The sequence below is a fragment of the Xenopus laevis genome, chromosome 5L (assembly GCF_017654675.1).
Source record: "Xenopus laevis strain J_2021 chromosome 5L, Xenopus_laevis_v10.1, whole genome shotgun sequence".
Lineage (NCBI taxonomy): Eukaryota > Metazoa > Chordata > Amphibia > Anura > Pipidae > Xenopus > Xenopus laevis.
Window position 1 is genome coordinate 12413180 of NC_054379.1, and position 144179 is coordinate 12557358.

General features: G+C 39.6%; 1 protein-coding gene across 5 annotated transcripts; it reads left to right on the forward strand.

Moving 5' to 3' along the window:
* The first annotated feature begins 62219 nt into the window (after nucleotides 1-62219).
* Nucleotides 62220-117038, forward strand: prox1.L (prospero homeobox 1 L homeolog). Of its 5 annotated transcripts, none has more exons than XM_041562127.1 (6): nucleotides 62220-62564; nucleotides 70316-72110; nucleotides 82571-82684; nucleotides 87793-87897; nucleotides 97379-97573; nucleotides 116494-117038. In XM_041562127.1, the coding sequence occupies exons 2-6, from the start codon at nucleotides 70383-70385 to the stop codon at nucleotides 116677-116679; spliced, it is 2328 nt and encodes a 775-aa protein (XP_041418061.1). In that variant the 5' UTR covers nucleotides 62220-62564; nucleotides 70316-70382; the 3' UTR covers nucleotides 116680-117038.
* Nucleotides 117039-144179: the final 27141 nt, after the last annotated feature.

Consider the following 144179-nt stretch of genomic DNA (forward strand, 5'->3'; position numbering starts at 1 on the left):
CCCTCCTCCATTACATTATGTAGAACAATGTGGAAAAGGGCAAAGAGAATGAAAGGGCAGAGTTCCAAGTGCAAAATATTGTGCACATACAAACCAAAAACTTAAAAAAGACACATTACCATACAGTTACCATGGACGCATCTTGCTGGAGTTGATCTGAGATGGACACTGACTGACAATGCAATGGTGGGGAAACATAGAGAATAAAGTACTGGGCTGCTGTATAAGTACAATGCTATTTTCAATTCTGTTCCCTGGATGAAGCACTGCTGAACTGAAAATATTTTGGGGCCATGGCTAGTGATGGGCGAATAAATTTGGCTGGCGAGTTTCCATGTTTCGGCGCCGGCAAATGAATTAGTGAAAATTCAAAAAATGTTTCGCCATTTTGTGAATCACTGGAAATTCGCAAATTTTCTGGCGAATCGAAACGGGAGAAATTCGCCCATCACTAGCCATGGCAGTGGAATAGTGATATGCATTTTTTAGCATATTTTTCGGGTAAAAAAAAAATTACAATAAAGTGATAGTGTGGCCAACTATCCTGTATCACTGGAACGGCACCAACAATGATGGTTTGTTGCCTTGAAAGTACTTTCTCCTGTGCAATAGCAGAGCAACAGAGTAGAAATGTCATACGTTGGTTGCTTTAATGGTTTACTCAATGATGGGATGAACAGGTCCAGAAAGAGGCTTGGGAAGCATCCAAGCACACAAGTCTCTTTCTGGACTTGTTCATCTCACTAAGGACTGGTGGTCATATGCCTTTGCAAGTTCTCTTTACGGCTAATAGTGCATATTTGGTTGTATCTGACACTTCACCATATTGGTTGTAGAGTAGGCACTCAAAGAGCAATTCCCCAGGCAGTTGGAGTAAAAACTGGTTTTTATTGAAGTACAAGTGTGGCCAACAGCTTTACGCATTTAGTTTTCTCACAACACTTAATCATAGGCTCACACTTGTACTTGAATAAAGACCAGTTTTTACTACAACTGCCTGAAGGATTGCTCTTTGAGTGCCTACCCTACAAACAATAAGGTGATGTCCGCTCCCTTATGCTGAAGGCTTGGGGCAGAGCACCCCATTCACATGGTGAGTTTCTCCAAAAAAATTTTTTGATGAAGATATTATGAGGCCCATTTACTTAGCTCGAGTGAAGGAATAGAGGAAAAAAAACTTTGAATTTCGAATGGTTTTTTTGGCTACTTCGACCATTGAATAGGCTACTACGACCATCGACTTCAACTTCGATTCAAGCGATTCGAACTAAAAAACGTTCGACTATTCGACCATTCGATAGTCGAAGTACTGTCTCTTTAAAAAAAAACTTCATCCCCCTAGTTCGCCACCTAAAACCTACCGAAGTCAATGTTAGCCTATGGGGAAGGTCCCCATAGGCTTTTTTGGGCGAAGAAAAATTGTTTGATCGATGGATTAAAATCCTTTGAATCGAACGATTTGAAGGATCTAATCGTTTCATCGAACGATTTTTAGTTTGATCGTTCGATCGAATGAATTGCGGTAAATACTTTGACTTCGATATTCGAAGTCGAATGATTTCAATTCGGCAGTTGAATATCGATATTCCACCTTAAGTAAATTTGCCCCTATGTATCGATACCTATGACATTGCTCTACTAGCCAAAAGCTGAGGTAAAAGAAGAGATTTCGTCCTACCCCATAAGCAAGCTCTTAAATCTGACAGCAAAATATTATTTCTAGTTTTTATTTGTAATGTGATCTCTCTCTTGACATCTGATACTGGCATAAATTCCCGACATTCTACCAACTCTTGGAATTCTGAGGACTGCACTTACTAAACCGTACAAAAACGTTGTCTTTGGTTGTTTTGACCAGTATATACAATTCCTCTCATTATTTCCCTCTCATGTTGTAGTTATAATCAAGAGAATATATATTCACTTATACATATTTATGATCTGGGGTACTGTCTAGCAACAAGGCGATTAAAGGAAACTTCAATGCGCACAAGGTTGATTACATTGTGCGGAAAACATCATTTGCCAGTTATTTTTCAATTAAACAGTTCATGCTATAAAATTCATGGAAGCTTCTGATTAGGCAAGAGTTCATTAGGGCTCCTTGTTTCACCATAAAGAAGGAGGAAGATCTCATATTTTGCCCATTTTTGGTGTAGAGAGACAACGGGCTGGTCTTTCTCAACATTTTTGGTGTTATACCAAAAAAGCAAATCCGGGCAGTTTATAAACACACAAAAAAATTGGTCTGCTTTATAAAAGATTATCCTTTTGTAAACATGCTACAGAATACATAAAAAGCAAACAGAGAAGAGCACATAGAACAGGAAAGAGGTTGTTAGCTGGGAGATTAATACTGAATGGCCTGCAATGAATGGCGCTTACCAAAACGAGGTCCAGATACTTTGGCTGCAGTGAAACATAAATAATGGGCACGACACATTGTTTATTCAGGATAAAATAGGACAAGAGATTAAAGATTAAATATCCATCTACTGATGAATTATCCGTAGCAAACTTTAACCTGTTCCTTCCAAATGCAATTGTTTCTTTTTTGGGGAGTTTTAACCAGATGAATTTAAAAACTTCATTTGGAAACTGCAAATTTCCTCTTTTTTGTTCCTGAAATAAACCATTTGCCCAACATCCAAATTACAATTGCTACGATTTTTTTTTAAATGTGGTTTTGGGCTCTACGTGGTTTGCTAATTTATTTCAATTCAAATTACAAACAGAATTTAAAAACACAGAAAAAATACATATTTTTGTAATTTTTTTTAAATGGCTGATTTTGGATTCTACATGGTTAGCGAATGCATATTTAATTATTATAATTACAAAGAATTTTTTTAAACTAGCAAACTTTGCATTGTTCTGTCTTTTTTTGATGCTTGAGTTGGGTTCTATATGGTTAGCCAATGCACTTTTAATTATTAAAATTCCAAATTATAGCTAAAAGTTCATATATTTCTGCTTATTTGGTTTTTTTTTATGGTTAACTAATCTATTTTTAATTATGAAAATTACAAACAAGATGTAAATTAAATCTGTATTCTTTAATTTCTTTCAATTACATTTCTTTCAATCAAAATTCTTTAATTTGGATAATTTCGGGTTCTGAGCAAATTTATTCACCAGCCATGGATTCGAGGCAAAATTCCACATTTAATCATGTGCAAATTTGTCTGTGAAACTGCAAAAAAAATTTGCAGTGGAAAAATTTGCAGTGAAAAAACGAATTAGAATAAATGTTGACTTTAATGCATTTGGATCAAAAAAAGTCACCAGAAGAAAAAACGCCCATTGACTTTAATGCATTAGGAGAAAAAAGTCGCTAGAAGAAAAAACGTCAATTGACTTTAATGCATTAGGAGAAAAAAGTCGCCAGAATAAAAAACGGGCATTGACTTAAATGCATTAGGACAAAAAAGTCGCCAGAATAAAAAACGGGCATTGACTGGAATGCATTTAGGGCGAGAATTGTTGCACGTAAAAACGCCCATTGACTTCAGTGCGTTTCGCAAATTTTTCTATTCGCTTATCACTGTTCTACATGTTTAGTTAATATATTTTTCATTATTAAAATTACTAGTGGATTTTTTTAAAATATACATTTTTGTCATTTTTTATAATTGGCTGATTTTGGATTCTATGTGGTCAGGTAATGTATTTTTTAATTACCTTTAAAAAAAAACTAAAAAGATTGCATGAGTATTTTGCTCAGTTAAAGTATAGCACAGTGTATAATTAATAATGAGAAGCAGCATAAAAATTATGAGCATAATAATAATAGTTTTCACATGCAAGAAACGGCGTTGTATATATATATAGATGGTTGTTACTTTCCTAGTCTCTCTGCCGCAATAAAAAAAAAGGGGCTACAAAAATGATTTCATGGCTCTTATAAAACTGGTTGACAAGATAGTTCAATAGCTACACAGGGACTAATTAAACTGTAAAATTGGCAACCAAAAGCTGATGGCTAAATTGTAACTTTTCTATAGAGAATTAACATCACGGGTTCACAATAAATTGGTTGAAATTTGAATTACTTGAATCAAAACACCATTCAGCCCCGTTATTATGGCAGATCATTTTGCAAATTACATGCATATTTTGAATTAAAAAAAATGAAGGCATCGATCGTTCACAAAAACTATAATAAATGGTGTGATTTTTATTTCATAGCTGCAGAAGGCTAAACAATTGGAGCTTTTCGGTGAGATGCTGCTAACTATATTCAATATGAAGGTCTTCTTCAAATACATAATGTACATACATAATATATTCTTGCTCCTGTATAAACTAATGGAGAGGCTGAAACTCAAAATATTTTAGGAACCGTTGAAAAATGCTTTTTAAAAGAGAGTTTTAAGATCACTTGCCAAGATATCAATCAGGTGTCACTTTTAAATACTTTTAGTTGGAAATAAAAATTATAAAATCTCTAAATTAAACTTACTATGGTAACCTACAGGCAAAGTAGGACAACTAGATCTAGTAGGATATGTAGTTGATCTAGGATAGGCCTCAGCCTTGACATATGGTCACTTAATTACTTTCGTTTTAAAAAAAAGATGACATCTCTAAGTTAAACTTCCATTGTACCTTTTACTTCTATGACATACAAGCCAAGTTTTCCAACGAGATCTAGAAAGGCCGACTTGATCTAGTAGGATATGCAGTTGATCTAGGCCTCCATTGGCCAACGATTGGCCAAATATACATCAAGCAGTTTAGATATTACCATTGGGACAAGGACCGCAATAAAGGGGCACATTTATCAAGGGTTGAATATCGAGGGTTAATAAACCCTCAAATTTGACCCTTGAATTTAAATCCTTCAAACGGTAGGTTTAAACTGCCGAAGTATGTAGTCGAAGTATTTTTTAAAGAGACAGTACGTCAACTATCAAATGGTCGAATAGTCGAACGATTTTTAGTTCGAATCGTTCGAATCAAAGTCGAAGGTCGTAGTAGCCTGTTCGATGGTCGAAGTACCCAAAAAAATACTTTGAAATTCGAAGTTTTTTTCATTCGAATCCTTTACTCGAGCTTAGTAAATGTGCCCCAAAGTGTTGATGTGGTTTTATCTCCAATGACCTCCATTGGCAGCAATTGACTTGTCTCCTCTCACCACCTTGCCCTGACTTAGGCTTCAATGCAACATAAGGTTCTTGACTTGTCTCCACCGTCTTCCTTTAATGGGATGCCAGAGTCTGACTTTAGCTCCACCTCAGCCATTTTTGCTTTAGAAAAAATCGTCTGATTCTCTCTGAATTAGAATATACATCAGCCCCATATCATATCAGTTTTTTTCATTCGAATCCTTTACTCGAGCTTAGTAAATGTGCCCCAAAGTGTTGATGTGGTTTTATCTCCAATGACCTCCATTGGCAGCAATTGACTTGTCTCCTCTCACCACCTTGCCCTGACTTAGGCTTCAATGCAACATAAGGTTCTTGACTTGTCTCCACCGTCTTCCTTTAATGGGATGCCAGAGTCTGACTTTAGCTCCACCTCAGCCATTTTTGCTTTAGAAAAAATCGTCTGATTCTCTCTGAATTAGAATATACATCAGCCCCATATCTCTTACTGTTTTTGTCCATATTACTGATGGTGGCATCAGTAATGATGGAGAGCCATACTATACTGAGTTATCAGGGTTCTCCCCCATAAGGCTAAATGTATTAGCCCATTGGTCACTTGGGGCCCCTGCCAGAAAATAGAATGGAATAAACAGCCAAGGGCATACATGGCCACACTCCTGAACCCCCTGATGTTGCCTCTGTCCCAGATAAACACCCTCCTCCCATATACTTGCACTTGCATTATATTGTACAAAATAATATTTTAACATGTATTTCAGCTATAGTGTTTTATTGCATGCTGCAGCCAATAGCATCCAATGGGAAATTCTAAATTGATTATTGATAACATTTCCTATTTAAAGGCCTACCACAGCCATAATTTCATGAAAACAGTCACAGAGCCTCAGGAAAATGAGCTTCCCTGTAAAACTGCAAGCAAAGGTAAAAAAAAAAAAAAAGATGCCATGGAAATCAAGATATTGTATCTGAATTGAGGCATAAATGACATTACACACAGGATTCCTAATACGGCGTGTGTGTGGTTTGCCTGAAACTTGGAAAAGAACAGCTGTGCAGATTTATTCATCCAATCTGCAGAAAGATGTATTATCCCCATGATGGAACAAGGAGAATACACTTGAATGGCAAATTACATTATGATGCCTGAGAGAGTATCCCAGTAGGCAAAGCATTTGTCTTTGAGGTGAGAGATTCCCAGTGGGGATTCCCTTCTGAATCACATTCATCTTGAGATGCAATATTAAAACACAGAAAAACAAGGGAGGTTTACAATACTCAAATAAAGAGACAGAACTTTGTTAAAGGAAATGGCTCGCACTTGTTTTAGCCCCTAAGGCGATAAAAACATAATATAGGTATAAGATCTGTTATCCAGATTTTTTTTTTAATTATTTCCTTTTTCTCTGTAATAATAAAACAGTACCTTGTACTTGAGGCAAAATAATCCTCTTGGGTTTAATAACTGTTTTAATGATTATTTAGTAGACTTAGAGGCCAATTTATTGGCCCCTAAGTGACTTTTTCGGGTCAGGCTTTTTGATGCCAAAAATTGCCCCAGCTAAAACCTGTCCAAATCATGTAGAAGTCAATGGTCGATGTCCCTTTTACAACTGGAAGATCTTTCGCGATTCATGATTAATTTGTGGTTTTAGATGTTTTTCAGGTGTTTTATGGAAATATTCCTTATCCAGAAAATACGATCCCCAGCATTCTGAGTGTCATACCTTTACATTGAACAGCTTATTGCTTAAGCATAAAATCTCTACCGGTTAGAAGATCAGTAAATGGTACCTGCTAACTGGTTGCTATGAGTTAGTAGAACAGGAACAATCTTTGCCCCTGATATTATCTTATATTAACCTTTTGGATCAGGGCCTCTGGGCCAGTTGTGTGGCATTGGGTTCCCAGACAGATAACAGGGTTATGAGGAAGTATGGAGTAGGTAGGTTGCCTTAAGTAAGGCAGGAATGGTCTACAGTCAACAGGAACTGACTCTTGGAGGGATGGTGATTGGTAGGTACTCTAACTTTGTTGACTATGGATATTTATGGACAATTGTACCACTAAGTTACAGTATTGTGTATCCTTTAAATATGATAACAAAATGTGTTGGATGTAATAATCAGTACATGTCAATCATTGTTATGATGTCATCACTTTAATCACTAGGGGTGTGGTAACTTGTTCACCTCCCCTTTAAGAATCTTCTTGTACACACTTTGTAAGTATCACTTGATGAAGGGGCTGGGCCCTGAAACGTTTGCTGGGATCTCACCGTAATAAAAGAAAATATGGAGTGTGCCTTTGTTTCTATTTTGTTTCTATAATATGAAGATGTATATTTGTAGCAGAGCCAACACTGTGCACCTCCCATCAAAAAAAATAATACCTGTAAAGGAAGAAAGAAGCTACAGTTGTGACTCTAACTTTGTATCAGTTGGAGGTGGAATGCTTGCTGCTTGGGGTACTTATATTGAATAAGGTTATTATGACTAAGTAGCCAACTGGTCTTAAGATTGGCTCAAAGCTGGGGTGGGTGAAAATTGGTGACCTTAATCTTTGGTGGGGATGGGTGACTGGCATGTCAAGAAGCCTGGCAATCTGAGTTACGGTGGCCATAGACAATATGATTCATTTTTTGGCAAGGTCACCAAGGTTTCCCTGATATGCTCAACAAAGGCTGGCAATATTAGCCTAATCCAATTGCCTGGCTCTAGGGACAGATTACAAAGATATTGGTTAGGAAGGGCTGTCGGAAGGCTCCCATACACGGGCAGATAAGACCAATTTGGGTGAGCCCGCACATCATTAATGCCCACCTTGGGCCCAACGATAAGATCACAACTCTGAGAATGAAGGCAGCCTGGCAAGGACGGCATCACCCAACCGATGTGGTTCTTGATCCAACTGGATTTTAAACCCTGCCAAACTGACATATAGTTGATTTTCAGCTTGATATCTGTCAGGAAAGCCCATTAGAGGGGCCCATACACTGGCCAATAAGCTGCTGACTTGGTCTGTCTGCAGCTTTTATTCACCCATATATGGCCACCTTTAGGTGCTGTGGAATATGTTAACACTATAGAAAGAAAGGAGAACAATAATAAAAATCTAGTTTTAAATGGATTTTTTGTCTTTACTTCCAATACAGAAAGAGACAATAATTTATTAATAAGCTCACTCATGGGCCGGTCTTTATACGTTATAATGGACAACATATTAGACAAGCAGTTGGCATCACACCCAAGCACAAGTGCAGGGCCGTAGCTCCATTACACGTCCCAATAGCTGCCGAGGCTGCTCTAGACTCTGTTGAAAGGCTGATTAAATCGTAATTATAGCAGATGAAAGTTTGTGTTTTTTCTCGTGTACATGTATTATTCTGAGTTTTGACAGATACCGTGGGTTTTGCCATATAACAGATGACACATTTTGTTCACCCTCTTGAAGTGTGTGTGTGTGGAACAGACACAAGCCTTCCTTATTAATCACAGTAGGCATACAATGTAAGTTCTGTTACAATCTGGCACTGTGATTATTGAAGAAAATACGCCGTTTTGTTTCTTGTTTGAATCCCATGTGGCTCTCTTCTCCAGTGCCAATAAATGAATGGCCAGATAGAGAACTGGGTCCCGGATTCCAACAGAAGGCTGTTAGGAACTAAACATTTACAATATTTTCCTCTATAGTAAAGCATTTTGTTTAAAAAGAGCTTAATGCAGTTGAGTATTAGAAATAAATGCTTGTGAATTTGATTAACTGGGAGGTTTGGTAGAGCAATGGAAATACATGAATGGGATCTATTATCCATTACTCTATATTAATAATAAAACAGTGATTTGTACTTGATCCCAACGAAGATATAATTAATCCTTATTGGAAGCAAAACCAGCTTTTTGGTTTATTTAATTTTTAAATGTAGACTTTTGGTATGGAGGAGATCCAAATAATGGAAAGAACCAGATGCTGAGCATTCTGGATAACGTCTTCACAATACATCTTATTAGTGAAGGGCGAAGTTATTCGCCAGGCGCGAATTTGTGGCGAATTCTCGCGATTCGCCGACGGGGGAATAAATTCGTGAAACCGACGGCATTTCGCTAATTTTTCGCAATTCGCAAATTTTTCGGCGAAACGCCCCAAAATCGCCCATCAACACATCTTTTGTTTATTAAAACTGTACACTATTGCAAGAGAAATGTATTGAATTTTCTCCTGGCATAAAAATCCCCTGTGAAAATCCCCGGCGTATTTTCCCCTTACAAATGTTCATCCTCTAGAAATGAGGAATATTAGAGTGTAGGAGGTAACATAGATAATGAGATTCATAAGTGCCTGCTCTGTCTTTATAATGGCAATTCACCAGCCTGAACCTGGAGAAATTTCTGTAGGAAAAATATTAATTCTTGCACGCTAAGTAAATTGGAGAATATTCAGTAGGGAAATTGGACCTGGAGATGAGATGTGGATTTCTGCCAATCTGAAAAGAATTTTCACCAGTGTGAAATTAATTCTCCAAAACTTGTTGTATTCTCCTTTTGGTATACAGGTATGGGGATCCAGATCATCCAAATAATCCAAATTTTTAAAAATGATTTCCTTTTCCTCTGTAATAATAAAACAGCAGCTTGTACTTGATCCCAACTAAGATATAATTAATCCTTATTGGAGGCAAACAATCATATTGGGTTTATTTAATGTTTACATGATTTTCTAGTAGACTTAAGGTACAGAAAGATCCATTATCTGGAAAACCCATTCTGGATAACAGGTCCAATACTTGCTTTGACAATGTTGTGGGGAATTTCCATTTTTGTGAAAATACTGCAAATGTTCACTTTCCCTTTAATAAATATGCTCTCCTATATCTATTGGGAAAATTATAGCTTGCCAATGCTTCCATCCAGCCTCTTTTGATGATGCTACCGTCACCCTGAATCTGTATGTAGCTCAAGGGTTCCTATAGCAGGTCGCACTAATAGGCCCACCAGACTAGTGCGCAAAAAAACTGGATGCAACTTGCACCCGTTTTGACAGATGGGGTGCAATTTATTTGGATGCAACTCTGAGTATGATTGTAATTGTGCAGAAAGGAAGAGAACGTTGCATTACGGATAAAAAACAACCTTTGCACATTGCACTTGTGTTTGTAAATGACCCCATGTAACCTATGAGTAATCATCAGAACAGTTAATATACAGTCCTTTGCCCTCACTCTCATTTTTTCTCTGTGTTTGAACCTATTCTTTAGCGCATGTTGACCCAGGCTGTGTCTTCCCCTTTAAATCACTACTTTAGCAAAGCATAGATAGGTAGCACAAAGGAAAAAGAATCATTTGTTTTGCACTATAGCAGAAGCATGGATTGTGGACTCGAAAGGAAAAAGGGCAAAGATGAAATAGGGCATTTGACATGGGACGATGAGCAGAGAAGTGAGGAAACAGGGAAAGGGAGGAAGGGAAGAAAACAGGAATTTAAGGGGAATAAGAGGAAGCCTGTGTAATTGTGAGATCATAAAGGATAGTAAATAAAGGTGATCATAAAGTGCATGATGTGTGGTTGCTGCTGCCTGAGAACCAATGTGTGAGTCACTGGCAAATTTTAAACAAAAGGCAAAAGAAATGGCTTGTATTTCCCCTTGTGACACTAACACTGGCGTTAATGTAGAGGAAGCAAACCCACGGAGGTTCCACAAATGCAGGGTGCGCTTCCTTTATAATTGTCTAGAATTCTGCCCTTCCCAGCCACTTTCCTATCTACAAATAGGGAGCTGGGGACGCGGATGAATGGGGGATGCAGGTTGGGAGAGTGGAAAGGCCCAGGGGCAGCATGGAATTGCTGTGCACCAGGACCCTCCAAAAAATCTTTGTGGATGGAAGCCCAGCGCCGACTAGTTACACCACTGGACACTAGCCACAATTATTTGCCATAATGAGAAACAAATTTTATCTATTGGTGAAGACAGAAGGCCCACTGTGACTGGCTTCTTTTATGTTCCACCAAGAGCAGCCAATCATATGTATTCTCTTTAACCTGAATAGTCCATGAACCAGACTGAAGTGGCTGTTCCTAAGGTGTAAATGATCATATATTGGTTTATTTTTCCTTTGGTAATGAAGCCCAACATGTAGCGCACACGGCTACTATTTCATTGAGGGAAATTCTGAGGCCATAAATGAAAAACAGTTGGATGAGGCAGGTTTTACACCTCTAAAAGCTATTGCTTGGGCTCCCAAGTACAGAAGCCGTATACTGTACAACAAGGGCTGAACTTCCCCTACTGTCAGTCTCCTTTGCCAATGTTTTGCCAATATCTATGGTCAACTACCAGACACGGACTGGCAATTAATTCTCAATTAATTATTCATTTTAATAATGTCACAGGCATGACACAGCTGAACAACTTCAGCCATAGTTACTTTCCATATCTTAAGAGGTTTATTTACTGGGTGCCAAGGGGTTCTAACTGCACCAAGATCTGCTCCAATGCCCCCCTCCCTCGCTTGCACTGCACTACCGTGGGAAGGAGGACGAGGGAGGGGTGTAATAGGTTGTGCAAAATTTTGCACCAGGACCTGTAAATCTCTAATAGGGTTATGTAATAAAAAGCACTAAGTATGCCCAGGAGCAGTTACCCATAGCAGCCAATCACCATGAAGCATTTAGTTATTATTATTAACAAGATAGAAGAAAAGGAACATTATTTCCTATGTTATTTGCGGTTGGCTGATCTATGTCCCGCTGAGCACTGATATAAAATATTAGTGTCCTCCTCTTAACCGGGGGTCCCCAACCTTTTTTACCCGTGAGCAAAATTCAGATGTAAAAAGAGTTGGGGAGCAACACAGGCATGAAAAAAAATCCTGGGGGATACCAAATAAGTGCTGTGATTGGCCATTTGGTAGTCCCGCTATGTGGACTAGTCTTCATGAGACTCTGTTTGGCAGTACATCTGGTTTTTATACAACCAAAATTTACCTCCAAGCCTGGAATTAATTAGCACCTGCTTTGAGGCCACTGGGAGCAACATCCAAGGGGTTGGTGACAAAATGTTACTCATGAGTCACTGCTCTTACCCTACAGTCATCACCTTGCCCTACTGTCTCTTCCCCAACAATATCTCCTACTTCATTCTCTTCTTACCTTGTTGCTCCTCTTTGGAACCCCTATAGACAATTCCCTCTGTATCTCTTAAAATAAATTAAATTAGCATTAAAACAATGGAGCCCCATAGTACCACTATGCCCAGAGCTTAATTTTATCTTAATAAGCTGTTGTATGGAATGTATTTAAAAAAAAACCTCTGTTCTGCATGCCTATAATATGAATAATATTCTTTGATGTCTTAAAAAAAAAATCAATGACCAGCACTTTGATTTGACTCTAATGAATATGTGACCCTGGTCAAAACAATCCTTTAGTGTTTCACCTGTGATGTTAGTGCAAACGCCTGGAAAATAATTCCCATTTCAGAACTTTTCCACATTACCGAGTTGCATGAGTAGATGGGGCTTTTGTGATTTTCATTGACTTCCTTCAGCTCTGAGAATTCATGCAGAACAGGATGTTTTGATTTATTTCATGCCGACATGAGCCGAAATACAAAGTAAAGCTTGCCCTTATGTAGAGTGCTTCATAATATATTACCGTGAGCACATAATTCCTCCTTGGGGACCTTCTAATTGGCAGTTCCCTCTGGAAATAATTTGGATCTTTATACCAAGCAGTTGCTGCGCTCAGTGGAACTATGTCTACAAGTAAACGGCTGCAAGATCCAATTAATCATTCTAATTTATGGGATTCCACAAATTATTCCAGCACCCAAAAACAGCAGTAGTTTGTAACTAGATTTGCATGCTTATTGCCATTGTAAATAATAATAATAGTGGTGGCACAGCTGTTTAGCGGCTATTGCCTTGCGGTGCCAGGGTCCTGAGTTTAATTCCTACTCAGGCAACGAGTTTGTATGTTTTGCCTATTTGTGGAAGTTTCATTTTGGTAATATTCTCTCACACTCCAAGCAGATTAATAAGAGACTCATACTCTGTGTGTGAATGTGATAGGGACCTTGGACTGTAAGCTCCATTGGGGCAGGGACTGATGTTAAGGATGAACACTTGATGTTATGAATATAAATAAGATAATAGTTGATTATATTATTTTCACTTATACTTTCAATGCTGCCCAAAACCAGGTGGAGCCCAGGTCTAAAGAGCCCTGTTGCCCCTTCTTGACCTCTTGCTTTGGACACAGGGTTGGACAAGGGTGGCAGGACACCAGAAAAAAACCCAGTGGGCCCCGGCCGTCATGAACCCTACCAACCTAGACCTGTTGCATGTGTCACTGTGGACGTACCCTGCCCCCCTCCTCCAATCGCAAGATAATGGAGGAGATAATGGAGTTTTCAGGGTGGCGGCAGCGATGAACAAACTGGGGGTTATGTCTGGAGCGGGGTTTTTTTTCAGGAGGGGGTTCCTTTATGTTGCAAGGGAGGATCCCATTCCAATGCTCTTTGGACCTGGGAGAGAAAAGATGGAAATCATTAGTGTAGAGGTCTTTACAACTAGAAAGAGCCCAACTTATAAATTCCTATCTATAAAGTTGCAGAACAAAGAATTAAATGATTAAAAAACATATAGGGCTCCAGAGCAGTTTGGATAGCAGTTGAGATATCCCTTATATACTTGGAGTGCCCGATGGGGCTCCTCTCCTCTTTGGAGCTGCAGGGATGATGGTGGCGCCCATGGTTCACATGCAGTGTAGTGACGTCATTGCGCTGTGGATTTTCACCAAATTCAAAATAAAAGGAACCCAAAGACCTGGTTTCAATGTCTGAATATCAATCTTACTTCAGCGAGTCCCTGGTGCGCTACAGTTCTTATACTGATCCTTGGTTCCTGACCAAAATTAAGAGAAAAAAGACACATGTCCATCAAGTTCAACCTTTTCAGTCTGTATATAACCTGCCTAACTGCTAGTTGATCCAGAGGAAGGCAAAACCCTTTTGAAGCCTCTCTAATTTGCATCAGAGGGGGAGTTATACTCCCACCAATATCTGGTTTTAGCCCTGGGTGGAGGCACTAAACTTATCCAAACCCCGGAAATCTCCCACTTAGCTGAGGCATGGCATCTATACTGTTAGCGCCACAGTGTGGCCCAGGATATTCATGCCAAGAAAGGGTTACATAAAGCATATAAAGAGAGATTAGTAAATGATCCCCTTATATATTTATACCTAGTTATCATATCTCCCCTTAAGCACCTCTTCTCCAGCGTGAACAACCCCAACTTGGCCAGTCTTTCCTCATAGCTAAGATTTTCCCTTTACCAGCTTAGTTGCCCTTCTCTGTACCCTCTCTAATACAATAATGTCCTGTTTGAGCACTGGAGACCAAAACTGTTCAACATATTCTAGTTGGGGCCTTACCAGCACTATGTAGAGTGGAATAATAACCCCCAAATCATCTGATGGAAGAGTAGAGAGAAAAGAATATACCCTAATAATGAATTCTTAGTAATGCCATCTGTGTCATGTGATTCTATTAATAACATTAAGGCCCTTGTCCTGCAGCCTTTAGTCTTTATATAGTCATAGAACCCCATAGTGACTTCTAATTACCTTATACATTACAATAGCTGTATATTATTCTAGGGATGCACCAAATCCACTATTTTGAATTGTGAAATATCTGTCCAAATACAGAACTGAATCTGAACCCTAATTTGCATATGTAAATCAGTAGGGGGCACACACAGCTAAATAAATGTACTTCCTTGTTTTGTGACAGAAAGTCACATAATTCTAAGGAATCAGATTCGGTTTGGCCAGGCACAAGGATTCGGCTGAATCCTACTGAAAAGGTCTGAATCCTGGCCGAATATCGAACCGAATCCTGGTATAGCGTTTGATTTGTTAATCACCCAATGATTTAATAAAATGAGTCAAATCAAAAGGAAATAAATTATATTAAGAAAAGACAAATTTACACTGAATTAGTAATGCCTATGAATAATACGTTCATCTATTTGCCACTAGTAAGGAAGGATGGGAAGGGGGGGTCACAGTTTGCAGTGTTGGAATTGAGGCGGTTTACAAGCATAAAAACAAACAAGCCTTATTAGTTTGAAACTGTGGGTTTCTATAACCAGAAGCAAACCCAAACAGCACTCTATCATGATTGTCCAACTTCAGAACTGGCCCAGAATTTCATGCTTACGCCATGGCTGGGAGGTTTTATCTTGAAGGCTTCTTCTAAATGGTGTCTAATTTTTATCTTCAGCCCAGATCTGTCCTTCAGAAGCCTTCTTGTCAAAGATGCTCAGTGAAATATCATGTACATGGCTCGCCCTGTGGAAATCAATGTTCACTTTTAATTCTTATCATGGCCAAAATGCCCCTTGGTGACTTGGCAAACTTATATCTAAAGGCATTCCTGCACCTGTGAACCAGCCATAGACAGTAGTCATTTATCCCATGTACAGATGGAATGTCTAGCATTGTTTGTAAAAAGAACTATAATTCAAGTCAATTTGTTTTATAAAGTCCTCATTCTTATTTGTCATTTTAGGTTAGCATAGTGTTATATGGATGCTATCATCCCATAATTTTCTTTACATGCTTATTCTTTATGGACAGGTTTTGGTTGTGAAGCCTTTAGCCCTGTCTTAACCAGGTGTTCTGAAATCAGAGAGGATCACAGCAAGTCCTAGCAACGATAAGCTACACAAGTAGCTCTAGATCCACAGAACTTCTCCCTGCAGACTCTCCAACTTTATATTCCTTTATACTGTACATTCCCCTAAAGATCTATAAAACAGCAGTGATCCAATAAACTGTATGTGAAAGGATCATGGATGAATGGGTCCGTGTAGTCATTAAGAAGGAAAGAAATAAAGCTTAATTAGATCATATCAACCAGTTTCAAGATCTAATATATACATATATATTTTAATGTTTTCAGGCATGATTCACTGTGCTTAAAAATGCCCATATATGTGATACAGAAAGAGGTTTTCAGATATTGTATGTTTAAGTCTTTTCTGATCCAGCATTTAGCAGTAGTAGTCCAGTAGTTATTCTGCTATGATTCTAAGAATAAACCTCACCCTAAATCTCATTCTCATTGTTTTTCAGATGGCTTCTCATCTTAGAGTTTGGCCACCCCCAAGCCATAATTTAAACTGTTTAAAAAATACCTGTTTTCTGACCAGTATTTGGTCAGGTGTACCCATAGTTATTCTACTTTGATTTTAAGAATATAACTCAGATTAAATCTTATGGCTCACCCTAAATGTAAGGCTCTGCTAGGTCTCACACCCAGGACCTCCTGGTTGTTGGCTGCTCTCCTTAACCACTGGATGTGTTGTATCACCCCAGCAGCCTTATTGGTTGGATGGGCTCAGCCAATCAGGACTGACTCTGCCTTATAAAAGCCCAGCCCTCCTTACAGTTGGAGCCTGAGCATTGACCTTCTTTCCTGAGCACTGTGGCTTGTCCCTAGCATTTCTGCTCCTTGCTTTCGCTCTTGTTCTCATGCATTAGTCTTGTTCTGTTCCCTGCACCTCGTTCTCTTCTTAGTCCTGCTCCAATTCTTTCTCCAACCTAGTCCTGTTGAAGTCCTGTTCCAGCCCTGTTCTAGATTCTGTCTCTTCGCCCTCACTATCCTTTACTGTCAAGCCTATTTCTGATTATTTTCCACTCCATCCTGCTCCATTCAGTCACAGTTTAGTCAGTTATCCACCTGCTCTGTTTCAGTCATGCTCTTTTCACCCTATCCTGCCTGATCTTGATTCTTCACCCAAGTCACCCTGTTCTTGATCCTGTTCCTTCATAACCCCATTTTGTCTTGTGCAAGCACAATCAGCCCTTGCCTGAAGGACCATCATAAAATCCCTTATATCTAATCCAAGTTGTCTTTCAGATTTGGCTCCAAGGCTTTGGCCACCTCCCTAGGGACGGAATGCCCATCTTTTGGGAGCTTGTGAATTAGTGTGATAAATTGTACAAGCTACAGAGAGATTTGCTTTTTCAGTCAATGAATTAGCTGGCTGACTAGTGGTTAACTCACTTTAAAGAGAAATAAAATAATTGGATTGACTAGCAATAATGATCCGTGACATTGTTTTATCCGCGTATAACTGCATCTCAGAAACGTGCTTCATGTCGAGCAGTTCTGATGTTCAAAGTTAGAGGCTTAATAGGATCAAATTTTATGTAGCCATTATGTATGCATAAAGGAAACAATCTTAGAGTTTTAACTGGATAGCAATTACCAGAAATTAAATGCTGAGAATTCCAAATCTTTTTTTAATCTATGATATGTCTGGATGACTTTTGTTTTTTCTATAATTACACACATGTTTTACATGGTACTTAGGACTCAATTATATTGCAATTAATGTAATTAATGTCGGTTATCCATTAGAAGTCAGTAGGAGGTCTATTCTTGTTAGAAAAGGAGATGGCTTTAGATGACGAAGGTGTTATTAACCTACGTGGAATTTCACAAGACATTCTCTTTTCTTGAAACGGATAGCTGTTAGGCACAGTGTCATTATAATTCAGCCAGAACAATGGTCCATCAGTTTCCTTTATTTGCGATTCTTATTCAGGTCTTTACTCTCCAAGTAAAAAGAAAGCCAATTTTCATACAGAATATTATGATGACTCTACTAATAATAATGGTTCAGAGCTCGAGTACTAGAAAATTAACATAACACTCTCGAAAGAGATGTTTCCTTTGCAAGCTACAATTTTAATTTCAGAACATTGGTTCCCATAGTATGGAGCAGGAACCCCTAGGTGGGCTTAGAGCTTTGGTTATGTGGGTCCAATCTGAAAGCCAGTTAATTACATATTTAGGAAAAATACCTATTTATTGTAAATACTTCTGAAAGAACAGCTTTAAGGTCAATTAAAGCAACATTTGGGTGGACTATATGTATATGTATATATATATATATATATATATATATATATATATAAAATGATGGCTGTATGGTCGACTCTGGAAATAGATACACTTTTAATTATATAACATTGGTTTCCAATTATGGAGCTGGCCTCCCTAGGGGTGCTTAGAGATGTAATGATGGGTGGATGGCTTATATAAAAAATCATGGAACAATTTCTCTTCTTCTTTTTGTGCATCACTTGTAGTGACCCTGCTGGCACTTTGGTGGTGACCTTCTCAAGGCTAGTCCTCCTGCCAAGCCTCTGTCTTTTGAAAGTGTCTCCAAGTACAACTGTGACCACAAAATCTATTGGCTTGTATCAGAGAGGAGTAACAGTTTTAGGATGATAATGTGATGTAGCTTTGTGTGATTTAAGCATGAACTAGATGCACAGCTGGAGTGTACGGGGGGGGGAGAATAATATATATAATAAGCTACTGCAGTAGGATGGCTTCCCCAATGTTGTGACTTGGATTTAAGGTAATTTGTATGTGAAATGCTAAAACAATCATATCTACTTTACTAAAACTTCTCACTCCCCCAAACATTTTTAGGTCCAGAGCTGCCCAGCCCTCCCCTGTCCCATCACCAACTGATGTATATGCAGAATGGTTGGCACATGCCGATTAGAGAGAGAAGGGAACCTCCCCTCCTTCTCATCTCCCCTGCCAGATTTGGTCAAAATTGTTGGCAGTGGTCTGAGCGTTTTCTTTTTTAATTTTTGGAAAACATTTTTTTGTTTTGCCACCCTAAAGTTTCCACCCTAGGCTTGGTCCCTTGGGTACCACAATTGTGCTTGAATTTGGATGCAAATCAGATGCAATTTGTATCTATCTTCTTTATAGTAGGGGTTTGCATCACTTCTGGAGCCCATGTTTGAAATGGCATTGGCATTGAATTTACTGGGCTCAAGCCTGATATGCCTACTGACCTGCTGGAGGAACCCTTGAGCTACTGCCAGATTCAGGGTGGCAGCAGCTCCAGGTTTCCCTGGCATCAGTAAACATAATTATGCACCATTCATCAGAAGAAACAAGATGAACGCATTGGTAACCATGTGGAATTACAGGAACCCAAATAACTATAAGAATATCCATTCTCCATTGCATTTTAAATCATCCACACTTCTCTGTGCATTCATAAATGACCCCTCTTTTGCCCCATTGAAATAAATGGTGGTATGTTGTCCATATATAAACTAGAACATTAATTGAAAGTTAACAGTTACAGGAAATTTATCTGAAGCATCGTGTACAGTAACACTGATTTAAAGATCTTCTTTATCATGGATTTAACTTACTGCGGCATCAATCCATGGGCTCATTTCTAAAGGACCGTTCTGGTCTTAAGAGATTTACAGATTGGAGCTTGTGTTGTGACAAGGAACAGATGTACTTTCTGATGGTGCAGATGACTCTAATCAAGAAAATGAAAAGAATTAGAGCTTAGAAAGGGAATGCTTCCTACCCAAGGAAAATGAGCCATATTCTTTAACAATCCGTGGATTCTGTATCATGTAGGACTATGTTAAAGATTCTCTCATTCTAAGGTAACAGAAATACAGAAAGGATGAATCAAGTCTTATCATTATGAACTACTAATTCAGAAACATAAACAACAGCAAGAAGGACCAAGCCGAGGGTCGTATAAATAAATGTATGTATCAAGGATAATCTTTGTTTTTTGATACACAGTATAACAACATTTATCTGAGCTAATAGAAATATGTTATCTCAATCACTTATAGGACACTACCCTGTTTCAGTGCTGGTCTATGCACACACATAAGCAAGGGAAACAAGGTAACAGTAATGGGGCAAACAAATAAAAGCTTTAGGATCATAAGGGCTTTCTTATCTAAAACTCTATAGAAAATAGCAACTTTAAAGGGATTGTAGCAGTCATCTCAGATCATTTTGCCTGGTCATGTGCTTTCAGAAAGAGCCAGCACTTCACAATGGAACTGCGTTCAGATAAGCTATTGTTTCTCTTACTCAGTGTAAATGGAGAGGTTGCAGTGGGACTTGGATTTTTACTGTTGAGTGCTGTTATCATATCTACCACTAGGTAGTGAGTGGGAGCGTTTTTAGCAATGCAGGTGTCAGGGAGCTGTTATCTGGCTACCTTCCCATTGTTCTGCTGATGGAATTCTGGGGGGGGGGTGATATCACTACAACTTGCAGGCTGATTGATGTCAGCAGCAGAGTGAGTTAATTCAGTCATGAGGTTGAGGAAGCACACTAATAGACCATTAATCTCAACAAAACTCAAGAAGATGCCTCTTAACCTTTCCTGGCTAGTAGTTCACAATATTTTTTCTTTCCATCATCCTTGACTGTCTTTTGGGTGAGTTTGATCCCAATTCGGACACCTTATAATTATAAGATATTGATGGAGATTTAAGGAGTACAGTCAACAACCGTGGTTTTATTAATGATGCAGCATTGGGTAACAGAACAACAAGATATTATAGGGGTTTATTTAGTAAAAGTAGGTGCAGTATTGAACCCATTATGGCACCACACACTAATGCTCATTCGGCAAAGCCAAAAAACAGGGTACAAAGTGTTGTCCAAAGAAAATGACCCCTTGTGTGTAAAAACATTGAGATTTGCCCTTTGCACTGTGAGTCCATCTGATAAATGAGCCCTGATGTCTTACTCCTTTAAAATGTTGTATAAAAGGCCACAGAGATGGGGGCCTGTGTGATTTTTACACCTTCAAAAGGACCGGTGGCATTGAGGCTTATCGGCAGAAAATCATTTGCTTACGGATTTGTCAGTTAACATTATTTCTGATTTAGCAGCAAGAAAACTCAAGGTTATGTTTGAGCGTGTGACAGAGAACCCAATGCTGTCACACAGTCTCACAAGAGATCAGTTATTTTACGCTGCAATCACAAACGGCATTCCAAAAGCTTAGGCTGAAACAACACTGACTTCCAGGATGGGAAAGTCTCTCCCTCTCCAGTCTTGAGTCTCACCAGTCCACTAGCAAGCGCCATATTGATTCTGTTTCTTTTAGCTCCCAGCTGAGAAAACCAATAAATGTCTCCAACACAGCTAGAACATTGCAACACTCATCCATTTTAAAATGGAGACATTTTATTGGATAACATAAAACTGCTTTCAACTGGCAGAATATTTATTTATTATTATTTATTATTATTATTTTATTTATCATTTATTTATTAGATTTAGGCTTTTTCCCCTAAATGATCAGAGGAAAACATTAGACTCTCCTACCCAATTCCAAGCATACCTGTACAAACGCAAAACAGACATATACATACGCTAGTGAGCAAGAGAGAACACAAGATGATAGATGATGGATAGACAGATAGATAGATGATAGAGAGAGAGAGAGAGAGAGAGAGAGAGAGAGAGATGATATATGATAGATAGATAGATAGATAGAAGAGAGAGAGAGAGAGATGATAGATAGATAGATGATAGATAGATAGATAGATGATAGATAGATAGATAGATAGATAGATAGATAGATAGATAGATAGATAGATAATAGAGAGAGAGAGAGAGAGAGAGAGAGAGAGAGAGAGAGAGATGATAGATAGATAGATAGATAGATAGATAGATAGATAGATAATAGATAGATAGATAGATAGATAGATAGATTTACATTGCCTAGCATTATGTAAAACCCAACTGGGTGAATTTAAGGGTCAAGGCCATTGCGCTTTGAAAAGCAATGGGGAGACCCATTTATTAAACGTCAAATATTAGTGGTATTAGAGCTCTATTTCTTTAAAATCACAAATGCCGTGAAAGTTGTTCATAAAAGTTATTAAAAGAATTTACAAAAGTAGGAATGTATGAATGTAAACCCTGAATTTTTATGAACAAATGAAAAATTAGTTATAGTTAGTGATAGTTTTAATCTCCAAAAACCTCTATAACCACAGATGAAAGCCTGATCTTTGGAAGAAAAGAGAGGAAACTTCCATTGACTTCTACATGACCTTGACAACGTTTGCTTGCTGTACATTTTTATTCATTGATTTTATGGTTTTTGCCGATTAACTATCCAAAAAATGTGTTTGTTTGAACTAAAAAGTATGATTCGGAGAAACGAACGAAACTTCGCGAACTTTCACTTTCACCCTTTAATGTTGATAAATGCAACTCTTTACACTAGTGTAGACACCGCACTGTAGTCGATGATTGATATTTTAATTCAGAAGTAGGTGTCTTTTAAGGTTTTCCCTCATCCAAGTCAAGATGTACCATAATAGTACAATCGTCGTGATAAGTATTTAGCTTTAGACACCACTACTAGATACTGGCCTATAAATGTGTTCCTCGGCCTTACATTTTCTTCCTATTGCAAACAACCCAACCACACTGAAGAATCACAATTGCAATGACTCCAGGCACAAGTACTAGAGCACTAAGGGGCTCAAATTGCACCCTGTAGTGCCCATTTAAAGGGATACTGTCATGGGAAATATAACATTTTTTCAAAATGAATCAGTTAATAGTGCTGCTCCAGCAGAATTCTGCACTGAAATCCATTTCTCAAAAGAGCAAACAGATTTTTTTATATTCAATTTTGAAATGTGACATGGGGCTAGACATATTGTCAATTTCCCAGCTGCCCCAAGTCATGTGACTTGTGCTCTGATAAACTTCAATCACTCTTTACTGCTGTACTGCAAGTTGGAGTGATATCACCCCCATTCCTTTCCCCCCCAGCAGCCAAACAAAAGAACAATGGGAAGGTAACCAGCTCCCTAACACAAGATAACAGCTGCCTGGTAGATCTAAGAACAACACTCAATAGTAAAAACCCATGTCCCACTGAGACACATTCAGTTACATTGAGAAGGAAAAATAGCAGCCTGCCAGAAAGCATTTCTTTCCTAAAGTGCAGGCACAAGTCACATGACTGGGAAATTGACAAAATGTCTAGCCCCATGTCAGATTTCAAAATTGTATATAAAAAAATCTGTTTGCTCTTTTGAGAAATGGATTTCAGTGCAGAATTCTGCTGGAGCAGCACTATTAACTGATGACAGGATCCCTTTAAGAAGGATTTGCTCTTCATCTCACGCTCTGCACCTTGAACCAGATAAAAAATCTTGCTCAATGTGCAGAGCGCGGCACCAAAAGGTGCAACACTGCCCTTCCCACTTGCCATTGGGCAGGTCTATGTGCCTCAGCTATACAGGGCTAATTGCCAACTAAATCTGGAATCAGCCAATTACTGTTAGTGACTCCCGGCACGAGTGTGTTGGTTGCACCAGGGAAAAAATGATAGGCAGAAGAAATGTTTCAAAAAAGCTTTTTGTGAAATAAATGTATTAAAGATCATCTTCAGTTTATGCATTTATTTACTAACAATTGTTTCCTTTTAGGAAGGCTGAAATTGTGAGCATTTATGGGCAGAAAAGGGTCTCATCCCTGAGCTTCCCAGCATTTCCCACTTACAGTAAGTGTATGGGAACCACGAGAGATGATGATGGACTGGGCTGAAAAGTCCCCTTTATAAATTTCTTTTAGCAGGCAGGTTGGTGACACAGTATGCATTAGGCAGTAAACATCAAACACTTATTTTTAATGTCACATAAAATTAGCATGTTATTTTGGCATTAGAGAGACCGGAGACATTGAATTGCTATATAATCTTTTCTATCCATATTCAGATGCAAATGTTTGTTCAAGAAACCTATTATTTTCATGGAAAATTCTGATGCTCTTATCTGCGGCCGGGTACCTATGCGCTGAGATAGACAACCCTCTCTATCAGGGGATCAGGGAAGCCAAACAGCTAAATATAGAGATGTTTTATGGTGGGCGGTTTCTGAAAACAAAGAAGCTTGGAGCCGAGCTCCTACTGCTCTTACGTCATGTAAGTGCTCCGTTATGTGATTAATGCTGCCCGCTCCGGTTATGGAACAGGTATGGTAATTATTATGGGACCATCATCAATAGCCTCAATGTAAAGATTTGTGTCTGTGAGATCATCCTGTTTCTAAATTACTACTGTATATGCTTCTTGTTACTAGATGCTTAACTTGACCTTTTTTTTCTATGTATATTTAATGTTCTCCTTATTGGAACATCTAGAGATGGAAGCCACCAAAGAGCTCCATGGCCATATAAAGACACTAGGCCACATATCAATTAATTATTGTGGTTATATAACAGGTAGAAGGGGGGGCAAATAAAACCCCTTCTGCGCTATGTTTGCTGACCTGTAGTAGAGGATTGTTAAATTTTGACTCACTTTCTCAGCCCTTGAGCAATATCACGTGCATATTCTAAGCTCCTATAGAGGGGAAATTATAGGTACAGGGCAAAACTATTGTTGGGGACCCAACGGTTTAACTTTGCTTTCTGCTCAGGAAGTCCATGTCCTTTAACTTATGTCCTGTAGGAGGGAGTTGTCCAGGTCCAGGGATTAAGTGACATACTCCTCTCCATAGGTTAAAGAATTGGATGGAGCAAGGGGCTCTTCCTCTTTGGTCTTCACCTAATACCAGGGGCAATCCTGGGGCTGCTGTCCAATGCCACCCCCTATGAATGCAAGGTTCCCACCAAGGTTCTGCCTTGTACCAAGGGTGAATGTGCCAGGAGCATGGAACATAAGACCCCAGTATTAAGCTTGGAACTCAAAGGAGATCAGCATCTTAAATAAGTCAGGGAGCAGGGACCCTGTGAACAAGGTAAAGGCAGTAGCTCAGAGAAAGAATAGTAGTGGGCTTCACCAAGGAGTAGAAGTGTGGAGTTATTTCTCCAAGGTGATACCTACATTAGTCTAGCGACCACAGACTAGACAAGGACTTGGTGTTGCGAGTTCCTCTTCCTAAAACCCTTTCTCCACTACGATGTGAGGGCCCAGTGGAGAAAGAGGGTCACAACGTGACATTGTCCTACTGGTTAGCAGTTGAAGTTTTGAGAGAAGTTCAGTTGAGGCTCCTTTCTACCCATTACACTAATTTGCTACAGATGGAGCTGGGAGCACTGCAGATATTCACATGCTGCTAGATATAATCTCAAACATTGAAAACGGTGAACAGATATATTCTACATGAGAATCAGGCCTGAGGCAATGCCAGAACCCCCCCCCCCCACACACACACACACGTTCAGTTTTGACTGAAAAGAATAACATTTTATTTGTAAGATATTTTGCTTTTTTTATTTTTCAGGATGGGAAGGAGTTAAAAGAGGTATAATAAAGTCTTGCTATTCCCCCGCCCTCCCTTCCAATAAATATCATTTTCCACGCAAAGCCTTTCCAAGCCAAACCATTTTTTTGTCATTGAATGCAGAGAATAGTTTGCTCTGTGATAAGCAGAAAGAGCAGGCAAATTTAGACAGATCGTCCAAAACACAAAATGGCATCTGCCATCTGGTGCCGCATATAAAAACAATGGGTAGTCCAACTCCATTCAGGACTTTGGCAACTAAAATGAACTTTTTTTAATAGCATCTTAAAAGAAACCTGCCATCGCCGTGCCTTAGGCAACGTTTAATGGCTTTACCCAACAAAACAAGGTGCTTATATGAGATGTACTGTACAGTGCCCGGCTGGAATCCTTCCTCTCCTCTTCTTCGCCCATTGCCTGAGAGTCGACCCTTCTCTCCCGAAAGAATTAGAATGTTGGCAAAGGCAGGAAGACATGTGCGACTTACTTGCATCTGTGTCTGATTACAAAGCCGCTCCTCGTTTAATTGCAAGATTTTCAGTTGTAATTAAAAACTTTGTTTAATAATTATCATTAACCATGTAATTAACTCTGATTACCATTACAATGGCGTTTTACCCATAAACAAAATAAACATTTTTTTTGCCGTTTTTGTATTCTTCTATATTAAATGCGGCACATGGAAAATATACAGATATGGGATCCATTGTCCAGGAAATCCTTTATACAGAAAGGCTGTCTCCCATAGACTCCATTTTATCCAAATAATGCAAATTCTCTGTAATAAAACAGTGCCTTGTACTTGATCCCAACTAAGATATAATTAAAGGGATGTTTCACATTGCCTTTTATTCCATTTCCCTATTACAGATGACACACTAAGCCAAACAAACCCATATGTCATAAACTTAAATACACACAAAGCGAAACTGAGAATTTAATTTATATGAAATACATTTGATTAGATGTAAACATTAGTAACAGCAGATCTGCTTTAATTGCAGAGAATTTCATTTCATATATATATGAGCCTGCAAACACCCGCAATGGAATGCAAGAATGGCTTGGGCTGACATAAGGCTTTCCTGAGGATTAAATACTGTAAGTCTGAGCTTCATAAGTAGATATGAGAATGGGCAAGCTAGATGGGTCAATTGGTTCTTATGTGCCATCAAAATCTATTTTTTAATTTATATGCTTTGATATTAGAAAACCCATGCAGTATTCTGAGAGCCGTAGTACAGGAGACCCATAACGACTTATATTAAGGACAGATTTTCTTCTTGATGGATAACAGATGTGGAGTAAAATGATACTCTTAAAAACTGAGACTGTGGTATCTGTAATTCATTATCGGCCAATATATGTGACCACTGGACAACTCAATGAGGTCTCATGCCAATGCCATTTTACGTACCGATCAATAAGCCCAATCAGTTTTAAAACATCCAGTGCAACATCAAGCCACCAGCTCCGGACCGAACCTTTCTCTTCGTTGTTCATCAACTGTTTAGTAACCCCTTAAATAAACACTCTGGGGTAAATTTGTCAAAAAGTGACGTGAGAGGTCACCAGAGCGAAACTCGCCATTTATTTCTATGGGATTTTAAAAGAGTATTTATCAATGGGTTAAAGTTCATCCTTTGATAAAAACACCTTTCAAAATGAGAAATTAAATGAATGGAGAGGGGCTGAATTTCATTCTAGAGGACTGTGATGATCTCTAACTTCACTTTTTGATAAATATACCCCATTAGCTTTTTTTTGGTTGGATGGAAAGGCCACAACTTTATTGCAAAACTGAGTAAGTATTAACACAAAACAACCATTTATAGACAAATATAACTTTACATCTTAAATTCAAAACATCCAGGAATGTTTGCAACCCTAACGCACCTGAAGTGCCAACCACCATAAGATGGAACCCTAATTCCACCCAACTCCAAGGCTCCATTCCTGAAGAGTTCCAATAAAACAATCACCAGCTGACCACCAGGCACTCCTTTATAAGCATTTCTCCTCCAAAACCTGCTCCTCCTAGACTCATAAGCAGGACTGGCTCAAACAACCCCCCCACCAACAACTCGGCTGAGGCCAATTTCATCTTTGCCTGAATGCTGCTGGTCGCAGTTCCTGCTAGGAAGAGGCAGAAGCCCCACCATGATGTCAATTCTGGTGGTCCTGATCTGCCAAGGTTCCCCCACCTCCTCCTCACAAACTATGAACATGAAGTTTCTGAGGTGGTCAGACTGCCAGTGAACCAGTCTGAAGCAATTGTGGGTGATGCATCAAAAGAGACACAGTTGTGCTTGCACTTCTACATAAATCAGACACAATTGTGCTGAAAATGTTCTGCAGTCCACTCTTAATCATGAGACCGATGTGTACGGTCAATTTGTTTACCTCAAATGTGCTACGGCGATTGACAAAGACCGCTGTGGGAATCCTGGAACTATCACCTGGTTTGGAGGTGGCAGTAGCTCCAGGGTTCCCACAGTGGCCTGCACTAGTGGGCGCAACTGTACTTAATATGCAAACAAAAGGCAGGAAGAAGGCAGGGGCTCCAAGTGTAACTATACAAAAATCTCAATCCAAAAAAACACCATCTCAAACCTGTCAAGGTCATGTAGAAGTCCATGGTAGATGTCCCTTGACATTATGATCTGCACTGGATAATCTGGGTTTTCATTTGATAATCCAAAAAAGTTGAGTTTTCACAGCTAAATTCGAGTTTTTGGAGCATCGATCGGACAATACGAATCAACACTCTGTTTTGTTGCGAAGTTTTAATGCTATGATTTTTTTAAGCAAAATTATTGATAAATGAGTTCAATACATGGAAGGGAGTTTGGTTGAATTTCTTTTGATAAAAAAATTAAATGAATTCAAGTTTTAGTAAATCAGTCTCTAAATCACTGATCCAGCACCCGTTGTTATAGAGAAGTTAATGGTAACACCACTGATATATTTATATAATATGTAAATAGATATATATTTAAAATTGTCCCCTTCTAAAAATCTTACCCAAAACGACCATTTCCCTGAACAAAAGGAAATTGAGTTTTCTATGCAACGTTCCCAATATTATTTCCTGAAGCCCTTTCAACTGATCTCTGCAACAAAACTACAATTTATAATGTTCTTACATGATCTTACCCAGAAGAATATTTCACTAAAAAAAACCCACAATAATTAGCATTAATATAACATGACTAACTATTCGACATTTAATATGTACAATGAAATGCTACGGCGAGCATTATTTAAAACACAATTTGCAAGGCTGCTTGGACTAAGGCTGCAGTAATTACAGAAGTGCTTTATCATAAATATAGAAAGTTCTAAAGAATAATAAAGGACTGGGATGTTTTTGTTGTACTCTGGGAAAGCTTTGAGTGCATATATTAATTGCCGGAACTAAACTAACAGAAATTATTTTTAATTTCAAAGTTGTCGGAGATATGTTTTTATGCTCCCAGATTAAACATTTTCAATATATTTTGTTGCAAGTATTACTATACATGATTATATACACTATCGGCTTTTGTCAATTTTACTTTGGAAAGTCCTCTTAAACGTTGATCCAGCCAGTGTCGGACTGGCCCACCAGGATACCAGGAAAAATTCTGGTGGGCCAAAGGTGTCAGTGGATCCTCCTGCTTCTGCACATCTGGCCTATTTCATGGTCATTCCCTATTACTGTATGGGAATAAACGGGCTAAATAGATGGAATAATAGGTTATAAGAAGTGAGGAGATTAATAAAAATTGGTGGGCCTATGGACCAAGGTTTTCTGTAGGGCCCCTGGCATCCCAGTCCGACACTGAATCAAGCACTGGGTTGGGCCTGTTCAGGGAGTTGTCTCTTTTTCCAGGTTAAAGAGTTCCATGGTAGTTTTTTATTGGTTAGCTGTGCCAGATTTCCCTAATATTTAAAAGGGCAAAGACCATGTGGTTCAAGCTTTTTAACCCCCACTTGCTGTAGGGTGTGGATGGTGTAAGAGGCCTCAGTAGGAAAAAAAATAAGAGGATAGAGTCAGTGCTAGAGAACTTGAGGTAAAAGGCCTCAGTAGGAATAAAAGGTATGAGGATAGAATCAGTGCTAGAGAACTTGAGGTAAAGAGACCTTAGTAGAAATAAAAAGTGTGAGGATAGAATAAGTGCTAGAGAACTTGAGGTAAGAGATCTCAGTAGGAATAAAAAGTGTGAGGATATAATCAGTGATAGAGAACTTGAGGTAAGAAGGCCTCAGTAGGAATAAAAAGTGTGAGTATAGAGTCAGTGCTAGAGAACTTGAGGTAAAGAGGCCTCGGTAGGAATAAAAAGTGTGAGGATAGAATCAGTGTTAGAGAACTTGAGGTTAGGAGGCCTCGGTAGGAATAAAAAGTGTGAGAATAAAATAAGTGTTAGAGAACTTGAGGTTAGGAGGCCTTAGTAGGAATAAAAAGTGTGAGGATGGAATCAGTGCTAGAGAACTTGAGGTAAGGAGGCCTTCGTAGGAATAAAAAGTGTGAGGATAGAATCAGTGCTAGAGAACTTGAGGTAAGGAGGCCTCAGTAGGAATAAAAAGTGGGAGGATAGAATCTGTGCTAGAGAGCTTGAGGTAAGGAGGCCTCAGTAGGAATAAAAAGTGTGGGGATAGAATCTGTAATAGATAAATCTAGAAATGAGAGTCAGACTGAGGGCAGTTAGCAAAGCAACAAGAGGCTCCAACAAGGAGAGTAGAAAGGGTTGGTCCCTGAGTGTCACCCACCAGTGTAGGGACGGATAGGCTGAGAGATAGAGAGATTGCAAGAGGAGAACCATTCTGAGGGTCTTGTACTCTGTCCACTTGCTGAATGCTATGAATGTCTTGCCTGTGCCTAATACCATCAAGTGAAGTATCCATTGAAATAATGTAATGTTTTTTTTTTACCATCTTGAAGTAATATCTGAGAATCTATTGTAAGGTCCAGTGAATTCACAGTTGAATTAAAGAACCATGGACTTCCAAGGTATTGAAAATCTGTGCATGTGAATTCAGTGGGGGAAACCCTTCCGATAAAAATAAAGATTTTGAAATCTAAACAACAAAGTATTCAGAAGACCACTTGGGACATAAAAAATCGATTTGTGAGAAGGTTAACAACCTATTTAAAGATCACTGTGTCACATGTCACAAAAGAAGATGTTATGAAGTGCAATTCTTGTTGATCTCCAAGGTAACATACGGAATTCCTTTTCTGTACAAAAGCAAATACTACATTCATATAAAATACTGTAGAGGGCTCTTATGAAACTACACTGAAATATCTCTTCACTCCAGCACTTGTCAGTATATCCATGTGTCTCCATCAAGGTTCAGTGGATGAAACCAATGAAACACTCTAGAGAACTGATGAGAATGATGGAGTTTATCACCTGTAGACAAATACAAGAGTCCTCTGCACTCAACCCATTATCAATATATTTAAGACAGAGACATTTTGTGCATACTGCTACTGAAAAATGCCTTACCCTTTAAACAACACAGGGATTGTTTGTCCATATATTGCAATATATTTAAGCTGGCCAACTACGTCAAAGTCATCCCATATCTGGCCAGTCCTACGCTTAATTTTCATCTGATTCATCAAGAATTCAATTGCTTAATTATACATTTTACAAAGGGACTAAGTTTTACCTGCAACTTACTTGCTGCTTTCAAAGTAAAACTCCCAAACTTGGCTGCCCTTTTATTAGACACCAGTGGGATCACCTGACTATAGCTGGGAAGGGTGGGAGCTACAACATGGGGCTGGTCACTGCTCCTGTATAAACTATAACAAACAAGGGAAAGTTGTGCTCATCACTCATTTTTAAAACCATTAGGCAAGTAAAATATGAAAGATAAGCACTTCAGGGAGTTGGGAGTTGGTTGTGTACCAAAATGAAAACATCCCTGGTTTTATAAGAGATTGTCCCCAAGCGTTGAGTTGACCATCATCTGGTACCTGAATTAACAGGTAAAAGAATGGAAAGGTAAGCATGGGAGGGGTCTTTAATGTAAACCTATTCAGTACTTGTTTATTATAAGTCTATGGTGAGGATGAATTGTCTGTTTCTGATTAAGTAATCGCACCAGAGGCAGACATTATACTAGCCTGGCCAATGATGATGCTTGACACCACAAAGATAGGAAGCCCAGTAAAAAAGTTGCAACCCTTATCTTGTAAAGAAAGTCAAGGTTCTTACTGAAGATGTGTTTGCTCAGTGTCTCCAATCAAGAAGGACAATTCTAGAATTAAGACGTTGGTAGCTAGTGATTTTCAAGGTAAAATCATTTTTCAACAGCAACTGTGCTTATTTCAGAATTGATCACAACTACCCAGTGACCAACCTTGTTTATAAAAACCTCCCGTCCTATCTTTGCTAATCTTTGTTCCTTAAATTTGGCCAACACTTAAAAGGGCCTCATCATCAATGAAACCTGTGGTAGGGCTAATGATCTTTGGTGCTGTGAGCTCCCTGGTCTTTATAGATGGCCCCCATTGACAGCATTCCCCACATACAGCACTTTCTTGACTTGACATTGTTTTGGTGCATCTAACACCCGAGCTATGGTGCAGTTGTCCTGGAGTAGGAATGGTATCCTTCTACTTCTTCTGCCCCAACACATCTCTTTGTTCTACATGGTTTGGGTTCCCTGTCAAGCAATCAAGTTCCTTTTTTCCAAATCATCCCATTTACATTATTTTTCATATCCTTTCTCTTCCTTACACTCCTGCTTTCAAACTGTCAACTCTTGGAGCCCATAACTCATTTACAAAATTAGCCAGTCAATGAAGAACAGCGATGTCATTGTGCTTAAATAAAAGCTCATAAAACTTCTTCACAAGTCTTCACAAGTGACCACTTTAATAAATTCATCATTACAATAAAACATTAATGACACTAAAAAGATTAAAAACTCCTAACTGCCTTTACAACAGCTACATTGAACACGCACAATAATAATGGGGGAAAAAACACTTTATACTAAGAAACAAAGGCAAAACAGCTCTGACTTTCTGCCTAAGTGCTACATTTAGTTTGCAGCAAGGTCTTTGTGCATTTCCCCAGTACTTTATGAGCTCAGGCAGTGCGAAAGGACAATTTAAGATTGCTCGTCAGATATCAAGCACCAAATTAAAATGACATTGCGAGACTTTAGGGTCTGGGTGGCTGTTGCTCTTACAGAAGTTGCTATAGGCCAATCCTTGGAGTGTCACTTACATTAGCTCTGAGGTAATCTGCTTCCCACACATTGAGCAATGGATGAGAAGCCATGATCAGTTAATCAAAAATGACAGGAGAGGAGGCCTTAACCTGATGTTTTGGAGGGAAGTTCAAGATTATAATGCCTTTATTCTTCCCTTTAAACGCCAGATTTCATGCGTGCTGAAAGCATTGTGCCCATCAAAAATTAATGTTGTTTAACCCCATCCCGTGCTTGAGGAGGTTCCATAGAATCAACTGAAGGTCCTTTCAGCCCTAAAGTGATTAAAGACATTTCCATTATTATGTTATTCTAGTGGAAACACCAAAATGACAGCATCATTGTATATAGACAGCGATTACAGGTGCCTGGAAGAGACCATTCTGAGTGTAAGTGAGGCAAAGGGTTTGATCATTTGTTCCAAAAATACAAAGAAGCACACCACTATATAGAGTAAAAAAAAGCAATATACAATAGAAAATTTAAAAAAAAAAGCCACACAAATATAAATGATTCCAAACAGAAAAAAAGAGAATAAAAAAAATGATATCCCAGGAGGAAGATATGTCAATGTATTCAGATTTTAAGGGGGTTATTTATCACAGGTCAAATATTAGAGTTTTTTATACCTCAAATGAACTCACAACTTGAATGGTATCTTATTTAAGTAAAAACTCGAATGGAAAAAATCAATTCTACGAGTTCAAGTTAAAGTTGAACTCAAATGAATTGAGTTTTCTGTAGGAAAAAACTCGAATCTCTTGAATTATTCATGTTTTCCGCAAAACCCTCTAAAAAAAACCCCCTCCGAATAGCATGCAGGCTGTTAACATGTTCAAATGGTTCAAGGACCTCTGCAATTGACTCCTACATGAGCGAGACAGGTATTAGTGTGTTTTCAGATTCAAGCTATTTCCAGGGACGGCATATGATAAATCTCACAATTTTCATGAAAAAAAATGTTATGTTTTTTTTGTTCAAATGCATTAAAGTCAATGGTTGTTGTTTCTTATGGTGACTTTTTTTTTGCCTCAGCGGCATTTTTGTCTTGGCTACTGTAAGAAACATACCTGCTGGTCTAGTGGGGGGATGGCAGGGAAGCCTGCCGCCCCCTCGGCGGGGACGCCCACTGCGTCGTGTGGTTCCTGCTAGGCCGCAGGCGGCGGATCCCGTGAGCGTGCGTTAGGCCGCAGGCGCCTAATCTCTAGGGCGCGCACGGTGCGCCTCTGTGGAATTTAAAGGCGCAAGCGTAATGACGCCAGCGTGCAATGGCGCGAATACAGCATAGTATAAATAGCCCATTCTGTTCCCAGCACCTTGCCCGTGATAGAACTTGTTTCTAGTGGTTTCCTGAGCCTTGTGCATCCGATCTGTTCTGTATATTGTCTGTTTGATTACCCGTGTTTGACCCAGCCTGTTCCTGACTATTCTGCATTCTGTATCCTGACCCTTGCCTGCCTACAACAACTCTTCCTGCTTAACCCCTTGATTGACAACCCGGTTTGACCCTTGCCTGCCTGACAATTCTTGATATCTGCCTGCCTCAACCCAGCCTGTCTGACAATTCTCTTGCCTGCTCCATTTGTACCGTGACCTTCAGCCCAAAAGACTCTGCTAACAGCCGTGCCCCTTTGCCAGCCAGAACATCTCGCCTTGCACCCCTCGTTAAGTCCAGGTGGCACCCAAGTAAACTGAGGGCTCCTCCCGAAGCCCAACGGTGGTCACACTACTGGTGAAGACGAGCCGAGACCAGGGTGCTTGGCACTTGTTCTGGTATTGGGTGCCGGTCGTGACAGCTACTTTTTTGTTGCGTCAAATTTTTCCACTGTGAATTTTTGCCTCAGTTTTGTGAAAAAAATTGCAGATGGCGAATGAATATTCTAAAATCAATTTGTTCTAAGATACCTGGCCACCCATGTATAAATGTATGCATAATATAGAACTGGTGAGAAACGGCTAAGCCGAAGGCATATATTTATTCCAAGCATGTAGCGTTTAGACTTGCCATTTGTATTTGCACGTGGAGTCAGAAAGCAAGTGACTTTCAATGTGGTCCTGTTTGAGAGCCTTGGAATATCTTAGTTTTGTGATTATAGAGTGCAGCATTAGCAAGCTAATCAAGAGGAGTTTATTAAAGCCAACCTTGGCGTCCACAACAAACTTTTCTCCAGAGACCTTGTCATGTCAGTGTTAAAATGAATGCCACAAAGACCATTTGTCTAGTGGTTAATGCCACAACCTTGAAGTAGAAGAAGCTTTTCTTTGAATCCCAGTGTCAGTTCCTTCGAGCCTTGCTCTTGTCATTATTCTTTCGTTTTTCAACGCCGTGCTTCGGGGATTTCATATTAGTACTGGAGCTCTTAGGCAGGCTAATGCTTTTAGCTTGCGAATATGTTACTATTATTGACTTCAAGGCAAATGAGCATTCCACTCTCCGAGCTAAGAAATTGCAACTGATTAAATCAGGGGGAATAAAAATGAAGAAATTATATTCTTACATTATAATTCGGACGACACTTGCTGTACGACACCAGCCAGATCATTCTACTGATAATATTTCGGCTTTGAATTCATAAATTATTATTAAGGTTAGCGCTAAAGCTTCTATCAACAGATTGACTAGGAATTCCTCTGATTATAGGGGGATATTTTACACCGGGTGTTCGTAATAAAACAAGCAACTTACGCTCCCTTTGGTATAGACTCACATACCAAACTTCAAATAAAATCAAAACAATGCACTTAAGGTCAACAATAAAACTAGAATTATTTAACATTTATTGAAGAATAAGTAGTAGCAGAGCTAGACCATTGGTGGGTTACAGTGGAATCAGAGTCAACATTGCCCATCCATTTTTTTAGAATAAAAAAGTTACTGGATGAGAGTAACTTTAGTCTTTGGAGGCCTTCAAGTGTTAAGGGCCTTAGATTAGAGGGTTACCACCCACAGTGTGGATGGAAAAGAGGCGTCTGTTCACTTGGATAAAGTATGTCTTGTGGCTGAGCTCAAATTCCAGTTGGTACCTGAAGAAGAGGTGGCTTTCCATTAGAATAAAAAAAAGTGGCTGGATACTTTGTCTTAGTGGCCTTCCATTGTGTATTTATGGTTTGGATCTCTCTCTCCATGCTGTGAGTTTTTACTGAAACTACCCTGAGAAAAACTCAACTTGACCTTTGATAAATAACCCCCTTAGTGATTTTCCCATGCTGCCATCATTTAGAAACAACCCTAGAAACTTGGCCGTCATCTTTCCTATTTTATCGCTTGCAGTGAGAAGGAAAGGTATGCAAGGCATTCTGGGAAGCAGTCATTAAAACTGCCTTTTTTCTAGCGGAGATGCCTTGACCTTTATAGCTGCTAATCCTTTATTTGCTTAGACATGGAAGGGCACCTAATGCTTGGCCACCCACAATTAATAAGCTTGTCTCTGCATAAGGACTTAACCATTTTAGGCTACTTTCTTAGTTATCCTCTAAAACCACTGAGTTGGCAGACACAAAAAATCATCGGAGACTGTGCTGACCCAAATGTAAGCAGTGTTAGCAAGAGATTGTGCAACAGAATGGGGTAAATATTGACATTGTAAGGGAAAATGCTGTAACATATGCGATAAGATGTGTGTGCACATTTAGAGGGCTATTTATTAAACCTCGAATTTATCTAGTCTGGCTTTTTGGGGCAAAAATTTTTTTCAAGGAAAAACTTGCTGCAATAAGCCAGAATCTGAAAATCCGCCATCTCAGACCTGTCGAGGACCTATTGAAGTCAATGGAAAGAGGTGCCTATACCAAATTGAAATCATTTTGGTTTTAGGTGGGTTTAGTCCGAAAAACCCAACTTTTCAGGATTTTTGGGTAGAAACTCGAAAAAACAAGCAATTCTGGAAAAAAAAGCCTGAAAAATTTGAGTGATTCTGTATTCCACTCGATTTTATCGAGTTTTTCTGCGATCCGATTCATTCGGGTTATTTTATTAATAAATAAGGTCAAATCAAGCATGGCCTTTTGGTAGTGTTTTTTTTTTTTTAATAAAATATGAGATAAATTCAGATTTTAGTAAATAACCCTCCTAAAGTGAAGAAATCATGAATGCACCAGCTCAAATGCAGCAAATGCAGCAAATTAGTTGGATTTTGGAAAAGACATGAACAGCTTACCCAGATTCAGAAGGGGTCACTTTCATAGACCTGTAGAAGAAGGTCAAGACTGGCTAATTCTAAGCAACCATTCAATTGGTCTTCATTTTTTCTTTTAATAGTTTTTAAATAATTTGCCTTCTTCTGACTCTTTTCAGCTTTAAAATAGGGGTCACTGACCCCATCTAAAAAAACAAATGCTCTGTAAGGCTACAAATGTATTGTTATTGCTACTTTTTATTACCCATCTTTCTCTTTGGTGCCTCTCCTATTCATATTCCAGTCTCTTATTCATAGAAATGCGGTGTTGCTTGGACCCTAGCAACCAGATTGCTGAAATTGCAAACTGGAGAGCTGCTGAATAAAAAGCTAAATAACTAAAAAACACAAATAACAAAAAATTAAAAACAATTACAAATAGGCTCAGAATATTACTCACTACATCATATTAAAAGTTCCTTAAAAGGTGAACAACCCCTTTATGGTGGCCATAGACGTAACAGGTACGTTCTTTCATGTGACCATTGGTTCATTCGTTTTCATTACAAACATTTAGGGGCACATTTACTATTGGTCAAATATCGAGGGTTAATTAACCCTCGATATTCGACCGTCAAAGTAAAATCCTTCAACGTCGTATATCGAAGTCGAAGGATTTACGCAATTCGTTTGATCGAACAATTAAATCCTTTGAATCTAATTGAAGGATTTTAATTCATTGATAGAACGATTTTCCTTCGATAAAAAAAAATACTTAGAAAGCCTATGGGGACCTTCCCCATAAGCTAACATTGGTGCTCAGTAGGTTTTAGGTGGCGAAGTAGGTGGTCAAAGTTTTTTTTAAAGAGACAGTACTTCGACTATCGAATGGTCGAATAGTCAAACGATTTTTAGTTTGAATCGTTTGATTCAAAGTCGTAGTCGAAGGTCGAAGTAGCCAATTCGATGGTTGAAGTAGCCAAAAAAAACCTTCGAAATTCGAAGTTTTTTCCTTCTAATCCTTCACTCGAGCTAAGTAAATGTGCCCCTTAGAGCTGAATCGTCAGATATACAGGTAGGAACAATAGAATTCTTTCTGTATCTGACGATTTAGCAGTAAACCCTGGTCACTGTTCAAAATTTTCGGACTTGCCCGATCAACAATCCGGTTGACTATCGGTTGACTCACCTCCCACCTGACTCACTGGGTACTGTATGTCTATGGCCACCTTTAGGTACATCTATTTGCTCACAACCTTGGGAATGCTAGAATAGAGGTGATTGTGGACAGGTATTTATTGCATACGCCGGTAAATTAATACTGTTTATGGCCCTACGTAATATTTACTTAGTGGCCCTTCCCGTTACCAACTGGGTAAGCCATAGAAGCCTGTTACTAGTCAATAAAATAACTTATAATTATATTTTATGGCAGAAATAGGTGGTTGAATAAACACAAGCTGTAGTGGCCCCACCCATCATTCAATAAATCCTAGTGTAAATCTGGTCCCACATGGATTTCTAAAACCGCGGATAATATCCAATCACACAAGAAGTTTCTCCACTTTAGAAGTTAACAAGGGAAGCTTGGATTATGCAAGAAGGCAAGAAAGTGCAAACATCTCTGTATATATTGCAAATAAATGCCTGATGTTTGTTGCCATTTGGATATGGACAGACAGAAAAGCTTCTTCAAGGACAAGAACAACATTTTCCATTGCTGGGGGGAATTGACCCCTTTAAGAAGTGCGGATGTGATAATGAAAAAGGAGTCAAAATAAAACCAGTTTAGGGGATAATGTTGGTTTCTGCAAGACTTATCTTTGTACCTGTCAAAGGATAACTGAAACAGAACAGAGCTCCATCAATCTCAAGGGGGTCAGTAAAGTGACCTCGTGCAAAATGTCACTATACAAAGTAAATAGACAACTGCTCTACAGGCTCTGTAGTCCTACACATTTACAGGTGATGTACTCAAAAGTGCCAAGTGCCTTTATCATAAATGAAGCTCCCTGTGCACCCTTAGTGCTGAATTGTGCAAGGCTCAAGTAGACATGTCCCCAAGCTAAGTTTGTAGCATTAGAAAATGCAAAAGGCATGGTTGGACTAGGCCGATGGGACACCTGGAAAAAACTCAGTGGGCCCAGGTCTCCCCCTAGCTGAGAATTGTAGGTGCTGAACTCCCTCCTCCTCCATCAATTGCAGCCAAAAAGAGAAGGGTTGGGAGCAAGCAAGTGAGGGGTCAGAGGGTTGTGCTGGTTATACAATATGGAGGAGCTAGAGACTGGGGTGGGGAGCCCTGAGATGTCAGCCCCGGGGGGCCCGCACACACTAGTCTGATGTTGTTAGTAGACATGTTATTGTGCAAGAGCCTTCTGGCATCATGATGTCATTGCTGTGCCGGAACATTTAGGTTCTGATTTAGTTTATACATCCCTATCTCCTCTTTCTTCTTCACGCTTATACATATTACAGTTTAGACCATAAGACAATCGGCCATTCTGGTTCATTAATGAAGAGTAAATATTTTTGTGTCGAGTGACTGATCCATGAACATTAGTCAGGAAGCTGAATCCAACAGCTTCAAGGTTTGCCTTGTTAAGATCACCAGAGTGAATATCCTCAAACAGGAAAGATGCCAGCAGCTCTATTGTTCAAGGGGTCACAGGAAGCTTGCTCACCCTCAGTGACAGTGATCAATCTGTCTGAAGGGACGGCAATAAATATTTTGTGTTCCATATTGGACATTATTTTCTTATAAAAGCACCCTGGGGCTTGATATAAGCACTTTTCAGAAGTATTATTTGGAATGTGTCAGGTGGGAGTAGTTCCACAGGTCCTGCACTTTGTTGATGTGGTAAGTATGGAGAAATCCCTTGTCCTCCACAAACTGATCTTTGGATTGGGCAGACAGAAAAGTATCAAACAAATATGGGAAATAAACTCTGGGAATGAACTATAGATGGCAACACGCCATGTTTTTGCCCAATGCCTTGCCCCTGCCTTCTGGCAGGGAACTAATCCTTGTACCTCCAGTATGGAGAACAAAGACTTGAGCTTGACAGAGAATGGTATCCTGGCAGGCTCAACTTTTTCCTCTATGTAAGGGCTGGCCAATGGGCATTCATGAACATAAAGCAGCTGAAGGAACATCAAAACTCTGTTTTAACTACCTGAAGTATTAAGTGGCTAGGTGCAAGGGGTGCTAAAGTTGCATCCCTTTTGAGGGTCCTCAGCAATTGCACCTACTTCATATTAAATGGATTCTTATATAGTGGCAGTAGAACTTTAGATAAAGGATATGATTTGTACCCCAGGAATGTATTAAGTCTCATTTAGCATGATCTAGACCAGTAGTTCTTAACTCATAACAATGTTATAGATACATGAAAATGTCAAAATGGCTAAAATGATAGTCTTTTATAGTTGCCTGGACATCCAAATATAGTAAAGGAGACTGATTTCATCCAAATAGCATAGCTGGGTCCCCATTCGTAGCTTTGGGTCCGCTAGGGGGAACATTCTTTAATTTTTTCAGAATATTTTTCTTATTCCAGATATATACCTATATAAAACCTACTCTCAATTTTGGGAAAGTGGGCCCTGAATATCAGGTTCTCTGGTGGAACCTTGGAGGTTCAGTTGGACATTAGTGGAGGGTAAACAAACATAAAAGAATGGGCGCGCTCCTATCGTGTAAACGCATATCAGCACCTTTATTTAAATTAGGGTTGCACTGAATCCACTATTTGGGATTCAGCCGAATCTTTCACAAAGGCCGAACTAAATCCTAATTTGCATAAGCAAATTAGGGGAGGGAAAGGAAAAAGTTGGAAAAAAGATTTTAGTTCCTTGTTTTGTAATGAAAAGTCACATGATTTCCCTTTGTGCCCCTAGTTTGCATATGCAAATTAGGATTCATATTCGGTTCAGCCAGGGCACAAGGATTCAGCTGAATCTGAATCCTGCTCAAAAAAGGCCGAATCCTTAACGGAATCCTGGATTCGATGCATCCCTAATTTAAATAAAACTATATTGCACTTTTAGGGGGTTATTTACTAAGCTCTGAATACCCGAAATTCCACGAAATCTGAAAAATGTTTGATTATTTTTATAAAATCTGAGTTTTAAAAATATCATGAATTTTTTGGAATTTATTAAAACCTGAGGGCTAAAAAGCCAGAATATAAAAACACGGCATCTCAGACCTGTTGAGGTTGCATAAAAGTCAACGGAACAGTCCCATTGATTCTTGGTTGTGTCGGGGGGTTTCGGGCAATTCCACAATGTTTTCAGAGCTTTTGGGTGAAAACCCCGAGTTTTAGGGGAAAATTCATGGAAAAATCTTGAAAATCTGAGCTTTTCCCGCAAAGCAAATTGTCGGGAAAAAGTATTAATAAATAAGCGTTAAAAACCCGAGCTTTTTTGTAGCAGCCGATATTGAGATAAATTCGGATCTTGATAAATAACCCCCATAATATAGAAGAGAATAATTACTCTCCAGAAAAGTCCATTCAATATGTTCCCAAGTCGTTCTGTCTTGACTTTTTCAAGGGTAGCGGAGTGCTGTATCATGTATTCCAATTATGTAGTCCAATTAGGACTCATTTATCTATAAATTGGGCTGGAAGGAAAATGCTGGCTCTTAAGGACCACATTGGAACATGGATCCAATCACCACTTTGATCAAATTGGGTAACTATTGGGGTAATATGTGAAGACCTTTACAAAGGGATCTCTGTATTTAGGGGTAGCTGGACTTGGCCCAAAGTTTCACAGAAGCTATTCATTAATAAGTTGACTTACTATAACAATCTAATTATTATTCAAAAAAGAAAAAAGTTCACGCACAACTGTTAGGAAAAAATCTCACAATACACAACATTACAAGCATATATTTTTCATTGGAATCTGTTTAATATACAGTTGTAAACATTATTCACTTGTTTCTATCCATCAATTGAATGTACGTTTCAAATTATTCTCTTAGCCGATGGTGATAAATCTGCTGTTTGTTGATGCTCCCATGCTGAGGTCACTGCTCGGTACCTTGATTTTTATTGACCACTAAATTCGAGGCTAAGTTGGTGACACAGTTTAACCCCTATTGGCATAAAATGTGAATCACTGAAGGGTGATCCATCTGGAATAGAGTGAGATAAGAGGTGTCCTGTGTTAATAAACAGGCTTCCTCTACACCTCAGCAGCGCTTTCCTTTTCTAAACAAGCTTCCTTTAATGTTTCTAGACTGTTTTTCCATTAACTCAACCATCATGCCTTGGGGGAGGAAGAGAAAAAAGGCTGGATGCTGAGCATGTTTCAAAATAAAGCTGGACACCTGCCTTGGAAAAGAAAAGCAGAGACCCTATAGTATTAACTTCCTCGGCCCCTGAACCCAATACTTACACTCCTTTACCCTACTGGAAAAACATTCTGCGTGCAGGGGACTGTGGGTGGGAAAGAAGCCCTTCTTTAAATCAATTAAAAAAAAAAAAGAAGAGAATTTCTGTATGTGTTTAAATTATTTTATTATTGTTTTGTTTGAAAACATTTATTGCAAATGTTTTTATGTGTATCTTGTATTTGTTTTATTTAAATAGGCAAAATTATTTAAACCTATAGAGTGAATGCTAAATAACTACATTATTATAGGTATGGGAATCCGTTATCCGCAAACCCGTTATCCAGAAAGTTCCACATCTCCCATAGACTTCATTTTAATCAAAAGCTTCAAATTTATTAGACAAATTATCGCCTTTTTCTCTATAGTAATAAAACAGTAACTTATACTTGATCCTCACAAATATATAGAATTAATTCTTCCTGGAGATAACACTAGCCTATTGGGTTTATTTAATGATTCAATTATTTTTTAGTCACCTTAAAGAGATATTCACACCAATAATGAAACATTTTTTTACATCTATCATAATATTGCCTTTGAAAGCTACTTATAACTTTGCGATAAATAGTGATGTGTGAATGTGGGGTGTTTTGCTTCGCCGAAAAATTTGCGAATTTCCTGCGAAATTCGTGAAACGGCGGAAAATTCCGGCGCTGTTTTACAAATTTTTCGCTGTTTCACGAAGTACATTTTTTTTGGACGCCAGGTTCAGTTTTTGGAGAAATTGCACCGGTGTCCATAAAAACAGACGCCGGCATCCATTTTCTTATGACGCCAGCGAATTTTTTCGCCCATCACTAGCCATAAAGTATTTGCACAATGCTTTTACATTACCTGCCTGTTACTGTTACTGTTATGAGTAGTTACTGTATGAGTAGTTTTTTAGTGTCAGTATCACTTTAAGGTAGGAAGAGGGTCCAAATTACAGAAAGATCTCTTATCTGGAAAGCTCAAGGTCCCAATCATTCTTGATAACATGTCCCATACCGGGATTATTTATGAATTAAGTCATGCAAAATAATTTTAATATTGATGGTGTTCCATTATTTCCAATATTTTTAACCCTACAATATAAAAATAATTTGTTTGATGAAAAAAGTATATCTATATATATATCTATATATCTATATATCTATATATCTATATATCTATATATATATATATATATATATATATATATATATATATATATATATAAATAGAGCACTAATAGGTAGTGATGGGCGAATTTGAGGCGTTTGGCTTTGCACAAAAATTCACGAATTTCCAGCGAAATTCGCAAAACGGCAAAAAATTCACGAAAGGGCGCCGCCATCTCGTTATTTATGCCGGCGTCAGTTTTTTTTGCTGACAAATTTTCGCTGCGGTTTCGCGAATTTATTCGCCGGCGGCGAATCACTGGAATTTGCCGCAAATTCATCCCTGGCGAATAAATTCACCCATCACCACTAATAGGACTTAAGAAATGTTAAAATAAAAGTTTATTTAGTCAACACTCAGTTTATTTAGTTCCTATGGGGGACCTTCCCTGTTTGTCTTAAAGAAGGTTCCGAGAGGGAGCAAAATGTTGACTAAATAAGCTCTTTGTTATTTCTTTACCGTTTATTAGGTCCCAGGAGTGCTCCATTTATTGTTATTTTTCTTTATTCAATCTCATTTTCATGGTAGCACTGGGGCTATTGCATTTAATGGCCATGGCATCATTATCATCATTTATCATCATCATCTTTTTTTTATATGTAGTGCTTTACATTAATTTATATAATAAAACACATTTTAATAAAAATAATTATTCCAATTTGTCCGTTCTGGGTTCTGAGAACTTTTTCAAGACCTGGAGATGACTTTTCCTCATGAAGAATGAACGAATGTAGACATGTGGCATCACTTGTAACTTCATGTTTTATTTTAGTTCTGTGTTTTATTCAGATATTTTTCTTTACTTCGGAATATTACTGTATGCCTAACTTGCATTCAAATATTCCTCCCCATGCAGAGAAATTGCCTTTTTTCCCCTTTTCTTTTAAAAATTGGGCACCCTGAGAAAATGCATTGAAATTCAACAGCATCTACAGGACGATCATGTGAGGGATGGATGTGTTAACACTTGAAGGAGACGTTAAGGATTAAGATTGGAAGACAGTGATGGAAAGTAATGCAGAAAGGAAACGGTGGTAAATACGCCTGTACATCCACTAGTCATCGGCTAACAAGCTGTAAAGATTTCCACTGACAACTTGTCACATTAGTTTAGTGAAACTAAAGCAGCACTTATCCCCTTTCCTGTGTTTAATCTCTCCCTACGCCTCACAGAAACATGCTAGTGCGCTTAATAGGATTAGTTAGGTTCACTTTCTCCCTCTCTCTCCCTTTTTTGTTTATACAATTCTATTTCCATCAATCCAAGGTCCTTAGGGAAGAAAATGTCTCCTGCTGTGCCACCTAACCACCACATTGAAATGGATCCTTCGCCACATTTTTTTTAGTAGCAGCTTGGGATTTTCCTTGATTTGATTGTCTGGCAGACAGTCCGTCTTGCATCCATCACACTTACTTCTGCCAAGGAGCTCTATTGGCACAGTGCTTGAAAACATATAAGAGGGATTTGCACTTGGTAACATTATTGAGATTATTGTTCTTTGTCTTCAATGAAAAGCAAATTCTGAGCCGTAGAAAACAATTACTAATAGCACCAGATGCAGATATAGCCAGGTACTCAGTAACGTTCCCTCTAATGGCTAGAACATGTCTTCACCGATGACATTCACGACAAAAAGTCAACCACATAGTCAACCAGGCTGCAAAATGGTGTCTGTGACGTGTTCCACACGATGTGCAAGGTGGTGTGCCATCAGGAAATATGCCCTTAGATGTCACCACAAAGGTTAGGAGCAGGCCCCAAGCCTTGATGGCTTCAGCAAAAAAATATTGAGATGCTTCCATAATTAGGGATGTAGCGAACTGTTCGCCGGCGAACTAGTTCGCGCAAACTTCGACTGTTCGCGTCCGCCGCAAGTTCGCGAACGTCGCGCGACGTTCGCCAATAGGCGTTCGCGTCAAAATCGTTCGACCATTCGATCGCTAAAATCGAACGATTTTCGTTCGATTCGAACGAAAATCCTTCGATCGAACGATTAAAATCCTTCGATCGTTCGAATCGAACGATTTTCGGATGTTCGAAGTTCGCGAACAGTTCGCGAACTGTTCGCATTTTTTGCCGGTGTTCGCGAACGGCGTTCGCGAACACATACTCGGCGGTTCGCTACATCCCTATCCATAATTTGTCAACACTCCGTGCAATGTTGTCTATATTCATCAATACAATTACAAAGCTCAACATTTCTACAAAGATGCAGGTAAAACTTAGTCCCTTTGTAAAATGTATAATTAAGCAATTTAATTCTTAATGAATCAGATGAAAATTAAGCGTAGGACTGGCCAGATATGGGATGACTTTGACGTAGTTGGCCAGCTTAAATATATTGCAATATATGGACAAACAATCCCTGTTTTGTTTAAAGGGTAAGGCATTTTTTAGTAACAGTATGCACAAAATGTCGCTGTCTTAAATATATTGATAATGGGTTGAGTGCAGAGGACCTCTTGTAGTTGACTATATGTATTTCTACAAAGATGACCAAGTTTCATCATTAAAGGCCAAAATACAGCCTTAATTTGCAAATAAAGCCCTGGAAACCTGAAAGCTGCAAGAATCCAAGACACTTGGATTCAGAGCAGTTAAATAAAATGGGGGCTTTTGTACCTTAAAATTGCTACTTTATTATCTTACAGGAGAAACCTCTTGGTAGGTAGAGTAGAAGCTTACCATGGCTTTGACAAAAAACCAGACAATTTTTGCTTTTTGGGGGCTAGAAATGAACATTTTATATATCAGCCTTAAAATGATGATGATGCAATGGCTTTTTTTTTTATTTTTCTTAAACCTTTTTAGCAACCAATGATTGGCATTAGTAAATATACTGCTGTTTTATGGATGTTTTATGATGCTGGGAAACAGCAGTTCTGTTGTAGGTACATTATGGTTAACAATCTCTGGCATAGCTCTCTGATCACCCTTCTAGGAACATAAAGAGTGCTTTGATTGGAACATGTATTGGGCTGCAGACTACGAAGAAGCCTATGGTGCCACCATGCAATACAATAAATACATGGCTAATACATTAATCAGAAATTTTCAGCAAATTCCAATAAAACTGGAATTCCCATTTGACCAACTAGATGTTTGCCTAGTTTGACCAGATAAGTAGTGATTTCTTTTGGACTGATCCAGTCATTTGTTCTTGGGTCAACAGTTAGATGACAATGAAAACATTTACAGAGTCAACTTTATCTGCAGCCCAACGTGGTCCTAAGCCAACAAGATATTACATTCTGTCTGGCTGCTAACTAACTAAATAAGCCGTAATTGGAAATCTGTGAGGATAAGGGTGGGTTAAACCCAAGTTGGCAGCAGACTCAAGATCAAGAATGTTAGAGATGGCAGCCAACGTCAGCCCATGATCACCTTCAGTTTTCTACATTTATTTTAAGTCTGAAGCCATAACATGAAGGATTCCACTTGAAGGCAACTGAAGGAAGAAAAGAGATTCTCCCAGAGTGGAAACATTACTAAGAAGACAGAGAATATTTGTGAGTGGCAGATTAAAGAGGGGGCTGTGTACAGAACCTGTGTTGTTTGCTTGTGATCTGTGGATGCCTTGCATCTGTCCCTACGAGAAGTATCTGAATGGCAGTCGAAGCAAAGGAACAGTTCTGACCCTCGCTAACCCTCACCTCCCCAATGTCATTATCTCATCCTGCTCACACACGCAGTACCTGATGCAGCTTGTCAGCAGATCAGATGCTGGAGAAGAAAAGGAGAGATTTATCCAGGATGTGAATTGTCAACTCTCCTAAAATCAGCTGTGGCTGTCTGGAGAGAGAAAAACAGAGAAAGGTCTATCACTAAAGCCTTTTGTCGCTGACGTTCTTTCTTTTTATTCCTGGAACAAAGCTTATTTGTTAATTTACAGAATATGTTAAGCAAGCAGAAAACCAAAAGTGCCCCACAAGCCTTGATGTCTAAGAGCCATTTTATGTTCCTCGTAAGAAGTAATTACCCTATTAGGTTAATGCCATAATGTAGCAGTGATTGATATCAAAACCCTAGGGATGTTGCCAGAATTATGGCAATACGACCTCTTAGCAAAAAAGGCACATGAGCAGATGTTATCCGCTAGTAGGACTTTCTTAGCAACATTTGCAGCCTATGGAAGCCAAGCCATACTGTCATAGCGAGCAACTAGTTGTTCTTTGATGAGCAACAAGTGATATTTAATGACTGGGAACAATTAATCTTCTTATTTTGAGGCTAATTAGCAATTAAATCAGATGCATGATACTTGTCTCGGACACCTATCAGACCTCTTATACCAGACTAGATGACGTCCTTAATGAAAAGATAAATGGGACACTTAAGGGCAGATGAAAAGCCAATCAATTCTATGACAATATAAGTCCATTGATATGATAGCAGTGTGGGGTGTGTGCATATAACTTGTGTAAGTGAATAAGAGATAAAAATTATTTGCGGATAGAGCAGAATATGCACATTTTTAACCAAATCGGAAATACCTGACCCACGAAAATATATGTACGTTCCCTTTAGAGGAAGGGAGGAAAATGTACATGGCATCATCCACTAGAGATATCCAGCTGGCTTAAGACAATAATGTCTATGTATTTCCATAGAATAAAAATAGCAAACATTTCTATATACAGTACATTAATCCCCAGGGGAGGCAGATTCGCGAAAGGAGAAAATATGAGCCGGAAACATGCTTTTATCACAATATTTATGGTTACCAAAGGGTAGATAGAAAGAGAAAGAGAACTTTCCTCAAATATCCATAAGAACAGCTTTGCCTATAATACAATAGGATAGGCAGGGCATGGGTGGAGATTTGACTAGACCCAAGGCATTACTGGACTGATAATCAGAATGAGCTACTAAAAAAACACCCACCTATTTGGACTGACTAAAGACTACAGAATCTTGGAGATCTTGTTTGGACCTTTGGGTCCAGGGCCACCATTACAAATCACAGGCCCCTTACAACAAAACTGTATATTCTATTCTGTTTCAAAAAATGCATCACAGCCCCCTTAACAGCACCAAAGCCGTGCCGCTTCTCCTGAAGTGCTGAACAGCCAAAGTCCCGAAGCCGCTAAAAGACCCGAAGTCTCAACGCGAGCCGAAGTTGAAGTCCTGAAGTGGCAAAAACACCCAAGGTGCCCCCTGTGCCCCCATGATGGCGCCCCTGCTTGGACATATCAGCCATTGTCTTCCCTTCTATCCAGCTTTGTCCATTTCTTAGCTTGGACACCATCAGAAAACCCAGTTATTTCTCAAGGACAATTCACATGTAGGACACCATGACCATAACATTATTCAATGGACAGTTCTAATATTTTTGGGGCTATGTAGACAGAGGTGGGAGAAAACTGAGGGAACCAACAGGATTTAATGGGAACAGGTAACAGACAGAGGAGAAAAGACAAATCACAAGGCAAGAAACAAGGCAGTTGGAAGGCAACTGAACCAGTGGAGAGAAGAAATAAAAAGAAATATATAAAGTGGGAAGTAGAGAAGGGAGTAGGCGAGTAAGGATACAATTATAATAAAAAAGGATAATGAAGAGGAGAGAAACTGTTGTCCTGTTTCTTGGTGGATCTTGGTGGATCCCCACCAGCCAAATTTAACATTGGATGTTGCCCGGCTTGATGTTTTGCTCCTAGAACCCAGGAATGGTGTTGCTTACTCTAGATGCTTTGTGGCAAAAAGTAGATCACTCCAGCCTTTACTTTCATTCTCACTGGCTCCATTAGTGTAGGTCTGTTCCTCAGTTGCTTGCTGTATGATACTTTGGCCTTTTTTCGGTTGTTTCCATTTGTTATGGTGTAAGAAGCATCAGGCCATGAAGGTCCAAGTTTGTGATCACTGAATCATAATTGCTGTTACAGTATATGCTGGGTATTATATTGCAACAGTCAGAGACCCTGCACAATGTGTGTTTATTCTATTCTACATTTTAATCACATGCTACTATGTTAATTGCTTGTTTAATATTAACTCTGCTGGAATTTGCCAAAGCTTAAATGGTTAATTTTTACATTGATTTTGTTGGCCAGTCATAGGCAAATCTGTAGAGAAATTAAAAAAATAAAACTATTTAATATTATTGAAGATGATGAATTAATTTTTGTTACAGCAATAATCAAAAGCTTAAGGCTATGCCAAAATATAACATGTATGCAGTGCTGGACTGGGCTGCCGGGAAAATGGGAAAAAAACAGAGCCTGGCCTTCATGGGCCCCAGTGATACAGCCTGCTCCCCTGGCCAGCACCAAAGCCTCTCCCCACATGGATCCAGTAGCATCATATTTAGGAGGAGGTAAGCAGTGCGCGCAAGGGTGGAGTGGTGGGCTAGGTTGGATGCTGGGTGCCGGGAAGAGGGCCCTTTATTCACAGTCCAGGTAGGACCCAGATGGCCCAGTCTGACCCTACATGTATTCCTTACCCATGTCTGAGGTTCTAATTACACAGAGATTGCACAATTAGCATTAACTGAGCCCCACTGGAATTGGACACATTTATTCATCCAAAGAGAGACATCATCAAACAGGGAACATTAGGATACTTGGATTTGTCCTCTTTTGATTTGACAGTTGTTTATATAACGTTACACTGAAGGGTTCCTGTTGGGAAATACAGTTGCAACTACTCATTAGAAGAGTGTCGGACTGGCCCACCGGGATACCAGGAAAACTCCCGGTGGGCCCAGGTGTCAGTGGGCCTCCTTGGCCTATTTCATGGTCATTCCCTGTTTCCTTATGGGAAAAAAATATTTAGGGGCTGATTCACTAAGGGTCGAATATCGAGGGTTAATTAACCCTCGATATTCGACTGGGAATTGAAATCCTTCGACTTCGAATATCGAAGTCGAAGGATTTAGCGCAGATAGTACGATCGAACGATCGAAGGATTATTCCTTCGATCGAACGATTAAATCCTTCGAATCGAACGATTCGAAGGATTTAAATCCAACGATCGAAGGAATATCCTTCGATCAAAAAAAGATAGCCAAGCCTATGGGGACCTTCCCCATAGGCTAACATTGACTCCGGTAGCTTTTAGATGGCGAACTAGGGGGTCGAAGTTTTTTTTAAAGAGACAGTACTTCGACTATCGAATGGTCGAATAGTCGACGATTTTTACTTCGAATCCTTCGATTCAAAGTCGTAGTCGTAGTCGAAGGTCGATGTAGCCCATTCTATGGTCGATGTAGCCCATTCGATGGTCGAAGTAGCCCAAAAAAAACTTCGAAATTCGAAGTTTTTTTACTTCGAATCCTTCACTCGAAGTTAGTGAATCGGCCCCTTAGTAATGGAAGAATAGATTATAGTAAGTAGATATAAAAGACTAGGAGAATAAAGAGGTTGAGTTAGGAGATTAGGAATAATAATTTGGAAAGTGGGCCCACAGTCTTTCTGATGGGCCCACGGTCTAAGGTTTTCTGATGTGCCCCTGGCAACCCAGTCTGACACTGGACTGTTGTTTCACGAGTCCTGATATTCTGAATTTGTACTGGGAATGAATCCTTGGATCCCAGGAAGACCATGGTACCACTTGACCAATCCGTGTTGAAAACACAATTTCATTTGCTAAACGTCCATATTTCTAGCCAGGCATATTCATGGACGGAGTGGGATTTTTTTTGTGTTAAATTTATTTTTTGTATGTTTCAGACATTTTCTACACAGATTCCTTATGTATCTCAGTATAATACCCAAAACATATGCTAATTTCATATAAAATACCTCCCAAAATAATTGTAGTTCCAGTTTCGTGTATAATGCCACAGAACACATGACATAATAAATGCAGTGGCAGTTTCATAAATTACAGAGCACACACAGAATAAATACAATGATTAGTCCATATAAAATATAATGCCCCTAGAATACATGGTAGTATAAACACAATGCTAATTTCATGTGCATTACCCCAGAACAAAGGACAAGTAAAATGCAGTGCTAGTACCATATTTACTACCCTTGGTATGCATGGCCAGTTCCATGTACAGGTAGGGGAGCTGTTATCCAGAATGCTTGGGACCTTGGGTTTTCCGGATAATGGATATTTCTGTATTTTGGATCACCATAAATAAAGTCTGCTAGAAAAACATTTAAACATTAAATAAACCCAATAGGCGTGTGTTGTCTCCAATAAGGATTCATTCTATCTTAGTTGGGATCAAGTATAATTTACTGTTAAAAAGTTGCATTGTTTTGATGAAATGTAGTCTATGGGAGACGGCCATCCCGTCATTTGGAGCTTTCTGGATAACGGATCCCATACCAGAATAATAGTCCGTAATTTGAATCCCCATACCTTATCTCCATTTAAAAAATAATTTTAACATAATTTAAATCCAATAGTCTGCTTCGTTAATTATAGGATTAATTATATCTTAGTTGGGGTCAAGTACAATATACTGTTTTATTATTACACAGAAAAAGGAAATCGTTTAAAAAAATTATTTGATTAAAATGAAGTCTATGGGAGTTGGCCTTCCTGTAACTTGGAGCTTTCTGGATAACGGGTTTCTGGATAACAGATCCGATACCTGTACCATTATCCACTATCTAAGCTGGTAGTAAGGCATTTTCAGGCATCCCAAAATCGATATTGATCAAATCCAGTCTTTGATAACCTGTAATCATATTCAATAAGCCATAGCTCAGTAATCCATATCAGCTTCTGTATATAATAAAAGCCAAGGATCACAGGGTCACACATTTTCTTCTCACATTTCTCAGACACAAAGGAGTCGCTAACAGTTAAAACTGGGTCTTACGTTCCCATGCCCTCAAACTACAAACTTGATATCCCTTCATACAAACATAGTCCTGCCTCTATAAAATGAAGCTTTGGATTCTCTTACTGTCTCACCGGTTTATTTCTTACAGAAATTTCACCCGAGGTTTTGCCCATAAATTGGCAAAAATGGAGACTTTTCATTTCTGATAAACTTGCGTAGTTTTTTTTTAACCGTGATCATATTGCTGCTGCCATGAAATATAGCCAAGCATTAAAGGGGTTCATCTTTTTATTAACTTTAAAGGAGAACTAAACCCTAAAAATGAATGTGGCTAAAAATGTCATATTTTATATAGTGAACTTATTGCACGAGGCTAAAGTTTGAGCTTGTCAATAGCAGCAATGATCCAGGACTTCAAACTTGTCACAGGGGGTCACCATCTTGGAAAGTGTCTGTGACACTCACATGCTCAGTGGGCTCTGATTGGCTGTTGAGAAGCTAAGCTTAGGGCTCGTCACTAATTATCCAGCAGAAAATGAGCTTCCCTGGCTGTAATATAAGCTGATGCTACAGGTTTGCTGATTATTAAATTCTGATGCTAATTGCACTGGTTTCTGTGCTGCCATGTAGTAATTATCTGTATTAATTACTAATCAGCCTTATATTGTGACATTTCTATTCTATGTGTACTGTATATTGTGAGTGGGTCCCTAAGCTCAGTAAGTGACAGCAGCACAGAGCATGTGCAGTGAATCAGCAGAAAAGAAGATGGGGAGCTACTGGGGCATCTTGGAGACACAGATCTTTACTGCTAAAGAGCAGTGGTTGACTTGGGCTGGTACAGAAGCACAAAACATCATGTACAACATTTCTACCTACTTCTTTAGTTAGGCTTTAGTTCTTTTTTAAGAACAGATTTATTAAGGGTCGAATTGAACATTCGAATTCAAATTTGAATTTTCACATTTTTGTATGGTCAAAACTGTCAAATTCGACTAGGGAATTATCCAAATACGATTCGAGTTTTTAAGAAAATTCAAATTCGATTTTCAAGATTTATCATACTCTGGCCCTTTAAGAATTCGTATTCGACTATTCACCACCTAAAACCTGCCGAATTACTGTATAAGTCAATGGGAGACAAATAGGGATCAATTTGGAGATGTTTGCAGCCTTCATGACATTCAAGATTTTTTCGGAGAAAAAACTTGAATCGAGTTTTTTTTTCGGAGAATCAAATTCGATTCGCATTTTCGGGTTGTTTAAATTTTTCCAAATTTTGAAAATTTGATTTGATTAATAAATTTCCCCAATTCAAATTTCAAATTCATTCAATTTTAGGGAGTTTAAAAAACTCACATGGATTCGAAATTTGACCTTTGATAAATATTCCTCTAAGTGTAATGCAGAGAGTGATAGTCTGAGACAATTTGCAATTGGTTTTCATTTTTTGTTATTTGTGGTTTTTGAGTTATTTTGTTTTTTATTCAGCAGCTCTCCAGTTTGTAATTTCAGCCATCTGGTTGCTAGGGCCCAAATTACCGTAACAACCATGCATTGATTTGAATAAGAGACTGGAATACGAACAGGAGAGGCCTGATTAGAAAGATGAGGAATAAAAAGTAGCAATAACATAATAATTGTAGCCTTACAGAGCATTTGTTTTTTAGATGGGGTCACTGACCCTCTTTTGAAAGCTGGAAAGTATCAGAACAAGGCAAATAATTTAAAAACTATAAAGAAAAGACCAATGGAAAAGCTGCTTAGAATTAGCCATTCTATAACATACTTAAAGTTTAACTATTTAAATATTAACCATCCTTTTAAAAGGTTAAATTGTCACTTTGGAGATTTGTCCATTCTATTTCATATACGGTTACAAGACCCCTTAAAAATAAGGGACCACTTAGGGGCAGATGTATTAAGGGTTGAATATCGAGGGTTAATTAACCCTCGATATTCGACTGGCGAATTAAAAAAGGATTTTGCGCAATCCGTTCGATCGACCGATCGAAGGAATAATCGTACGATCGAATGATTAAATCCTTCGAATCGAATGATTAAAAAGATAGCCAATGGACAGATATGCTGGATTGGGGGTCTCATAGTATCTCTTGGTTTGGGCGCATAGCCGCTGTCAAAATGACAGTGCTCCCTAAACTTTTATACCTGTTTGAAACTTTACCAGTCCACCTCCCTGTCACTAACTTAGACCATATTCAGAAATTGTTACTTAAATTCATATGGGGAACGACGAAACCCAGACTGCCGCGTTCAGTGCTCTTAGCGGGGCGGCATCAGGGGGGCCTTGCGGTACCAGACGTAAGCAAATACTATGAGGCTCACATCTGCGCCAAACTCTGGCCTGGTTACAACCTCAGGCACCTACTAAGTGGGCTCGATTGGAAGCCACATGGACCCTCCCCTACCATATCAGTAACCTGATCTTAACAAACCACCCTAGAGTCCAGTTATCTGCTTTGGCCCCAAAGCCTATTACTTTCACCCTCTCGGTTTGGAACCGTTGCATAAAGAAATATCGGATTAGCAAATGCCCTTCTGCCCTGCTGTTGCTTTCTGCTAACCCGGACTTCCAACCTGGCCAAGGGCCATCATATCAATTGGATTGGGCAGCCCATGCGTTTAATAAGATACATGACTTTGTTAACCCGCTGAGGAAGCAGTTGTATACTTATGACGAATTGTTTAGAAAATGTAATTGGAACACGGGGAAAATGCTGGAATATCTCCAGATCAAACATTATATTACATCTTTGTTTGGGCATCACCCCCAGATAGAGCTGACTCCATTTGAGAGAATATTGAGTGGCGGTTTCCCTTGCAAGGGGCTGATTTCTCAATTATATAGTCTGCTTAATACCATTCCAGGCGAGCCATTCCCTAAACACACTTATATGCAATACTGGGAAAAAGCATGGGGGAAGGAATGGTCCCCCTCCCAATGGGGGAAGATGTGGGAGAATGCACGGAAAATGACGGTGTGCACCCAGCAAAAAGAGAGTATCTATAAAACGATGATGAAGTGGTATCTTACCCCAGACCGCCTCTCTAAAATGTTTGCTCAATGTAGTCCTTTATGCTGGAGGGGCTGCCTACACAAGGGCACTCTATTTCATGTTTTATGGGATTGTCCGAAACTAGCACTTTTTTGGAAGGATATTATTCAGCTGATACTGAAGGTTTTTAAAAAACCTCTGGATATTGAGATGCCCCACTTGTTATTGGCCCTCCCTGTCACTGGTATAGGCAACGCTGGTCAAAGGTGGGTTAATCAGGTGTCGACGGTGGCACGGTTGGCAATCACCTCCAAATGGAAGTCCCCTGCCCTTCCTACTATTCGGGAGGTCATCTCACGGCTTGATAGTAATAAGAAATTTGAGGAAATGACCTCCCGAATAAGTAACACCTTACATTTATATGATAAAGTCTGGGGTAATTGGAACTACTTCCTAACGACTGCAGATGCTCACTCTTACGATGTCTGATGATTCCTTGTATCTTTTTTTCATGTGCAAGGGACTGGTTCCCTGGGCTAATTTCGCCTTATACACTTGAAGGTATCGAGTAGGGTTGGCTCTTATTTTTTGTTAACCCTTCCCCTCCCTTGTTTGCTATCTATGATTTCTCTTTTCACGGATGTGTATTTCAAATAACCAACATTTGCTAATACTATGCCATTGTTACTTGCCCTGACTGTCGGGCATTTTTGGAAATGTGTGTACTTCCTTTTTTTTTGTTTTCTTTTGAAAATCAATAAAGTGCAAGTTACAAAAAAAAAAAAAAGATAGCCAAGCCTATGAGGACCTTCCCCATAGGCTAACATTGACTTCGGTAGCTTTTAGGTGGCGAACTAGGGCGTTGAAGTTTTTTCTTAAAGAGACAGTACTTCGACTATCGAATGGTCGAATAGTCGAACGATTTTTGGTTCGAATCATTCGATTCGAAGTTGTTGTCGAAGGTCGAAGTAGCCCATTCGATGGTCGAAGTAGCCAAAAAAACATTTCGAAATTCGAAGTATTTTTTCTTCTATTCCTTCACTCGAACTTAGTGAATGGGCCCCTTAGTGTGCCAGTGACCAATCAGTGTCCCCAATTTTTTACATGATCTAGTAACCATAATTACTCCATATTTTTATCTGTAAATGAACTCTGTTCCATCCTTTTTTTTGCTGGATTAAAAAAAAAAACTTCTGCGGCAGTATGGCAGCTTCCGCCCCTCCCCCTGTTAAGTCTCCTTGCTGGTTTGAAAAAACACAAATTTGCAAATTTTTGAGGAAAAAAAATGCAGCCAAATGTCTCTGACTTGTCAATATGCCTTTAGCTTCTGTGGCCCCTGGTGAGAGTCATTACTCTAGAATTTTAGTTTTTTCCATTACAAGTTCATTTTTAAATGTTTTTACATGTTTACATGCCCATCGTGGGCAAACACAAAGGCAAAGTACCCAGAGCTTAAGGGTCAGACACACGGTCAGATTCGGGGAGATTAGTCGCCCGGTAACAAATCTCCTATTCTTCGGGTGACTAATCTCCCCAAACTGCCTTCCCGCCAGCTAGAATGAAAATCGCTGACGAGATGGCACTCGGAGCGATTCGCCTGAAGTTTCCTCACGAGTCAACTTTGTGCGACTTCGGAAAAAAAGCAATCCGAGTGCCACCCATCAGCGATTTACATTCTAGCCAGCAGGAAGGCAGTCCGGGGACATTATTCGCCCCGAAGAAGAGGTGGTTTGTCGCGGGCAACTAATTTCCCGAATCTGACCGTGTGCCTCTGCCCTAAAGAGAAAATTGAACAGAAATGAATGATGTCTGTCACCTTCCGATGGTGCTGAACTCAAACTCTCAGCAGGTTGCCGTTTGGCAATGCCAACACAATAGCAAAAGTGTAGGAATATTTTTGCACCAGGAACTGTTATGCAGAATGCTTGGGACCAAGGGGTTTCATATAAAGGGTCTGTCCACAATAGGGAGCCCCATGCCTTTAGGCTACTGAAATAAAACAGGATTGTTTTTCCACCAATAAGAATTTATGTTTTAGGTCCCATTGAGTACTTGGATCTGTCTAATTAATATAGTGAAAGGAAAATCATTTATTTAACCCGTTCAGTGCTGGCAGTGTTATGAGGATAGTCGGTTGCTGATACATGAATACAGTGCAGAGACAGGGTCGGACTGGGCCAGTAGGACACCGTGAAAAACCTGGTGGGCCCCACCAACCCAGACCCTCTTACTGCTCCCTGACCTCCCCTACTGGCCCCAATGGAGTCACAATAATAAGTAGGCCTGGATGTGGTTTGAAGGCCCTTGCAGTGGCAACTCCATTGGGCTCCAGAGCCAAAGCACAATGCTGGGCTGAAATCCGAAAGAACAGCAATTCCAGTTGTGTAGAATACAGGGTGCAAAGTGCAAATAAATTGATGTATTTCACCCATTTTTTTTGCACTTTGCATCCTGCCTTCTACTTTGTCAGTGAGCCCTATGGCGTTAAGTATAACATTACTGTATTTTGGAACTTTCAGGAGATTATTTTGCAGATAATAGAGCTTGGGTCCTAGTTTCATATGTTCATATATTCAGTATGTTCTCCTGTGCTTGTGTGCAGGGTTGGACTGACAGGACACCTGGAAAAAACCCTGTGGGCCCCGTTGGCCCAGACCCACTCCCTGCACTGCCGCTCACAGTACCTCCCTCTCTGACTTGAAAAAAAAGGTACGCGCTCACACGCGGGGGGGAGGGGTTGCAGCGGTGCAGAGGGGGCTTTGTGATGGGGGGCCCAGGGGCTGGTGTGGAGGCCCTTGAGGCTACAGGCCCAATGAGCCTTGGGCCCTTTAGTCTGACGCTGCTTGCGTGGAGTTCTTCCGGGTGCTCTGGTTTCCTCCCTAACTCCAAAAGCATACACAGGGTCGCAGGGTCAGACTGGGGGGCCCGGGGCCCACCGGGACTAATGTCCAGGGCCCCCTCAGCCCCCCCCCTACTGCATGCGTTAAGGCGCTGCTCGTCGCGCCTGCGTGTAAGCGCCACTAGCCACTCCTCAGTGAATAGGTGCCGCGTGCATGCGCAGATGGCGATTCGCCTAAAAATTATATTAATTTTTTTGTTGGATTTGATCGGGAGAGGGGACTAGCCTGGCGGGGGCCCATTAAGGGTCGAGGCTTACCGGGTTCAGTCCACTCTGCAGGGTCGGACTGGGCAGGCAGGACACAGGGAAAAACCGGTGGGCCCTTGTGGGCCCCACCAGTTCAGATACACACATATATCTGCTTCTTAATGGCGCGACCTCCCTTAGTCAAAAACAGTTGCGTGCGTACTTGGTGCCACACACATGCGCACAAATCGCCGTGCGCCGACACTGCTGGGGGCCAGAGGGGGGGCCCTGGAGAAGTAACCCCAGAGGGCCCTGGGCCCCCCAGACCGACCCTAAGCATTCAGGCAGGTTAATTAGTAAAATCCTAGTGTGTGTGAATGTGGGAGAAACATTAGATTGTAAGCTCCACTGGGGCAGAGACTGATGGGAATGATGTATAAATATATAAATACAAGATAATAATTCCTGTATCAATATAAGTTTTGCAAATCAATGTACAAATTGTATTTTCCAGTAACACCATTTATGACATTTCTCTCTGTCTGCAGCTTGTCCCTCTCTTTAGCAATGCACCAAACTCAAAGGAAAAAAACAAAAACAAATTTGTTATTGTAAATAATTCAAAATGTAGGCATTTTATTATTTTATGACATATTTATTGCACTGAAGCAAATTCCTTCACACATGGTGACGGTGAAGTTTGTGTGCGTTTTTCCCCGAGGGTTTGTGGCTGTGGATTAGGAAAGTGTGTTCTGTGGGAGAGAGCTCTCTACTGTCAGTTGCGACTCACTACACCAGCTCCATGTGCTCAATGGACAGAGAAACCTCAGCAGGGACATTTAAATTCCTTTCATGCAAAGAAACAGCTACTCTCAAGTCAAAGCAATAGCACCGGCGGACCTGCAGCTGAACTATAAGTCCCTACTGAAGGTGCAGTAAAAAATGGGTGCTGCAAAATATTTCTGAGAAATAATGTAGATCTTAGTGCCAGGGATAGACAAGGTAATGTCATTGGAACCAGGGGTGATTAATGCACAGTCACCCCTAGGCTATAGTTTAGGGGCCCAGGGTGATCAGGGGCCCATATAGCTTTTTTTTTTTTTAAAAAAATGATTATATCTATTTTCTTTTAATATTTAATTTTATTTGTGCTGCTGAGGCTGGTTGGGGCGCAACTGCTGGGAACAGAAAGAGGGATGCGTGTACCCCAATGAGTACAGACCCAGCTCCATCACTGTCGCACCCTGAACCTGACCTTTGTAAAGAGCTTGGGTGTATGCATGCCTGGATCTGCACACATCGGGACCCAGAATAGCCTAGATGGGGAGCCTGTGTGGATGTAGCCTTGGGGCCACACATCTTGTTAATCCGCCACCAATTGGAACTTTCATTTTCAGTGATCAAGAGGAGCCGTTGGCCTGCTGGGGGCTGTGATGGATTTCTCCAGTATCAGTTATTGAGGGTGGAAAATGATTATTAGGGAATTAGTTGGCATCTACTCTCACCTTTCCTTCTGTCTAGGTAGGTGCACCTTTGTTCAATGATTCTGTATGTGCCACTCCCCTTACAGACTACATCTGTGGTTTCTCTGTACCACAAACCTTGCCCTCAGTCTCGGCAAAGAACAAAAGTACCACTAACCTTGCCATCTGTCTGGTTATCATTAATATTTGTACCACTTGCCTTGCCCTCTGTCTAGACAAGGTCCATCTGTAGTTACTGTGTCTACGTGTAGGTCTGTGCATTTGCCACTTGCCTTGCCCTCTGCTTACTTAGACTGTATATAGTGATAATCTTGTGTCTGGGCAGGGTCCATCTGTAGTTATTAAGTCTATGTATAGGTCTAAACCCGCCCTCTGTCTGTGTAGGGTACATCTGTTGTTGCTGCTTGTGCATTTGCCACTTGCCTTGCCCTCTGCTTACTTAGACTCTATATAGTGATAACCTTGTGTCTGGGCAGGCTCCATCTGTAGTCACTGTGTCTATGTGTAGGACTAACCCTGCCCTCTGTCTGTGTAGGCTACATCTGTTGTTGCTGTTTGTGAATTTATCACTTACTTTGCCCTCTGCTTACATAGTCTGTATATAGTGATAACCTTGTGTCTGGGCAGGGTCCATCTGTAGTTACTGTGTCTATGTGTAGGACTAACCCTGCCCTCTGTCTGTGTAGGGTGCATCTGTTGTTGCTTCTTGTGAATTTACCACTTCCCATCTGTGGTTATTCCGCCTGTATGTACAGATCACCTTGCCCTCTGTCTGGGCAGGGGACACTGTATTATGTATTGATCTTAAATGAATACTGACAGCTTCATGAGCCGGAGCCTGAACCACATAGCAATGGCACAGCAGAGAAATATAATACTGAAGCCTACAGGGAGCTGGGGAAGTATTTCAGTCCGTCAGTGTTAAAAAGTAAAAATTTTAAGCATTTTAAAAATGTGAAGTGCTAAAAACTAATTTTGCCTGACATTTATTGTAGCTGGCATGGTCATCCAACAGCCCGCAGATGTTGCTAAACTGAAACTCTCAACATATTGCCAACATTTCTTATATTATATGAATATACAAATATATTTTTTTAAATAATACTTTAATATCACTATATACATATAAAGAACTGCAAATTAATTTAACGTATAGGAGCTATTTCATTATGAATGCAATTTTAGAGGTTGCTGTAGTACACTAATGTTTATATATTTCCCACACTTTATTTTTCTTTTTTTTTTAATGCCAAGATTCAACTCATACCATCAGAAAAAAAATGAAAGACTAAAGTTCCCTAATTGAATTTTTTAAATTTCCCCTACCGCATCTATTTTCAGTTTTTTAATGAACATTAAACATATTATTGAACACAAATATATTGTGTGTTTTATTTCCTCCCAATTTTTTTTTTGGCATCTCCCTCCCAAGGACATTTCTTGAGATTTGAGGTCCAGCGAACATAATATTAAAGCTCCAAAATCTGCTTCTGGCTCCCTTTCTTTTATTCTATTTTTTTTTATTTATTTTTTTTAAAATGTGAATCAAAAAAAAGTTTAATATTCAAGAGCGCAGAAGAGCACAATGCCATTATATACTGGGAAATTATGTACAATATATATTACACCTCAATAAGTATTTTTTTTACATTGTCCCCATAAAATTATATTAATGTGAGACTTCAGAATTCACATTTTTTTTGTTATATGGGATCAACGTTTACCCCCATCAATTGCCTCTGGCCATTTACTGTACATTGTTCAGTCGGAGGAGACACACAACAGGGAATAGTGTTGCTGACAACATGACAATATAAAACTGTGTAATATTTATAGTATTGCTGGCAGTTCTATAATCCTAAGAGCAATGTCATAGTTCCTATTAGGTTTCCCTGGGTGCTGGCTGATTGTTATTAATAGAGGCTGCCCAATGCATGAAGGAGACAATAGGAAATAAGTCCACTCATATACAGCCGCTTATATTATATAGTCTGAAGCTGAGAGTTCTGCTCATAAAGTTTCTACAATCATGATATTATTAACCGTTAATGCTACTTTTCCCTATTTACCAATATTTCCAAAGTTTTACCTCTTTATAAACATTCATTAATAAATATAATAATAAATATATGACATTATCCTATAAATTAAAAAAATTCACCCAAAGGCACCCCCCAGCATAGATTAGAATTTGGTAACAAAAAAATAAAAAAAAATAAAATAAATATTACAATATACAATGCAATGCAAATTTTTTTTAAAAGAAACAAAGTGTTAAATGGTCATGCGTGCAACCAGTTCTGGTGGTGCCTTTAACCCATTCTCTTCTGACGTTTCTGGATCCAGGTTGATTGCCAGCCGTGTCTTACTATGGATGCCCTATTCACATTTTTTTTTTAAAAAAAAAGTACAGCAGATTTTGACTGTAGAGGAGTCGAAAAAAAATTGCTAAAATTGACGCTGAATTTAAAAAATAAAAATCTATAAATGAAATGAAAAGCCCAAGACGCTGACAAAGTTGCCCTCTGATTTCAAAAAAATAAATAAATTGTAAGTTGACTGAAACAGAAAAATCCTACATGGTTGATTTAAAAGAAAAAAAAAATCCTTTGCCTTAATAATGGGGCTTGGCTTGGACTTTCCTCCTCCTTCTCTGTCCCCTTCTGATTTCCCTTCTTTTTTTTTTTAACTCTCTTTTCCAAGTTAACTCTCCCACCTTGCATGTGAAGGTGCCTTCTGATTGGTGTGCATTCCCTCTGTGACGTCACTCAGACTGTGACGTCCATTCTTCCTGTTTCCTCCAGCTGTGTCTTAAAGTAAATCTTGTTGTAGTGCGGAGTCTCAGCTGAGCTCTGCCTGCAGAAATAATACAATCCCAGGCAGGCAAAGGAGAGCCACACACAAAAGGGTCTCTTCTCATTCTCTGCCTCTTTCTCCCTCTGTGTCTCTCTCTCTCTCTGCCTCCTGCTTCTCTCTGGCACATTCACACACACTCTTAGTCACTCTCACACACACACACAGTCTCCCTCCCTTGTCAAATTGTCCTATTCATCAGCAGATATTCCAGGCTCTGTGTTTTCTGTCTTTCACCGGCAAAGCGGATCTGTTTCATTGCTTTCCCTGAGTAAGTACCCTGGCTTTTTTATTTTTTTTATTTCAATAACTTCTTCGCATTTCAGCTTTAATGAGGTTCTGTTCCGACTGTTTCGCTGTTTGGAAACTTTGTGGATATTTTGCATGGACTTGATGAGTTGATTTTATTTAAGCTTCTTATTGAATCAGGGGCGGGGAGAAACACCATGTTGCACGCTGCTTCCTATTCTTTTTGTATGCCTTTACGCTGTTCTAAAAACAATTTCTTAGTATTATAAGTCCATGTCTTTGTCTGGCTTTGTAAAGCTGCCCTCTGCTTCTTCTTCTTACCTTTTGTATTTGTATTTGATTTGCATGAATACTGCCCCTTTTTATCTTCCTTATCCTATCTTGTAACTTTCATTGGCACTTTTTTATTTTAGAAATGTCTATAAATGCACAGAGACAGATAAAGCACAAGCTCAACCCTGGCACCCAAATGGGATGCTTAAGTTGTCCGTCAGTAGAGATGGCTTCACACCTTGCCAAATATTGCTAGATCCTGGCTGTAGATTATTTAACGCCTTCTCCTGTTACACGGGACCCTTATGCCAGCGTGGACAAGGGTTATATCATGGAAATCAGAATTCGGACAGTCTCTGTACGTTGTGTAAAGGGAGGCACAAGAGCTCACCTCTAGGTCTTGATGCAGAGAGATAAGTGATGAGCGTGTGATGAGCTGCTGCCCATGAGCTGCTAAGATCTTCACTTTTCATACTTAAGACCCATCTGAATTTTTCTTTAGAAAGTTTTGGAAGAGGCAACCGCTCTCCCCGGTGCATGCATTTCTAGCAGCCCCCGAGCGATTATCATTGGGTGTTTTCCCCCTGCATGGAGTGAAAGGGAACACAACGATGACTAATTTGCTATGAAAGATTTTCTTCTTTTTTTTTTAATTCTTCTCCATCCACCCCCCCTTTTCTCCCCCCCCCCAACTCTCTCCCTGTCTGGAAAGCTATTGTAAGACCATAACAAGGCGCATGGGCAAAAAAATACAGACAGGTGCGTTGTGTCAAGAAAGACAGGTGCAGTTTGCGTTGGGCAGAATCTTAGCAGGCTGTCTATTGTCGAGAGCTTTATGAATTTATGGTGTAAGATAAGGCGTGCCACAAGAACAGGAACTATCACATTGTACTCGGTGAGATATATATGTATATTCCATCAAGACTATTTGCATGCTAAATGCAGGTTTCATTAAACAGTCATTTTTTCTTAAAGTAAAGGAGGGAGGCTTTATTGTTTTCGCCCAGTTGCAGGATTTTACTTGAAACCATATGTTTTGTATTGGGAGCTGTCACTTTACCTGCTCGTCACGGCAGAAAAGTGCAGCTGTTCTCTAAATTTTTTTTTAAAATTTTCTCCGAAACACCATCTTTAGGGCTGATTCTGATTCTTATTTTCAGTTGACGTCTCCACCGCCCTAATTGTGCGGCTGGTTCTGCTGTTTCCTAAGGCAAATCCGAGGCTCATTATTCATCAATGGGGAAACAGGCGTTCGGCACAAATCACTGTAAAATGCTCCTGTTATTCCAAATGAAACGACCAGTTTGCCCCAGCGCTGCTTAACCATTTTTGCCTTAGGAAATGTGGCCTTAGGGGGGCTGTTAATTAAAAACTTGACTTCCTCGTGCGCTAAGTTCCTCTCTTAAGTTTTCTCTGGAAAGATGACATTTGCATTGGCTTTGGCTGCTAACTGTCATTTAAAGGGGTCTGGCATGGGGAATGTACTGAGTGGAGACATAATTGTTTCTATATTCCAGTAGAGCCTTGATCATTTCCTATATTATTATGGAGGAATATGTGGGTTGAGCGTTGGTAGAGCGACACTGAAACTGAAAGTTTATTTTTTCAAGTTAAAATTTGTGGTTTTATACAGTAGAAAATAAATATCATTAGCAGTACCTACGTTATTCCTAATGGCCTTTCTTCTTTCTATCGGACCTTTCTACCTGACGCCTACACTTATTACATGACAAAAGCGTCTCGCTCACACTTCCACCTTTCCACTTCCCAACCATTTTCTACCCCGAGTCACTTCTGCTTTTTATTAATCATCAATAAAAGAACTTTAACAGGAACGACATTAAAGGTTCATTTTCAAGCATTTTAGTAAAGTTCTAGTTGTAGGATTACATGGGGTTTAGCCCAGAAAAGTAAAAACAGGTTTTTTTTTAAAGTCTTTTAAAAAAAGACCTTTTTGAGAAGTTATAAAACAAGTGTGATTTGTGTTTTAAATTGAGCAGAATTGGGCCAGAATCAGTGATCGATTATGTGATATTTTTTTGTAGACTAGGCATAATTCTATTGGCCGCTCTCAAACTGACGCTCATTGTTAACCTTATTTTTACCATTCCTGATGATCGTACTTGCAGTGAGTTTTCGAAGTTGAAACCCGAACTCGAGTATCTTCTTTCCATCACTTCTCGTAGAAATCAGTCCACCCCCCTCCAGTCTGCATGAGGTCGAGAACACAGGATAGATATTCAGTTCTGAACTAACAGCCCAGAGACAATTTATTAGTATGTTATTAGTAGATTTATACATTAATAGGAAATACAATACAAGTATGGGACCTGTTATCCAATTATCCAAAACACTTGGGACCTGGAGATCTTTCCATAATTTGGATCTTCATACCTTAAGTCTGCTAGAAAATTATATAAACATTAAATAAACCCAAAAGGCTGGTTTTGCCACCAATAAGGATTAATTATATCTTAGTTGATATCAAATACAAGGTACTGTTTTATTATTATAGAGAAAAAGAAAATAATTTTTAAAAATTGTATTTATTTATAGTAAATAGAGTCTATGAGAGACGGCCTTTCCGTAATTCAGAGCTTTCTGGATAAGGGGATAACAGATTAATAAAATAATTTTCTAAAGGATCCAGCCTCCTGTTTAAAACTTTTAGACTTCTACATTCAACCTCACACAAGCAATAACTTCCTTAGCCAATCAAAAGGCAACTCAAATATTTTTTATATCATTTTTTGTCGAAATCGATAACCCTGACCTATTGGGCATATTAATCTTTTCAAAAATATTCAAAAAGAAAGAAAGTAAAAGTAGCAACACTTTTCCTTTTTGGGGCAAATGAAAACGAAATTTGTTACGTAATATGTTATAAATGTATGTTGGTGGCCAGGGTAGTTATTGCCTATAAAATTAAACGTTTATAGGTCAGGTCAGCCTTAATTGTAATAATAGTTTGAGATCTGTTATCTGGCATGTTGGGGCCTGAGGCTTTCCAAATAAGAGGTCTTTCTGTAATTTGGATCTACTAAAAATATATGAAAACATTGTTTCGTGACCAATATGGATTTATGTTGTATGGTTACCATCAAGAAGAAGGTACGGTCTTACTATTAGAGAGAAAAAGGAAATCAGTGAAAGAAAATGAAATGTTGGTTTAAACAGAACTCTACGGAAACGGCATTCTGAGCTGCCTGGATAATGGGTTTCCGCATATTAGATCCCATTATATTCATGCAGGGAATGCTGTTTCCCCAAAAAGGATTTCCTGATAAATAATTAATCAGTATAAAATGTTTAATCCCTAAAAATCAATCTGGTTTACCCCCCGCATAATCATTTTGCCTGTTGATGGCTATGAACTCACTTTTCACAAACAGTTGGAACGGGTCAGAGTCCAATTACACAAACTTTTTGTTTTTTTTAAGACCACGGTTAAAATATTTATGTAAGAAATGTGGCTTATTTGTCCAGGGACAATCAGGTTCTGTATTGAAAGTCTTTATTTTTGCCCTTTCTGTTTTGTCAGTGTTTTTGAGAGCTGAAAACTTTATCGTCTTCTTTCTTTCTCTGGCTCCATCCTCTGAAAAGAGAAAATGTCTTTGGCACCACAGCTCTTATCTAATGGCGGTGATGCCTTTCTGCACACATAAGAGCCTGGAGTGACCAATTAAAGCACGGGATAACTTGATTTATTGTAAATATAGATTAAGGAAACACAGGCCTTTTGAATATCAAAGTTAAAGGGTGCGTCAATTTATTCCCTAATTATATTCAAATTAAGAGGGCACTACTCACATAAACACATTCGATAATTTTAAATTTGTTTATTAATTAAATATATTGTTTGAGGGGGCTACCTGATTTTAAAGTATTTTAATGTAGACTGAGTATTAATTGAAATAAATCCATTATGCAGAAAGCTCCAAATTACCAAAAGGCTCCCATAGACTCAATTTTATCCAAATAAAACACATTTTTTAAAACAATTTCATAAAACAGTAGTTTGTACTTGATCCCAACTAAGATATAATTAATCCTTATTGGAAGCAAAACCAGCCCATTGGGTTTATTTCATGTTTACATGATTTTCTAGTAGAATTAAGGTATGAAGATCCAAATTACAGAAAGATCGATTATCCAGGAAACCCCAGGTTCCAAACATTCTGGATAACAGGTCCCCTACCTGTACTGTGATATCTACATACATTATGACATATTAGGTGCACAGAATAAAGGATCAAGTTATGGCAAAAATGGGGTAGAATAAAGTGGTCTGCAAAATGATTTTTACAAAGGTTTTTTTTTTTAACCAAACAATTTTGAACTAACATTGTTTAACATCAGTAGGTACTTTATCTTGTTTCTCACCGAATTCATGAAAAATTGTCTACACGAGTTCAATACAATATTCCCTTATTTTGAATAGCCCAAAATGCTTGTTGCTACAATTGTTGGAGTCATTTGTATAATATATAATTTCTTTATTTTTCTCTTAGTTTGCTATTTATCTTTGTTGTGAACAAAATAACAAGGTAGTTAAAGAGATAGAGTGACCTAAAGAACTAGCGAGATAGATAGATAGATAGATAGATAGATAGAGCCAGAAAGATAGATTGCCAGCTAGAGACAGTAGATGATAGATAGAGAGAGAGATGATAGAGAGAGAGAGAGAGAGAGAGAGAGAGAGAGAGAGAGAGAGAGAGAGAGATGATAGATAGATAGATAGATAGATAGATAGATAGATGATAGATAGATAGATAGATAGATAGATAGATAGTGAACCAGAAAGATAGAAACAGTAGATGATAGTTAGAGAGTGAGAAAGAGAGATGATAAACAGATGATAGATAGAGTGAGAGAGAAAGAGATAGATAGATAGATAGATAGATAGACAGATGAGAGAAAGAGAGAGAGAGAGAGAGAGAGAGAGAGAGAGAGAGAGAGAGAGAGAGAGAGAGAGAGAGAGAGAGAGAGAGAAAGAGATAGATAGATAGATAGATAGATAGATAGATAGATAGATGATAGATAGATAGATAGATAGATAGATAGATAGATAGATAGATAGATAGATAGATAGTGAACCAGAAAGATAGAAACAGTAGATGATAGTTAGAGAGTGAGAAAGAGAGATGATAAACAGATGATAGATAGAGTGAGAGAGAAAGAGATAGATAGATAGATAGATAGATAGACAGATGAGAGAAAGAGAGAGAGAGAGAGAGAGAGAGAGAGAGCGAGAGAGAGAGAGAGAGAGAGAGAGAGAAAGAGATAGATAGATAGATAGATAGATAGATAGATAGATAGATAGATAGATAGATAGATAGATAGATTAGATAGATAGAAAGAAAGATGATAGATTAGATAGATAGATGATAGATTAGATAGATTAGAGAGACTGACAGATGAGAGAAAGAGAGAGAGAGAGAGAGAGAGAGAGAGAGGTGATAGACAGATGATAGATAGAGTGAGAGAGAAAGAGATTGATAGATAGATGATAGATAGATAGATAGATAGATAGATAGATAGATAGATAGATAGATAGATAGATGATGGATGTATGGAATGGACGGATGGATATAGATAGATGATAGATAGATAGATAGATAGATAGATAGATAGATAGATAGATAGATGATAGATAGATAGATAGATGATTGATATATAGATAGATAGATAGATAGATAGATAGATAGATAGATAGATAGATGGATGGATGGATGGATGGATGGATGGATGGATGGATGGATAGATAGATAGATAGATAGATAGATAATTTAATGGCAGCTCCTCATCAAGGTGGCTCAGAGGGCCAGTAGTAATAATGAAATGATTTTAGATATTTCTTTAGAAAATGTGGTTTCCCCTGCAAGAGCTCCTAGTGGTGGTGGTGGTGGTCGTAGTGGGGCTTTATGATTTATAAGGATTAGGAGGCAAGGGTGCAGCCAAAGGTATTTTCTTATAATAGATCTGTTTAGGGAATGGGTTGTATTTCAGGTAGGTCAAATGTAACTGACCTAGTATGTAATGTATTACTGGCCTCTACCAACATATAAAATAGGACTTTAGTTCCATGGTCTATTAAGGCACAGAACATTCCAAAAATGAACAGTATTAATATGGGATTTATTTATATTTATTTGTTCCCTTGATGCTAACATAGGTTATTTCTAATGACAGGATATGTATCTTTGTCTATACATGTGTGTATCCGTGTTTGTGTGTGCATATGTGCATGTATGAACAAAGACGCGGCCATAGATACATGCTGGTATCCAGCTTTGCACATTCCATCAACATAAGCCCTACTTTCGATTATTTTGATGGCGGTTTTGTCATGCTGAAATTATGCCTATTTGCATGAATAGTCATCTTTTAAAACAAGCTGCAGATGCAGTCCTAGCGAGCACATAGATGTTTTTACAGGTGAACCGAAAGAGATGGGACCAAGTCCAAAAAGTCTGCACGCCGCCTTTGGCAATATACCCCGTGATTGTGAAGATGTGCTCTGTTAAGCAAATGCATAGTTTAATATTAGACAAACACTCCATGGCAATAGCCTCAATTTCCTAAGGAGAATTTGATCTCCAAAAGTAAGAAAGGATCGCCCCAGATCCTGCAAACGAGACTTTGCAAGAGATCCATGTTGGTGGGTTTTTTTTAAGTCTTGTTCCTAGGGAAATTTGAAAAATTGAAGTCAAACCATGCCAATATTTTGGAGTTACAGGACTGAACAAAACGATGGCCAAAGAATTATGGCATGTGGCTTCCGGAAAGATTTTTCAGGAAGGATTTCTTACTGTTTAGCAGCAACTTTCTCAGATATTTTGGGGGAGCATTATGAAAAAAGAATTTAATTTAATGCATGCTGACTTGCAAACCATTGGGTTGCTTGTATGTCAATAACCAACTATCTCCAACATAATGAATAGGCATTGGCTCTAAAAAAATAGCTAAAATAACACAATATTGGAAATTCGGTCACTCAACTTAGACACTAGAGAAGGATATAGAAAATCTTAATGTGTTCATGATTTTATTTTTGGTGTAATAATGTAATTGAATTGTTATGGTGTATCTTGCCTTTACTGTATTTTATTATCTTGTCATTTTATTCATTCACCTTGAATTTTACTCTCAATGTAAGTCTTTGGCTGCCATTTGCAGTCGTTTCCTAAGCCACTATATCTATTAGCGATGATCTGTATAGTCTTAAGCATTTCTGCAAAAGAATCCTATAATTGTTGCCTAAGCAGTTTTTCATTTAGGTTTTTTTTTTCTTCTTAAATCATAACCCATCTTAAACCGATGAAGCAGAAATATTTAAAAATGTTTCATTTCAAGCAGAGGGCATAATAAATTGCAATAATTGTAATGTGCCATAAATCCCATAGCCTATGCATTTTGCATTTCATTCAGGATTGAGGTCAGGAAATTTGGAAAAATTTAAAGAAAATGATTCATCAATCCTTTTGTTCTGTTGGCCAGGGTCCCAGGATTCTCGAGCTGTGCCCAGCTGACAAGCTTTTGAAGATGGCACAATAACAGTCCAGTGATGCCTGACCATGACAGCACAGCCCTCTTAAGCAGGCAGACCAAGAGAAGAAGAGTTGACATTGGAGTGAAAAGGACAGTGGGGACAGCATCTGCATTTTTTGCTAAAGCAAGTGCAACATTTTTCAGTGCCATGAATCCCCAAGGTTCCGAACAGGATGTTGAGTATTCAGTAGTGCAACATGCAGATGGGGAAAAGTCAAATGTTCTCCGCAAGCTGCTGAAGAGGGCAAACTCCTATGAAGATGCCATGATGCCTTTTCCAGGAGCAACCATCATTTCCCAGCTGTTGAAAAATAACATGAACAAAAATTGTGGCACAGAGCCCAGTTTCCAAGCCAGTGGCCTTTCTAGCGCCGGCTCAGAAATACATCAGGAGGATGCGTGTAGCAACTCTTCAAGAGACAGCCCCCAAGAGTGTCTTTCCCCGTTTGGCAGGCCTACCATGAACCAGTATGATATGGATCGCTTGTGCGATGAGCACCTGAGAGCAAAACGTGCCCGGGTTGAGAATATAATTAGAGGTATGAGCCATTCCCCAAATGTGGCATTAAGGGGCAATGAAAATGATAGAGATGGAGCCCCTCGGTCAATAAGCCCGAGAGAAAGCTATAGAGAAAACAAGCGCAAGCAAAAACTGCCTCAGCAGCAGCAACAGAGTTTCCAGGAGCTGGTTTCAGCTAGAAAAGAGCAGAAGAGAGAAGAGCGCCGACAGCTGAAACAGCAGCTGGAGGACATGCAGAAACAGCTGCGCCAGCTGCAGGAAAAGTTTTACCAGATCTATGATAGCACTGACTCTGAAAACAATGAAGATGGCAACCTGTCTGAGGACAGCATGCATTCAGAAATCATAGATGCTAGAGCTCAGGATTCAATGGGCAGGTCAGATAACGAGATGTTTGATTTAGATCCTGGTCAGTTTATTGACCGCGCCCGAGCCCTCATCAGGGAACACCAAATAGCATCAGATAATCACCACAAAAAAGATGCTCCTCCTAAAGATAAAGATAATTTACATCATCCTTTTCAACCTGAAGGTAAGCACTTGGCAGAAGCACTAAAGCAAGAACTGAATGCTGCCATGGCACAGGTAGTGGACACTGTGGTCAAGGTTTTTTCTGCTAAGCCCATTCGCCAACTTCCTCAGGTCTTCCCACCCCTCCAGATTCCTCAGGCAAGATTTGCAATCAATGGGGAACACCACAACTTCCACACTGCCAACCAACGTCTGCAGTGCTTTGGTGATGTCATCATTCCAAATCCCCTGGACACATTTAGCAATGTTCCGATGCCTAGTTCTACAGACCAAACCGAAGCATTGCCTTTAGTTGTGCGCAAAAATTCAAATGACCAGTCTGCCTCTGGACCACCACCTGGTAGTCACCATCCTTCACTGCATCAGTCTCCTCTGTCAGCAGCTGCCAGTTTCTCATCATCATCTTTCCGTCACCCTTTCCCTCTTCCCCTCATGGCTTACCCATTTCAAAATCCCTTGGGTGCTCCCTCATCAGCTTTTCAAGGAAAAGACAGGTCCTCCCCAGAATCTCTAGACTTAACTAGAGAAACCACAAGTCTGAGGACCAAGATGTCATCTCATCACATGAATCATCACCCTTGCTCTCCAGCTCATCCACCAAGCTCAACAGAAGGCCTTTCATTGTCCTTCATCAAGTCGGAGTGCGGAGACATGCAAGATATGTCTGATATCTCACCTTATTCGGGAAGTGCAATATCCTTTTTTAAGTTGGCTAATCTAAATAACAAGGTATTTGTAAGATGATCAAATAGAGATGACAGGTCTAGTGTGATTATCAGTTTTTAAAGTCTAGTCAAGACAACAAACATGCACATTATATACCCGTATACTGTAAGGTTCGTTTTTTAACCTTGTGTTTCCAGTTATTGCTGGACTGCAATATCCAGCATGCTTTAAATGTTGGCTCTATGCTGAAGGACACAGGCTGGGCACTTAAGATTAACAAATGCTGCTCTATGAACTATATAGGAGCTCCCCTTGTACACCCCTTCATTGAAATAAATGTACCCGATACAATGAGCACAAGGGGGATGGGAGGTGCTGTTAGAAGCCTATGCTTTACTCCCTCCTTAAGTAAGTGGTAAATACAGGGTTTCATTGCACCATGAGCTCTGTAGAAGGGGCAGATAGAAGTGGTACACCGGTAGGCATACTCTTTATTGACTTGAGAATATCCTGAGACCTATTATTCATTTATTGGTGTTGGTATTATATTTCAACATGTTTTAAATGGAACCAACCGTGTAAACAAATCAACTATAATGCAATAATTAGGACAGAATTAGAAAAAATTATCAGCTTGAACATCTCTAGCAGAAATACACAATGGCCCGTGTTGTCGACTGTGCTTCTATTTCTCTAGGGTGCATTGTAATTAAAGTCACAAAGTTTTTACCAGGTCTAGTAAATCATAGCAAGCAATTAGCAAGTGTCATTTTCAAAACACTGTCTTAAGGGCAAACATCTGTTGCCATGGGCAACTAGACCTGGTGCAAATTTTGCAGCTCTTATATCATTGACCTGCTTGTGTTCCTCAACAAAACCAATCTTTCCTTGTGGGTGGATAAATAGCATTGATACGATGGATAAGCTTTAAGGAAAATCCAGAGCTTGAGTTGGCTATGTAGGAAAGTTTAGGCCTCCACTGAATAGGGATCAAATTGCATATATTTGGAATGTCCAACCTGTGGTCCTCCAACTGTAACCTTAAAGTTACAGTGCAATAATGTATAGAGGGCTGGCGGTTGGGCAGCCCTAATGTACAGTAGCATAACTAGATATTATTTATTATTATTTTTGAGGCCCTCAGAATGTCTAGAGGTTGACCTGTTTTACCAATATTTATTGAAATTGTATATGAATTAGTGCCTCATGGGGCCCCTATAACTCCTGGGCCCACCGGCAGCTGTAGAGTTTGTTTCCTCTATAGTAACACCCCTAATGTATGTAAAGTCCTGAAAATATCTCATAATTGTTTCACAATAGAACATAGTTTTAAGATGTTGTACCATGTTAGCCATTGAAAAAATGCAAAATGTGTTTGGTGATACCTTTTATTGGCTATCTGAATAAGTAAAAATTGCAAGCACCCAGGCCCCTTTGTCGGGTATTTTGCTTGACAAATTTGGCCTGGGTGCTCCGAAAGCTTGCAAAGGTATCACTAAACTTTACAATAGAACATATAATTTGTGCTTTTATTTGTGGGGCTCCTGTGATGCTAGACACCCAGAACAAATGCCATTTTTGCCCTAAAAACTGAATGGGCAAGTGTTGGAAGGGGCAACTTGTGCAGTTCCAAACCGGCCAAGCAAACACCTACACTAAAATTGGCCATTGGTCAATTCAATTATCATTTTTGAACCATCAACTTTGACTTTAATCAGCCAAAGTGATGGTTAGAGGAATCCAATCACACAAAGTGTGAAAGTGACCAAGTTGTATGAAATCCTTGTGTCTATGGGAAGCTCGGCACCAACACATTTCACTCATTTCTCTTGTGTGTGTCTTTCTGCCTAAAGTAGGAATACAAAATCCTTTCCAGATAAAGATAGAGGAAGTGTGAGTCAACAGCCGACCTTCATCAGGTGGAAATCTTAGGATAGGTTAATTATTGTTGGGGAAAAAAAACAATGTTTTTTTTGTGTGTTGAAGTGAGTAAACAAGAAGATGCAGGTACTGATTTATTCCGACTGCCTAAAGTTCTGCCCTCCACCCAGAAGTCTGTTCTGCCTGCTCATGCAGCTGCTTGCTATGCATCATTAACCTCTGTTGAGCCTTACATAGAAATCTTTTGTCCTTACGTACACAAAGCAAATTATTTTGGAAGGCCACCGAGCACAATTAAACACAAAATTCAGCTGCATTAGGATCCAGATAGCTGACTCCACAACCACTCGTTTAGCTTCCCTGCCTTGGACTTACATTTGTTGTGCAATCTGATATCATTTTTGCATCGTTTCATGTTAAAAACAATTAACAAAATATAGATTTTTATTTCAAAAACATTTTATTAAAAAAAAAATATACAGTAACATTTTTAAGAAAGCTACATTTTTTGAGACAGTATTTTTTTCAATCTGAAAACAGGGACGGCTGGAGGAATCTTACAATATCTTTTTTTAGGCTAATTTGTTTATTTATTTTGTTTGTTGAATTTAGTTGAGTTTTTACCCCACTCTTTTTTTGCTACAAGGTTACGATGAGATTTCTTTTCCTTTTTTATAATATAAACTTAAAAATAAAAAAATGTAAACTATTCCCTTTTTGTTTCACAAAATAAAACTGCCCCCTTAAAGAATTCAAAAGTTTAGATTGAATTCTGGATTTGGCCTTCAGCTTGCTTTCCAATCTATATTTCCTTTGTTGTGAAGCATGTTGTTATTTCGACAGCTAGGTTTCAATGAGATTTCTTTTGCCTTTTCCCAATGTCATATTCTGATTGGTTGATCTCGGTGACACCAGTCACCTTGTTAGACACAATAGATGAGGGAGCCAGTTTTACATGGTCACCTTTGGGGCCAAACAGCAGAGACATGAGTAGGAAAATGTTTCTTATTAATTTCCATTATGGAAACGTGAAAAATGGGCTGTGCAGTTACCAGTTGGCAGTTACCAGTTGGCAGTTGCCAGTTAGCTACTGATTCAGTGAAGTTAGAACAATGAAGAGTGAACAATGCTTGTAATATTGTTTTTTTGTAGTTATAGAATAGAATAGAATAGGGGTCTGTGTGGTTTCTTTAGCTCAGGATATTTTGAATAGTGATATGTAGCTTATTTCGAAGGCCATGGCACAAAGGGGGCTTCTATCTACCCCTCTCAGTGGTCTTCAAACTGCCAGGAATCCTAGATGGTCAAGTCACACAGGCTACAAAGTAGTACAGTAAGAAGGCCATGGTGTGGGGCAGTGGTACCCAATCTTATTTTACCTGTGAGCCACATTCAAATTTAAAAAGAGTTGGGGACCAACACAAACATGAAAAAAGTTCCTGGGATGCCAAATAAGGGCTGTGATTGGCTATTTGATAGCCTCTATGTGGACATCAGGAGGCTCTTTTTGGCAGTCTTTTTGGAAGTCAAAATTTGAATTCGAACATTTGAATTTTTTTGGTCAAAACTCTCAAATTAGAATTGTGAATTATCCAAACTCGATTTGAGTTTTAATTTAAATTCAAATTTCAAGATTTATCATACTCTGGCCCTTGATAAACACCAATTCAGCTATTTGCCACCTAAAACCTGCCGAATTACTGTACAAGTCAATAGGAGACAAATAGGGATCAATTTGAAGATGTTTGCAGCCTTCCTGACATTCACGTTTTTTACAGGGAAAAAAAATACGAATCGAGTATTATAAAATCGAATCAAGTTTTTAGAGTTATAATTATACGTTTTCGGGTCGTTTAAATACGTTCGAGATTCAATTTTATTAATAGATTTTGACTAGTCGAATTTTCGATTTTATGGGAGTTTAGGGGAGTTTAAAAAAACTCACATGAATTCTGAAATTCAAACCTTGATAAACGTGTCTCCTGGTGTTTATGTGACCAAAACTTGCCTGGAATTCAAAATGAAGCACCTGCTTTGAAAGTAACATCCAAGGATTTAGTTGGGGATCAATGGTGTTGGGTTTTATCATTATAAAATGTCAGCTGATGGGTTATAGATAGTCCTATCCTTGTATTGGTTGGCTGTTGAATCAGCATGGCACTGATCAGAGGAGTCTTGGTGCACAACAAATATGGCTGCCGGAGAGGTGTGAAATCAGGAGATAATATAAATATAAACCATTGGCTCTGCCGTAGTATTTATCATGGTCCCTTGTTCAAAAAGGTGAGAGCCCAGAGCATGTAGAGAGCTCTAACATTGGTCTTACTGTAATTTATTGTTGCCTTTAATTAAATTAAAATATAGAGAAAGTATATATATATATATACCTGAACCTGCTAGGGCCTAATGCAATGTAAAACAAGCATTCCTACGTTGATTAGAATTTTCTACTAAGTTCTGCGCAAATGTAAAATCATAACGTGAATCACTTTACCAATCAACACGTGTAATTTCAAGATAAACAAGGGGTTTTTAGTCTTTCCAGATTCCGCCCGGTAACTACTTCCCTGATTTAATACGCGGAATAAAAACGCCGGCTACGGTACATAATTTTAAATATTTTAGTATTGTTTCGCCTGTTTCCCCTGAACGATTTCTTACACATGAAACTTGAGAATTATATGGTGATACGTATCAATTTTATGTAGTGTGTTCTGGTTACCCTGCAGCTTTTATGGGTGGGGGGATTTATAAATATACAGGTATAGAACCTGTTATCAAGAATGGTCGGGACCTGGGGATTTCCAGATAAAGGATCTTTCCGTAATTTGGCTGATCTTACTTTACATCTACTAGAAAATCATGGAAACATTAAATAATAAACTTTAAGGATTAATTATATCTCAGTTTGGAACAAGTACAGGTATGGGATCCATTATACGGAAACCCATTATCCAGAAAGCTCTGAATTACAGGCTGTCTCCCATTATAATCATATAATTCAAATTTTTAAACATGATTTTCTTTATCTCTGTAATAAAAAAACAGTAACTTGTACAGGTATGGGATCTGCTATCCAGAATGCTCAGGGCCTGGGGTTTTCTGGATAAAGGATATTTCCATAATATGGCTCTTCATACTTTACAACTACTAGAAAATCATGGAAACATTAAATAATAAAAATGAAGGATTATTATTATTATTTAAACATTAATAAACCCAATAGGCTGGTTTTACCTCCAATTAGGATTAATTAGATCTTAGTTTACATCAAATACAGGTATGGGATCGGTTATCCGGAAACCCTATATCCACAAAGCTCCGAATTACGGAAAGGCTGTCTCCCATAGACTCTATTTTATCAAAATAATCCAAATTTTTAAAAATGATTTGTTTTTTTAACTTGATCCCAACAAAGATATTATTAATCCTTATTGGAGACAATACCAGTCTATTGGGTTTATTTAATGTTTACATGATTTTCTAGTAGACTAAAGGTATGAAGTGCAAAATTATGCAAAGATCCATATCCGAGCATTCTGGATAACAGGTCCCATACTTGTACAAGCTACTGTTTATTATTACAGAGAAAAGGGAAATCATGTTTAAAAATTGTAATTATTTGATTATAATGGAGTCTATGGGAGACAGCATTTCTGTAATTCAGAGCTTTCTAGATAATGGGTTTCTGGATAATGGATCCTATACCTGTACTATGTCTCAGAATATCACTCTCTATATCTGTTAACTCAAAGGTGAACAACCCCTTTAAGAGACACAGTGGAAAGTACACTATCCCATTGAGCTTACAATCTAAGCTAGTGGGTGTCTTACAGAGAAGAATGCTTGATTTTTTTGCTATAGGTTATAGCCGCATTTGCATGGCCAGTTTTTCTTTTCCATAAGTGGGAAATGTAATAAAGGTTGCTAAGTTTGCACCAGGTCTAGTATCCGATAGCAACCAATCAGATATTTTCTTTCAGGCAGTAAATGGTGCCTGTTATTTGATTGCTAAGTTGTACTATTTGTACTTTTATTTCATTACCCCCCTAGGAATATTTCAAGGGTGGATCACTTGCATGGGGTTGTCTAAGGGATGCTGGGAGTTGTAGTCCCACATTATTTGATGGGCTGTATGATGGGTGTCCCCAAGCTAAGTCGTTGCTCATGGGATAGATTTGTGCTTGCCGACGTGTTTCTGGCTGCCGAATGCAAATATTCCCACCTGTTTTTCTTAAGATGCAAAAAAGATGCGTGGCAAGGAAATCAGCCGAGAGCGAGAGAGGGAGCGAATGGCTTCTGTTCCCTTCTGCATTTGAATAAAACTTAATATTTGATTAAAGACATTCATTTGCAAGGAAGTCCAGCGCATTCGTAATGTTGCCTTCCAGGTGCAGCTTCAATGCAAGAGCCATTATAGGCAATGTCTATTCATATTTACATATTAATCACATAAGGCTGGATTGGTGCTGTTTTTGCCACATTATCAAGGTAAAAACTCATAGGGTTAGATAATAACACGGGAAAAGATCATTGTGGTCTAGTAACCCCTGGCAACCATTCAACGGTTGGCTTTTACGCTATATACAGTTAATAGAATGTATTAAGCATCTAGTTGGTTGTGCTCATTTTATAACATTCTGATTAGATATATCTTGTTAGCTTGATGTGCTTGGTGATGTCATCAATGATATTCACCGCTTAGTGATGTCATTTGTGTCCCATCATATTTGCATTAGAGTTCCCTGACCTTTATCAGCCTGCAGCCTTGTGCCTAAAATCCTTATAATTGACAGTATCCCTTATAAAACACGAGTGATACTCGGAGTTTCCTGTATGACTCAGCCTGCAGCCTTGTGTCTTTATATGGTCACAGAACAACCCCTCAGTGACTTCTAATATCCTTATCATTTACAGTGGGGGTACATTATCCCTTATAATACATGAGTGATACTCAGAGTTCCCTGTATAACTCAGCCTGCAGCCTTGTGCCTTTATATGGTCACAGAACCCCTCAGTGACTTCTAATATCCTTATCATTTACAGTAGGGGGTACATTATCCCTTATAATACACGAGTGATACTCAGAGTTCCCTGTATAACTCAGCCTGCAGCCTTGTGCCTTTATATGGTCACAGAACCCCTCAGTGACTTCTAATATCCTTATCATTTACAGTAGGGGGTACATTATCATTATAATACATGAGTGGTACTCAGAGTTCCCTGTATAACTCAGCCTGCAGCCTTGTGCCTTTATATGGTCACAGAACAACCCCTCAGTGTCTTCTAATATCCTTATTATTTACAGTAGGGGGTACATTATCCCTTATAATACATGAGTGATACTCAGAGTTCCCTGTATAACTCAGCCTGCAGCCTTGTGCCTTTATATGGTCACAGAACAACCCCTCAGTGACTTCTAATATCCTTATCATTTACAGTAGGGGGTACATTATCCCTTATAATACATGAGTGATACTCAGAGTTCCCTGTATAACTCAGCCTGCAGCCTTGTGCCTTTATATGGTCACAGAACAACCCCTCAGTGACTTCTAATATCCTTATCATTTACAGTAGGGGGTACATTATCCCGTATAATACATGAGTGATACTCAGAGTTCCCTGTATAACTCATCCCATCAAACAACTGCAAATTAATTTGCAAAAAGGCACCCGCTGTGCTGCTTGAGCTCTTATCTTGACTCCCAGCACCCGCCCCAAGTCTTCGCTCACCTTTGTGTGTTGCTGTTGTTTAGTTAAGGCCAATACATTGTACTTTGCAAACACACAACACAAGTGTGAGGTTGTTTGAACACGGCTCCAGGTTCAGCTGCAGAACACTGCTCCTCTGATCTTTTATGTTCCCGAGCAGATGTCTTTCATTAATTTATGGATTTATCATCTTTTCCTTTTTTTTTTTCTTTTTACACCTGGCAGCTGGCTCAAGTTTCAGCAGTTATTGTCTATTTTGCATCGCACATAGAATTGAATGTCATCTGTCTTCACAAAGCTCAGGCTAAGAGAAGCGAGGGAGGCAAACGTGAACTTCAGGGCTGGAGATTGTTTGCACACGGAGCACACTTTACCCCCCACTTTACCCCCCTTAACTCCTTAATATTTATTTGTGCTCATTTTCTTTCCTGGCCTTGAATGGGGCTTAGCCAGTGCTCAGTACAGCTGTATGTTTACTGAATCTATTCCATCATGAGTCATTGTGCGTATGGAAGTATCCTGGAAACAGACAGGGCTTTCTTGGAACCACCGCTGTTTTCAGAGCTGCCACTTCAAAAGGAAATTCACCCATTGGACTGGGCATATTCACCTCTCTGTATTCCTTATAGACAGGTGACTTACTACTAATTGTAGACATATGAGAGGCCTGTGATACACGTGTGTAACTCACCAGAGATACAGGGGGATTTACCTGTTAGCTAAAGGGTTAATTTCCTAGAAACCAGCGAGTGAGTTTGACGCCACTGGGGTTTAAGGTATTACAACGGTGGCCGTGAGTTTATAGGATGGATCAGTATGTGGGATTATATAGATTTTCTTATCTTCTATGAAATAATGTACATGTAGCCTCCATTCCGTAGCTAAACAGAGAAGATACATAGGTCAGAAGAGATAGATAGATAGATAGACAGACAGACAGACAGACAGACAGACAGACAGACAGATAGATTATATTCTTAGATACATAGACAATGATAGATAAATAGATAGATTGATGATAAATGACAGATAGACAGATAGATAGATAGATAGATAGATAGACAGACAGACAGACAGACAGAAAGATGATAGATAGATAGATGATAAATGACAGATAGATGATAGATAGACAGAGAGAGAGAGAGAGAGAGAGAGAGAGAGAGAGAGAGAGAGAGAGAGAGAGACAGGTAGATAGATAGATATGTCATCAGGATAGATACACATCCATGTATATAGTGTAAAAGAGAGAAAGAATAAAAGAGACATAGTAATGGAAAGGTAATAGATATTTACTGTAGATAGATAAATAGATAGATAGATAGATAGATAGATAGATAGATAGATAGATAGATAGATAGATAGATAGATAGATAGATAGATAGATAGATACTGCAATGTCTTTCCTTCAACCAATCATTATTAACCCTTGCATGCAATGATGAATAGCATTGTGATATATGTGTATTTAAGAGGACGGGGAGAAAAGGCTGTACATATGTACAAAAGAGCATCCCCTGTTCCTCGCAGCCACTCGCAGAAGCAACTCACAATGATACCAAACAAATCAGATGTTTGTGTTTAGCAGATAAAAACCTCCTCCTTGTGAGCAAATCATGTGCGATATTAGGAAATGACAACATAAAGGCTCCTTTTGTACAAGAAGGGGGAGTCCCACTAAAACTCTTATCGCCCAGGAATAGGTGACAGCTTGCTGTGGCTGCGGCTGATTTTTTTTTTTTTCCCCTTTTATCCATTTTGACAGATGGCACCGGCAAATCTAATGCACTTTTAGACTTCTCTATCAGTCTAATGGAGGCAACCGAAGGTTCTTTCAGTTCTTCTCTTGGCACAAGAACGATTTCACTACAATTGACTGGCTTGGTAATGATTAAACCCCACCCCCAAGGAGGAAAAAAAAATCTAAAAGTGAAGTTATTCTTACAGCAAAAAGGAGAAACTGAAATGAATTGACTCCAAATAAAATGATCGTTTCACCCTATAGTTTTGGCCTTGGCCTTTAATGACTCAAGGGAACAAGTGTTTTTAAGAGTCATATTTATTACGAGAAGGATTTTAAGGGAGGGAGGGAGTCTGCTTGATAATTCGGACAAATCTTCTAGCAGTTAGCTTGCTGAGGAAATTTGCATCACAGATGTGCCCATCTCTCAACCGCTCACAGCTCTCTGTACAGTGCCAAGACCAGGTCCAGAACTAGGCATCCACCTAGGGTGCAGCCATTTTGGATAAGACTATTGTCTCTTTACTCACTTCCTATGAAAGATGGTCTGTTACTTTAAGTGTCGTAGTATGGAGGAACTGCAACAGGGAAAAATTACCATGGGTGCTAGAGCTAGAGTCTAGACTTAACACCAGCCAAGATGCTGGAGAAACAGTAGAAGGTCCACAGTATCAGAACATTAGAACAATAATGGAATGGCCTACCAGAGGATCACCCAGTAAGCAGCAGTCTTGGAGATTTTCCATCAGCCAATCCTTAGCTTCACCAAAGGCCTAAATAAAAACTATATATCATTTAGTACTATCTAATACTAGGGCATCAAGTTTCCTGGTGGGCTCTAGAAGATACTAACCCTCAGCAAATCAGCAGTTGGAGTAGCTCTCTGATCCTTAAGGATGGTTTTAACTTTTTAAGGCAGCCAATTACAATAGGAACTGGATGGTGTAATCCAGAGTGTTGCATCTAGGTGGTCATGTCAAATTATAACCTCTTGTAAAAATATCATTAAGTCTATTTTACTGATGGTGGTAGCCCTTATCAATGGGTGCAGATGTCTACATGTACACTAGAAAAACAACCACCATCCGAAATGTGTCCCTTAATTATTCTGTGTTAATTACAATGTTGAAGAAACTCTTTTCCTTGACTAGCACAATTATACATGCAGGAGGGGCTTTCTCCAAATCACTTGAAAAAGGCCAAACTCATGTTTTTCTACACGAGGTATCCGAGCTCCAACATGCTGAAAACCTACTTCTCTGATGTTAAGGTAAGACCTCTTTTCTTCTACGGGATGACACCATGGTCAGGGCTAGGAGATGGTGTGGCTATATTGAGTACATGTTCATTTCAAATTGAAAGCAACTGTCATTTGATATTACTTAGTTTTTTCATAAGGTTGGACAGAGACATTATCAATAGGCAGATGTAGGACAGCACCTCTAGTGGCCATACAATGATGGTGCTCTTGCTGTGACTTGTTCTAATGATAAAACTTCTACCCAATAGAATGTGTAGGAAATGTAGGTAAGCACAAGCCTTGGAGGTATGTTTGTATCTTTCTTGTGTTGAACAGTGAATGAACTCAGGCACAGAGTGATTGCTCATTTTCATTCCATTAGCCTGACGAAGAAAGCTCATCTGTAGGGTTCTTCAAGAAAATCTATTACCTCTAGCGATGTGGGGGCTACAGAAACGCAGCTCTGGTATTACAGCTAAATAACAATCAAATATTTTTGAAAAAGAGAGTTAAAATAGACGCTTCACCTTTGGGTTCTTAAAGACCTCGCAAGGGATGTTCATGGGGAGAGGCAAAAACCTGGATAATTGGGCCTAGTCTGCTGACCAGCTGGGGAGAGATTTGGGGTAAATGTTTATTTGCTGTCCTGGTGCTATTGATACACTAATGTTTCAGCATGTCTGTAAGTTTGTTATGAGATAATCAACCTGACCCGATGGATAATTACAGTGATATGTGGGTTATTTGCAGCCTGGGTACCCCTGGAAACATAGAAAGATGAGAATTGCCTCAATATTTCTATAACCTTGTTATGAGCTTATAGGGTCTCACCCTGAAGGCCAGTTAGGGTGAGATTTGGAGTGAGTGCTTATTTGTGCCCTGGGTACCCCTGGAACTATAGCAGGGAGACTGTTACCCCAATGTTTCTATATATCTGTTACCTTGTTATGAGCTAAGGGGGCCCAGCCTGAAGGCCAGTTAGGGGGAGATTTGGGGTGAGTGCTTATTTGTGCCCTGTGCACCCCTGGAACTATAGCAGGGTGACTGGTTGTGGTTACCCCAATATTTATATATAAATGTAGCCATATTATGAGTTAAAGAAGAAGTAAACCCTAAAAATTTCTATGTTTATGAACTTATTGCACCAGCCTAAAGTTTCAGCTTCTCAATAGCAGCAATGATCCAGGAAGTTGTCACAGGGGGTCACCATCTTGGAAAGTTTCTGCGACACTCACATGCTCAGTGGGCTCTGCTTAGGGCTCGTCACTAATTATCCAGCAGAAAATGAGCTTCCCCTGTAATATAAGCTGATGCTACAGGTTTGCTGATTATTAAATTCTGATGCTAATTGCATTGGTTTCTGTGCTGCCATGTAGTAATTATGTGTATTAATTACTAATCAGCCTTATATTGTGACATTTCTATTCTATGTGTACTGTATATTGTGAGTGGCTCCCTAAGCTCAGTAAGTGACAGCAGCACAGAGCATGTGCAGTGAATCAGCAGAAAAGAAGATGGGGAGCTACTGGGGCATCTTTGGAGACACAGATCTTTACTGCTAAAGGGCTGTGGTTGCCTTGGGCTGGTACAGAAGCACAAAACATCATGTACAACATTTCTAGCTACTTCTTTAGTTAGGCTTTAGTTCTCCTTTAATGAGACCCAGGCTGAAGGCCAATTAGGGTAGGCATTAGGGGTGAGTCCTGGAACTATAAGAAAGTGGCTATTACTGCAAATATTTTATATATATATATATATATATATATATATATATATATATATATATATATATATATGGCCCCTATTCAAGAACTATGAATGCCTGATAAATTATAGGACCAGAACAGGGAGTCTTCAAGATGGCAGCATGTTTGTATCCACATTTGACATCAGTGGTGTACAATAATTAGTTGCATCTCGCCAACAGCTTTCTTGAGGCACAATGTGCCTTGTTAATGTATCAAAAACCACATTCTTAGCTGGGACTTTGTTTCTGTTCTCTGTTCCCCCAAAATCACAGGTTTAGTGTAATAGGACCTGCCCATAGAATCCCTACATTTATACACCTCAGAACATTGTATTATGTCCTACTAAAGCCCCACTCCCAAATCATTTTGACAGAATCATAACAACTTGCTCGATATTCTGTCAGGGAGCAGAAAAGCTGAAGTCTGGTAGATGTTGAGATGGGACCTCCTAGCAGTGGAGATGCCCCTGTTAGAGTCGGCTTTCCCATACTTGTGCTTACATAAGCAAGCTGTGGCCTCTCATTCTTCCTCATTGTGCAGAAAACACTGCCCCGGCATTCCCCGTGCTCTAACAGCTTAAAAAAAAACAAAAAAGATGATTGTGTCTTATTTACAACTTAATTTGTTGTTGGTGCCGTCTACACACACAGCATAAGGAGAATGAATAAACTGACAGATTCAGGCCACATTATTCAAATGAGGCTATGAAAGCTGTTGACTCCCAGCTGCATCCCCCCCTCATTCTACAGAATGTTGGGACCCTCCTTTTTTTTCTCTTTTTAACAGGAGTAATTATTTCTTTGCATCAACTTGATTTTATGTTAATAACTTAAAGTTTTTTTGTGAAGCGCTGATAGGATTTTAATTATGTCCGCTGTAGACATGGTATCATTATCCATGTAACTCAATAAACATAGGGTTACTTTGAAAACAAACAGAATGAAGGGGTTTGGGAAAATAACGCAACGTCGACGGCAGTTGCTACAAGCTGGCACTTGGTGGGAACGGTCAGTGTTAGTGGATACAACCTGTTGCGTCTCATTGGGGGTCTTGGGCTGCAGGTTATCAAGGAGTTTAGGTGAAACGTAGAAAACCCGTCAGTTTTAGGGGAGGTACTTCTATGGGAGACACGTAGGCTTAAGCCCTGATTAAAAAAAACAGCTGAAGAAGGAGCACCTGTCGCCTCTGTTGTTTCAATAGAAAACAACTAAAGGGAACACTTAAAGGAACAGTAACACAAAAAATGTAAAGGGTTTAAAGGAATGACAATATAATGTACTGTTGCCCTGTACTAGTAAAACTAGTGCATTTTATTCAGAAACTCTACAATAGTTTATATAAACAAGCTGCTGTGTAGCCTTGGGAGCAGCCATTCAAAGCTGAAAAAGGAGAAAAGGCACAGGATACACAGCAGAAAACAGATAAACTCTGTAGTATACAATGGGATTCTTCAGAATGTATCTGTTATCTACTGTGTATCATGTGCTTGAATGGCTGCCCCCATGGCTACACAGCAGCTTGTTTATATAAACTATAGTAGTACTTATCTGTTATCTACTGTGTATCCTGTGCTTGAATGGCTGCCCCCATGGCTACACAGCAGCTTGTTTATATAAACTATAGTAGTACTTATCTGTTATCTACTGTGTATCCTGTACTTGAATGGCTGCCCCCATGGCTACACAGCAGCTTGTTTATATAAACTATAGTAGTACTTATCTGTTATCTACTGTGTATTCTGTGCTTGAATGGCTGCCCCCATGGCTACACAGCAGCTTGTTTATATAAACTATAGTAGTACTTATCTGTTATCTACTGTGTATCCTGTGCTTGAATGGCTGCCCGCATGGCTACACAGCAGCTTGTTTATATAAACTATAGTAATGTTTCTGAAGCAAACACACCAGTTTTACCAGTACAGGGCAACAGTATATTTTATTGTCGTTCCTTTCAAAACTTTAATTTTCTTTTGTGTTACTGTTCCTTTAATACCTGTAGCTTGTAGCATTAGCTTTTTTTTTTCCTCGGAAGTAATCTTCTTTATCATCATCATAATCAATTGTCTAGAGAAGTTCTGTGTGTTTCTTTCCCCTGTAAATAAACTACAGTTCTATATATAAAAAAAAAACAATCTAAAATTCAGATAGATTAAGTGGTGGTTTTATTTATCAATGAAACGTGATTCGTTACATCACTTAGAACTGAGTAAAGCCGGTGAAGGACTATTCAGATACAAGGACAGCATTATATAAACTACTCATAAGGGTTTTTGGCTTTAGTATTGAAATAGGTCACAGCAATAGTGCTAAATAATTTCAGCAAGTACCGCGGGGGTTGTCCTGTAACAATTGGTAGATATTTATACATCCCCTGCAGGTCTCTACTGTTGTTTAATTCTGATCTGACTGACAAACAAAGCTTTATCCCTTATATAATTTCCCAGGAATCTTTGCATCTCCAGATGAACCACAGGATTGGGGAGTTGTAGTTCAGCAGCTGCAGGGCGCCTTAATCTACATCGCACAATTTCACCATTCATGTCAAACAGCATTTACCACCCTAATATATCTGGGTTATTTTTTAAGTGGACTCATCCGTTTTTATTAATGGAATTGGGCACCAACCTTCCCCCCCTCCCCATAAATACTGAGATTTAACTCTATAAGGCACATTTAGGCTACAGCAGATGCCGGCTTTATTGAGTTTGTACTGTGTAGAGCCGAACAGATTTCAATGGGAAATGGCCACCTGTCCTTTGGCTACGAGTGGCCGTTTTATTTTTAATTAAGAGGACATTAAATATAAAGAAAGGAACAAAATCATTAGTTAAGGATCTGATTCTATGCCTTACTGTTATCACTATCTTTTATTTATATAGCGCCAACATGTTCAGCAGTGCAGTACAGATTATACATCATTCACATCAGTCCCTGCCCCAGTGGAGCTTACATTCTAGGGTTCCTATAAGGGATGCACCGAATCCACTATTTTGGATTTGGCCAAACCCCCGAATATCGAACCAAATCCGAATCCTTTTGCATATGCAAATTAGGGGTGGGAAGGGGAAACATTTTTTACTTTCTATTCCCTCCCTGCCCCTAATAAGAAAATTAGGATTCGGATTCAGTTTGGTCGGGCAGAAGGAATCCAAATCCTGCTGAAAAAGGCCAAATCCCAAACCGAATTGGTGCATCCCTAGTTCCTATCACATTAACAGGCAGTAGGGGAAGTTTAATCAAGAGCCAATTAAGCTGCCTATATGTTTTGGCGGAAACTGGGGTACCCCGAGGATACCCACATAAGCAGTGGTGGAGGTGCAAAATGAACACAGTTGTATTCCTACCCTGAGATTACCATTCCCATATCTGCACTAGTTCCCTTACTTTGCAGGGTCGGACTGGGCCGACGGGACCCGGTGGGTCCAGCCACCCCAAACCCGATCCCCGCCTGCCTTCTGCCATCGCTCCCTGCTGCCCTCCCCAGATCACAACAAAAGTAAGTAAGAGGTCTGCGGGGGAGGGGAGGGGTTGCGGGGGTCCCAGAAGAGGTGTGGGGGCCCCTGGGGTAGCTTCACACCACAGTCCAACCCTGCCTGTTTCTTAAAGGAAAAGCAAACCCTAAAGTTAAAAAACCCTAAATACATCCCCCTCCCTCCTCCCTCCTCCCCCCAGCATAGCTACTACCCCGGGGAAATGCCCCTAACTCTTTACTTACCCCTCGGTGCAGATTCTGTTCAGTGGGGTTCACGGGTGCCATCTTCTTCTCTTCGGTAATCTTCGGGTCTTCTCCTGGCGGTTCAGCAATTTCCGTGAGTTTCACCACATGCACAGAAACAGAAAACTGCTTCAACTGCGCATGCGCCGATACGGCACTTACTTCCCGAAGATTACCGAAGAGAAGAAGATGGCGCCTGTGAACCCCACTGGACAGAATCTGCACCGATGGGTAAGTAAAGACTTTTTGGGCATTTGTCCGGGGTAACAGCTAGGCTGGGGGGTACAGGTTTTTTAACTTTAGGGTTTGCTTTTCCTTTAATCTTGACTCCCCAGATGTTAACAGGCTGGCATGCATAAACTCTTAATTATAGGGGTTATTTACTAAACTCCAGTCAGGCTTTTTGTGGCAAAACATACATTTTTCAGGTTTTTTTTTAAAAACTCAAGCTTTTTTAAATCCCAATGCTGCAAAAAACCCAAACCGGAAAATCCGCCCTCTCAGACCTGCCAAGGTTGTGTATAAGTCAATGGCAGAGCTTCCTATCCTAATTGTAGTCTGTGCTGGGTTTAGCCTGGAAATCCAATATTTTCAGTCAAAAACCCGAAAAAACATACGATTCGAGGAGAAAGCCCAAAAAAACATATTATACGATTTTTCGTATGTTTTTTTTAGTTTAGCTAACTTTTTAAATAATAAGTAAGGTCAAATTTTTAACTAAATAACGAGATAAATTCGGATTTTAGTTAATAACCCTCCCCATGCGGAGCAATGTTGGGAATTGTAGTCGAGCTTATCCATGGGACCCAAAGATAAGAAGCTGTAGAAGCTCTTGTTACCCCACATCAGTAGTGATGGGCAAATAAATTCGCCAGGTGCGAATTTCCAAGTTTTGCAGGCAGCGAATACATTCACGAAACTGCTGCAAAAGTCGCTGGCGGAAAAACGCGCGTCAAAATTACTTGGACACACGTTGACTTGAAATGCATTTGGACAAGATAGGCGTGCGAATAAAAATTATTTTGACGCCCATTGACTTCAATACGTTTGTGAATTCCACTGTTTCGCAAATTTCCACAAACAAATTCGCCCATCGCTACACATCAGTCATCAAATAATACGTGTTTGAAGAGCAGCAGATCCTTCTAAATATAACTGTTCTACCCTGAAGCAGAAAGCACAGATCTGAGAGAGGAATCGATGACTTTACACTGCGGCAAATGGGAAGCAGAGGGTTAAAAATAACATAAATATGCATTTAGCAGAATGGGAAGAGAGAGTTAATACTTTTCTGTGTTGGTTTCATCATTTCTGCTAATACTGAGCTTCCGTGCCCTGTCCTTGACTTAAAGTGGAAGGTACAGGATGGGGTTAAACTTACAATCACGAAGATGAGGATTTTGCTTTCCATTGGGAAAAGAGATAAAGACAATATATTTATAATCATTTCTGATTTGGGGGTTAAATCTACAATCAGCTGAGCGGGGGTACATGGGTTAAATCCCAGTCACAGACAGCATGGGGTTAAATTCTTTTTAAAAGATCTCATTATTATTCCTATTATTTATTAGTTTGGCTTTAAACAAGAGACATAGAGTAGCTACTAGGGCTTTGCTAGTGCATTTAACCCTAGTTTCCCCATTGACCTATGACAGCAGCCTGGCGGGTAAATGGTTAAACATTCCCTGACCCTGTAGCATGCAGTGGGATTATCCATCTAGCAATGGGTCGGGTTCTCTAATAGCTCCCTTTAATCTGCTTTGCACAAGATTAGATTGCTTCAGACTGTAGAGAAATATATATATTTATTTATTTAGAATTCAGGATTTATTTCCCCTTGGACCTTCGACTCTTTGCGTTGCACCCGCGTCACACACCAGGGCAGGAACGTCCGCTCTACATTTGGGTTATAAAAGGGGGTTTTTCTGTAGAAATCGGCACAGATTGCATTTGCATCGTTGTTAGCGGAAATCCTTCTGCTGTTTGGGAGCGGAGCATATGCTCAAAGAGACTTGATGTGGAATATTCATGTTCAGCACAAAATGCAACAGTCAAGCCGCAGCCAACAGACAAGAAATCAGTCGAACCTTGAATTTAAGAGTATCATTATTTTAGCAGCTGCAAATCTTTATTCTACATCTGGTACAGGTACAGGATCCGTTATCCAGAAACCCATTATCCATAAAGCTCCAAATTATGTAAAGGCTGTCTCCCATAGACAAAATTTTATCCAAATGTTTAAAATTCTTCAAAATGAGTTCCTTTTTCTCTCTAATAATAAAAACACGGTTCCTTGTACTTGATCCCAACTAAGATCTAATTAATCCTTATTGGAAGCAAAACCAGCCTATTGGGTTTATTTAATGTTTTCATGATTTTCTATTAGACTTAAGGTATGAAGATCCAGATTACAGAAAGATCCATTATCCGGAAAGCCCTAGGTCCCGAGCATTCTGGATAATAGGTCCCATACCTGCATTAACTTTCCAATTGCGGAAAATCGAATATTCTGATATTCGAGTGTGTCCTATTCCCGTGAACATTCTAATGCACTGATTGGCTGTGGAATGTTTGATGCCCCCACCAACTTCCAAGCTGGTTCCACCCAGAGCAAATATTAAGTAGCTACATTTAATTCCACAGAAAAGCATCAAAAATGGTTATTTTATCATTTATTTGTATGGATTTCCATGCAAATAGTAGTTACCAGGCTGAAATGATCTTACCCTTATTTAAGGAGCCATATCCCCAAGTGAAACCGATGGGCCGCTGACCTGTTGAGCTCTTTGGAACTACAAGTCCCAGCAGCCTCAGCATGAAAGGAGTTCCCATGGTGGAAATATATTTTCTGGGAACACCAGAAAGTAATTATCCAATGGAATATACTTTACAGGTAGTCAGGAAGCCTGAGAGTATTTATTCATTAATAAATACAGGTATGGGATCAGTTATCTGGAAACCCAGTATCTAGAAAGCTCAGAATTACATTTTGTCTAAATAATCCCCATTTCTGTGTAATAATAGAACAGTAGCTTGTACTTGATCCCAACTAAGATCTAATTAATCCTTATTGGAAGCAAAACCAGCCTATTGGGTTTATTGATTGTTTACATGATTTTCTAGTAGACTTAAGGTATGGAGATCCAAATTACAGAAAGATCCGTTATCTGGAAAACCCCAGGTCCTGAGCATTCTGGATAACAGGTCCCATAGCTGTACCTTGTACTTGATCCCATTTAAGATATAATTAATCCTTATTGGAAGCAAAACCAGCCTATTGGGTTTATTTAATGTTGACATGATTTTCTAACAGAATTAAGGTGTGAAGATCCAAATTACGGAAAGATCTGTTAGCCAGAAAACCCCAGGTCCCCAGTATTCTGGATAACAGTAATTAATGACTAAATAAAAGATTATTATTGTTAAATTTCATGTAGGCTTCATTTTCTTTTAAATTAGTATTTTGCACTGGTTTATTTCCATGTTTGTATGTAATAAAAGCACAGGGGCAAATAAATGCAATTTTATCGGTTGCAACCATGGCCTGATTTTACCAAGCTGCCCTTTGTATTCAGTAGCCGCACTTTAAAACCCTGCCAATAAACTTGCCACCAACCCCCTCTCCCCTTGTATCAGCACAAAGCTCTCCCCCCCCTCTGAAACAGAAATGATTAAAACCCCAACAGACGGACACCCCTTCCATTTAGGGCGACTTGGTTCTGTTGCTTTCCTCCCATCATTAACCAGAGCTTCAGCCACTTATAAATAATGGACATAACAATCTTTCCAGGCAGAATATGTGCTACCTATGCCGACAGATTGGGGCATAAGATAAGAGGGTTTCCTCCTATTAGTAAGAAAGTTTATTCACCGACATTTACATTTCTACTTAAAATAATACTTATCCGTGCTGGGCTTATTTTGGTTCCCTTTATAGTGCCCCACGGGGAATAGTTAGCCTTGACCTCATTAGATCTTTATAGGAAGCCACTGAGGGGTCAAGCATAAAGAATCCATTTATCCTGCATCTTGGTCTTTCTTGTAAACTTTCCCTGCACCCCTACGGCTCACACAGTGTTAAGGACCCTCGGCACAGAATAAATCTTGGGATTAAATGAGTCCCATTTGCACAAGCAGCTCACATCTCCTCGGTGTATTTAATATAAAATAAAGGGTGAGCGTTCACATAGACAGCGACTTTTCCAGGCTCTGGAAACCCTAGGGATTATTATTATACTTTATTTAGAAAGCCCTGAAAGAGACTGCCATCATTCACTGTGCCGCCAGAGCTTACAGCCTAAGATTCCTACTCCACTGATAAAAGTGCAAATTAAATTAGGCATGAACTAAAATTGAATTTTTTTTCTTTAGAACGCCTTCCAGTACAGATTTAGTCAAACATGAACCCGAATTTGAACCCTAATTTGCGTATTCAAATATAAGAAACATTTTAAAATTACATCATATGTCAATGAAAAAAAAAATGATCATGTTCAGTTCTCTGGAGCTATATAGTCATGACGTCAAGGGTTTGGATTCAATGTGGTTGGACAGTTTCGGATTTCCCCAAATCCGAAACTTAAACTGGAATTAGGTGTATCCCTAAATTAAATGTTACTACATTGTGTGATAATTGGATATTGTCCATTCTGGGAACTACAACCTGCAGCTTTTAGCTGTAAATCAACCACTTGACAGCCATTGGCAGACCCATTGACATTACAGTAGATAGATAGATACTGTTGTTGATTGATATATACCATAAAGAGACAGAGGCGTATAATTCGTGTACAGTATAACTAAGGTTTGTAGGTCTCTATCCCAAACCCTGGTTCTGCCAGATTACAGTGGAAGATTGATTTGGCTGCTAGTGCTTTTGTTGAGTATTTAGGAAGTCCCCTGAGCCCACATTGAGGCAATATCATCCCGTGGGAAACGTTAGCCGGCGAGCTTGACTCTTCCTCGGCACAAACACTGGGCCTTTTTACTAGTGATTAGTTTTTTGCACCAACACATTAGCGCCCTACAGATGTCTTCGCTTTTCTTTGTAGAACAATCCATCCTTCTTCCCTTCTTTTGTCAGAAAGACAAAGGAGATGGTAATAATAAATAATTATGAAAATGAAACACAAGTCTTTCCCTTGTTTATGTTGGGGAGGGGGAAAATAAAGGGGCCAAGAAACAAAAACAGTGTTCAGCACAAATCAGTTAAAATCAAAATTTCCCTCCATCCTTTTTTTTATGCAAATCTTTGCCTTTGTCTTTTCCGCAATCGACCTTATGTTAGAATGTCAAAACATTCTTCTGCGGGGAGCAGTCAAAATACAGCTGATATGTAAGGGCATGTAATACCGTTCATGGGAAAATTTGTTTTTTGCCCGGTGTATTCCCTTTTAGTATGGTGTGTAGACTGCTGGTCTTTTTAGTTGGTCTTCAATTTTTTGCAGTATTTGAGTTGTTCATATTTAATTTTCTGCAGTTTGGCATTTAGCCTGATATCTGGTTCCTAGGGTCACTAACTCTAGCAACTGGACTGTGTCTTTATATATGTATAAGCCAGCATTAGACCTTTATTTTCTGAATTATTTAGCAATTGAGCTTTTAAAAGACACTTCTAGGGGTTTAGCAGCTCCCATAAATGTGCTATGTAGTTAGATTTCATTGCATGTGTGAATGGTTATTGAGTATAGGTTCTTGTTATGGTTGTTATGGTAGTTTTGGTAGTTTTGCTTCAAGTTATGGGGGTAGTTTTTAATTATTATTTTTTTTAGCTAATCACTTCCTACAACGGTAGAACAAGACTTGAACACCCCAATATGAGAACTTTGAATATCTTTAAATATCTTTCAATATCTTTAACTCTTTAACACTTTTTTCTGGCCCATAAAAATGCTTTTCAATGTAAACTTCCATGAGAGTATTTTTGTCAATCAAAGTTTAAAACCTCTACTCCTGTGCAAGTAAAGCCCCCTGCTGGAATGCCTCTTGGTTCCTCTTGAAGCTTCCATCAAGTTATCACCCTGTTATCAGAATAAATACAACTCAGTGCTACACAATATGTTGGCGCTATATAAATACGTGTTAATAATGTTAATAAAATAATAACTCTTCCTTGCTTCTCCACTCCAAAACTGAGCCCTTGAATATTGGCTGATTGACTTCTGTGGCCCTGTGTTTTAGTTAAAGATTCCCTACTGAAAAGTTGATATGAATGTGTCCTAGTCTTGACCAGTGCTCAAGCCCATGGCTCAACTAAGAACCAATGAAAGGGACAGAGATGTCTTGGGACAGCCTGTAACATTTCACTTGACATCTACAAGGGTTTGCAGTTGGCTGCTCAAAGAAAAGCCTTGCTGAAAGATCATCAAAGAGGCCATCAAAGCCCAGTCTTTAAACAACCCTCAAAATCAGTTCAGAAAGAAAATTAAACACTCAATTTAGGCCAGTTATCCACCAGGCTGTTCCATTTTGTCATTTTGCATGTGATCTTTCTGTTAACCACCCCCATTGTTTTCTTTCATTTTTTTCCCCCTTTTTCAAACAAAACACTTTAAATCTCCCTTTATAATGCGCTGTTGCTAAATGATGGCATGCACACTTACTTTTTCTTGTTCTCATTAGGTCATTTGTGGCCGTTCTAGAAAAGAAAAATACCCTTTCTATTATTTTTTTTTCCTATTCTCTACAGTACTCTTGTCCATGTGAGACAATGTCTTGTAACAATACGAGCGCCTAATCTCCATGTCAAAGCAATTTTCATTCCCCAGTGCACAGCCTGCTATCATTTTGTAATGTTTTGTTTCTTATTGTAAAAGAATTAAAAAAAAAAAAAAAACAGAGGGAACAGTAAACCGTCACGGGGACCTGTCGTCCTTATCTCAGTGTCTGGAAATTTGGACAGTGTATTTTACTGCTTAGATAAAATGGAAAGGACTCCAAATTCAGCAAAACCGTAATGGTTTGACGTTCTATTGAGATCCGGCAAAGCAGAGGATCAGATAACTGGGGGGGGGGGTTCTTCAGTTGTGTTTTTAATCAGGTTCCCCGCAAGGCTGAATAGAAACAGAACAGACACACACAGAGAAAATATAATTCTTGGATAGGTTAAGTACATGTTTGAACTCTCACAAGCAGAAGCGATTTGACGATGACTTAATCATTTTCTGGTCAATTATCTGCAAGGACTCTTGCAACTGCATGGCAATTATGATGCAAGATGGCCTTTTGGGAGGAACACCAGTCTCCCTGCTTCTGTTTCCTCAGATTCCCTGCCATGAATTTTCATTCACTTCATTATCTTTGTTAACATAGAAACAACTTTCTGCGCAGTAATTACAGCCCCCATGCACACTTTAGCTGTCATCTTGATGAGTCCTGCATGTTCTCATGGCCTGTGTTTGATAAGTGTTCTTTGTTGATTTTTGATTAAACGTTCATCTCTTTCTTGGTCTTCAGAAGAGTGCATGCATCTAATGACAAAAGGCAGGGGTGCTTTCATATCTGCCGGCGAGATTTAAAGCTATGGGATTTTATTGAGTCCCTCCTCTGTCTCCCAAAGATACTTCCTGTGTAATACAGGACAGTCTGTAGCAAAATATTGTGTATAAAGAAAGGTTTTCAGGGTTTATGAAGAACAACAACTCAAGGAACATCTCAAAAAAACCTTTACTCTTTATTTAGGCAAAAGGTATATTAGTTATATTATTAGTCATCCAAAAGGTATATTAGTTCAGCAGAGGATTTTGGACTCAAAGGAGGGAATTGAATACCAGTTATGGTTTAGGTAAGAGGTAGCAAGTCTTAAATACAAACTTAATGCCCCATCCTCTCAAGTTCCTCTAACTTTGTTTTTGAAGCAAAACAACAGGCCCCTCTCTTTTTCTTTATTCAAAAAAGAGCTTTGCAAGAGAAAAGTAATAGAAGCAGAAGAAGACTTGAGTTAATTATGAAGGTGTATGTTCAAACAAGGCATATCCACGGTATTGGATAACCAAGACAAGTTAATTACTTATCTTATTTGTAAGGTACTTGAACCCCACCTGTTACCTTCCTCTGTCTCAAGGAGAGATAAATATGTAACTGTTTTTGGCATCAGCATATTCTACGGGGTGTTTGCATAATTCATACTTTCAAATACTGCCCAAATGCATGAACAAAATGAAGCACAATGCCTAAGTAAACATACTCCGTTGGTCTTTATACACCTCTGAAATACCCCATATTCTCTCTTTGGATCATTCATGATAAATCTGTAGCACTACAACTCCCAGTGTAGGCTGCCTTTAAGGATCCCAGTATGTAGCACAAACATCACTGAGATTTTAGACTTAGTTTTCTTAATGACCAATGCTAATGACCAAACAAGAATACAAACTCTATCTTCTGGGTGAGGATTCATCTAAGATTTATTTGAGATTATTGTCTGGGCCAACAGTGGATTTTACTGTGGCTCATGTTTCCAAAATGTTTTCATCGTGCGCAAGAGATTAACTTCTATATAAAGGGTTTCTCAAGAGACCTGGTGAAGATAAACATGACTGCCTTTTTAGAGCAGAAGACTGCACAGCCAACCTTGTTTCTCCTTCAATGATAAACAAAGCCTCCATTGGAGCTGTGTGATATATCTTCAGGAAATAGTATAACTGATGATAGTCAGAGCTATCTTTGGATACATAGTAGGACTACGTAGAACAGCATTTTTTAGTGCAAGATGGTGACAGTAGGGTGTGAAGGAGATGGAAGGGTAAGATGTCAACACTAGCTCTTTGTTTTGCCCATCCTCTGACCCTTCACTGGGTGCTGGTAGTTAACAATTGCTGAAGGGACTTAGCTTGGATGGTCCTACTTCATACAAATTATGGGCCCCAAAAAATCTGTTTTATCTCAATGTTCACCACAGCTGAAACATATTCTCAGGGGTGTTTCTGCTTTGAGACAAGCATTTAGATTTGGATGGGATGCATGCAATATGAGCACACAGGAGAACATATATGTGCTCAGCCATGGGACATCATGTGATAGCTGAACTCTCCCTAATCATGTCCTGGATTACCCTCTGCTTACTGTGCCCTTTTAATAAATGTACCCCACTGTTATCCACGTTACCCAAAAATATAAATAAGCATATAAACTATAACTGAGTGTCAGTTCTCTAGGTTTTACCCTACAAATAATAAGAGATTCTTATTAAATGCCCATGCCACATGGCACTTTTCATGTTTACCGAGCACGAGTATTAATTCTGGATCATTGTCTATTGCAGTTCAACAGATGCATCACCTCCCAACTCATCAAGTGGTTTAGCAATTTCCGCGAGTTTTACTACATTCAGATGGAGAAGTATGCCCGGCAAGCCATTAATGATGGCATCACCAGCACTGAAGAGCTGTGCATCACCCGAGATTGTGAGCTGTACCGAGCTCTGAACATGCACTACAATAAAGCCAACGACTTTGAGGTATGATCATCCATGGCGCTGGGAATTAGTTGTGCTTTGGTTTAATAGTCTGCATATCATTGTCATGCATAGCCCTGAAAGGCGTAAATATGGAATGGCATACATGGGGTTTGGAAAATGAAATGGCAGGGCAGTGGTCTTGCTAATTGCCATTAATTAGTTAGGTTAAATGAATATACTTTACATTTTTGCAGAAGGTTCTTTGTTACTATGTTTTTTTTTGAAGAACAATACTTGTAATCAGTTATCTAAAATTGGAGGAATATCTACTGAAAGTATGCCATCCCAAGGCATTCTAGTTACCTAGTTAATGGAACAGGGTTTAGCAAATGGTTTCATAGTTGACTACTTGGGATGGCCTGAGATATTGCTTTGGGCTAACTTTGTCTACATCACAGCGGCCAAAATACCATGTGTGCCTTAGTCCTTAGGGTAGAAGGAAGGAATTCTATAAGTAGGTAGGTCATCTCAGGGTGCAATTCAGCTCTTCCATATTTTGCGCGAAATTCGGAAACGGCAAAAAATTAGTGAAACGGCGTCTCGTTTTTGATGCTGGCATCTGTTTTTTTGACGCTGGCGAATTTTTGTCGGTGAATTTTCGCGAGCTTCTCGAGAATTTATTCACTGGCGGCGAATCGCGCGAATTCGCCGCGAATTCGCGCCTGGTGAATAAATTCGCCCATCACTACTCTCCAGAGTATTTCACATCTTTGTTACCCACTTTATTTATTAATATGAGTGGGGGATGGAATATCATCCATATATTGCAATGGCCCATTAACCAAATGACCAGTACAAGTGTTAAAATGCTTGTGTGACATGAAAGTACTCTTATTGTGCTCAAACAAGAAAAACATAAACTGAATAATTAACTATAACAGTAATCCAAACAATGTTGTAGCTCAACACAACAGTCGGAGAACCTCAATTTGGACACGTTTGAGATCAATGCTAAAAATGTAGGGTTTACCTATGGCATTAAAATAGGTGTCTTGTGATGAAACTGGATCTGAAAATGATTTTTAGCAAGCCCAGCATTTGCTTTATATAGTATCAGTTCCTCTTAGACACAGTTTGCTGATCTTTCAATGTGATTAACGTCCAATAAGATGCTGTTCCTCCTGAAATCACAGCTTGAGCACTACACGGTGGTGTCGCCCTAGTGTGTCTCCAAATGTACTTGACTTTCATATTGACTTGCTAGATAGGTTACACAGGAGATGATTAAGCACTGAACTTATCCCATCATAAAGCGTGTCGCTAGCTGGCCGCTCCCTGTAGTGCGCCCTGCTATAAGCCATTAAGAGCAAAGTCAAAGTAGACAATGAAGATTTTCGCCCCGTCAGTTTAACTGCAGCGTTATGGACAAGACCCAGAGGTGCTTACAGAAGCAGATTCACATTATTCAGTTGATGACTAACAGCTCAGCCTTGTTCATATTCACATTTTCACCCTGGTAAAATAAAAGTAGAATACCAAAAAGCATTGAGGTGGACAAGATACAAGATTTACAGAGGTTTTTCATCGTTCACATTGGCCCATGTCCAGGTGGAGCTTACAATTTAAGGTTAGCAGTACTCTATGGAAGCCATGCTTCTTTTGCGGACTACAGACCAGTTAAAGAGAAGATCAGTTAAAAAGAAAAGTAGTTGGATTTCATGCATCTAATGGTCTGAGAAGACATGAAGCCCTTTTATTCTTTAGCTATAGGTATCCTCATGTCATTTCTACAGGTGCGGAAAATGTCACTATTTGTTATTATAATTCATGTTGTTTTGTTATACTCAATGTGCATCTAGAATGGGGCTGTGTTAAGAATAACCTTCAAAGCCCTTTGCAAGTATTCCTCCAAAATTCAACATCTTTTCAAGCCACCCACATCCATGCCATGCCCTACCTCTTTAAGTCTGTTACTCTTCCACTTAGATTGTAAGCTTTATTGGAACCTCCTCCCTCTAGTGTCTCTTAATTTAATTACTGTATTATAAGAGATATAGCAGTGGGCATACACAGAGTGCTATATAAATCTAGATTACAGTATAAATGCATATGGAGTACCGGATTTCCCAAATGATTCCAGAAGGTTTGGGTTCTCTAAGTTGGATTCCTATGGGTTATTTTGAGTAAATGGTTCAAAATATGGTGGATTCCTGGGTAATAAGTATCCCAAGAGAGTTACAATTATCAGTATCCACCTGAATAACATCTACTGCTAATAACACAGTTACGGAATTGTAACTTACTAGTATATCATTTGGCATGGCCGGGGTTCCATCTGAACATGTTTTGGACTTCATCACAGAAAATATTAATTTCTAATTAATTACTACTACTGGAGAAAGAAAGGTCACTTTATTAAAGGGAGAACAGCAAGGCACCATTTTTGGTAGGTTAAGAAAAGCCAAATCACCCTACGTATTTCACTCGTTACTAGAACTCACAACAGGGGAAAAAACTGCAGGCACTTTCCTTTATTTTTCTGCTCTTCAGCTCCTTACTTATTATTCTGGGCCATTCTTCTCTGTGCAGTAGATGTTCATCGATACCAGGAAGCGTTTTGTAACCTTTGTTTTAATGTCCATCAATACGACGGTGGCTCCTTCTCGTCTTATTGTCACCGGTTCCATCGGAAGCCCCCTGAGCTATACTTTACACTGACTGAGTCAACAGCTCTATTAGTTCTACCATATCGTGACCTTTTTTCAACATCCTTTAAGAAGAAAAAAAAGATACAGTGTAACGTGGCTTTACTTTTCCTTATTGTTCTTTGTTGGGATGAACAAAGCATTTTCTACAGTGGGTATAGCACATAATTATACAGCTTTCAATAGCGGTGCCTTGGCACATATCAAAGTTCAGAAGAGCCTTTGGAAAAAAAAAAAAAAAAGAAAAAGAAAGATGTTTTGTGGCAGCGTACGGAGGGTCTCATCTTTCCTTCAGAAAATAGTTCAAGGCTCTTCTGTCAGGCTCCCCTACTTAGAGCTTTTTCTCCTCCTGCTTCATAAAGTTTAAAGGGGGATTCAGTGGAGTTCTGTGATCTAGTTCCTTTGAAAGATTGTGCACACAGAAGTCCTTTGACTTCAAGAGTTCACAGATTCATGTCTTTAGGTATCATATGTCTGACCTTATCAGTTACTCTATTTAATGTAGGAGAAAAAGTCTCAACTCTTTGTGTTGGGCTGTTTTGCATCTGTGAAATGATTTGGTGAAAAAGACCGTCCGTTTTGATACACCACAGAGAGAAGTCAATTCTGGCTGTAACCTACCCTGTGGATCTCTTTTTCTTTTCCCCTCCTTCTCCCCCTTGTGTTTTGTGTATGGACGATTTCACATGCAGAATAGAATTATGCAATAACAGCTCCATACAATACCAACCTTTTCCTCGCTGCTCCGCCACCTCTACTTGATGCATTGTGCCTGGGTTTTTTTATTTTCCTTTTTTTTTTTAAGTGACTGCTCCTCCGTCACCAGGCACAGATAGAGTCTCGGCCAGCGGTAGGCTTTCCCTTGCTGTGACCTACCCTAAGGCCCTCATAATTAATTGTCCTTCTGAGATGAGGAAAGTTCAAAGACAGTGCGTGCGGTTGATGTCTATTGTCTGACATTCAGATCTCCTTCATGCTACAAGAAGAAAAGTTATCAATAGGCACACACACAAAAAGTGGAGCTTAATCTAACAGCTGCTAGTAGTTATTATAGCTCCCAGAGCAACGGATCAATACCTTTGTCCATTTATAGATTGAAAAAAAAAAAGTTTTGGGGGCAAGCTACTCCTATTAAGCATTGATTGAGCTCTCTTACGTAACCTTGGGCTTCACCCTTTGATGCCCAAAACATGCTGCAACCAATAACACTAGCTTCATAATAAATAATAATAATAAATCAGCTGACTTTTGGCCACATGGGCATTTAATGAGGGTACGTCGAAATTCAGAATTCAATAATTATAGACATTTCACTTCTTATTGGAGTTACTATTTTGTAGGGATGCACCGAATCCACTATTTTAGGTTTTGGCCGAATCCTGAAACCTTTTTTGAAAGATTTGTCTGAATATCGAACCAAATCTGAACCCTAATTTGCATATGTAAATTATGAAAAAAAAAGGGCTAAAGAGAACCATGCAATATGTGCATGGTTTAAAAAAAATGTTACTTTCTTTTTTGTGTGGATTTGGTTAGGCCAGGCACTGGAATCCTTGATTCGGTACATTCCTACTATTTTATATATATATATATATATATATATATATATATATATAGAGAGAGAGAGAGAGAGAGAGAGAGAGAGAGAGAGAGAGAAGAGAGAGAGAGAGAGAGAGAGAGAGAGAGAGAGAGAGAGAGAGAGAGAGAGAGAGAGAGAGAGAGAGAGAGAGAGAGAGAGAGCAGGTGAAGAGTTGGGTACTGGATTTTACCCAATTTTTGCCACATACATGGAAGAAAACATGGCCAATTTTCAACGCTATTTAGTCTAAAGCTGGCCATACATTATAAGATCTGCTTGCTTGGCAAGGTCAAAAAATTAGCAGATCTTTTACTGATATGCCCACCTTGAGGTGGGAAATATTGGGCTGATCGGTTCATTGGGCCCTTGATACAAAGATTGGATTATAATTGCTGCTGTGCCAAATGCCACGTCAAAGACTTCACCAACGAGTAGAAGACAACCTGAATGCAACGGGAAAATCAAACCTGCCTCATCAACATCTGGCCAATTTTTGGCCAGATATGGGTCAGGTGGGCCTGTTGGAAGCCCCCATACACAGACAGATAAGGTGCATCTTAAATCTGCCTTGGTATGGCCACCTTAACCCTAACCCTAAGCTACAGTATAGGTCAGGGCTGTGTTTGGTTGTTGCAGGGCCTATTTGCACCTTGTTAAACAACGGCTTTGGTCATGGGACAACAGATTTCTGTCTAAGGACTATTTTTTACATGAAGTCGTGCATACACTTTAAGATTGAGATATGAGATATCTGCCCAGACGTTGGTTGGGTAGACCATCAGGAGGGCACCATGAATGGGCCAATTAGGAGCTGGCAATAGCAGGTATTGTTGTAGGCAAATTCACATCTGATCATTTATTTTCAAAATTTTATAAAAGGGAATACTCATACAAGAAATGACTAATTCAGCCATATGACTTTTTCTCTTCTTTACCAGGAAGATTGCTATTAGGGATGAAAACAACCAAACTGGAATGTCAGGTTGCCAGCTCCTTGAAAAGCTTGTTGTATGTGGGCTGTTGTATGTAGATTCCGTCTGCGCTTCTTTTCTAAATCTAAGGAGCAGCTGAATCGGTGTTTCTGCTGGTTCTTCTTAAAGGGAGTGCATAGCTATCCGGGGTATAAAGGGCCCCTCAAGCAGTCACATCTAAACTTTGAAGCTACTCTATCCCCAAATACAATGCTTTGGAGAAGAAATGGTTCATTCCCAGGATAAGGCCATTAACCCTGACAAACATCTAACATAAAGTAAAAGCCAAGGGTGCTAGAATATACATTTCCAGGTACATGATAGGGTCACTACTACAGTCTCTTGGAGTCTTTTCTGCTTGGACCATACTAGTGCTTGAATGAATAAATAAAGCTGGGTTTTTCCACTCAAGCTGAGCATTTCCCATTAGGGTGGATAAGATAGAACAGCACGCATGCAACAAGTTCCCTGTACTTAAGAAGAAACTGTAGATACGATCGTACGTAGACACAGCTAATATGCCCCTGAATAAAAAGGGACTCATAAAAAATTAAAGTTATTCTTATGAATCTTTAATTGGAAGCAATGAAAAGGGACACTGGCAAAGCCAAGCGCTTTGTTTCCAGATTCTCGTCGGGGGTTGCAAGCTATTGTTTTCTTCACTTTCTCAAGCAGTCATTTGCTTTCAACCGACAGAAGTCACTTATGAAAACAGTTAGGAGACTGCCCTAGGACAGACACCTTGCTTACTCACTGCCAGCCGCCGACTGATAAGGGTCACTTAGCACAAGTCACACTCACTGCTTCCGGCTATCTCGGCATGTTACTCGGCAAAATATGTTGCACAGCCATTGTGTTAAAAAGCAAAAGGATAGAATGTTTGTAAATGTCAGAAAAGAAAGAAATCCACGCAGGCAGGCATGTTCAGAGCATGACAGCTAGGGGGCGCTATTTCACAGGTGTCTATGGAAGACTTGACTGGTTGCTGTGATGAAATAAAATTGGAAATTTCAATTAATGAATAATCAGAATGATGCTGATTAATTATGCTTCAGGGTGAAGATAATATATGTCACTAGGGGTCATTTATTATTGGCACAGGTCACTGCTCTCCAAAATAGTCATATTGATTAATACAGTATTGTCTATATTCAGTAGCAGTGTATTCATAAGGGGTGGGTGGTGGAGACTCATTGGCATAGGCATAGGCCCAAAGGTCTACCTCCGCTTGCACCTGACCCCCTGCTCACACCTGACTTCCCCACTTGCACCGACTCCTCCACACTTGTACCCCCCTCACACCCGCCTGCTCCCCTGCCATCTCTGCTATTTTGTGAATTCTTCCCCCATCGGCTTTGCAACTTTGCAAACTCTTGATGTAGCTAGAGGATGATTTGCCACTCCCTAATTTTTGCCATTCCAGGCCTTTTGCGGCCTGCCCATTAGGGATGGGCGAATAAATTCTCCAGGTGCAAATTTGTGGCAAATTTCCTAATTTTTCCGCTGGCAAATAAATTAGCGAAACAACTGAGAAAATTCGGCAGCAAAAAAATTGGCTTGTCCAAAAAATTTGGGTCGTGCGTATGTACATTGTCACGCGTAAAAATTATTCAGACGCCCATTGACTTCAATGCATTTGGCCAAAATAGGCGCATGTTTAACAATTGTCGCAGGCGTCCATTGTGACGCCCATTGACTTCTATGCGTTTCGCAAATTTTTCGCTGAAGCGAAGCGGGACAAATTCGCCCATCTCTACTGCCCATAAATCCAAGTCTGCTTACCCCCTACCCATCATTCAGACATACAGCAAATGTAGGTTGCACCGGAGCCTTTGCTACCTCTATGGTGTTACTCTCTGCACCTAGTGCCATCTTACTGATTTAACTTGATGACCCACTACAGTGCCCAGATTTGGGTTACTATACTTCTAGACCATTTGGTGTGACACGTTTATGAATTAGAACCGTTGAAGAGTGCCTGGTGCATTGGTAACTTCTCTTCACTTTTGGGCTGTTGGTCCAACTGAGTAATGGAGTAATGGGAAGGTTGAACTGGTTGAGTATTGCAGAGTATTGGAGTATAGAAACCTTTAGTGAAACAAAAAAGCCTCCACAAACGATCCAATGTTTACCTTATTTTATAATCAGTATATAAATATAGTGCTATAAAGCTCAAACACATATTCTAGTGGTACTACTATTATTATTTTAATGCTCCTCTAAGATCACAGGCGTTTCACACCCTCGGCCAAAGTAACGTTGAGTGTTTTTGACTTACAATACAAGTGGCAAATTGCAGAAAGCGAATCCGCTCCCCCCTCTCCCCATACAAGTCAATAGCTTGGAAGTGCTCCCTTGTGCTGAACACTTTAGCCGAGCAGAGACATTCAGGGGGGAATAAACACTGAACGGAGGGGATAAAAAAAAAAAGTCCATGCAAAGCAAATCTCCAACCTCCTTGCTCTGTTTATTAGACTGAGGATTGAGGGTGAGAGCTTCCCAAAAGCTTGTAAAGATTTATTTATTTTCCCCCGTTTCACCTTGCGTACAGTCTGGTCTGTGACACTGATGGTGATTATGTCATTATTTCCCTCTAGGGCTTTGGCACATCTGCAGAGCTGATGCCCATCTTCTTTGTTGCGCTGGCATACGTCCCATATCACCAATGCTTCATTAGCCTTAGTGACTGCCTCCTAGCCAGACAAGAATGCCCAAATCTAAAGCTTCCTTTGTCAAGCCTTGTTCATTTATTCATCTTTGCATTTCTTCTGCGCTCTCCTTCTCTCCTTTTTATCTCCTTGCATTTCTAAAGAACAGATGTCTAGGTCCCCTCTCGTATCTCTTAAAAGTCGCCTGGGCCAACACACAAAGTGACTCTTTAACCCCTGTGGGACTGTGCTGACCGAGTATGACCTTTAACCGCATTTTTACCCCAAATAAAAAAAAAACAGTACTTTAAAGCCCAAGTTAAAAAAAAAACAACACACATTTATAAAAAAGTTGGTTGTCTCAGAAGCCACCAGGCCACACCGATGAGAAATAATTTAATCTTAGAAGGTGATATTGTTTGTCGAGTGATTATAACGCGGAGCTTTCTCTTTTCAGCAGGGGGTTTTCAGCATAAATAAAGCGTTAATCTTTCTAGAACTGGCCTTATCACTTTAAAGTGTGTTTGTCCAGCTTTTGCTGTAGATGTAAGCAGAATGTTTGAAGGCCAAAGAGCTGGTTGCAACACACTGACCCGTTCAGTAACCAACTTTATCTGGCTGAGAAAGCTCAGTTCTGTTTGACAAAGTGCCTTGCCAACTGGTTTACCTTGTCACGGACCTTTAGCTCACAGATTATTGATTATCTCTGTGTCTGAATTCTGCCCCTGAATTCAAAGGACTGCTTGTTTTTTATTCTAAAGGGAGTCTGTCGCCGGAACAAAAAATGTGTTACTTGTGCTTGGCCTGTAATATCAAATGCTGGGAAGAAACATAAGGCTAATCCCACACTGGGCAAATCAGCCCCTATGCTGCAATTAGCTCTATACCTTGCCTGTACCTGGGTCAACGCAATATTCCGGGTGCAGGCAAGGTAAGTGGCTAATTGCACCGTAGGGGCTGATTCTCGGCATGTAAGTTTCAGCCTAGTGTAGCATTATCCTTAGGAGAGCTATTTACAAGCTGCATGGCAGGGTGCAAAGTGCAAAAAATTGGTGTAATCCCTCAATTTTTGAACCCTGCCTTCCAAAGACCTGCAGCCACCTCCATGAATGCAACATTACCTGTGTTTTGGAGCATTGTGTTCATAAGTTCCTGCAAGTTAGGGAGCAGTGATGCCATGTATTTACTGCCTGCTAATAATGTGTTGGTTGACCTGAAACCCATCGTGACCCTTGGGTTGACCGTCGGATTTGGGTTGGAATTTAGCCAACCATTCCTGGTTGGGGTTGGGTTTGGGTCAAACTGGGGAAATACACTCCTCCACTGCTCCAGAAGATTTTGTGTCTTGAAACCTAGAGGCGTGTACAGAAGTAATGTACAGAGTGAGAAGACATGGGTACAGGTTGGGTGCAGGTCCTCCAATGGCAACATTTTGCTGCAGTTTAAGGTTCTGCAGGTTAGGGTTGGGTGCAGATTGAGTTTTTCCTGACTTGCACATCACTACTGCCCGACCTATATCAAGTATTATAGACAGGGCTGACCTTAACCTGCCGATGCTGCACTCTGAACCTCACTCTGGGTTTTTTATCTAGACAGACCCTGGACAGAGGCACCGCTTAATGCTCTTGCGCTTCTGCTCAGGATCTTAGGGCTCAGCCCTTCTATTGTCTCCCATTACAGCCTGCAAGTAGTGATGGGCGAATAAATTTGCCAGGTACAAATTTGCAGCGGATTTCTACATTTCATCACCAGCGAATACATTTGCGATACTGCGGTGAAAATTCACTGGTGAAAAATCCCCCGCAAAAAAAATTGCCGCGCTTCAGTATAGTCGCTTGCATAAAATTGTCACGCGTCAAAATTATTTTGACGCCCATTGATTTCAATGCTTTTCTCCAATTTTTTGCCATTTCACGAATTTTTCGTTATATTTGCCAATTTTTCAGCGAAGAGAAACGGCACAGATCCGCCCATCACTACCTGCCAGCTGAACAAAGGACACAGTTTACTAAACCTTATGTTTTCAAAAGTGACCATTTTTCATTACATTTTTAATACAGAGAGAGACTAGTAAAATTTAAATAGAATAGAATGTTTCACTGTATTCACTGTACTTAGGCTGCCGCCCCATATATATAACGGAATGTAATAATCCCAATGGGGGATTTTATGTCACATGAGCTTTAAGCATTCTCTATCACAACCATAAAACAGAATATTTATTTTCCTGATTGTTGCATTCATATTGCACATATATATATATAAAGAAGCTAGAACACATCGGACTTATGCAGAAAAAAAGGTTTTTATTTTAACAGAAAAAAAACTAACGTTTGGGCTAGAGAAAGGCTAGGGAGCTAGCCGAAACATTCGTTTTTTTCTGTTAAAATAAAAATATTTTTTTCTGCATAAGTCCTGTGTGTTCTAGCTTCTTTTGAGACATATATATATATATTAGAAATTCTTCATGGACTGCATTATAAACAGCAATGCAAATTCCCTTAAAAACTGTGTTTTATTTAAAATGTTGTCCAATCAGTATGGCATCTTCATTTTTTCCACGAATGCAATTATGTAAAGAAGGAATGTCTTGTTCACACAATGAATTATGTCCACCTGCATTAATCTTTTTGCAATAAACAAAACACACATAGAAATAAGGTCTATTTCCTGGTTGATGCTGGGAGTTGCAAAATAACCGCTACAGGGTCACAGGTTGGACATTTCTTGACCTGGATATTTTAATCTTTAACAAATGTAAACAAGTCGGGAAATGATGATATCTCATTGGAACCCCCCCCCCCCCAGAGTGAATGTTTCACATTTTTCAGGGGTAGCTGAGAAGGAAAAATATTGCTAAAATGTAGCAACTAACATTTGTGGCATTCTGAAGGCCATTCTGAAGTTAACCGTCATAATTGCAGATACAAATAGTGGTTATACAATATATGAGTGATACTCAGAGTTCTCTGTATAACTCAGCCTGCAGCCTTGTGCCTTTATATGGTCACAGAACAACCCCTCAGTGACTTCTAATATCCTTATCATTTACAGTAGGGGGTACATTATCCCTTATAATACATGAGTGATACTCAGAGTTCCCTGTATAACTCAGCCTGTAGCCTTGTGCCTTTATATGGTCACAGAACAACCACTCAGTGACTTCTAATATCCTTATCATTTACAGTAGGGGGTACATTATCCCTTATAATACATGAGTGATACTCAGAGTTCCCTGTATAACTCAGCCTGCAGCCTTGTGCCTTTATATGGTCACAGAACAACCCCTCAGTGACTTCTAATATCCTTATCATTTACAGTAGGGGGTACAGTATCCCTTATAATACATGAGTGATACTCAGAGTTCCCTGTATAACTCAGCCTGCAGCCTTGTGCCTTTATATGGTCACAGAACAACCCCTCAGTGACTTCTAATATCCTTATCATTTACAGTAGGGGGTACAGTATCCCTTATAATACATGAGTGATACTCAGAGTTCCCTGTATAATTCAGCCTGCAGCCTTGTGCCTTTATATGGTCACAGAACAACCCCTCAGTGACTTCTAATATCCTTATCATTTACAGTAGGGGGTACATTATCCCTTATAATACATGAGTGATACTCACAGTTCCCTGTATGACTCAGCCTGCAGCCTTGTGCCTTTATATGGTCACAGAACAACCCCTCAGTGACTTCTAATATCCTTATCATTTACAGTAGGGGGTACAGTATCCCTTATGAGTGATACTCAGAGTTCCCTGTATAACTCAGCCTGCAGCCTTGTGTCTTTATGTGGTCACAGAACCCCTTATCTAATATCCTTATTCTAATATCCTTATTAATTACAGTAGGGGGTACATTATCCCATGTAACAGCACTCATGCGTATGGTATGAGTTTTGCAGCTGTTCCTCTCTGCCTGTGGCTGAAGGCTAATGATAGAGGAGAGGTGGATAATTCTTTTTTTCCAAGCTTTTCACTGGATGAGCCTGATCATATCTAGACAAGTCCAGCAGAAGACAACATGTGCCTTGGCTATCAGGAGGTTGATTTCTCCTCAGTCAATATTGACTGGACAAACAGCAGGGGTAGGAAAGTTTGTTCAGAGGAATCATGTGCACACAAGGGTGAATGAATTCTCGGTAAAGCACTTGAACTGGCCGGGTCCTTTCCTCAAGTATCATGTTTTTTAGACTTTAGATCTTTATGGAAAGCTGACCTAAAACTATACATCTCATCTGTACATTAGTTCTGTATGGCTAATTTGACTCTACGGAGCCATACGAATTGTATTTTATGCCTCTTGCTCAGTTCTTATGAGTGGTTCCTCACAGCAGAAGGGTACACCTAGGTGCCCATGGACCAAAAAAGTTCAGGTGGGAACAGGTGACTAAGTTGCTGTAGGTGCAATTAACTCTGGGTATGTCCTACTACAACTGCAAGGCATAGAGCAATTGGTGGTGCCAATGTGGGCCCCATGGCTTTACCCAACCACCATGGCAAGGCTTCCTTTGATAGGCTGCACTGAAACATATTGAGGTGCAGCCATCACTGGTGGTCATGCACTGGGTGACCTTTAAGGTATCCAACCAAAAAGCTCAGCTAAATATCATGTGAATCGGTCATCCATTGGGAGGGCCAAATATAGTTGTTCCATTATGTCGTAGTGATAGATGAATGATTGGATCTAAGAGGAATTGAGGACACGGGATTGGAGTGATCTGCACCCCGCCCACCATGAGTTGCATGCTCAGATAGTTTGGTGGTATGGTCAATAATACCTAAACTGCTGGACCATCTCTGAGCACAGTTTAAGGGTCCCCCAGTGTACCCCAAAACCATATGTGAACTCGATACAACATGTTGCACAGAAACAGTGTATGCCTTGCTGATCTAACCCAGCCAATCATAAAGCAACTGAAATCATTGTCTTGTTGCTAAGGAAATTTGTGCCATAACAACCAGAGAATAATGTAAAAACTGAAGAGATTCTGGGCAAAATGTCAAATTGCCTTCTTATTATCCAATTAAAGGGTAAATCCCCTTAAAACCCCAAGTCCTGCTCTATCTGACTTCACATGTCCCTTATAGGGATTCTAGCGAGATGTGAAATCTTCCCCCCTTTCATATACAGGGAGCTAGTTGCAACTGTCATTCTGCACCCCACCCCAAACTGACAGATAAAAGCCACGCACTGCAGATTCTGGAATTTCTCCTTGGCTTAAAGGCTGCATAGGGGATGCTGGGAATTGTAGTGCCACCACATCTGGAAGGCTGCAAGATGCCAATTCCCTGCTGTTGCCAAAGGCAAAATAAAAAAAAAACTTTCCTAATTACCTAAATTGGAAGAGTAGCCCAGAATGGCTTGCCGTCGGCACACAAAGCTAGCCGGGGGGCATAAGGATTCAGAGTTAAAGAGGCTTCTCTTTTTTTTTTGGAGTTATGTTTTGTTTTGTGAATCAGAGTAGTAAAAGCCATCTGAAATATTCATGTTGAATTGTCTGAGAAGCAGTTTCTGTTTTATTTACTGCACAGTAGAACAGCCTCAGTGGATTAGTTGGACAATACCCGTAACAAAAGCCCAACAGCTGATGCATGTGATGTTAGGAGGTGACAAAACAGTTAAAGTATGCTTTTGGCTACGGCCAGGCAGTCAGCAGATGCAGACAAAAGGATTTGTGACAAGAATAACTCTCTCTCTCTCTCCAAGCTGAGCAGTCAAGAGTATCCAAAATACCAATACCCTTTTCTCCTTCACATTGTCTTCTGCTTACCGTCAGCATTTCATTGTCCTTTTATAGTAAAGAAATCATAAACTCCAACATTCCTAGGAAAACTCACCCAAAGTCCACCTTAAACCTGATTTGTAGTTTATTATCACTGATATAGTAGGGAGAGATGGTGTCTATTGTAACAGTGGATAATAGTCTCTGGGAAGAGAGTGTGACTGTGGGATAGCAGGTATAGTAGGGAGAGATGGTGTCTATAGTAACAGTGGGATAATAGTCTCTGGGAAGGGAGTGTGACTGTGGGATAGCAGGTATAGTAGGGAGAGATGGTGCCTATAGTAACAGTGGATAATAGTCTCTGGGAAGGGAGTGTGACTGTGGGATAGCAGGTATAGTAGGGAGAGATGGTGCCTATAGTAACAGTGGGATAATAGTCTCTGGGAAGGAACTGTGACTGTGAGATAGCAGGTATAGTAGGGAGAGATGGTGCCTATAGTAACAGTGGATAATAGTCTCTGGGAAGGGAGTGTGACTGTGGGATAGCAGGTATAGTAGGGAGAGATGGTGTCTATAGTAACAGTGGGATAATAGTCTCTGGGAAGGGAGTGCGACTGTGGGATAACAGGTATAGTAGGGAGAGATGGTGTCTATAGTAACAGTGGGATAATAGTCTCTGGTAAGGGAGTGTGACTGTGGGATAGCAGGTATAGTAGGGAGAGATGGTGCCTATAGTAACAGTGGATAATAGTCTCTGGGAAGGGAGTGTGACTGTGGGATAGCAGGTATAGTAGGGAGAGATGTGTCTATAGTAACAGTGGGATAATAGTCTCTGGGAAGGGAGTATGACTGTGGGATAGCAGGTATAGTAGGGAGAGATGGTGTCTATAGTAACAGTGGGTAATAGTCTCTGGGAAGGGAGTGTGACTGTGGGATAGCAGGTATAGTAGGGAGAGATGGTGTCTATAGTAACAGTAGGATAATAGTCTCTGGGAAGGGAGTGTGACTGTGGGATAGCAGGTATAGTAGGGAGAGATGGTGCCTATAGTAAGAGTGGATAATAGTCTCTGGGAAGGGAGTGTGACTGTGGGATAGCAGGTATAGTAGGGAGAGATGGTGTCTATAGTAACAGTAGGATAATAGTCTCTGGGAAGGGAGTGTGACTGTGGGATAGCAGGTATAGTAGGGAGAGATGGTGCCTATAGTAAGAGTGGATAATAGTCTCTGGGAAGGGAGTGTGACTGTGGGATAGCAGGTATAGTAGGGAGAGATGGTGTCTATAGTAACAGTGGATAATAGTCTCTGGGAAGGGAGTGTGACTGTGGGATAGCAGGTATAGTAGGGAGAGATGGTGCCTATAGTAACAGTGGGATAATAGTCTCTGGGAAGGGAGTATGACTGTGGGATAGCAGGTATAGTAGGGAGAGATGGTGTCTATAGTAACAGTGGATAATAGTCTCTGGGAAGGGAGTGTGACTGTGGGATAGCAGGTATAGTAGGGAGAGATGGTGCCTATAGTAACAGTGGGTAATAGTCTCTGGGAAGAAGAATGAGTACAATATTTAGAAATAGAGAATGCTCATCACAGATAGCAGGAGCATCAGGCTTCCACTTAACCTTAGTAAATCCCCGTCTATTCTCCGTGACATTCGTAGGACTGGCAAGAAGAGAGCTTGGCAAGACAGGGCCCGAGAGCGCTAACAGTGACCGCTAACCTTGCTACGTCCTGACACTTATGATGAGTATCTCAGGACACAGAAGGCAGACAGGATGCTATGTCAGGCTTTTATTATGTGCTGCAGATGCCGGGGACAGTCCATTTCATAAAACAAATCATCCTTGAAGGTAAAGCCAGTGAGAAGAGGAGAAAAGGGGGATCTTTGCTGCATTAGTCCAGCCCTGCACAATTCTATAGGCCTCCCTCCCACCGCCATATCCCATAGTCCTGCCCTGTATTAGAATATATATATCTATTCTGCGTGAATTTATGATTTCCAGGAATAAGGTCAAATCTGTCCTTGGTCTTGGTGCTCATTAAGGCTTTTGTTATTTAATATTATTCACGGAACAATCCTCCTTACATAAATAGCGGTTGCCATACTGCTTGCCTCCCATTACTAAAATGACCCATATTTACTAAAAGGCACTAAGTTTGCCCAGGAGCAGTAACCCATAGCAACCAATAAGATGTTTGCTTTTAGACAGGAGACCAGTAAATGCTACCTGCTGATTGGTTGCTATGGGATGCTGCACCTGGGAAAACTTAGTGCCCTTCTTCCTTCTCATTAAATAAACCCAATGGGCTGGTTTTGCTTCCAATAAGGATTAATTATATCTTAGTTGGGATCAAGGACAAGCTACTGTTTTATTATCACAGAGAAAGTTTTAAAAATTTGATTATAATGGAGTTTATTGGAGACGGCCTTTCCATAATTCAGAACTTTATGGGTAACGGGTTCCCAGATAACGGATCCCCTACCTGTATAAGATTTTTTTTTTCCTTAACTCTGCAATGGAGATGGTTAATCCTATAGAACTTGGCTGCACTCTGGAGCTGTCATAGAGAACTAACAGGGCTGTTTTTTACTGCACAGGGTCTCCTGTGATTAATATATTTATATCCAGAGGGATTCTGGGACTTGTAGTTCAACAACAACCAAGCTGCTTTCCCCAGCTTTCCTGCATTGCCAGAGCCCCCTATCCTTGCAGCCGACATGGCTTTTTCTGTTTTGCCGGTGGCCCTCTGGGGTCTTTGTGTTTATGATCATTTGTTCGGAGACCCTCAGCAAACAGACCTGAAAGGCATATTAACAATAACACGGCGCTCACGTTAAATATTCATGTTTAATAGCCGCGCATAAGCAACTCCCCGGTGCCGCCAATGTTTTCTAGAGCCTCATTCTCTCTCCCATAAAAACCTGTTAGTGCACAATCAGAGAGAGCAATGTGCCAGTGCAGAGGAGGCATAAACTTTTTATTCGTTCCCTTCCTAATGATACTTTGCCAGCTGATACCTCTATGAAGAGTTCATAGATATGTGCCTGGGCCTCGCCCAGAATGCCTTGCAGTTATATACAGTAGAACCCCCGCTTTACGCTTGTCAGGGAACCAGGAAAAAATGATGGAAAATCCAGGAAAATGTGTTAAAGTAACTTTTTCTTCAAGTTCTGAAAGGATAAAAGCACAGGAGCGAGTTTTACACTGAGATACAATATTAAGGGGCAGATTTATCAAGGGTAAAAGTGAAAATTCTATATTAAAAAAATCAAATTTCAAGCTATTTTTGTGAACTTTGACAAAATTCGGTTTGAATTTGAAAAAAATTAGGCTATTTGAATATCGAAATTTATCATGTACTGTCTTTTTAAAACTTCGACCATTCGCCGTCTAAAACCTGCCAAATTGCTGTTTTAGCCTATGGGGGACCTCCTAGAACCTATTTGGAGTCATTTGGTGGACTTTGAATAATCTCCAAAACTTCAATTTTGTTATATATTTCAATCGCTCTTTTTTTCATTTGAATTTCGAAGTTATGGGAGTTCAAAAAAACTCCCATTACTTCGACATTCGACCCTTGATAAATCTGTCCCTTACTGTGTTAATAACAAGGGTTAAACATTGCAGCGTTAGGGGCAGATTTATCAAGGGTCGAATTTAGAGTTCATGGGATTTTTGAAAAACTCCCATGAACTAGAAATTCGACTTAAATCCGACCAACTGCAATTTATTATGAAAATCACATTTTTCAAACTCAGGTGAATGGGATCGACCCGCAAACTTAAATCGAAATCTCTGAAAAAAACACGATTTTCAGGAAGGCTGCAAACAACTCCAGGACATCCCCCATTGGCTAAAACAGCAATTCAGGAGTTTAAGGTGGCGAATAGTTAAATTTGAATTCTTAAAGGGCCAGTACATGAATAATTTCGAAAATCAGAATCAAATTTTTTTTTAACAACTCAAATCGAATTTTAACTATTCCCTAGTAGAATTTCAATAAAAAAAACATCCTAATTTGAATTTCAAAATTCGAAATTTGAATTTTCACTTCAACCCTTGATAAATCTGCCCCTAAATGTTACACTATGGGGGGCATGTGCAAGTCTCTCTGTCAGTCACATACAAAACCTAAAGCAATAAGTGATTGGTGCAGGACTGTATAAGGGGCAGACTCATTGCAATTGACCATTTACAGGCACAACCATGGCAAAATATACATCTGGCTAGTATTTTATACCTCTTTATATCACAAATAATAACATTTATAGAGTAAAAAAAAGCAGTTTTTGGGAACTTCAGGACTTAAAATCAGGGAAATGCATCCATTGAAATGCCTTATAAATTGGTGGGATCCCAAATAAAAAAAGTAAAATTCGGGTTAACAAAATCAAGGTACTTAAAATGAAGGTTTCACTGTAAATATATATATATAATACACAAAAGCCATGAATATCCTGTAAATTATATCCTTATAAACGGTGAGTTCTGATGTCATCAGTTATAAACGGTGAGTTCTGATGTCATTTCTGTCACATGACTCACTGAAATTTGTGTATTATAATAAATAAAGTACCCCCAGTTGCAAAACATGAGGATATTAGAAGTTACCTTGGAGTTCCATGACTTGTATAAAAACACTCGGCCTTCTGCCTCGTGTTTTTATATGGTCATGAAACTCCTCGGTAACTTATAATATCCTTATATTTTACAAAAGGGGGTACTTTATTCACTATATAATACACAAAAGCCATGAATATCCTGTAAATTATATCCTTATAAACGGTGAGTAGTGATGTCATCAGTTATAAACGGTGAGTAGTGATGTCATTTCTGTCACATGACTCACTAAAATATGTGTATTATAATAAATAAAGTACCCCCAGTTGTAAAATATGAGGATATTAGAAGTTACCTCGGAGTTCCATGACCTGTATAAAAACACTCGGCCTTCGGCCTCGTGTTTTTATATGGTCATGAGACTCCTCGGTAACTAATAATATCCTTATATTTTACAAGAGGGGGTACTTTATTCACTATATATTGTATCCTGAGTCTTTCCTCGCTCCATACACAGCAATGAACTCTGGCCAAAAAAGGGGCCAAAAGATTCGGAGCCTTCACTGGTTTAACTTCCTTTTCAAAGAGGAATATGTGGCATTAAATATCTCTATAAATAACCTCTTTAAATACATATGACAATAGACGTCTGCCATAATTAGAATATGCAGGTGCTGGATAAGCCCTCTCCTTGCTAGCAAAGAACCGTCTCAATCCTACCCCCCCCCCTTTGAAGAAGGCCGGACTTGAAACCAAAAACGTTATTAATGCCATTGTCTCGTTGTTTCAGCAGGTTCCGGAGAGATTCCTAGAAGTGGCTCAGATCACGTTACGAGAGTTTTTCAATGCCATTATCGCAGGCAAAGACGTTGATCCTTCTTGGAAGAAGGCCATCTACAAGGTCATCTGCAAGCTGGACAGCGAGGTCCCGGATATCTTCCGGTCGCCCAACTGCCTTCAGGAACTTCTTCACGAGTAGATGAATTCCGCAGGCTGGAGCTGAATGTATGGAAAGTACATTTCCCAGCACCTCTCACGTGCAGGGTCTACGTGTGCGTGTAAGTGCAGATGGGATGTGTACGTGCATACGAACTGTGCAATCTCTTTTCTTTTATTTAATACCATTTCTTTTTCCAAGTAGAAAATTAACTGGATATTCTCCCTTGCCCAGATAACTGGGAGGGGAGATTCTTTTACATGTAAATATTATGGGATAAAAAAAAAAATCAATATTATTATTATTATTATTATTATAATTATTATCCTTCGGCGAGTTTCCAATATGCTTTTCCCTTGTTTTGTAACTGTTGGTAACATTGATTAGTGGATCAGGGGCGGCCTTTGGGTTGTGCGACCCCATCAACTGGATATTCTGTATAAACACTTGAAAAACACAAATTACAGTAAAATGTATATTGTATTTTTTTTTTTTTAATCTCTGCCCTATGTATGCACTGAAGGCTAGGCATGGCCCATGTTTTAAGCAGATTGTGGGAACAATGTACTATATAGACAATGCTTCAGTTTTGGACTGGTCCTCCTGGGGCCCATCAGAGAACCTGCCATTAAAGGTTTTTTCTATAGATCTAGAGTGAAATAATAAAGGGCTGATGGAGACCGGCCTTTGGCTGAGGCCCACAAGGAGATACTCTGGAACCCTGAAAAGCCAGTCTGACCCAGCACTGCTTTATCTCATTGCCAAGGGGCATCCAATGCACTATTTGGCACACTAAGGAGCAGATTTATCAAGGGTTGAATTGAAAATTTGAAATTCGATTTTTTGGTTTTTTTTGTGGTCAAACGTTTTTGAAAATTTATCATACTCTGGCCCTTTAAGAACTCAAATTCGACTATTCGCCACCTAAAACCTGCCTAATTGCTGTTGAAGTCAATGGGAGACGTCCAGGGTTCAATTTGGAGATGTTTGCAGCCTTCCTGACTTTCGAGTTTTTAAAACTCGAATCAAATTCGATTCGAGATATTGGGTCAACCCCATCTGAGTTTAAAAAATTTGATTTTATTAATAAATTTCGGTTCATGGGAGTTTATGGAAGTTTTAAAAAACTCCCATGAATTCGAAATTCGACCCTTGATAAATGTGCCTCTATGTATCCGAAAGGCCGGCCCTGCTCTAGACACTGGATTTATTAAACCTGTTCATTTCCATTTACCTAAAAAAAAAAAATTCGAAAAAAAAAAGGTGGGTTTGAAGGAAAAACATAGCCCATGTTAATATTAATTTACAATATTTGTATATAAGTAATGGTGCAGGATTACCAGATTACTGGCATGTGTAATAAGGAGCAAAAGGGGGGGGGATGTTACCTCTTTGGTAAAACCTAGTGATGGGCAAATTTGTCCTGAAAAATTAGCAAATTTCCCACGAAATTCGCAAAAAAATTTGCAAAACGCATTGGTCAAGATTATTTTGACGTGCGTCAATTTCAATGCCCACTTCAATTTTTATACGCGCGCTTATTTTGTCCAAATGCATTAACGTCAATGGGCGTCCGAATAATCTTGACGCGTGACAATTTTTATGTGCACGACTATTCTGACGCGGCAAATTTTCGCAGCAGTTTTGGGAATTTATTCGTTGGCGGTGCAACTTGGAAATTTGCGTCTGCCGAATTTATTCGCCCATCACTAGTAAAACCAATTCAGTTTGAAATCAATTCATATTTTTTTTTAAACGACAGGCCGTTCTGGTAACCCTAAAACTAGCGCTGTCGACTTATTGAAAGCCAGGAGGGTTGTGTAATGTTTTAAATACATCTCAATACCTCTGTCGCTGATGAAAGCGGGAAAATTTAATAAAAGTCATGAGCTAAATACGATTACAAAAAAAAAAAAACAATTTTACATTGTTGAAATGTACAATTTCCTTTTTTTAATTTGGGAGTTTTCATAGGATAATTGCTTTTATTATAGTCTCCCAAAAGTCTGTAACTGGTTGGGCCCAAAGAGTTAATTTTTAAATGGGGGTAGGCGAGGTTGTCTTTGTTAAAGGGTATTTTGCTGGGGAAGAGAATTCATAGCACAAATCTACTGATAGGGGCAGAAGGCACAATAAAGGAGGGTAGAACTGGAGTCGGGCTGATAGGATTCTTTCCTTTGCCGGGGAGGTTAGAGAGGGAGACAGGTGTTTCTGTCCTTTCATTACGGCCGGTTTCAGGTGCACCCTTTAAAGGTGACACTACGGGAGAACCGATGGGGAAGATTTCTCCAACTGGAATATCATTTCCCATTGCTCGTGACTGAAAGACCAGACTGTGTCTGAGATAAAGGTTGTGAGAAGGGACAATGCACAAATTACGGGAAAAAAAAAACCTCCAGGGAAGGGGAGGTCTTAATCACTGTGAAGATTTATTACAACCCTCGTTATCACTGGAACGTTTATTTGAACCCTAAACTGAAGGAGATCGTTTGCTGCTAGCCCCCTCCCAAAGGTGCTATATTCCCACGCATTGTGCCGCAATGGGATCACACGGGCACCCAGGGGATGAAGGGGTTAAAATGACCACTGAATATCCATATTTATTGTATGCCGTATATATATATATATATATATAGGCTATTTTATTCAATTCCCCACCATTTTCATAGAGTAGAAATAAAGGGGGTTGGCAATGTATGGAAGTTGCAGGGGCTTTTCTCTAAGGGGCACTCCTAAAACCCTACCCTATTGGGAATAATAAACTTGCATATTCTTTCTTTTAAATCTCTCTTTTTCATGGCACAGAGTGGGCACACTATAGCCTTAATTATTCGGTAGACGTAAAGATTTTCGGCAGGTCCCTATTCTTCAGCAGTAGCTGATATTGATTGACTGGAACCTTGACATCCCGCATGAAGGTACTTTCATAATTAGGGAACTCGCAGCCAATGAGAGATTTAGGATAGGTTCTGTTTTGGCTTGGGTGTGCTAGACTTTGAGCTTCTATGTAACTAGATAGAAGACTGATCTACGTATCATTCAAACCTATGGCTCTGCAAGGCAGTAAATGAACATTGGCCATGCCAAGCATCCAATCACAGTGCAGATAAAAGGCCATCCAATTTGAAGCCCTATGAAGTCCCACCAGGAACCTAGTGGTGTCCAAAGTCCAGCAGAGCCATTTGCAGAAGTACCAATGATCATAATGTCTGATAGCTCAAGGCCGTAGACTTGTGATGAGATAATATAACCCTATAACTGCCACCTATCACAATGAAAAACATTCCATCGCTGCCACACTATCAGAGCACTTACTGGAGTAAAACAAATTCTCTAGCAGTTTAATAACAGCAATCACCGGATTAGATTCCCTTCTTGTTTCTATCAAAACCCCTAAATAGGCCAAGACTGAGCCATAAATAAAACAATTTCCATTTAGAGAAATCCTTGGCTGGATGAGATTACTTTAGGTGGAAAACAACTTTGTCTCTTTTATGAAGCTCTTTGGATACATAATGTATTTTTTTTTTTCCTAATGGAATAATGTTTGATATCGTATTTATACCACTGGAAACAAATAAACGGAATCAGAGAGCGCCGAGAAGAATTAGGATGCATTTTCGAGTTCCATTAGATGATTCCTCTAGTGTTCAGGCAATTTTATTCGTCAGTAGTCCTTTTAAAAATGTAACTTTTTGTGAAACTTATGAAAGGAATTTTTTCAGTACAGATACGCACTTTAGCGCCGTTGCTGATAGGGATGTCAAAAAACTGTTTTTAGTCAAGTATAAAAATAATACTTTGGTCCATTTTGGACCCTAAGATAATGAAGAAGAACTGCAGGATTGTAGTTGTTTGTAAGCCCAAAACAAATGAATATGCTATAGAAAGCCATAGGACCGAAGCCTTCAGCCCTAAAAGATGAAATAATATTATATATTGAAAAATAGACTGAAGGCATCCGCTACAAAGACATTGTTATGCCTAATTGGAGTGAGAACACTCAAGAAAACACAGATTCCGTTTGTCAAAATGACTGCTGTCTCGGCAACCCCCTGCCTGGTTTTGACATGCCAAAATATTTGAAACTGTAAATCTTGTCTCTTTAGTAAACGTTCCCTTATTTGCCTTTTCAATGAGAATAACCTCCCCCCATTTAACTTGATCGCCTCAATTTCCCGTTTTGACTTTGAAGAGAGGGAGAGCGGGTCCGCGTGACTACTTGCCTAACCTGATCTCCGCTTGCTCATTGACGACAATTTCTGCTGAGATATAGAAACGTATGAAAGCAATTATTGTCAGCACAATGCCTTAAAAGAAAAAAAAAAACCTGCTGACATCAAATTAACCAGGACAATCCTATGAAATCCTGTTATTATTCCCCAGCATTGACAGTGTCTATGCACTATAGAGGCAGCCCGCTATTTCCTAGGATACAGAGCCAATAGTTGTATTTAGGTAGCAGAGTTCATATATTTGCTAATATTCCTCCACTTAACAACTATTTTTTTATTCCATTTGTACAAATACAAAGGATCAAATGGAATAAAGGACAAAAGACTTCTTCTAACTCACTTCTAGTCTTCCCCACAGACATCAGTCAAGACTTAAACCATGGGACAAGTTTTCAATATAAATTCAATCTAGCCCTGTGTCTTTAAATTGGATTAAGAGCTCCTTGACGACATTGAGTTTTTCTAATATATATATATATAGATCCATCGCCTCTTCCATTGACAAATAGTCATTCTTACTGTCAAGGTTCCACAATAGACTTCAGAATTGCGCTTAGTAGGGGAATGATGATGATTATAGTATCTCTGTCCACCTTTAACTGGAAAGCTGACCTTGACATGGATTGTTCCATTTCAGGCTACAGGTCTCAGGTCAAAGATTGTAGAACCTTATAACACAACAAGAGGGTCATGGGGTGTGATAAGGAGCTTGTAGCTAGATAGCTTTGGAGGTTAGGTAAGTCCCCTTTGTTGAGTTTGTGGTTAGAAGATTTCTGTATAATAAATTGCTCTTCGCATTACAATGGCATTTAAATGAGCCCCAGGGATTTATGGCAAAATTGCTGCAATTTTGTCTCAATTCTTTATTGTGACAATAACAAACAACTATTTCACTGGTAAAACCGTTCACTCCAAATTGTATAAAATTTTATCAAATCATCCCAACGTACGTGCAAACTGAGCCATGCTTCTGGGTCTTTGGGGGGTATTTTAGACTTGCCCAAGACATTTTGTTGGGGCCAGTTAATGTTAGTCTGTTCTAAGTAGCCACTGTCTAGAGGACTTATGTATTCTTTCCCCTATTCTTCCTCTTATATTACACTTCCACTGCAAAAACATGAAGGATATTTGACTTAGAGGTGCAAACAAATCATATATTTTTGGTCATGCATTGGCAGAGAGATACCATCGATCAATGTCAACATATGTAAGGTCTTCTCCTCAACTAAGCTCAATTCTGTAGGAAAATCTGAAGTTATTGGAAGCAGTTGCCCTACATGTGAACAATAAATTATAATATATACTAATTGATTAAAATACACATTTAAATCCACCTCCTGTGCCTCTCACCCTTTTACCCACCAGCAGACGGATAAAGACATGTAGTTGTTGCCCATATTCTCCCATGCCCTATGCTCTGGTGCCTTCTCCGGCAAATACTTCTTTCCACCAGCTGCAATTAGCTCTAGCTTCTCTTCCTGGCTGTTTAACTGAGAGCTATGCACATTCTATGGCTTTTTAATAAAAACTAAAAACAAGGAGTGCATTTTAAAGGACCCATTTTAAATCAGATATAGAGGATTTTTTTTTTCTTTAAATGTCTAAGATTCATTTTATTATTTAAATTATGTTTTATTTGTATATTGAGGCTTGTTCTTTTTTCTCAGAGTAGAGACACAATATTTCAACTTGGCTTTGATATAAATATAGAGAGAGAAGGAAAGCACACAGAGAAAGCGAAGGTAAAAAACTTTGTTTTGGAGGCCAGAACTGCATTTGTAGATGGGCTTCAGACTTCGTTGTTTACAAATTTCACTTTATCCTACATTAGATAACATTTTGGGAGATGGGGGTGCTCATTAGAATTAGGTCAAATGCACTGGACTTTATTTTTAACCTTTTTCAAGAAAAATGCAACAAAGATAACTCTTAGTTGGGATGATGGCCGTGTAGATAGAACAATGCCACCCAAAAATTCAATAGTGGATCATGAAATCACAGATCTGGTGTTCTGTCCCCTGAGGGTCCATAAACCCTAAATCTGGGGACCACAACTTTAGTTGCATAGGGTTTTAGCATCTCTGGGAAACTCTACCAGAAGAACGAGGTGAGGTTTTTCCCTCAACTCAAGCCGCGTATTAAAAAACATATTTCCAGGTTATGGTTATTGTGTGAGATAAGTTCAATTGTAGTTATTATATAATCAGGTGCCCCTGAGGTCAAACGTGGGCCTCTGAGTATTATTTAAAAACAGTTTTCTTTTTTTTTATGTTTTGTAAGTTTTTTGTTATTACGCCCTGTACATGGGTTAAATATACAAAATAGAGGCGGAACTTTTATAAAGCAATGTAAATATTTGATAATGTAGTTTGACAGATAATCGAAAAGAAAAAAATCCGTACATTCGCGTTTGTTAAAATTTGTATGAAATAAAAAAAAAAATAAACTGTAAGAAAATAAAATACGTTCTTGGAAAATATTTGTGTTTTACATTTTGAAAAATGAACAGGATTCTTTCAGTACGCATCGATAACGAAAGCCGTGTATACGATGAAGGTGTCTTTTTTTCTCTCTCCCTCTGTATATATTGATATAAGGGTGAAAATGTTTTTATATGAAAATAAATTTGCCCGTTTGGTGACACTGACGTCTGCACTGAACGAGGCTCAATACACTAAATGAATAGAAGTGGCAATTCTCTTTGTTACAAATAGGTTTTTTTTTCACCAGCAGCAATGTGATATACATGCAACTGAAAGATGTTTATGAAATGCTGATAGAAAAACTATGGAAAAAAAATAGATATAAAATGTATTTGCATATTTGTATAATATGTTGTACACAGTATATGACATTCATCTCATACTTTATGCCTTTTTTTAGTTTGCTGTTTCGGGAATGGTCCCTGTTTTAAATAAAATCTACTGCATTTTCGGGAAAGTTATTGTATTGCACTTAACCCAATCTCTTGACTGTCAGATTCTAGGTTAAAAAAAAAGGGTCTCCTGCTCGTGTGTACCTACTGTATCACCCCATTGGGCTAGATTTACTACAACCTAGAAAATTAAAGGTTCAGGTTTTTTCACGATGGATAAAAAGTAGAATATTAATCATTATTCATTAAATAGTTTATTTATCTTTTTATATTTGGTACATCTTCAGATGCACGGAAAAAAATAAAAATTTGGGTTTTTCTTATTTTTTACTTTTAAAGCTTACACACCATAGGGTTCATGTAAATCTAGTCCATAATTAATAAGGATGCACCAAATCCATATTTTTTGGATTCAGCTGAATTCCGAATTCTCCACCACGGATTCTGAGGAATCCGAAATCGATCCATAGTCAGATTCAAGAAATTGAAAAATAAAGTTTCCATCAATTTGTGAACAAAACAATTGTCAATTTCTTTTGTCAAGATCTTCAAAGTTACGCGATATTAAGGGTTTGATTTGAAGACTTGATTTGGCTAAAAACTTTAGGCCTGAGTCAAATCCAAATACCGCAACAAGTAATAGGATTCAGCCATATCTCAAGCCTGGATTTAGAGCATCCCAAAAAATTAATTTAGCCCATAAATTACCAAAATGGTCTACAATACATTGCGGGACACCTCACAATTTAAGCGATTTTAAAGATTTTGGTGGCATCTGGAGACCTTTGTCCTTGAACTAATGACCTCATCTCAGCCACTAACATCTTAACAAAAACTGAAATCGATTCATAGCTGGGCTTATATTTTTGAATCCAATGTGTATATGAAACCATTATATCAGTTGGTTGCACCTGATGTTTGTTATAGTAAAATCAAAAAAAAATCTGATGTTACACAAAAGAGTGACAGGTTGAGAAGCAAATGATTTTTCCCTGAGTTTTTCTGTGAGTGTGTGTGTGTAAATAATTATAAAATGTGATGAAACACTGCCTTTATATTATTTAGCAATATGTTGTAAATAGCATTATTATTATTATTATTATTATGCTCTTTTTTTGTAATGAAGACAATTTAATTTTAAAATAGTATGACTGTTTTTTTTTTCCTTCTCAATATAGAAGCGACTTTGATAGTGGATTTCTTTTTTTTTTGTCAATTGTTTTCTGAAAACTTTGCATAATTTATTGGTTTAATTTATCCTAATTTATTTTGATGAAGGTGTACAATTTCTGTATTGCCAAGGATGTACTGTAATAATAACTGATGATATGGTATACAAATGAAACTCACGTTCCATACAAGTAAGACACAAAAATAAAGGTGCCGTGGACAATTGATTTCCAAATTTGTTGCTTGGCAGCTACTAAATTAAAAAAAAAAAAGCAGATGGAGGGGGGAGGGAACGGAATTGGGGACTTTTATTTAGTGTGTTTAAAGCTTTTGTATACTCTCCAGACTTTTACCTTTTCGCTTTGTACCACTTAAAAATTTCAGTAGTTCAATTGCCTTGTGTGCCTTCCATCTTCTCTAAACTGAATGTATGTGCAGTATATATGCAAGCTTGTGCAAAATAAAACATAAATTACAAGCTCATTGTTATGGTCTAGATATTTTTTCTGAGTGCATGTGCAGACCAGTCTGTTGTACTGAGAAGTGACAATTGACAACTTTGAAGCTCTATGTACTAACATTCATACAAGTGTTCCGTGTTGCAGCTGAGCCATGGTGCATTCCACATTGCGTCTGGGCATTTTAAAGATGCAGTGACCTTTAATTGGAAAACCAAATGTGGCTGGGATATAGCTGTAGGACATATGTGCCACCTTCTACTAACATATTTGGGTGTCCAATTAGTGCTATTTTCCATATGCTGTTCATTTCTCTCTGTAGATCTAGAACTTGCAGTCAATGGGCTTTAAAATTTTATTACCCACCCTTGCTCAGCAAAAACATTAAAAACACAGAAGTATATAGTCTAACATGGCAAGATTATAGGAACGAGCTGCATCTCCCCACAATATAAACTCTTACTGATCAGGTCTTCTAAGAAGTGTCAAGGCTGTTTCAAGTACTCTGTGTTGAGAACCATTGTCAAACTGTAATGCTGGGACCCTACATTTCTGCATTGAAGGTCTGGAAGTCATAATTGCAGAGACTCCTCACCTTTGCATAGCATGGGTCAGATGTCTAGGAAGATTTTCATTCCTCCAGGTCATGGTATATCTAGTAGAAGTAAATCTAGAGCAATTGGACTTGCTGGATAATCATTGAAGTTGGAAAAGGATTTTTGGAAGAGTTTACATGCTGAGGACTTCCCATTCCAGTTGAACTGAAGAAACTCCTTGGATAAGTAGTCTTTAAGGATTACTCAGCAATTCCAGATGCTCTTGATTTCCTTATACTAGACATCAGATCAGATGGATTTGCAAATCTAACTGTCTTATAGCCAACCCAAAGAGTAAATGCTTGGTATCTTTCAGTCATATGTTGCCAGATTGAGAAGCTCCAATAGTTTAGGTAGGACAGAGTATTTAAGACTGCATTACTTTTATTTTGGAGTGAGTTAAAAATAAATTGGCCACACAGTGAAAAATGTTTCATTTGGGGTACTTAGATACAGTCCTAGACTACAAAGGCCACGCCTAATGGGAAAGGTTTCATTTGGGGTGCTTAGACACACTTTAGGCTACGAAGGCCAGTAAGAGAGCTAGGGAGTATCTAGTGGAAAATGTTCCATTTGGGGTGTTTTTACACCACTCTAGGCTACAAAGGCCACACCTATTGGAAAATGTTCAACTTAAGGCTACAAAAGTCAATAAGAGAGCTAGTGAGCACCTAGAGGAAAATGTGCCATTTGGGGTGTTTAGACAGAACTCTAGGCTAAAAAGCCAGTAAGAAAGCAATGAAGCACCTAGTTGAAAATGTTACATTTGGGGTGTTTAAACACAACTATAATAATTTCACCACTTTATTTTACAAGTTACAGTCTATATGCTTGCAGATATTTGAGTCAGTTTTCATGCTTTCCCAAGAGCAAAAGTGTGTTTTTGTTGCCTAGCAATACATATAAGGTATAGTAAATGAACTGTGAGATTTCAAAGAGTTTAAAGAAGTCCCTAGTTGAGAATAAGGAGAAATGGGACATGAGTGGAGAATAGCACAGGGGACCCATAAACAATGAAGAAGATCTTTGGAAATTAGAAATGTAAGTTATACATACAAGTTATATATATATAATTGTATGTTATATTATATGAGATGTCGGAATGGCCCACAGGGATACCAGGAAAACTCCCGGTGAGCCCAGGTGTCAGTGGGCCCTCCTGCTTCAAAACATTTGGCATATTTCATGGCCATTACCTATTTCTATGAGAACAAAGAGACTAAATAGATTGAATAATAGATTATTGCATGTCAAGAAAAGAGACTAGCAGAATAGAGGTTGCGTGAGGAGAGGAATTATAAGAGTGGGCCCCTGATCTAAGGTCTTTTGGTGGGCCCCTAGTCTAAGATTTTTGGGTAGGCCCCTGGTGTCCCAGTCCGACAGTGGAGTTTTGTGAGGATACAGCGTGTGTGCTCCAAATGAGGTAAACCAGGCAATGACCAGATACAGTATGAACCTGCAGAAACTCTACTTTATATCCTTGGGTAAGACTCTGCTCAGGTACAAAGACTGAGCACATATGGGTATATTTCATCAGAAATAGTGAGTGCAATTTTCTATTTTTACCTTGTCCTTTAAGGATGAAGAGGTTTTGCTGGTAAGAATCGAGGATACCCAACATGAGTAGAGGGTTTAGCATTCTACTTGAGAAAAATGTATTATTTAATTCAGAGAGTTAGGTGGGTCTGAGATGAATACATTTGGTACTGACCCATGTGGTGGGCCAAACAGGGAGAATGGGATCATTCCTCCCTCTTATCACATGGAGGACCTATGAAAAGCCGTTGGTCTTGGACCCCATCAATCCCATGATGTAGCCAACAGCTGACTACACATTCTACCCTACTAGTCAGCTGACTAGTTTAAGAGACCACATCAACAGCCTATTTTGGCCCATTGCAAATGCTAAGTATAAAGGGCTTGGGCCTATGAACAATTTATTAAGGCTGATCAATTCTGGTGTGTGGGTGCCCTTGATGGATCAGGGCACTGGTGAAGGTATGTGAGAGGTATTAGCTGCTTTCCTTTAATGCTTTTAAACCAGAATTTCCAGAACCGTCCAATCGTGAAATAAACATCATGTATTGTAGATTGTACCATGTAGAGGTCTTTCTGCACTGGCAGTTCCACCCTCCTATCTGTCAAAGGCCTTGACCTGTGCAACTGACAAGTCTCACCCTCCTGATACATTACAGAGCAGAAAGCACAGATGACATGGAGAAGTATCACATCTCTTAGAACTTACGAAACTAACAGCATTGTTTAGAGCTAATTCTGGAATCCAATGCAACCATTAATGAAGACTGTCAGCATAATGTTTGGCAGTGCCATGCATGAAACTTTAAGTGCTTATAACTCTTAAAATTGTTGTTTTTTTAGGAAAAAAAGTTCCCTGGGATCACTAAATGCCAGATTTTCCATAGGTAACATTATAACTTGCACCTTTTGCAGCTCTGGAATCTGGGCAGGGGGCTGGGCCAATGACATTGGGGGTGAATGATGTCAGTGGTGGGGAAGGTGACATCTCGGTGGTGGGCCTATGATGTCAGGTGGGGGATTATGACGTAACGATCAGCGATTGCCGTTCAATTGAAAGTCCTATCCCGATTTCCTAATTTGGTTTTCATCTGGACAGGTTTTCTAAGAACTGGACTGTCCAGGTAAAAACCAGACAGGTGGCAACTCTAACCTAGAAACTGAAGTGTTAGCTATGGATCCAGAGCTCCCATTGGGGTCCAAACTGCTGTCCCTTAAGTTGCATGACATTCAGAAATCAGTGCAGCAAGAAGAGTTGAAAAAAAATCCATCAAGTTCAGAGAAGGTCATTTAAGAAGTTCTGGGACATCTTAAATGACCTTCTTTGAACTTGATGGACTTTGGTCTTTTGGTCTTTTTTTTTAACTGAACTTAACTATGACCTTTAATATACCGTCATACAACTGTCTGTGAGTTTACCCATAAGGGGGTTTTGCACCCAAGAAAAACCCTATCTACCCTTCTTTAAAACTAGCCCTGGAGTGACGGAAAGTGAAACATACAATTCCCACAAACCCTTGTGTTCCTACTCAGTGTACTTAAAGCTCAATGCATTGCTGCCTAGAATGCCTCCCTCACCCCTGTGGCAATGAAAGGATTAAGTCAGCCTGAAACACCCCATGTTAATGAAATTCCCATTATCGCTGCCTATTTATGACCAATAATCACGAGAATGAACTTCAGGAAGTTAAGTGAGAAGCTCTAATAGATGATAAAGATGAGTGTCACCGCATCCACAGTTCAATAATCACGGACATTTTGATTAGGACGTGCTTAATTATGATAACTAACGGCCTAGCGACGAGGAGAAAACTGCTGTTGTCTTCATATAATGCGCTGGTTATTTCACAATTAACGTCGACACAGGAGGGACCAGCTGAAGTCATCTCGCTCTGGAATAGCTGCGTCTGCACTTTCTCTCTCTCTCTCTCTCTCTGCTTTCCATAAACTGCTTTTTATGGTTTATTTTCCTGTGCATATTTTTGCCATGATAGGTTACAAATGGCCAATTACAGAGACAGAAAATCTCAATAATACAATAAACTTGCAGTTTCTATGAAGGTTCTTTGACATGACAAGAGCCTGTATATTCATATCCATCGTGAGTCTTAAGGGTTTGCCTATTATTCATATTTCATATTCCGTATCGCTAATATCAGAGGATGGGATAATATTATTACTTAAAGAATGCTGATAGCTCAGTGATTGGATCAGTTGTTAGTCATTTATAGGGCCAGGCTGGTTTTGAAAGTACAAACTATCCAAGGTGTGGATTTGGGCTACTTTTTGAGCTTTTGGCTGGTTTGTACGTTGGAAACCAGCCAATGTTTTTCTTCTCTAAGGTGCCAAGCCTGCGTCTCCCAATGCATGTTGGGTAATGTAGTTTTTTTTTAACAATTTGCCCACTGCCAAGTTTAATGGAAGTTTAATGTGACCACAATACCCAGCACGCAATGGGACTTGTGTAGGAGTCGGGAATTACCAGATTTTGGGCTCTGTACCCCAGTCTCCCATCACTCTTAAGCTTTCTCACATTTTCCAGTGACTTTCCTCAATTTCAGACAATTTTGCGGCAAAAATCTGCTGGCCACCAAAATGTCTAGAGGTTTGAGCTGTTTTACTAATATTTATTTAAATTGTATATGAATTAGGGCCTGATGGGGTCCCTATACCTCCTGGGCCCCCCTCTGTAGTTACGCCCCTGCTGACAGGCAAATATGTTCCATATTGATTCATGGAAAAATTTATGAAACAGTGAAAATTTTCACATATATTCATTTATTTTTTAGACTTTTACACTGGACATATTGTGCTATTTTGGGGCTACTTTTGAAGTGCCTCTTGGCTTCGGGCTGGTTTTGTAGCCGACTTTGGCTGATTTTGAAAATTAGACCTGGCAACCCTGATCTAGCTGCATCCATATGAAGAGGTTTTGTGATTGGTGGATCCCACGGCTGCCAATCATGAGTCGGACCTAGACCTCCCCTATAATCCAATCAGCACAGACTCAACGCAGTCCAATAGGATGGCATAACCATGATTGCCAGGGCCTCCACACTAGTGATGGGCAGGTTGGCCCCAAACCCGTGGTACCAGTAGGTGGGTTGGGCAGGTCTGGGCTCCACCCACTCATCTCCCATTGGCCATTTCTCTTTTAAATACTGTGTGTGTATTGCTTGATGATCAGCCTATGAGTAAGTCTTCTTGGTAGACACGAAACGCGTCAGGCCTGTTTTCTTAATTATGGACAATAAGCTTTTTTAACTCTTTTACAACCCGACTCCTGCATTACTACTTTGTGGGTCTAGGCTTGTGCCAGCCTCTTTCGAAGTTTTCCTGGTGTTTGACTGAAAGTCTGGGTCATGTGCAACCGGGCCCAACTGAGACAGCGGTAAGCTCATATATGACGTTCTTAAATGCAGTAGATACTGGTTAACCAATTTGTTCATTTCCCCTAGTTTCAGGCAGTTTGGGAGATGGTTGTGCTGAGGCGACATTGAGCAGCACTTTCCTTTGGCGCCATAAACCTCAGGCCCGGCACTGTGTTTGGGTCAGAAATTCTTTAACCTACACAAAACTTAACCAGGGATCACTCAACCCTCACCCAAACTGTTTCAACATTTGGCAGCACTATTTTATACCTCCCAACTGTCCATTTGGTTTTTTTTTTTGTGAGACAGTCCCGATTTTGATTCCCTTTGATCTACTGCACTGACACCAAAAAAAAAGAAATATAAAGTTTCTGAAAATTAAATAAGATGCTTTTTGGAGCCCAGAATACTCAGCATATGCACTTAGATACATTTGTAACTAATAAGATAAGCAGGTATCTTGGGGGAAACTGTGACTCACAGCTTAAAGGCCAATTCTACCTTCATTAGAAAAACATAGAAAAAACGGCCCTAAATCTCCCAGAAATATGTGCAAATTTTTTATAACCTGCTAAATTATGTAAAATAGATGAGGCATTTACAAGGCGTGGTCACAAAATGGGTGTGGCCAAACAAATCAGTCTACTCCTATTTCAATTGTTGGAAGGAATGCTATTTATACCTGAGCCCAAACCATTCCCCCTCCGGTGACATTAAAGGTAGGTGGGGGTATTTAAGGACATCAGTGGAAAAAGAGTTAATAAATCTTTAAAATTTGCCCATTTCTAGGTAAGAATCTCCCCCAACCCTGATTTGGTAAATGATTGCAGTTATGACTTTCCTGTACAAATCCCCATTCAGCAGAAATAGTCTGTAAGTCTGCTCATGGCCTGTAAAGAATAATATTGGTGTTTTATGTATAAATCAGCAGGAACAGCCACCTAAGTTTGATTATAGTCTGCAGAGAGAGATATACAGGTATTGGACCTGTTATCCAGAATGCTTGAGACATGGGGTTTTATGGATAAGGGGTCTTTGTGTAAATTGGATCTCCAACAACTAATTTAATGGGATCCTGTCATCGGAAAACATGTTTTTTTCAAAACACATCAGTTAATAGTGCTACTCCAGCAGAATTCTGCACTGAAATCCATTTCTCAAAAGAGCAAACAGATTTTTTTATATTCAATTTTGAAATCTGACATGGGGCTCGACATTTTGTCAATTTCCCAGCTGCCCCAGTCATGTGACTTGTGCCTATGCTTTCTGGCAGGCTGCTGTTTTTCCTTCTCAATGTAACTGAATGTGTCTCAGTGAGACATGGGTTTTTACTATTGAGTGTTGTTCTTAGATCTACCAGGCAGTTGTTATCTTGTGTTATGGAGCTGCTATCTGGTTACCTCCCCATTGTTCTTTTGTTTGGCTGCTGGGGGAGAAAGGGAGGGGGTGATATCACTCCAACTTGCAGTACAGCAGTAAAGAGTGATTGAAGTTTATCAGAGCACAAGTCACATGACTTGGGGTAGCTGGGAAATTGACAATATGTCTAGCCCCATGTTAGATTTCAAAATTGAATATAAAAAAATCTGTTTGCTCTTTTGAGAAATGGATTTCAGTGCAGAATTCAGCTGGAGCAGCACTATTAACTGATTCATTTTGAAAAAAATATTTTTTCCCATGACAGTATCCCTTTAAACATTAAATAAGCCCAATAGGCTGGTTTTGCTTCCAATAAGGATTAATTATATCTTAGTTGGGATCAAGTACAAGCTACTGTTTTATTATTACAGAGACAAAAGGAAATCATTTTTAAAAATTTGAATTATTTGGATAAAATGGAGTCTATGGGAGACAGCCATTCCGTAATTTGGAGTTTTCTGGATATCGGGTTTCCGGATAAGGGATCCTATACCTGTAGAAGCTATGATTTATTATTCAATATTGCGGTCACTTTCACGGATCAGCAGACAGAGGTGGTTTTAAAAGGCTTTATTTCCCCAACAGATCACCTAACGCGTTTCGTGTGTCATTGCACATGCTCATAGGCATAGGCATAGGCATGCCTATTAGTATGTGTGATGACAAACGAAATGCATTAGGTGATCTGTTGGGGAAATAAAGCCTCTTAAAACCACTGCTGATCCGTGAAAATGCGCGTAATGTTGGATTCCATTGACTGTCGTGTCTCTCAAAGCTGCGGTTTCGGAGCGCTGCACCCGGGCCAGGGACTTCAAGTGTGAGTGACCTGCATATATTGAATACCTGTGAACAGAAATTCAATAAGCGAAAGGTCCAGGGCATTTGCACTTGGGCCCACCCAGATACAGGGTGAGCGGTGGCAACAATAAGCCCGATTAAATTAACTTCGCAGAAAGGGAGGGAATAGAGTTTTAGCGCAACCACAAAATTTTTGTTGTATGGTTTATGTACTGTTTTATTATTGCATAGAAAAAAATTTATAACATTTGAATGATTTCATTAAAATCAAGTCTATGGGAAATGGCCTTCCTGTAATTCAGAGCTTTTTGGATAATGGGTTTCTGGATAACGGGCCCCATACCTGTATTATAAAATGATGGCAGCATAGGCATTCCCCTGTTTTATGATGAAGATCGTCTGCTGAGCGCAAAGCTTATGCAAACAGGTGACCATTTAAATTATTTTAAATTAAATTTGGGGGCTCACCCCCTAAACTCAAGCTGGAAAATCCACAATCTATTTCATGGAGGAGGGTCAGACTGGGCTGACGGGACACTGGGAAAAAACCCAGTAGGCCCCGGCACTCGTGGTCCCCGCTGGCCCAGACCTGCTCCCTGTGCTTGCTGCCCCCGAGGAGGTTTCAGGGGTCTGGAGGGGGCTTTGCTACTGGGGTCAGGGGGTCGAGGAGGGTGGGGTGGGCCCCACCCGGGGCCCACCCCACCAGTCCGACTCTGACTCCATCTCTTATTAAAAAGTAACGATATGATCTAGACTCCCCTTGCAAAAAGCTCCGCTAATCACTAACATCATAATAACAAATAAATATGCTAATTGCACCCTCCTCATCCCCCCGGGCACGGCGTAGATCAGCTTTGTTTCTTTTGATATGTATCACATTCGAGAGAAAAAATAAAAAATTCACGTCACTTTGATCTGTAAAACCAGTGATCAATACAAATAAGGTTGCTATTTTATCGGAGGCTGACCCTATTTTATGTGCACATGAAGGGGGTCTTCAAAGGCAAGAAAAAAAAAAACAACCCACATCAATGGGCGCTGATCACAAACGCACGTTTTTAACTTACTTCAAATGCGCTCTCCTGTTCCGTTCAGTCTCCAAACTTGCTGCAACAAAAAGGATTAAAATTTAAAAAAAAAAAAAAATCCTAATCCGAACTCCACCGGAAAAAAAAAAGGGAAAGTTATTACCAAATAAAAAAAAAAAAAAAGAACCTCTGGAGCTGCCTTCCAAAATTTCTATTGCACTCTCTGCAGTTACTTGCGTATGGCAGGAGCCGCATCTTTGTATTATATGAACAGTCTGCTTCATAATCAAATACCATCTGTCGCTACATCTGAACTTGTTTTCAACATCTGTGCGTTCTGCTCTTAACAAAGCTTTAAAAACCAATTCAAAAACTTTCACAGATCACTGGCTAAATATGTACGTAGACCCAATTTTTTTTTTGTCAATTTTCATCTCCTATAAATGTGACGAGGAGAGAGAGGGGGGGAGATCTGTTCACTAGTTCCCTGGTTTTTCATTTTTCCTAAATGATTTTGGGAAGCCAAGTGCAAAGGGAGGAAAAAAGAAATAGGGGCACCAAGAGGACCCATCGCCGTTCCTCCTTGTTGCCAATGCATCTCCCTTTTCGCCAATGAGAAACCTGAAAGTTGATCAGCGACCGTACCCCCAATTACTCAAAATGACACTTACGGATAAAAACGGCAACCGAGGGGGGAATCAGCTCTATGGCTTTTCCGCTGCTTAAGTGTGTTTGAACAAATGGCAAAGTAAAACCCAGAGGGCTCCCCCGGGGGCGGCTTGGGTGGGTGGCGAGGAGCACGTCGCTACTTCGGAGACATTGAGTGCGTCTTTTACGGAGGTTTCGGCCAGCCCCCTTGGCAGATGTTGACCGGTTTTGCTTGTGTATACATCAGTTACAGAACACTAAAACAGAGATTAGAAATTTTTTAATTTAGTCAAGGCAGTTGGGCTAAAATGATAGCTGCTGAAACCATTAAAGAGAGCTGCCTAATGAAGTAGAGTATTGGCAAACGCTCTGACGAGATGGTCGCGGATTCCAAGTAGCAGCAGAAACAAGGAAAGCAAGCGTTTCCCTCCCATTTCTCCCCTTGTAGCTATATAATGAATGTAGAATGGCTGCTACATGTACCCACATCTTCCCATGTCCCGTCTTTGTTTTGGGAAGGCGCCTTTCTCTTGGGCGAGGAGACAAGTGCAGGGGAGAGAAGGCTAATTGGGATTTGAAATGTGCTTTTACGGGGCATATAGGTTAAGGGGGAATAAAGGTTCCATCGAGGCAGACTGCAAAGAGGAGATATAATCGGGGCTGAGATCATTGACGGCCTCCAACACAAACATGGTCCTATTAATACAACCGCTTTAAGCAAAAAGGCTCTTAAAGGTGCGTGGGCTGTAATTTCTTCCTTCTTCAGGTCAGCCAGGAGCAAAAGGAGCCTCACCTTCAGGTTAATATAATTACACCCTTGGTAGAGTTTAGGCTACCCTAATGGATAACTTGGAAGGGTCTGAATTTTTAGCCTTTGCTCGGATGTAATAATAATAATAACAATAATAGGAAAGGAAAATGCAACTGCTTACAAATAGATAGATGGAAATTGTGATGTTTCTATTTATTCACAAATTGTATCATCACAATCACACACAAAAAGGCTTTTCTTTGTGCTGCTCATTTCATTTGACCTTCCAGGCATTATATTATATATATATATATATATATGATATATCTATGTAAATAGGCTGTAGGGTAAACGGCTTCTCATGAGAATAAACCTATTGTGTAGATGAATATGTATATAATGGTTGCACACAAGCAGCAACAATCGCCTGGGTGCTGGTAAAAAACAAAGCCTTCCTGATACACATATATGATATGATAGATACATATATATGACTCACCAGGTCACATGGTACTGGGGAAAGCTTGGCCTCTCTTAATCTATCATATAGATGAACTTCTGCTTCTTGATTACCTAGTAGTATCCACCATCTTGGTTGTGGCAGCTTTGTGTTTGTAGGCAATGACCCTTGTGGGGAGTAATTATTGTCAGTGGCATAACAACACTGCACTGGGCCCCCCTGCAAAAATTTTTTGGAGGGGCTCAGCACACTGCAGCTCCTACTTGGCCCTCCCTTCACTCGCCCGCCTGTTTGATTGTGTCCCATTTCCTATGGCCACTTGTGTTGGAGTAGGTAAGAGAGCGGCTGGGAATGGGGAATTTTCTTAACTATAGAGGAAGCAGACCCCATGATCCAGGCCCCCTTATTTATAGCATGTCACTGTTTACTATGACTATAGCCCAAAGCCACATGATACAGATATGTAGTGACTATGTATGTAGTAAATAGATCCAGGGTTGTGTTTAGCTCCAGTGCCGCTCTAGACAACAGACAATCCACCTCCTTACCTCCACCAATCAGAACATACACAGGACATGCGCATCCCCCTCAGCTCAACCACTGGATTTAGTTGACAGTTTCCGGTGGGATGGGGGAAAATTGCATTTTTGGCTTCTGTCTTCTACAGCGTAGAAATTGTATTTCATCTCCAGCTGGAGACCATCAGGTTCGGCATGTCTATATCAGAAGAAAGCACAGTTGTTTTGTCTATTAGCAAATGTCAATAGGAGGACACTGCATGTTTCCATTGGATTTTTTCCAATTTGGGTGAGCTGAAGAACGCCTGATTATGCATTCCATGTCTTAGGCAGGATCAGGTGACCACCTTGGGTTTATTGATGGCAGCAGAGGGATCTAGTATTTCTTCTTACAATTGGTTTATTAAGTCCCCTGAAGTCCGGATTGGGTGCCATCAAAAGAAGCCAGCTGAGGGTTAGATTTCTAGGCTATAAGGTCTCTTACACACAGGCGGTTTTTCCTGTGCTCCCCTGCGTTGCACTTTCTTCCATCAGTCGCAGGGGAGCGCAGGAGTAGACGCACTCAGTTATTGTGAAGGGGGCTGTACTCACACAGACGTATGTAAGCATGGTCAGACTGGGGGGCTTGGGGCCCACCGGGGCTACTGCCCCAGGGCCCCGCTCCGGCCCCCACTGCCACTCCAGTGTGCTTCATCGGGATAGTGCGCATGCGCAGATCTTCTATTCTACCGCGACCCCCGACAAAGTGGGGTCGCGCCGCCCAACTAAGTAGCGGATCTGGGCTGGAGGGGCCTGCAAGAGCCCGGGGCCCACCGGGTTTTTTTCCGGTGTCCCGCTGGCCCAGTCCGACACTGAATGTAAGCGCCAAATGCAAGTGGGACGCAGCATGTTGCATTTCACCTGCGTTTCGTGCATACATGCGTCTGTGTGAGTACAGCCCCCCTTCACAATAATTGAGTGTGTCTACTCCTGCGCTCCCCGCCGGCAGAACTGAAGAAAGTGCAATGAAGGGGAGTGCAGGAAAAACCACCTGTGTGTAAGAGCCATTATAGCCTAGAAATCTTGCCCTCAGCTGGCTTCTTTTGATGGCACCCAATCCGGACTTCAGGGGTCTTAATAAACCAATTTTAAGAAGAAATAATGGTGCACGGAAAAACGCCTGTGTAGAAAAGCCCTTCGAATAGACAGGCACTAGGGAGATGATTCTACTATTTAGAGTTCAATTTGTGGCTCCACTTTGCTAACTATGACAACATGATAAGAAATCTTGTAGCCAGCCTGCTAGATAGACAATGGCTAATTCAGCTGCACCTTCATAGAACCTGGGGGGGGGGGGATGCAAGTCTATCAGTAAAATAAAAATGTAAGTTCTTTGCTGTAAGTAAGTGCAACAATGTGTGCTATAAATATGGGTTTGATTGTGTAGTCCATTCCCTCCAGAGGGGTTTATAAAGTCATGGTTACATTTCTATGAAATTCAGGTTTTTGGGTCAACAGATAGTGTAGAATTATAATAGCAAGCCTGCTTTGAGCATATAATGTATAAGACATATGTCTCCTAATGCTCCTTGCCTCAAATGCAAATCTCCTTAAACTCAAAGAATGATTTTTTATAAGACTGAATAAAAAAGGTTAAGTCTTACAAATGGTTTGTAAATCCAAATCTCTACCACGTTCTTGTAGTACTGAAAATAACCTGCCCTGTTTAGTAGGGGAAGCCAATGGGAAACCAATGAGGGGATGCGCATGTAATTAGATTACTAGAAGATTAACTGGAAGATGGGGGGGGGGAGGAAAAGTTATTTAATTGTTTTCATAAAGTGCTCATGCTAAAGTACAAAGGCTGATCTGACTTGACTTGAGGTGAGACTGTGGGTAGGACCTTGGTCCAACAAGGTAACTAGGGACATATTTAGAAATGCAGGGGTCCTAAGCATTGAAGAAATAATTGGCTGCCAATTTAATCCATGGAACCTGAAATTTCTCCATCATCATCACATACCTACTGTTTCCACCCTCCAAACGTGCCAAAGTTCACTCAGCTCCACCACAATGCACAGACCACTATAAAGCAACTACAATGCTCTCACATCTCATTCTGATATATTATCCTGAGCCCCCAGACCCAACTGTGCCACCATTTGTGGTACCAACATAGCAGACATGAACTGAGGTGCACCCACATCTCATCCACTAACTGAATTAATCACTTGTGAACAGTGTGCAAAACTATTAAATACCAATAGTAATGCGATAACTGGACGCTAGTACATTAGTGACTTTAGCTGGAGGCTTGTGGACTGGATGCATCCATCTAAATGATTCATCTGACCTTCAAACTTCTTTGCATGATATAATGGACCTCATTTGCTAGCAGCGGACATACTGTACCTGTAGCATACAGGTATGGGATTCATTATCCGGAAACCCGTTATTCAAATATCTCTGATTTTAGAAAGGCCATCTACCATAGACTTCATTTTATCCTACTGATTTCCTTTTTCTGTGTAATAATAAAACAGTAGTTTGTACTTGATCCCAACTAAGATATAATTAATCCTTATTGGAAGCAAAACCAGCCTATTGGGCTTATTTATTGTTTAAATGATTTTCTAGTAGATTTAAGGTGTAAAGATCCAAATTACTGAAAGATCAGTTATCCGGAAAACCCCAGGTCCCGAGCATTCTGGATAACAGGTCCCATACCTGTACTTATTATTGTTTCTTCAACCTGGGTCAATGCACCCAAGGCCAGTGTCACACTTGATATCCACCCTAAAGACTGCCATTCACCCCGTCTTGTCTATACACAAGAAGGGCAGAAGCCTTTCGGGGTCTCTACACCATGTGTAACACTGGCCTTATAATGTTAATGGGATGATGAGCAGCAATCAGAGGCACAGGCCCACATGGAGCCCATCGTGATGGCTTGGTGCATGCAGTGGTAGATTAATGACATGTGAGGTCCTAGGCTACACCTTCCGCAGTGCCTCCTTTTAGGCTACTCCCACTCCTGAGCACCCAATTGCATGCTGATCCAGGATCCCTATGCCAGGTTGGGTTTGGCACACGCCAGTGACATCTCTGATCCCAACCCAACATAGAGAGCTTGGGTGTACTCATTCGGAGGTACACATGTGCTTTACCTGCATTCTATCTTCTCCCAGTTCTAGGTGCACTCTGGACCCAGGGCAAATAAAAATATAAAAAAATACATAAATTTTGGATGGGCCCCTGATCACACTTAAAGTGATACTGACACTAAAAAAAAAATTTCTGCATTAAAAGTTGTCTATAGGTCATTTTGATGGGCGAATTTAGTCGCCAGGCGCGAATCCGCGGCGAATTTGCATGTTTCGCTACCAGCGAGTAAAGTTTTTTGATGCCATCGACAATTTAGACGCTGGATGCCCATTTAAACAGATGCCCATTGATGCCGGTGTCAAAATTTACATTTAGTGTATTTTTCGCCCGTTTGCCCCGATTGAGGAACATGAGGGTAAGAAAGGTAATGTCAAAGCATCAGTCAAATACCTTTGTGGCAAAATAAATAACATTCAAAGACAATGTTATGATAGATATAAAAAAGGTTTTATTCTGGTGTCAGTATCTCTGTAACCCCTAGGCCAAGGGTCCCAAACTTTTTTTTACCCATGAGCCACATTCAAATGTAGAAATAAGTTGGAGAGCAACACAAACATGCAAAAAGTTCCTGGGAATGCAAAATATGGGCTATGATTGGCTATTTGTAGCCCCTATGAGGACTTTGACAGTACACTTTTTTTTATGCAACAAACAAGTGTACTGTCAAAATCCTCATAGGGGCTACCAATAGCCAATCATAGCACATATTTTGAATTCCCAGGAACTTTTTGTATATTTGTGTTGCTCTCCAACTTATTTCTACATTTGAATGCGGCTCATGGGTAAAAAAAAACAAAAAACTTGCCTTCAAGCCAAGAATTCAAAAAAAAAGCTCCTGCTTTGAGGCCACTGGGAGCAACATCCAAAGGGTCAAAGAGCAATTTGTTGTTCATGAGCCACTGGTTAGGGATCACTGCCCTAGCCTATAGCCTGTGACTTATTCCGCCCCGGGTGCATGCATAGCTTTGCAGTGACTTGTGCTGGCAGGAATTATACCAGAATTTTTTGGGTAGGCGGCATGTCAAATTTTACTGATCATTTTGCAGTTTTGGGGCTGGTAATGTGTTGAATTAACAGTCCATACATAGATATAGTGAGAAGCACTGATCTAGACTGAGGATTTATTTAGTATGTGGAATAGTTTGCCTATTTACAGCAAGTGTCATTTTTATTCCTAGGTTTTAGCTCGGGCAGTTAGGCCCATTCTCCAGGAGGATCAAACCATAGACGCAGACAGATCTGCCTTTATTCAATTAAGCTAGATAAATAAAAATAAAAGGAAAGCAGCAAACTCTTAAGGTCCCCATAGACCTTAATCCATCAAATTATCGTGAGGTTAGTGGGAATTGAACGATCATGGATTTACCGATTTTTCGTCCAACATCTGTCAGAAAATTGATCGGGCCAGATTGAAAAATGTTTATCGGCCCCAGTACAATCTATCTATGTTTGCAGGGCCAAGCAGGCAGCTACTCTTTCTGGCAATATCGCTTGAAATGGTCTTTTTTAGTTGATGGACAAATCGTACATTTAAACGATCGTTTCGAGATAATTGTGGTCTCACGATAACGAAAAGATCTTTTAAAAAATCTCTATGGCCAGCTTTAGGGCAGAGCAAAAAACACACTAGCACACGAGACTTGTATCTGCAGAGCAAGCCCTTGCAAAAGTTTTTACTGCGGTGGTGCAACGTTTCGGGGCTCCCCCCCTTTGTCAAGCATACTACATACAGGTGCAGATGAACATTATAAAGGCAAACCAATTAGTGAGTCATTATACAAAAATGTGAAGAATCAATTTCAATACAAAAAATTTTTTCATTATAAAAATTACCAAATTACCAAAGATACGTAAGATAAATACACATCAGAGAGAAAAAAAATTTAAAAATACTTTGGTTCTTTTCGCAATTATTGTACATGGGTGTCAGTATAAATAAACGAAACACAGTACTTTTGAGTCCATGTTAGTAACAAAAAGCAGCAAATTCAAAGTCCCAGTGTTAAACACCTCAATTGAAACAATTGTTGCAATTAACCTAAGAGGAAGGTAAAAGTTACAAAAAATGTATACAAAGATTTAGGGCAGAGACAGACGTGAAGATTCTGGGAGATTTAGTCGCCCGGCGTCTAATCGCCTCTTCTTCGGGCGATTAATCTCCCCTTCTTCGGGCGATTAATCTCCCCGACAACCCTTACTGCCGGCTATAATCTATATCGCCGATGGGATGGCACTTTCAATTCTAGCTGATGGGAAGTCTTTTCGTGGAGATTAGTCGCCGGAAGAAGAGGCGATTGGTCTCCGGGCGACTAAGTCTCCCCGAATCTCCGCGTCTGTCTCTTCCTTAAAACCCCAGCACACAGTGCCGCTAAAAATAAAGATGAGCCTAAACTTAACTGCGTCTCCCATAAAGAAGGACTCGTCCAATTAATTTATTAATATCTGTCGCAGTCCTTCAGTAAATGAGAGGCCCTGGAACAATGCTGATAACGGTTTGACCCGCTGATCTTTAGAAGTGAGGGCCTTTTCTTAGCACAATGGAACACTTCTCACTTACATAGTTGTAATGTCTTGCCCCGCTCTGTTGGTTTAACAAGAAGCATATGCATGTCACAAGCAGTATTCCCCAAAGGGCCTGAGCCGTTGCTTCATCTGAAAGCCCTGCACATGGGAATGCTCGGTATGATGACAATCTTTTAGCATGCCGTATCCCCTTCGCCGTCTCGCTTTCTTACAACAACTGCAGCCTGCAAGAGCTTATCCTTAATGAGCCTCCGCATTACAATAGATGTCTGATATTGTACCTTAAATATATCGCCGTTGATAAGGGCAAGAACAAAAGGCATTTGTTCAAAGGTCACATTTGTTTCAAGTTGTCTGAGACCTTAGAGAAAGCGTTTTGTGAGGCAGATTAAAGTTCGGGTTTAATGGCAAAAAATATATGAACTTAAAGAAACAGTAAAACCAAAAACTGAAAGTGTTTTAAAGTAATAAAAATACAATGCTGTGCTGCACTGGTAAAACTGGTGTAGGATACACAGTAGATAACAGATAAGTACTACTATAGTTTATATAAACAAGCTGCTGTGTAGCCATGGGGGCAGCCATTCAAGCACAGGATACACAGTAGATAACAGATAAGTACTACTATAGTTTATATAAACAAGCTGCTGTGTAGCCATGGGGCAGCCATTCAAGCACAGGATACACAGTAGATAACAGATAAGTACTACTATAGTTTATATAAACAAGCTGCTGTGTAGCCATGGGGGCAGCCATTCAAGCACAGGATACACAGTAGATAACAGATAAGTACTACTATAGTTTATATAAACAAGCTGCTGTGTAGCCATGGGGGCAGCCATTCAAGCACAGGATACACAGTAGATAACAGATAGGTACTACTATAGTTTATATAAACAAGCTGCTGTGTAGCCATGGGGGCAGCCATTCAAGCACAGGATACACAGTAGATAACAGATAGGTACTACTATAGTTTATATAAATAAGCTGCTGTGTAGCCATGGGGGCAGCCATTCAAGCACAGGATACACAGTAGATAACAGATAAGTACTACTATAGTTTATATAACTAGAGGACAGTGTAGAATCTTTAGGAAGGTCAATATATTCAAGGCCCCCAATGTTAGTGTGGACACAGCATTGACCCTATACACAGGCCTTGATTTGGTTAACAAAGGCCAAGAAAACAACCAATATTGTCAGGTACATTTCCAACCTAAGCAGCAAATTCAATTTCAAACAAAAATGTATCATTGTTTATCTTATAAAAACTACATTTTCGGTCTTAGGAGAAATCTGGAACCAAATAAGTTTTTCTGATCAAACCAAATTTGGCCCCAATTGCTCAGTCTTCCAACATGCTCTGGTTCTGTTGCAGACTTGCTACTGTGTTGTGTTTCTGTTAAGTCAATACAATAACAGGGGTCAAGCTCAATCCAGGAAGTTTCCACTGAAACAGTAGTCAATTGGTTGCTACGGGTAACAGCAGGCGGAGGAATTTTTGCACCTGTTATTATAATCCATGAATACTCACTTTATTCTACAACTATTCAAAAAGTATCAGACCATATTGGTGCAATCTTACTCCATTCTTAGTTGATGCCCTTGTTTCTCCTACACTTCCTTCCCTCGCACAATCTTTTATTGTCACTATTTAGTGAAAGTGCAACTCTCAAAAAACAAACATTTCCTTATTGCAACTTTGCTTCCCTTGATTCCATGTAAAGGTCTCACCCCTCTTTCCCTGCTGCCCATACGATGATCTCGCAGCTTTTCCTGATGACCGACATCGTAATGTCTTATTAGTGACCACGTTTGCCCAAAAACAGGTTCATTTGTGCAGAGGGGCTCCAAAATTGTTGTGTGTAGAGGAATAGAACTTATTATACTTATGTCTTCCTCCACCATTTTCAAAAATAATGATATTTTGGATTCTCAGCAGGAGATGGGATATCATTTCCCAGGGTTGGTCGTATGGGTGCAAAGATACAGGTATGGCATTTATTATCCAGG

Bases quoted from the DNA above. Each gene is read 5' to 3' on its own strand.
- prox1.L (XM_041562127.1), top strand. From the start codon at position 70,383: ATGCCTGACCATGACAGCACAGCCCTCTTAAGCAGGCAGACCAAGAGA. The intron at 82,685-87,792 runs GTAAGACCTCTT...CTTACTTTGCAG, and splicing joins CCTACTTCTCTGATGTTAAG to GGTCGGACTGGGCCGACGGG. The intron at 87,898-97,378 runs GTAAGTAAGAGG...TGTCTATTGCAG, and splicing joins CTCCCCAGATCACAACAAAA to TTCAACAGATGCATCACCTC.